Source organism: Adelges cooleyi, unplaced genomic scaffold, assembly GCF_023614345.1.
Source record: "Adelges cooleyi isolate 19-005CV unplaced genomic scaffold, UGA_ACOO_1.1 ACOO_flye_CR_arks_rails_tigmint_CR_PRNA_108, whole genome shotgun sequence".
NCBI classification, from domain to species: domain Eukaryota; kingdom Metazoa; phylum Arthropoda; class Insecta; order Hemiptera; family Adelgidae; genus Adelges; species Adelges cooleyi.
The window spans coordinates 7,734,817-7,835,838 of NW_026095761.1; the positions used below are offsets into that span (position 1 = coordinate 7,734,817).

Genomic DNA, 101,022 nt, shown 5'->3' on the forward strand with positions numbered 1-101,022 from the left:
ATTATTATTTTTACACACGCATAATAATATGTTATCTACTCTGAATTTGAATATATTATTGTTATCAAAACTACCTAGTGCTGACATTTGCCAAGGAAACTAAGTTTGCTAAGTTCGCCATTACGATAATATTGTTTCTGGAGAAGTAATGTATAATACCACAGAATAAACAAAACCAGATAGTGCACTATAAAAACAAAAATCGAAAAATGTAAACAAACTTTAATATTCTCAGGTCAGTGTAACCGATAAATAAAAAAAAAAAACATCACTGTGGTCAAAGCACAGATATAATATATAATAAACTAGATAGCTAGTGATAAAAATTGAAGTCGACGTCAGCCATTTTTGATGGGATTTATGTGTGTAAAAAAATAATTATATATAAACTTGTATTCTTGTTATAAACATTTTTTCATGTGATAAGGTTCTAATTACCACAAAGATGGCGGAAAATGGTAGTTTCAATTATAATCTAAATAAGATAATATGCAGTACTGTAAACAATCGGCCTCAATTTCTCATCAGTTCAGGACCGCAAAAATATAGTGGCCTCAATTAGAGATGTCCTATCCATGTTTTTATTATCTATGTCAATCAGCTACTTGTTATCAGCAATTCTTATCAGTTTACCTACGTTACAATTGTAAATAACGTTTACAATATATTCGTCGCTATAATTTGGCCCTACCACGTTAAGTTTATTTGAAAATCTATTGTTTTACTATAAAGTGCACTGTCTGGGTTTTTATTTTAAATCTGTGGTAATACTGCGTTTGTCAATTTTATTATAATGTAATGGAAGAAAACATAAATTATTTAAACGACATGCATTGCTTACACAGGTATATCATTACTCGTTTGGTTAGTACTGTGTTTTTTTTAAATCTTGTTTAAAGTATTTTGATTTACAACACGGACAAATATGAGCGATATTTGTCTTGGCCGGTGTACCTACGCTGAAAGGCATTGCAAGGTTTTTATTTTATTTTATTCTTTTGCTTTTTAACACGTTTTAATCAACACAGATCTCATTTGTCCATTCACACACTGCATCTCTTCACCGGTTTGTGCTCCGAGCGACTCCCATTGGATTTTCTGTTATTTTTTAACCTTGTAATAATATTTTTCGGTATTCCGTCTTTTGTTGTTAACTTACGGCCGTCCGTAATAATTGTGAATAGTCGGGTGTTCTATTATTCGTCCTCGTCCTTGTGTGTATGTGCCAGGAGTCTGAATCGAAAAATAAAAATATATATCCCACGACGGTATAGGTAGGTACTAGTGCTCTTTTTTTTTATATTATTATGTGTACATAAAATTAAATATATTTTATCCGGTGCACTCGTTAATTTGCATGTCAATGCCGCCACACGTTAATCATCACTCTTGCCCGAGTTCTTACTTTTATAATACATGTACTTATAATATATGTACTTATAAAGCGGCACTATCTTCGCACGTTGGCCGAAAACGGTTAATTCCATTAAATTTGTTTTTTCTCAGAAAATCGCTATTAATTTTCGAAATCCCAATGACTAATTTTTATTCTCCTAGTTTTTGATTTACGCGTTTTGTATTTTACATAACGGTTTCCTTATAATATTTATTTTCTTACCTCTGCTAATAGCCGCTCATCCGGTACTTTGTAACCCACGTGGATTTCGTCCTAGTCATGCTTGTAACACCTATCACTCGTTAGCATCTTTCCACCAAATCGCATCGGTACACATAGAAATACACACATAAATGCGTTTATATAGCAGTGCACAACACGCCTACTATACACCTATATAATAATTTTATTGCTGCTGTGCATAGATTTTTCCTCAGTATTTTCAAATACTCTTATACTCCTTACCAGGTGTTTGGTTGACTGTGGTTTAAGATGACTGGAGTTATAGCAACGAGTTAGAATTTACAAGACTGTACAAAACTTTTTATTTACAAAGTATCAGTGTTAATCTTCGTTTCAACTGTCTATTTCTAATCATAGCTATGATTTTCTATCATTGTAATGTTGTTAAATTTGTTTTCCTCTTGAAAAAATTCACATGAATTACTCGAATGTCATCAAATACTATTATTGTAATAGTTAATCATTATTATTGTATAAAATAGATCAACTTTATTAGATTAAAATTCCTTATTTTTTTTACACAGAAAAAACACTTTTTTTAATTGATTTTAGAAAAAAGACATACGACGATAATGTAAGAACCAAATGAGGAATAAAAATGTATTTTTTTTTAATACTGTGAAGTAACATTACAAAAACCCAATTGGTCAGTGAACCGAACCCTCAGTTTGAGTGAATCGGTGAGTTTGATTGGGAAAAGGGTGTATATAATTCCTCGCCCTATAAATATTGATGTGTTGTGTTTATATTTGATGGGGTGTTTGTGTTTAGATATGTGGTCATTGTATAATTTTAATTTCGCTAATGGTTATTGGTTATATGGCGAGTGTGTATATGATTTTAACTCAACCGCACATTTCTCTGGTAAAATATAATATTTTTATCGAACACTGTTAATACCTATAATTCTGAGGCACGGACTGCTTGAAAAATCAGTACCAATACAATATTATACAGGGTGTCCCAAAAAGAATGGTGGGGTTTTAAACGGCTGTAGGTTGTGAAGTATTGGACCTACAGCGTTCTGGTAGGGCTTGAACGAAAGAGGGAGTTGTCAAGTTTCAAATGAGTGCAACTAGATGTTTTACATTCGACACTTAACAACTACCAGAACGCTGTAGGTCCAATACTTCACAACCTACAGCCGTTTGAAACCCCACTATTCTTTTTGGGATACCCTGTAGTATATTAAAATAACGCATCTATCAAAATTGAGGTAATCCGTGTTTGATTGTGTGTGTGTGTGTGAGAGAGCGTTATCAGATTGATCAGTCCAAAGAAATGCAGAAGGCATACCTATAGGTATATCTTATACACGTGTGATGATTAACTTACTTTAAACGAATTTTCAATGTTTTTTCATTACATCCATATATGGGCGTGACGATCGGTGGTAAAAGCGCATAGTTAGTTCGAAGTACGCGGTTTTTTTTCCAGTTTTATTACTTAAAAAGGCAAACGCCTAATAGGCGTTTAATATGAAAAAAAGTATTTTTCACGATCTCGATTAACCTCCTCGATCGTCTCGAACACAAATCGCCACTATAGTTTTTTTTTAATGGACTTCTCGGCTAATGGTTGTTTCAACATAAAAACGTTATAATATTATTATTATATGATTCGATATTTATTTCCCCCCCAAAAAAAAAAAAAAACCGGTGTAAATTACCGCTCTGTCGAAAATGACTGCACGGTTTTTCGGGCCTAAGGTTTTTATGTAATATTCTTATATACACCGTAAGAGTACTTACTATACTTATATTATATATGCACACTTGACTCGATCTCGGTTAATGGAAACCTTCCAGTTTTTGTATAATAATTACCCGTTGTTGCCCGCGCCTCCTCGTTCTCCGAGACAGGTACAAATAGAAATATAAAAAAAATGTAAAAAAAATATATATATATTATATTGTATAGACTATAGCCGCGTATGGTAATAATATTATGTCGAATAAACGCTGAATCACATTGTCCATTTCGGTTCGCACCGATAATAATGATTATTATTATTATTCTTACTCGGGTATATAGGTATAGGTATTGTCAGAACGGTAAAATAAAAGTAAATTAAGACCGGAATAAATAATTATTACAGTATATGTATCGAGCCAGAATTAATGACGTTCGCTTGACATGTGTGTGTATAAATACGGTTTTAGTTTTTAGGTTCCCAGAATTAAAAAAAAAAAATACTAGAAAAGAATGATGTAAACCGGCTGTGTTCGAACCTCAGATACTTTACAAATTACCTTCCCCGATGATGATCGCGCAGTTAGGGTCATTTCATTTCACTCGGTAAACCGCAATAATGAGGGTAAATAAACACACACTTCTAGTCGAGTTACACCTCTCTTGTGTACCTACATACATTATGGATGTAAGAAAATACACACCATCAGGTCGGGTAACGGTTAACGAGAAAATATATAATAATATAAATGATAAAATAGTTGAAATAATTGAAATCGCATCCGTAATAGTGGTGCGCCATAAAAAAAAACATACCTAATCGTTACTAGTGTAATCCGTTAGCTAATTATTATTTGTAGTGTACATTTTTTTTATGATAATCGCAGATCGTTTAGAGCCGGTTTTGGAAATTTTCGGCGGCGTTAAGTATATAATAATATATACATCATTGCCTAGTAGCCTAGTTTTTTTTTTTTTTATTACTTCACCGAATCCTCTGATGCAGAATGTGTTTAACATGATTAGTTATGTTAATAGACTTGGCTACATTAACCGATTTGATTAGTTTCGATTAATACATATGATATTTTTATTATTTAAAAAAAAAACGTGTTTGTCCCTAAAAAGAGATATCACTTATTTATTTATTCGAATTTACACGTGCAGACAACATAATCATGTGTTAGTCCTATGCCTTTAGTAACAATCATTTATTTGTAACTAAAAATGAATTGTGTTTGTATAGTAAGTTATATACGCAGTTTGACCAACTAAAATGTTGGTTAATAAATAGGGACACAATAAATGTATATTTGGAATAACTAGATAAATAGTTGGCCGAACTATGTGTACAGTTAAGCCAACTAGAAATGTGTATTGTATCCCGTGCAGTGATATTTAATGTACTGTTATATCACTTGGCAAATTATTTCCAACTATATATCTTATATACAAATTAATCATTAGCGCTAGTCCGAAATAAACTTAAAGCGTGTAATTAAAGATAATTAATCATAATTTTATAATACATTCTTAATTTTAAGAACCCGTCTAAAACGTGCCCCAAAACCCTAAACTACCTTGCCTTTAATATCCATAATAAATCTGTCTAAACTATAATAGTTTTGAGCGGAAGGACAAAGCATCTAATATTGCTATTAGATGATCAGTTTACTTTATAAGCGACTATAATTATGTTATCGTTTATAAAGTAAACTGAACTAGGTATATAAAGAATCGTTTTCCCCCTATCTTGTATAATATGTTGTAAATCATAATCATTACGGTTTTGTATAAACTATGTAAATGGAAAGTAATTATAATATTATACCCAAACGAGACCGTGTTTGATAGGAATCCAGAAATACTGAAGATATCTAACGAACACAGCATAACTCTGAAACTGAATTACTTACCGTAACACTTGTTGCATCCTTTGCATGATTATAGCTTGTTAATTCAGATTAAGTTAAATCGGCTTTCACCACTATACGAGTAATCGAGTTAAATAATTAATATATATAGGTATATTTTACTTGTGAAAAATTGTGTGTTCATAATTTTATCCTGGAAATGATCAAATCTGTAGAAATACAACAATATCGGATCCTTCTTGTTCTTCAAACGCAGTCACTCGACATTACATCCGAACATTGTGCTTCCAACTAGAAATGAGTATAATAATATAATTATTATGTATAACAGTAGATAAGTGCTTTAGCGAATTCTTAAAGATAAATCACGTTTTTTATGGAGACTAGCGTGCGAAAATCCATCACTGGCCGACTCCAAGTGTATAATAATAATAAATATATAAATTATTATGATGATAATAAGTCAAATCCATCTGGGTCGAGACTATAAAATAAGATAGGCAACCAGATAGCGGTACGCGCGTGAACGATACGCTGGTCAGTGGTCAAAATTATTGGTTATCGGTGGTATCTACTAGTACCGCGGTAATGGTATAAGCAAACCACCCATCGAGCGTACACGAACAATTAAAAACACACACGAACGCGCGCGTTGTACCTATAATAATAATAATAATAATAAACGTTATAATATTATGACTTATTGTTCGTCGTAGTCGCCATATAATAATAATATTATGTGCAACGATAAAACGGTATCTGCGCCGACCACCACCGGTGAACATCAAAGTGGCCACTAGTGTTTAGACCTGTATAATAATAATCTTTCATTTCACTGAACCGCCGAGCAACAGCTCGAGCACTTGCCCATCATCCCGCCTTGTACCTGTACAAAATAATAATATGCATTTTTTATTTTATTTTATTAAAACTTCTTTTACTCGTTCGTGCAGATTTTTGTTTCGTTTTACGATATCCTCCTAGTGCTTTATGATCCGATCGTTATTGTTGTTGCTGCTGGCCAAGTCCCACTGCCGTCCCCAAGTACCAGGTTGTCTTACAGCACAAAATATATGTATAATATTGTTGTAAACAATAAAATATATGCGAATCGCAGACTCGTGGACGATATAAAATTGTAAGGCATTTTTCATGAAAGATTTCCCTATGGTTTTGCGACGCCCGCGGTGATTGGTTGTTTAAAATTATTATTACAGCAATATAATATATATATATATATATACACATTACATAGTATAGTAATAACATATTATACATTATACGAGTATTGTATACCCCTGCATTTCTAGACACACAGAGAAATCCGACGTGCACAATGAGTCGTTGAAATTTCTTTACACACACACACTTGTATTCAAAATATCGGAAAATATGTCATTTCATAAAAAGGGCAAAAGGGGTCCGTTATGAACACCCGTGGCCTCACAGCACGAAAACGACACAAAATAGTGTCACGAAAGTAGCGCGAAAGTGGCGCGATCTAGCGGTTGTTTTTTTGGTGTAATATGTGTACAAAATGTCTTGAGGCAAGTCTTTTAGATCCCGACAATTATTATATAATAATAATTATATTTAGTGCATCAAATACCTAAATTATTTGAATGTTGTATAACATACTTATTACTTACTTATTCACAGCCATATATTTGAAATGTATATTCATTGAAAGGTACAAATCCATATACTGATATTTTTTTTTTTATGGGTAACCAAATATTCATCCGAATAAATGAAAATAATTTCACAACAATGGTTAAATTTATCCAAAATAACTGACCAGGTGAATGTAAGTAAGTATACGATAAAACACAGGTAAACATATATGTACTATATATATATATTATACAATGAATAATGTTTACACACACCTATTTGATTCATCAACTTCACATTTGTTCACGCACTTGGAAATTCAAATAATGATGAACGTGATGAATAAATGTTATGACGCCAATTGACCTTAATCTGAAGGTTTAAGGCGTTAGAGTATGTTAAACCAATAAAAGAAAGAAAAAACTATATTCTCATTCGTATCTATTGCGTCTTGAAATTTAACAGTTACTTTTGCGTTGAAAAAGTAAAAACTATTAAAAAAAAATATATATGATAAGTGTAATTAACATCAATTAGGTCATTCAGCAGGCAATTAAGATTTAAAAATCTTCTTAAAAGTACTGATTCGTTTATACACAAACAGCGATAAAGAGTTAATTTTTAATTAGGACATGAAAATTCGCAACGTCAACAGTGTTCTCGACAAACATTGCTCTTTTGAACGTTGATCGAATAAACTTGGGTTGAAAGTTATGCATTTTAGAGCAGATAATATTATTTATCCGGATCCAATTTAACACCTTTGTACATAGTTTGTCATAGAAAAATTATATATTTATTAAAAATAATACCTTGATGATTTTTCTCCTTCTTCACTGGCATTTCTAACTCTATTAGAGTCTTTGCCGCCATCACTATATCCCTCCATCTCTCTTGATCTTAAACGATTTCTTTCCATTCTTGTACTCCAAGAGCTTTAAGATCCTCTTCTACTATGTTTCCATTCTATAACTGCTCTGATGGTTTCTTCTTCGCTTATTCTCATGATATAGCCAAACCACTGTATTCTTTGTCATTTTATGTAGCTAGTGACTGGTGCTAAACCCAGTTCTTCCTCAAGTTGCTTATTAAAAATACCCCGAAGCTTATAAAAATTAATTAAAATGATCGAAATTTATTAAAAACCGCCTTTTTCCATAAATATTGTCTATACAAAACTTCCGAAAAACATGCAATCCCCTTAAGGGCATTCAATTAAAGTTGGAACGTGGAAGGTCCAGCATAGTATATTTTAACATGTGACATATACTTACTCAAATATCTAGGTATTATACACATTTACTATATTTAATATCTGATAATATTGATGTACACACATATATTTATTATATATATAGATAATTTTCTAAAATATGTTAATGAACGTCTTAACCACAGCTACATATATAAACGAATAATAGACAAGCCTAATAATAATCGCATGTCTATATATATATATATGTATATATTATTATTCACTTTATACCGTGATTTGCGTTCCTGACAAAGCGGCGGTCGTCACGTGTGGTGCACCGGCAGTAGGTATGTGGTGTTTACACTGTGTGACACTGGGCAAGTGGCCAATACGCGGTCATCTATCCCACACACACACATATTGTACAAAAAGCATGTACATATGTCCGGTTAAAAAAAAAAAAGCGACAAGAAAAGGGAATAATATGAGGAAAAAAATCTAGAAAATTATGCCCACTCTTCGATTACACATGGATTCTGTCATCGTCGACATTGCACCTTGCACTGGGTAATACGATTCCAATATACATTATACAGTCCTTGTATAATATAATATTATGTTCATATAGTATAAACTCGTTCAGACCCGACGTTATCTCCGCCATTTGGACAGTTGTATCACCTTTAACACGACCGTTGACATCCAACAATATACACTCCTCGACAGGGGTGGAAATTATGGTTGGACTTGGGACGTGTAAGCTGCAACATGGGACTTCATAAAAATGCCAATTTCCCAACAACCACGTGTAAACGTTTTTTCTGTAACTATATTGAATCCTATATGTATACCTATACCTATTGAGTGGCATTAAATAAGTCTAACAGGGCGTGGTTTCTCAAATTACCTATAAAATCTAAGTAGGTAATTTATAGATGAAGCTTGTTTTTTTTCAACTCACGCTGTCTGTGAGTTTTTATCATTATTATTATTTTTTTAATGATATTACAATAATTGATTAGGTAGAAAGAACACGTTTGTTTATATTGAAGCATTCGCAGAGAGAACAGCTAGAGAAGTTCAGAATCTTTTAACCTAGATAAAAAATGTTACTTGGCAGATACGTTTGTTTGGCTGCTAACACTTCATGGAAGTCTGAAGGAGATTTAAAAGATTTGAACTTTCCCCCAATGGCGTTAATGTTAAGGGTGAAAATATAGACAATATTTTGATATAATATATTGATCTAGGAGGCGTTTTAAGTACATAAAATATTTTAAGTGCTAATTTTTATTCCTAAAGACGGTATTTTTCAATGAGTTATAGTGGAAATTTGTTTAAAAATAACTTCCATAGAAGACACTTTCTGGCCTATCTGTTGATCAAATTTCAAATTGTATCACTTTGTTGGAAAATCATATGACTGGGCTAATTGGCCAACACAGTTTAACCAATCAAATAGCTGGAAGATAATATTATTTTACTTTAGATTACTATTAAACCAATATAGCCATTGTCAATCGACCATTTTATGTATACAATATGTTTAAATTATGATGAAATAATTAAACTACATTTTTCTACATAGAAAAAAACGCAGCTCTTTACAAGAGTCTAAGACGGTAAAATATACAGTATTATAGAAAATATTGTATATCGTACCTTGGTAGATAATAAGTCAATCAGATGCTCATTTTTATTATTAATCATCAGCGATTATTAATCGCATAGAGAGGCTGCGTTGTAAACACAGGTTATGGCGTTTAGCGTTAAATTAACTATATGTAAATATATGTTGAGTAACACAGGTTATTATTAGATTTCGGCTAATTTTAGAATAATCTGATTAAGAAAAAGTGTATTTTCTCGTAGATTAGTCAAATAAAAGATCGTCGCAGGAGTCACGTTTTTATCGAATAAAAAATAAATCGACTTCCACCGACGTCTGGGTCACACCCTTTTTTTTTCCAATCACGAATCGATTGTGTTTGAATAATAATAAAATTTAATAATAGGAAAATAAAAAGAGAGGATGGACCACATTGGGTACTCGTCCGAGAAGAGAACAAAAAAATAAAAAAAAACGTACCTAAGGAAAAAATATTATACATATATGTATGTATATACGTAAAATGTAATATAATAATAAATGGTGGCCATAAGACAACCGAGGAATATGCTAACGAATGAATGACTATCTTAAAAATGATCTTGACGTGCCCTCACGATGATTTATCATTTTTTTTTCTCTTCTCTATGCTCAGCACTATGGGCACACACCACCACTACCGTCGCCACTGCACATATAGCCACCCGCCTGCCAATTGAAGTCCCAAGACCATTAGAACCGACGGTTTTCAAAAGGAAAACATTCCATTTCTAGTTACAGTAAATATATATATATATATATATATATGTATGCATGTATGTGCATATACAACACATGCACCTCCGACTTACACGGATAATAGAAATGCAGCCACTATATATACCAATCAAAAGGATTATTATTGTATTTTTTTTTTTATCTTATTATTATTATTATTTCTTTTTAGTGTGTCTTGTGTAAGTATATAGCCGCACTATTATATTTAACATGTTTCGGTGAAAAAAAATAATAATAACAAAACAATTTTTTTTGGACACAGTTGAATTCGATGCATTTGTATCGCAGCATTATGTGTGTATCACTATCGGCGTGCCCCCGGGGCTTGGCTTGCTTGGCCGTAGCACACACACAAGAGTTGCAACACTTTAAAATAACTTCCTACGGTTCTTGCAACGCGTGTGACGACCACAAAAAGACTAATTAAATATCGTGGCGAGTTCACATGTTGGGTGGATACGTCCGAACCTAATCTGAAGAGGGGAAAAAAACAAATTAAACAAGGCGTTAATATCGGAACCTCCCACTACGGGCTAACTCTAGGCAATAGTTTAACGAGCAGTGTAAATAGCATTGTGGTAATAATATATAATATTATTCTTCATAGTGAAGAATTTCTGATATAGCTGTGGCTGTGGCTGTGGCTGTACCTTGGGAACAAAAGATTCCGAATAATTTTGCCCGTAACAATACATAAGCTATCATTTTGTAATTTATTTTTAATTCATCCTTCGGTTAGCTTGAAAAACGTACCGCGGTGCACGGACACTAGGATACTATAAAGGCAGAACGCTAAAAAAATAATAATAATAAATTATTACAGTAGTATTGGCATATAGTGATTTCTTAGAATCCAATACGCATTTTCGGGATAGCTTTTTATTAAACATTTTTTAATTTAATAAACCAACATCATTCAAACAAATCATGAATCATGGTCAACAAATCGGGCTGTCAGTGCGTAGGATGCAATGTTGACTTGGTCATATTGTTATAATTTTTCAACTAAGTATCTCTGTTATAGCTGGGCTATTTTTATTGTTAAAAAAAATGTCTTTAAACTTTATTAAAAACAACGTGCAGCAATGTTAGTTGGTCAATTGACTTTTAAAGGTTTAAAAAGACTTAAAAATACATTTCTACTAGAACTGAACTTGTAAATCCGGTAAGACCGCTCCCTGAAGATATTATGTTATTTGTTTTAATGTTCACCCCAAAATTGACTTTGAATTGATAAAAAAAAAATCCATAAACAATAGCATTCCAATTTATAGATAATTGTTGTAATAAAAAGTAATAATACAAAGTTATTTACATTATATTGTAGAGATATTATAACTTTCGGATACTGACCATTGCGGGTTAGCTAATTAAATTTAGATTATAATTTATGATTGCACACAATTGTTTAAGTCGTTAATACATATTATTGTCGAGAAAGATAAAAGTTAAATCGAGTGAGAAAAAGTCTAGTATAAAAATAGACCACATTACAAGAGTAATTTTTAACCGCAAATCGAGGTAAACGGTCAGAATGATATACTGATTTGTGTGACGACAAGAGCGGTCATTAATAATCCTTTTTTTAGCTTCGATAAATGTAGCTAAAAGAGTACATTATATCTATTTCTATTTTTTCGGTTGTCTGCAAACATCTTTTAAATGGTTATGCAATAATGGGTTTGTTGAACTCATTATTGAACAAACACAAAAAAAAAACCATTAATAAACATTTCCACAAAACCCAAAATACTTGCGATTAACAATTAATTAATTATTTTAAGAAATTGTACTTTAAAAAATTATCTTCTTCTTTTAAGAACTTACTCTGTAACATGAACGAGTAACATATTATTATACTCCATACAGCAAAAGTAATGCAAAATTTTACTGTACAATGTAATCAGTTGGAGTACAAACTACATATATAAACCTTTATATTTTATATAATAACATTTAAATACTTAAGCAACGTTATTTGATAAGCTGGTTTTCATTGTACAAAGAAATTGTCTAATTACTTGACCTACAATGATAATAATATGGACAATTGATGTAAAACTCAAGTGTTCTCACCTTGGTTTGATTTATTTCTTGACATTCTAAAACGGCCTTATGAGACACGTTGTGAGTACCTCTTTATGCACCTTGAATACGTCATGATAGAATCAATCTCAAGTTTTTAGTTATTATCAACGAAATATATTTTGAATCTAATGAGTTGGAAAAAAAAAATGTTCAGAAAACTTGACAACAAATTAAATATTATTTTTTATGGTTATAAATTTACCATTAATATTACCATCATGTTGTTGTAAAATATCTTTGGGTGAGGTTTTGCACGATAATTTGTTTTTTTTCTTTCTTAATTCCTCCTGTTGACTTGTTAACATAATAGACGTGTTTCGCCATTCGTTAGGTTAGGTTAGGTTGTTACTTTTAACCGCACACTACTATTAACATATTATTCAGTTGTCTCCGCCTTGGTCATAATCTCCTCCTGGCTGATTTTTGTCGTTTTTCCCACGACTCCTCCTACTCATGCGCACTGTCTCAATCAAAGTAGTAAGACATTTTGTGGCCTTCACGCATATTTCTTTTGATCGTCGACAGTAGGTATAAGTAGAAAAATTCTACAATATCCACTCACCTTGGGTTGTTACGCCCACTCCTCTTCGGTAATTTCTATTATACCATCATGTTTCCCATTACGGATGATGATATTATGTAAACAATATTCATTTATTTTAACCGCAAAAGATGAGTAAAACTAATAATTGTTTTCCAGATATGTTACATTAATGTTTCTCTACAACTCTTCGTTGATAGTGCCTATCATTTGACTTACCCAGTGGACTTCATTAGACAACACAGCTTTAGAAGCTAAAGCCGAATAAGTGAAAACGGCTAAGGTCTGACTCTATAATTGTTTTTAATAGGCGGTTAAAGCACTCCAACAATACACCCACTCCTCGACCCGTTGACATCAACGATTTGAAGTGCAGTTTCATGATCGTGGATTTCTCGGGGTTTCATTAACACAAAACCAACGTACCTAGAAAATAATCATTTTAAAACATTTACTAAATTAATTTCATGTTCATTAAAATGTAGTTGGCCAAAAGTACACCTGCTATAGGTTCCTGGTTACATTGACTTAATAGAATAACAATTTATACTTTACTTCAATAATAAACAATAATTTTCCGTGCACGAAAATGCTCTCAAAATGGCGTTTTTATCGAATACAGATTGAGATTTTTTGTAAAACTCTAACAGCTTAGTCCACGTGAATTCATTTCCTTTTCAAATTCCAACACAAAAAATAGATTACTTCATCTCCGACGGTATACTAAAAATATACCAGAAAAATTCTACATTAGGAACTTCATAAAAAAATCACATAATATAATACCTTTAAAATCAGCTCAAGTCATAATGTTGTAGTAATAATTATAATCATTATTTTTGTTAGCCGCGTGCAATGTTTGTTATAACAAAAGACAATCATTTTCTAATATAACCAGCGACACATAAGAGTTATTGACCGTAATACATACTATTATCTTAAGACGCGTCGAATAATAATAAAATGATGATTATTCATTTTTCCCATTAATCCGAAACCCCTTTTTAATACGATCGTTTTAACGTGATTAATTATTATATTCTTATATGTGATAATATTAAAATATATATTATTATTACTCCGTTCGCCGCTTCCCGCTGCTGTTTCTCCGTCGCCTTATGGTCAGTCGCCTTATTATTATTATTATATTATTGTGTATTACACATGTACAAGCGAAAACAGCTCTCCGGACGGAACTGGAATCAAAACGAGAAGGTTAGGTCGATTGGAGATGTGAGCTGACAGAAATTTTAACGAGAACCACCGTTGTGATTAATGACGCTTTTTTGAGAGACTGTCTATAATATTATACACGGGCAACGAGAGAGACGATAATGCTGCTGGCATATGTATGAAAAGAACGCACACATTACACATACATATTATAGGTACGCCTCAAATTCGGATATTATTATATTATGCTGACTGACGTACAATAATGCGGTATGTGGATAAACACACACACACACACACACACTAGAACCGACCAAAACGATTAATAATGGACATGAGTATTTTTTTGGAGACTATATTGAATCGGTCCAAGTACACAGCTATCGACGTACAACGATGACAATATTGTGCTTAAGTACCGGTTTTGCAGAGACATCAAACGACTGCTAGTTGTTTGTACACTGTACATATTGTTTTGCACCCATGACGGAGGAAAAAAATCCTAAGAAACCGTCATCTTAGGCTTGGGGTTCCAAAAACCATAAAACTTAATTTATTTATATTTCAACAAATCTGTCACTAAAAAATAAATGTAGACAAAGCACTAATTTTAAGTTTTAAGCTTTTTCGTATCCCAAGCCCCCCTTCTCTTGATTTATGCCAATAAATATTTCACATAGGTAATATTTTGCAAACCAAACCGGTAACCTAACCGTCCAAATACTTGATGGACATCATTAATAATTATACAATTTAATAAGCCCCCACTAAAGGAAATGACAGTATTGCCATTATAGTGACAGTCAGTAACTAACTATTCAAAGTCAATACACTTTATTAAACAAAACAAAAATACAAGGTAAAAATATTCGATAAAAAAAAATATTTAAAAATAAACGATCACGATCAACAAAAGAAATAAAAAATTGTTTTTAAAAATAATTACAATTCTAATACAATATAATATTTGGTCTGCCTCCTAGAGCCTTGTCAATTTTTTCGCCATCACGTCCCGACCAGGCCAAATTTGTTTGGATTTTACTATACTCTTGATCGTACAATGCCCTCATGTCCGCGGGTGCCGACCGTCTGATTTTATCCATCTTAAAATGAAACGAAACAAATAAGAATAATATCAAGAATTTTATTTGATAAAAAAAATGTATTACACGAACAGTCAAAGAGAACAATCATAATAATTGCCATGTCTTAAATTTTAGAAAAAACTGTCTGCTACTCAATTTTAATGGGAAATTCATAATGTTATTTTTTTTTTTAGAAAAAGATATGTTGAAAATTAATGTTTCTCTACAACTCTTCGTTGGTAGTGCCAAATATTTGACTTACCCAGTGGACTTCATTAGACAACACCACTTTAGAAGCTAAAGCCGAGTAAGCGGAAACGGCTATCTGTCGGCTAATGTCTGACTCTATGATTGTTTTAAATAGTCGGTAAAAGCACTCCAACAATACACCCACTCCTCGACCGGTTGACACCAACGATTTGAGTGCAGTTTCATGATCGTGGATTTCTCGGGGTTTCATTAACACAAAACCAATGTACCTAGGAAATAATCATTTTAAAACATTTACTAAATTAATTTCATGTTCATTAAAATGTAGTTGGCCATAAGTACACCTGCTATAGGCTCCTGGTTACATTGGCTTAATAGAATAACAATTTATACTTTACTTCAATAATAAACGTTCATTTTCCGTGCACGACAATGCTCTCAAAACGGCGTTTTTATCGAATACAGATTGAGATTTTTTGTAAAACTCTAACAACTTGGTCCACGTGAATTCATTTCCTTTTCGAATTCCAACACAAAAACTAGCTTCTTTCATCTCCGACGGTATACTAAAAATATACCAGAAAAATTCTACATTAGGAACTTTATACAAAAATCAAATATTTTACACATAACTGTGTTTTGTTTTTAAACATAATTGACATGATCTATTTTAAGTAAACTCGTAGACAATAATCATTTGAAAGCTCAAAACATTAAATGATACTTCAATAATAATCACTTAAGATAAAGCAAATATTATATCATAGAAATAAATTAATTCATTGATGGATTCTAATACATCAATTGTGTCGAGTGTCATGCCCTCAACGGTTAATCTCGAAGTCTAAAGTAAATATCAAAAACCACCATTATTATTGTACTTGATATCGAAGTCGATTAATTGCAATACATTTAAAGATAACAGCTGGATATTGTTCCTAGGATAGTGCAATTAATCCTACTTAGTTCATATTATTATCATACAATGAACTTTAAAATTAGAAAATACATTCAATACATCCACTAGTACTACGTTTAAAATAATAATTGTATATGCAAAGGCGATTGACTTACTCGTGTCCATTTTCCCACGCATTGAAATATTTTAACGCTGATTCCACACAAACTTGATTTCCAAGTTTACAAGCCCAAGCCGATAGCACGTGCCAACCGAATTTATTTGAGTTATCATCAATTTGATTGATATTTTTTCGGGTATCCAACTTTTTAAAGGCTATTCCCGATAAATTAATTGCATAGCTCTGATCGAACGAAAAACGCATTTGATGTAATTGAAATAATGAATGTGGCATAATAAGACCTTGCACTTACGTTTAGCTTTTTGTACTCATTGGGAAACGACCTCATTGCGTTCATGGTGGACTCCAATCCATTCACGGCCGAATTCCATGGAACCACATGATCTTCCATCATAAGGTATTCGAGCAATGAAAAATAATAAGTATACGGAATTATGTTAGCCCTTGCCAGGTGATGAGCATCGTCTATAATCTGAGCTCTATTCAATGGGTGTATTTTTTCGGGATCCGTCATCAGCTGGATCAACAACAGTTTCCAGTTATTCTCGTCATAGTTTACTCTGTAGTAGCCTAAGGAAAAAACGGTCACCATATCCATTAGTATATTGACTCCAAGTCTGCCAAAAAAAAATCCCATACTTACCAGTCGACTGTAGGTTGAAAATCATCCATCCAGAGTCACTGTGTAACGGTATTACAGCATTTTCTTGGGTTGGTTTCAGCCAGACGGTCGGTGCGAGTTGGTCGAAACGCTGATCCTTTTCCGTCGTGAAGGTCAAGCCAACGAACCACTTTGTATCGTCAACTTCTTCAGGATCCGAAGCGTAAAATCTTTTCTGTAAAAATCGTTACACAGATTTTCATGAAAGTCTAAGAAAACCCGTTGGCTCAAAGGTACTTGGCTAATGACGACGGAGTTGTTCGACGAGACTACGGTGATCAACGGATATCCAGCTTGTTCGGACCACAAGTACATGGTATCGTTGACCGTCACGTCATTTCCGGAATCGTTTCCGGAATCAAATCGGACGTTATCAAACGACGACCACAGATCGTGGGGTGCCGCTACGCCGTATCTTAAAAATATAAAAATCCACCGTTTAATTCAACAAGTAAAACCACGGATATCGTGCAAGATCATAACATTATGGCATTACGAGTAACTGTCGAGGTAGTCGATCAGCGATGCACGAAACTGGTCGTCGCCAACCGTGTGTTTTAGCATTCTGAATAACGCTGCGCCTTTGTTGTACGACAGACAATCGAAAACGTCTTCAATTTGCTCCGGGTCTTGGACGGCGACTGTCAACTTGTGTGAATCCGCGTATTCGTCCCAGGCCAACGCTCGCTGATGGACTTTTGAGACGAACATCCCTTCCAATTCCCATTCTGGTTCAATCTAAATGTCAGATAATACAAACAACGGTAATATTCTGTTGCTTGTGTGCTACTAATTTATGATATACCATGGACGTGGCGTAATACTTCATATAATGACCGATTCCCTCGTTCAACCACGCGTAGTCCCACCAAGAGCACGTTACCAAGTTACCAAACCATTGTCGCGAAATCTCTCGTTGTAGGACCATCGTGCCTAATAGTTTGTCTTCCGTTTGGGAATCGTTCGACAGTGACGTGTGCAATTCCCTAAGGGCCAAACACATTCAGTACTCAGCGATTGTAAAATAAATAATTGCGCTGTTAGCAGCTCAAACTTTTAAAAAGCTAACAAAATTTCGGACTTCTCTAACAACGACCAACACATTTGTCGGATAAATTCTGCTAAGTTTGTGAAGGTACTGCAATAGCTTAATGAACGCAGCTGTTTAAACTTCAAATTGACTCACCCGTAGGAATTCAAGCCCCAGTTTTCGACGTTGTCGATGTTGGTTTTCGGGACGCTCACCATATCCAACTTGGGTAACATGTAAGGTATCCGAGTGTAATCTTCCATGAACCGCAGCAGCTCCGGCGCTTTGTCCACCATGTAACCCGTATGGCTAATGATTTCTTTGCGCGCGTACATGGTTATCATTCCGTTTACCGACTTTTCGAAATCCGACACCATAAACGCCACCATGTGTGTCGGCATAGGTTTTGTAACCTCGAAATGGTCCCAAATCAAACCGGTATCGTTGCTGTAAAAGTCACTTAATAACTGTCACATACAATATCAATTGAATGTGCTGGCTTACTCGAATTGGCTGAGATCTAGAGGCATGTTGGACAGAGCCAAATGGCCGGGTTGTCTTGCAATAGAAATGGCAAAGGTCGATTTGAAAATAGGTTCGTCGTAACACGGGAACGCTCTTCTGGTGTGAGCAGGCTTGAAACGAGTCACGGCTATCCACCTGTATTAACAAGACACCACGATTATCACAATATTTATCACTCTAGTACAATAGTAACTATGCTAATGTATCCGTAATTGCCTGGCGTTGTCTTTGGTGTTGTACGATTCCCTGTGGAATCCTGTGAAATCATTCCTGAGGATTCCGCTGAATTTGACCGTGAATCTATACCGCCTTTTTGCCAACAGAGCTGTCTGCAGCGTGATCACAAGCTGTTGATTTCTTTGTACCGACGCGAAGCTCTTGACCGGCACAAAACGTTGGGATTTCAAATCTTGAAATTCGGAAACATCCGACACGTCGAGATCGTCAGAGTTCAGCACTACAGTGTAAGTGTAAAGTTTCACCGCGATGACGATTTCGACTTGGCCGGAAAAGCTAAATCTGTTGTTGTCAGGGTCTACCATGGGCGTCATTCGCAAAGCGTACGACTCCGGTTTCGTGTGGTCCGGTAACCGGTAGACGTCCATAGCCCCAAAGGGTCCTGCATTTCCAAGTAAAAAACTATTGGCTGCCCAAATGAAAAACAAACTCTGGGTGTATGAAATCATCATTTTTGTTGCAAATCCCGGCAGCGACTGATTCGATTTTCAAAGCCAATAATCGCGCTAATATCGACAAACCAAACGACAACAGTACAATAACTATGTCAAGTAGAATATTTATTTAGTTGACTGTTGTTATTATTATAAGAGGCGAATTAGCGCTAGTCTTTTTCGCACAAGTAGCTCTTATGAGTAGATTATAATATTGAAATACCTTTATCTGTAAAAAAAAACCAAACCTATTAGGGTTGAGTGTGAAAAAAGCCAATTGAAGTGCGATGCGAGAACAATAACAGCTATTGGAATTAGCCGAGATTGTGGTCGTCAATCATATTATATTTAACGGCCGAATGAATTATATTGATGATCGGTAGTCGTTTTTTACCCTAACGGAAAATCAGTTAAAATATTAATTTCTAAAAAAAAATATATAATTATATTAAACATTTAAAAATAGTTATTTGTATTTGAAACGTGACCTTTAAAGGTCTGACAAGAACTGGTGTTTTTAAAACAAACATAAGAAATGTATTTTCCAGTCGTACTAATCAATAAACATAACGCAATAATACTTAATAAATCTGTGTAACTTAAAGTGTGAAACTTTAAACGCGTTTTTATCTGCTCTATGTTTCCAAAGACGGTGACCAATGTGTTTTAAAAACCCCACTCGACGGATTCCAATGAAATTTATACAGCACATTCTATACAATGAAGAACTAGTGCTTAATTAAAGGACTTCTTTTTTGGATGAATACTTTTTTTTTATAAACAATAAACAAGCGTTTATTGTTTGTTATAGATGCCTATTTTTCAATCTTCTGATTTATTTATTTTGCGTATTATATTATTATTAAAAAGGTCACCCAAAATTTAACAAAAATTAGTTATTAGTAATTATTTCAAATTTCAATACAAGATAATATTTTTTTAAAACTATTTTTCAGTATAATATAATAACTTTATGAAGTTACATATTATATTTGTAGATATCCTGTAAATAATACTTACATACTTAGACTCGCCCAATTATTGTAGTCATTGCGAATAAAATTTTTGTTTTTCTGCTTTAGGGAAATGCAATACACCTATGCGCCGACTAATCGCATTGAACAGGTAAAATCTGAAGTGTTTATACACAATGTATCTGTCACAAAACGTTTTGCATACATCCGCAGTGTATTATACAACATTAGAACAAGTAATTGTTCATATAGTAGCATTATACCACATAAGCATAAGTAATTTAATAAAATTAAACAATCAAAACAAAAAGAATACTTAAAAATGTATATGTAAAGAGGTTCATCGGAAAGTCATATTTGTTTATCGAAAATAACTGTAAACGGCTAGTAGAAATAATTGTATACTTTTATTTTTTAGTATATTAGAAAATATATAATAGGAACATACACTTGTGTAACACTTCATAATAGTTTCCTTGTTTTTCTCTGAGACTGTACAGCATATGAGTAATTTAATTTTAACCAATACAAAAAATTTATTTATGTTTTACTATTATATAAAAATTATTAATTTCCACATTAATGTTAAGAATACATTTGAATATTTTAGAACTACTTAATTACATAAAATATATAATCATCTCAACATAGAATCGTGTGGTTTAATTTTAAATTAAACTAGTTAATATATTTTAAATACTATAGCTATAAAAAATTATTACATTATGATTTCTGCTTATGGTAAATATTTATTTATAGATTCGGAATATCTATCATACCAATTTTGGTTGTCCACAATATAATCGCATAATGATCTGAAGATCGTCTTTAGCAAATATGATTCGGTTATGCTAACTCTTAGTTCTCCCACCTGAAAACAAAACAAATTTTAAGTTATTAGATGCTTAAATGAAAAAAATATATAGTTATTTCTACTATTTGTATGTAATAGTTAGTATGTACTTAATGATTAACTGATAGTGCGGTCAGAAGTTTGGTTTAAAATAAATAGTTAACCTTAATAAAATATATTATGAACGGTAAACGATACATATATGTATAAGGCGAAGGATAAAAACAAATTGCCCGATATAATGCAAGCAAAACATATTATTAAATAGGAATGATAGAAATAATTAATTGATGTTTAATAATTAAACAAAATATGTTAGGTAATATTTCAAGTAAATCTACAATTTTTGTAAAACCTGTTCTGTCTACGTCTAAAGAGTATTTAATGTTTTAAAATTTTACCTTATCGATTTCTTCTTTCATTGCCACTTTAGAAGCCAATATCGAAAGAATGTCTTTGGCTATATTCAATCCGTCTGGCATCTCGTTATAGATTTTGTTCACATTTTCGCGAAGAAAATCTATCAAAATATTTAAACCTCGAGGTGTTGTGGCCACCGAAGTAAAAACCATCTTAAAATCTTGAGGTCGTATTGGTTCTTGATCATCAAATATAAAATTTAAAAACCTAAAAAATCATACATATTTTAAAAATATTTGTTCTCATATTAATAACAATTAGAAGCCCAAGTAGAAACCTAAGTTTGGATCCAGATTTATTGTAACAGCAAGTAATACTTGTTATGTTAACAGGAATTGATCTTATGATCTATCTAAAAGTCCAATAGATCAATTATGTATTCTATGTACACATTAATAGTAATTAGTTAAATGTTCTCTGTCTTAGTGTGTTATTTGACTAGTACAATAGGCGTTAAAAATAAACACCATTTATGTAAGGCAATAAGTAGTTTTTTCATTTACTTTTTGAGTAGATCCGAGTCTTCGGTGCACGCTAAGGACATTAATGCAGACTGCCTTTCTGCCGCTGATTTGGTGGTTTTGTACAAGTTTAATAACTTTTCCCAATTTTCTGACGTGTTACTGTTCTGCAGTCCGATACAGAAGGCTGCATCTTTAATGTCAGCCGGTATACTAAAAACACACAGTATCAATGAAGCTTCTCATTCGATAAATTTTATTTTAATTAGAATAATCGACCGCAATTATAGCTGTTACCTTTTGCCACTTAACCATAGCTGGAAATATTTCAATACAGATTGTTTACAGTACGCATTATCTAATTTGCAAGCCCACACAGAAAATATATTCCAGCTGACATAAACCGATTGTTTTTTATTTTTCTTTACCGTCACTAAACTCTCTACTTTTTTGTAAATGGTTTCTGCCAAATTACTAACGTACGCCTAGAAAATAAGTGTGTTATCGTTGTGCATTTGACAGCTGTTACAAAAATATAAACAAAATGAGAAGAATTTGAAGAATAAACTAAACGAAGACATTAAATATAAATAAACAAGAGTGAAATTTGGCGAGATTAGAAGGTCAACGAGGTACAACTTATGACACACTAGACTAAAAAACCCATACCTTGATTCTGTTATATCCGGTGCTTGGTCTCATCCGTTCCAAAATGAATGTAAAGCAGTTCATGGCAGAATACCACGGCATGACGTCGTCTTCGTTTCCCAGATATGTGGACAATTTCACAGGCACCGAGTAACTTAGTTTTCCCGCCCTGGCAAGATTAAACGCGTCGTCTATAAGTTGCGCTCTGTTCAGCACGTGAACGGCTTCTGGAGAACTGTTCAATTGCTTTATCAGTGCCATCCAGTTTGGTTTGTCGTAGTTTACCCTGTAAAATCCTAATGACGGAATACAACGTGCGAATGCATTACAATGTTGGTGTAAATAAGAGTGGTAGGGGTAGATGGTATATGTTCTTTACCGGATGATTGTAAATTGAAAATAAACCATTTGTAGTAGTCCGGGGCCGGTATCACGGTTCTGTTCATGGACGGTTTAAGCCACGTGGTCGGGTTTAGATTTAAAAAATTTTGGCTTTTGTCCGTCGTGTGGGTGAGGCCGATGTACCATTTTCCCGTTTTAATGCGGCACTCGAACGATGCAATGTCGGACGTGCCGAGAGGTTGAATCAAAAACCGTTCCTCAAAAGCAAGAAAAATGTCTCATAACAATACAGAAATCGAAGAGAAAAAAAAATACCGATTAAATTACTTGGGTCACGACAAATGAGTTTTCGTTTTGTACCACGTTGATCACTGGATAACCGCATTGTTCAGTCCACGAGTCCATGACAACGTGTAGTGGTTCATCTTCGAAGAGGCTTTGGTTTGCACCGGCCAATGCGCTTTCAAACGCATTCCACAAATCATGTTGGCTCACTACTTGATACCTTAAGGTTTACACGAATAGTTGATTTTATTAGACATAACTTGGGTGGATTTTGTCGAAATGATGAAACCAACCTTGTCCGGTGGACTTTTTGAAAATTGTTCTAGCACGTTAAGTTGCTGAGAAAATAAATATTAAAGTCGAGGAAAACCCTAAAAACCTGCTATTTATAAAACAATTTCTGAAATGATAAATGCCTCATAACAATATTTGAGCCGCTCAGATGCCACTTTTTTTTAAATTGCGAATAATATCATGGTTGGACTACAAAAGTTTATAATTTTCAGTGATCAAGATGAATAACTCCGTAGTTGAATTTTTCACCATTAGAGTGCGCTGAGTACATTGGCAATTGTATTTACATGCATTGTTTCAAATAACTTTAACTGCCTGTCCTGAACAATTTTATTTTTGGACTTGAATCAGTTTGGCTTCTGAGCGCCTCAATTATAGCAGAACACCTTAATTGTTTTCCCCGATTTTAACATTTATTTTCTCAGAAACTTGACGCGCTAAGACAATTTTGAAAACATATTCGTATTTCTTGTGCGAAAATCCATCGGTCACACAGTTGGTTACATAGTTTGGACAAAACCACTCACTTGTATTTGCTTATGTAATGGAACAATGCGTTCTTAAACACATTCTCTCCGATGTAATCGTGTAACATTCTCAAGACTGCACTGCTTTTGCTATGCGACAACCTCCAGGGTATGCCGTTGATTTCTTCGGGAGTGCTTACTGTTCTCGACATGGAGTCTCTAGGCACCTGGTCGTATTCCAAAGCCGGTTGGTGTTGGTACACTACGAAAAAACCGTCTAAACACCAATTGGGTTCCACCTGTAGAGCCAACAACAATCATCACGCCAAGTTTATCGATGCAAACGTTAAACCAACCGACCAACCTTGGCGGCAACAAAGTAAGAGAAAAACGTGGGGAACCCTTCGTTTATCCACAAGTCTTCCCACGTGTTGGGTGTTACCATACCGCTAAACCATTGATGCGATATCTGATGTTGCATGACTTTGGTCGCCGAAACTATAGCTTGGGTGTTGGACGCTTCGTCGACCAGAGCCGAACTTTCCCTAAGCACAACATCACTTTATAATCAACATATATAATTATTATCGAACGAAAAGAAATTGTACCCTTACTGGTAGATGTTCAAGCCAAAGCCGCCGCCGGTTTCCTTAAATTGGACATTCGGAATGGCTATCAAATCTATTTTCGGGGTTCCAAATTGTACACCGGTATAGTTTTCCATGGCTTCGAGCAACAACGGCGCTGCCACTGAAGCGTATTTAGTCTGATCGACAAACTCGGGATGTGCGTACACTTTAACATTAGCAGCGTTAGTAGGGAGGTGGCTGAAGTCGCCGACCACAAATGCCACCAAGTACGACGATAAGGGCGGTGTCGTTTGAAAGTGTACCCAAGTGTATTCGTCGCTGAAAGACACCAATTGTGTAGACATCAAATTACAATTTGGATGAACACTTCACTTTGAAAACTTGTCGACGACTTACTCGTATGATTTGTACCATTCTGGCATATTACACAATGCGATTTGATTTCCCTTTATACCCACTGTTACATTAAATGGGGTCTTAAACCTTGGATCGTCGTAGCAAGGAAATGCGCTTCTCGCGTAGGTAGCTTTAAACTGTGTTGCAGCCACCCACCTGGAAACATACGTTGCGGTTTTAACAGTATTTGGAAAAAAAGGAATACCAATAATTATTTCTTATCCAAATAGACAATAGTTTTCTGACCATTGGTATTTTTAATGGATAAACACTAAAAACTAATAGTTAGAATCAACCAGACGGTATCAAGCCTAATAAAAATATTATGATAAATATATTGTTTACTCAAAGCCAAAGACAAAACCCTTTCTTTAATAATTAAATCTAACCGAATTTTACTGATTACTTTATGAGTTAATTAGCAATTCGCATAGTTACAATAATATGTTATTGGTAATTGAAGATTCCACCAAATTACAGTAGTTTCTATGATTGGTTTTTTAACACTTGCTGTGCACTATACATTTTTAATAGCTGTTGAATCACATATTGGACGATTGCAGTTGAATATATTAATTATTATCGCTTTTAACACATTTTACTTAGAGTTAGATACTGAAAAGAGGTGAGGAGGTAATTGTTTATTACAACGATAATATATTATGTTATTGTTGGTTATTAATCATCATACCGTCACTCCGCTTAATCTAAGCATTTTGGACAAAAGATCAATTATTAATACTACTGAAATTATCATAAAAAATAATGTCGATAATATGTTATAATTATTATTAGATTTAAATTTAAAAAATATTAACTTAGTATATACTCTAATGTACATTATATTTAGGACTAAGTAAGTATAGAAATAGTGTGGCTAATTAAGTGGCCAGTTAGTTAGTACTACACAAAACAAGTGTTGTCCAATGACGTGGAACTTTAGCTGCAATTTAAAGCTGAAAAGGCGTTTGAATCACCGTGTAAAAACTATTACTTCCAATACCGGTAGTTTGGATTGATAATTAACAACTAAAAAAAAAAAACTACTCACTGTCTTGTGGAGTTTATGAGGTATGAACTTTTGTAAAAACCGGTCATGTCGTTTCTGAGATATCCGTTGAACTTCACGGACAACTTGTATTTGTTCTCGGCCTCTAGCGTGGTGTTGGTTTTAATTCTGATTTGCTCTTGCGGATTTACCAGATAAATCCAATCGTTCACTTTGATTTCTTGTCGGTCATCCCGATCCGTCACTTGGATCGACGTGATGTCCAGATCTTTCGAGTTCAAAACGATCACCGAAGTAAACGATTTTACCAGTATCACAATGTCCACGGTGCCGGCGAAAGTGCCGTTGCCTCTGTCAAAATCCGGCGCTATTGTCAAGTCATACGACACAGGTACCGTGTCTTCTGGCAAATGCACACTTAGTCCATGCAAGCCCTGGACCAAGGCACACGTTAAGAAAACCCACGGCAACATCTTGCCACGACTAAATTGCCAGATCAACTGAACGGCTAACGGGTATTAGTCATAATCACTAATCACATGTATATGCGCACGGAATCAATTATTATTATCTCGGTAAACCGATAGTTTATTATGGTTGCTTTATTCTGACCACATATTGTGTTATTTTTTAAACCCATTATACCATAAAATAAAGTTTCAATGTGGTATAACTTCTCTGGAAAAATGTATTAGTACCTCGATAATCCTGAGCGCATGTTGCAAAGCTATGCATCAACTCCAAAGGTTTTTTTTTATACAACTTATACAACGATTAGTCATTAAATAATTGTTATGTTAGTTTGCATCAGACATCTGTCAATTATTTAATTTGGTTAAACGCTCAGCTGTAAAATGCCCATATTTATTTACTGGTATAAATCTAATTGTGTGGAAAATATTTGCTACATTTTGAGAACTTCCCCAAATATCCATTACTGTTACACTATCATCTTCTCCGGAGACATTGCTACCTAACTAGAGATCTACAGAATTAATATCTAAAAATTATATGTTTTATCACAATTTTACACTGTCGTTAAGTAGAAAAATAAAATGTAAATAAACTTTAGTTTATTTAAAAAATATATAAATATTATAATATAACGCATAACTATTCTATATTTTATTAAAACGTTTTTAAAAAATTCATTAATCAGACGTTACAAAGTATAATACAGTAGTGCATAACAATCGCAAGTGCTTAAATAGCAAATTAAAAAAAAATTGAAAAATAAAATAAGTTTAAATAAAATAAACTGTCGATACAATTGTTAACGTTAGCGAAGTCAGTAGTGAAGGAAAATACAAGTTAACGGACGCAGCAGAACTTTCGATTTTTGGCTGGGGTGTGCTTGTTGCTGGACTTGGTGGTGGCTCAGCTGTTGCTGATCCCGGTTTCACATACTCATTTATAACATCCGAATAGTTCTTGAACCAGTTTAAATTATGGTCAATTGTATTGATATGTTTGTGAAAAATTGAGTGTCCTTCAGAGGTTTGACAAGATCCTGGTGATAACAGAATCTCCCTTATCTAAAAAATCGAAGCAGTCCATTTCATTAATCAAGCTTTGACACATTCCAATATTATCATATTAAATACATACCTTGTCGACTTCATCATCAAGGGCGACTTTCGAAGCTAGTATCTTGAATATAGATGTAGCAATATACTTGCCGTTGTCTATTTCGTTGCAAAATTGGTGTACATTTTTCTGAAGATAATTTAAAAGCACTTTAATACCTAATGGCGTGGAAGCCATCGCATTGACAACAGTATTATAATCTTGCGGACGAATCGCATTGTCCTCGCTTTTAAACAAAGTTTCCAAGTATCTAAAAAAAAAACAGTTTAACAATTATAATATTTTTTTCGGAAATGTCAAAATCATAGTTTAAAATTATGATGTTGGGTAGAGTAAGTTGGATATATTACTTGTACAGTAACTGTTCATCTCTGGTACAGGTTAATGCTGTTAGCAAAGCTTGCTTTTCTGCATTGGATGATGATGTCTTATACAAATTAAATAGTTCTACCCAAGTGGCCGGGGTGCAAGACGTTCTTATTCCAATGCAAAACGATGCTTCTTTAATATCGGCCGGTATTCTAGAAATAAAATTTCATTATTAGTGTACTGGGATTCAAAGGTGTAATATGTACACAAAGATTGCGCGTATGGACTATGAGTGAATAAAGAAATAGTGACAGATATTTGTCAAGAAAAAGAATCTATATGACTAGTCAAACTTACTGTTGGCCATTTTGCCATCTTTGAAAGAAGCTTAATGCGGTGATTTTACAATCCACATTGTCCAGTTTACAAGCCCATAGTGAAAACGCGTTCCAACTGGCATTTATGTCGTAATCGTTATTATGCTTGAGAACTAGATTTTCTAGTTTATTGTAAATAATACCAGACAAGTCCCGGACATAATTCTAGAATGAAATTGTCAACAGAGTTCCATGTTTATTCGGGTTAATCGAGGCGAACTTCGAGTAAGTATTTCCATGATGTAGCTGTTACCTTAATATCAGGGTATACGTGACTACGTCTCATGCGGTCCAGGATGTAATCATAGTTGTTCATGACCGAATACCACGGTACGACATCGTTTTCGTTTTTTAAATATTTTGTCAGTTCAAAAGGCACCGAGTAATTTAATTTGCCCGCTCTTGCTAAATTAAACGAGTCGTCTATCAATTGAGCCCTGTTCAAAACATGTATTGCTTCCGGTGAATCGTGTAATTGTTTGATCAATGCCAGCCAATTGTCGTCTTCGTAATTCACTCGATAAAAACCTAATGGGGGGGGGAGGAGAAAACAGTTAAATATTATACTTATCATATTGTAAGTAAAAAGTCAGATTATTTTACCGGTAGACTGTACGTTAAAAATATACCAATCGAAATCCTCTAGAAACGGTAGAGCCGTTTCGTTTGTTGTTGGTCTCATCCATTTTACCGGTGCCAAGTCCGTGAAATTTTGACTTGAATTCGTGGTGTAAGTTAAGGGGATATACCATTCGCCCTGGGATTCAAAACATTCCGAAGGAATATAATTGTCATCGCCTTTTGGCACTAAAAACCTTTCCTAGTAACATATTATATGTCAGGTAAGGTACACTTGAAAACTGATACCCCATAAGCTCTATACTATACCTGTGTCAAGACAAATGAGCTTATGTTTCGTTTCACGTGTACGACAGGATAACCGCATTGATCGGTCCAGGTGGCCATGACGGTGTTGACCGTTTCGCCTTCGACAAATTCCCTTTGGTCAACGAACAAAGCATTCTCAAAAGCGTCCCATAGACTATTGGGCTCCACTGTTCGATATCTGCAGAAATTAGTTTTTTTTTTTTTAATTTTCAAACGGCCGCTTTAAGTATATGGTTTACATTCTTACTGGTTTTCACTTAGATAAATATTCAAAGCCGTTTTGAACACTTTTTCGCCGACAACGTCGCGTAGCATTTTCAACACAGTGGCCGCTTTGCTGTAGGTTATCGTATCGAAGATATCAACGTCTTGAAACACTGACAGGTTCACCGTCAACGGATGTCTTGGCGTTTGATCGTACGCCAAAGCCATTTGGTGTTGTTCGACCAGGAAAAATTCGTCTAGTCGCCAGTCGGGTACAGTCTGTTGAAAAATAATCGATAAATCTACAACGCGTCCAAGACCTGCTAATCGATAACCCTTATTACCGTCGCGGTTAAGAAATATTCCATAAACGTGGCGAACCCTTCGTTCAGCCACAAGTCATCCCACCAGGCGCAGGACACCAAGTTACCGAACCAATAGTGTGATAGCACGTGGTGCATTAGCCCAGTCACAGATCTAGCGGTTTTTGTTGTGCAATCATCGCTAATGAAAATTCGATCCTCCCTGCACATGATTTCCAAACGTTCTCAGGCCACGGTTATGCATTTTTCCAACAATACTAAATACATTACCGATAGACGTTCATTCCCCAGCTGTCCACCGCCCCGTTAATGTCCGGTACGGCTACTATGTCAATTTTTGGCAGCTCGAAATCCACGTCGGTGAAGTTTACCAGGGCTTCCAGTAGCTTCGGGGCTATGTTCAAAGCGTAGTCCATCTGATCCGAATATTCAGCACGACTGTACACTTTAAAAAAGCTACTATTCGAGCTGGAGACGACGAAATCACCGACAACGAACCCTACGAGGTAAGTTGACATTGGCGGTGTCTGCTGAAAGTGTATCCAAATCAAATCGCGATGTCCAGTTTCCGGTATATCCATTTCTCTTGAGTACAAATATTTTATCATGTTAATTGCGTGTCAAATACCGGATATACTTCTTTTTATACTTACTCATAAGTTCTATACCATTCCGGCATGTGTGACAACGCAGTCTGGTTACTTTGAACGCCCACGGTTATGTTGAAACGAGCTTTAAAGGAGGGTTCGTCGTAGCACGGGAATGCCGTCCTAGCGAACGCAGGTTGGAATTGAGTGACGGCCACCCATCTGAACATAATTAGGTATAAAGTATCTGTATTAATAGTATAGAAAGTAATAGTGATAATAGTTTTTTTTAGACATAACCATCGTCTTATAAGTTTTATCAAACTTGAACATTTACTTGTATTAAGTTACTCACTCGGTAGTAGAGTTATTTTGGAAGGAACTCCTGTACAGTCCAGTCATGTCATTGTTGAGCAAACCGCTAAATTGTATGGACACCGCATACTTTCTATTGGTCACTAACGTCGACTTAAGTTCGATTGTCAATTGCTCTTGTGCTTCATGGCGGTAGTGGTTTGCTATTGGGATTTCTTGTTGGCTAATGTCGTCGATGACAACGATTGAAGACACATTGTGATCTTTGGAATTCAAAATCACCTCCGACGTGCTGGTCTTCACGTGGATCAGTATGTCTACACGGCCAGCAAACGATGCATTTTCAAAATTCGGCGCTACGGTCAACACATAATGTTCAGGTTCGGTAACGTGCGACAACCGGTCGTTAAGTCCGTATGATCTATATGCCAGAGCAAAAAAAAAGATAAATTTAACGGCCAACATGGTTAACGCAGTATAGTGATCCGAGTAACTGACGCCGGCAAGGTAGTTCAAGTAAGTAGCTTGTATTGTTTTTTTATCTTATCAAACGAATGTCGATTGTTTTATAACGATTTTGGCGTGGAATTAACATGTTTAAAAAATGGTAATCCCTGTCATAAAATACAAAACAATTTTTTTTTATGTATATACCTACCTATACTATAAAACCAAGTGACTTGAACGGTGTCAAACGTTATCGGTGAAACTAACCACTCAAGACAGGCTTCGAATACCAAAACAGATTCGAATAAATAGTAGCGACTTAAATGTCGAAACCGTATTGGTTTTCTATGATTATAGTATGATTTCTATACATTGATACCATACTTGGGGTCAGTTGTATTTTGTCTTGTTTGAAATCAATACACAAGCCACAACTAATAATAACTAAACACGCGCGACCTTTAAACAATTTACATTATTGTTATCCTTTAACAAATATGACTTATATTTAAAAAGTAGACCAGATAATATCGAGTAGCGGTGTTCTCATATTGTTATCTTCACACTTCCAAGGTCCTCAAACAAATTAGTTTGTCCGGAAGTCTATAATACTTAATAATATTTTATCTCTATATATAATATATTTTACATTAGTTTATTAGAAAACAGTGCATTATATTAGTATCTCGTTGCTGACATACAAATATAAGAGTGAGATTTTATTAATTATATAATATTTCATTATTTATTTGGGTTTTCTGAGTTTAAACGACTACTATGAAGACCTTATAACACATAACAAACTTGAATTAAATAAATCATCGAATTCTATAGTAGATGTTTAAGAGATAAATACTATTTGTGGAAAAAGATCATGTAATTTAACAATAGAATGACACTTGTTTAATAGTTGACACAAATTATATATTATACTTTTAATTATTTAAAGTAGATTATTAGTTGAAATATAATTTGAATGATGGTAAAGCAAGTGATCGTGCTAAGAGATCCAACAGAATTTGTTGGGCTAGCTGAACTTGTACGGGGACTAATCGGATCATCTTTTGAGGAATTCAGCCTTACAAATTCGTTAATGTCATTGGAGTAGGTATCAAACCATTTATGATTTATTTCGACTTGCTTGTATAGAGAATCATAATTTTTTTTCAGTGTACTTGAGACGCCCGATTTCGATCTTATTTTGTTCATCTAAAAAAAATATAAACCCACAATTAGTATTGGTAGTACTTGTTTTTTAATTTTTAAATGTAAATGAAAGTTGGTTCACTATTGCAGGAATTACTTAAAAACCGACATGACAATACAATTATGTGTACTATTTAGAAAAAAATTTAATCTGAACGTAGTTCTTACATATGTTGCTAAGCTCTATTCGTTTATGGCGATTTGTAGCTTACAGAGCATTATTTTCATTTTGAATAATTAAAAAAATATATTCTTACTATATATATTTCACTATCCAGTGACACTTTTGATGCTAATACTGAATAAATTGTCTCAGCCACGCTTTCACCATCAGGTAATTCTTTACATATACGATCCCAGTTATCCCGAAGGAAAAATAAAAGAGTTTGAATGCCCAACGACGTGGAAGACAGTGAAATAAATACAGCTCTGTAATCTTGGGGCCGTATCAGACCGTTCGGTCCTTTCAAAATTAGTTCCACATAACTGCAAACATTATTATTTAGTTATATAAAAAAAATAAATTAATAAATAGTATAACGAATATACGATAAGTAAAATACAAAAATATAGCCCTAAAATACCAGGAATATCTTCGGCCAGTAAGGGATAATTTAATGTAGAAAATAAATTAATAAAATAATACAAAAACCAATAATAATAACCATACTTTGTTAGGCAGATATTAGCATATATTTTATAGCCGTATGCAGGTTATAATTAGTTATTAAAAACCTTACCAAATTTACACGGTCAACAAAATTTCCAGAAATACAAAAATAAGATTAATACTAGGAAATTACAATAATGAATAATGCAATGATGTCAAAACCATATTTTAATACAAATAATAGACCTAAATAACGATTATTTTAATTATGACTAAATTTAATAAACGACTGATTAATTGCTGAAGAAGAATAGTTTGCGTTACTTGGCATTTATAAAAAAAATTGTTATGTTATTAATAATATAGTTGAGGTATAGTGGTTTAAATGGTATTTTTAAAGGCCTTTAATTATCATAGCTTCATAATTTGTTGAAATATTAATTTAAATATGTACTGAGTAAATGCCAATCATTTAGTTTGATATAGTATAGGAATATGAATGACTTACTTTCTTAATAAAGATTGATTTTGTGTACAAGCTAACGCGTTTAGTGCCGAATATCGTTCAGAAGCGGATTGTGTATTCAAGTAAACTTGGAAAACTTCGCTCCAAGTATCCGCTTCAGGATGAAACTTTAAACCTACGCAAAAAGCTACGTCTTTTTGATCATCCGGTATCCTACGACAATTGTGTTAAAATACTAATATGAAGCAATAGTCATAAGTTTAATAACAAACGAATAAGCTTACTTTTTACCTCTCCGCCATGCATTGAAGTACCTGATTGCCGGTAACACGCAAGTCGTTACATTTAATTTACAAGCCCAAACACAGAATGTGTTCCAACTAGCATTGATGGCGTACTTATTATTTTTTTTTTCTGTTACTAGGCGTTTTAATTTGGTGAAGATTATTAATGCCTTATCACTAACGTAATTCTAAGGATAAAAATATAAATAAAATGAAATTCAATTAAAACAAGTACGGCTAACAATCATTATTACTATTTATTATTTATCATATTATCAAAATATTTAGATTTAATTATATTGAGTACGGTCGCTGATTATTATCATAAAAACCAAATATAGTAATGTCTATGATATGATTTATGTTCTAAATAAAAAAATTGTATTTAAATAAATTTTATTCGCCTCACTTCAAATTCAAAGTATAAAGGACTGCGTCTCATTCGATCCAAAATATAATTAAAACTGTTCATCACTGAATACCAAGGTATGACATCATTTTCCTTATCTAGATAATTTGTAAGTTCTAAAGGTACTGTGTAGTTTAATCGTCCCGCTCTTGCTAAATTAAAAGAGTCATCAACCAATTGAGCTCTGTTCAACACGTGTATAACCTCTGGTGCATTTTTAAGTTGTTTGATTAACGCCAACCAGTTTTCATTTTGATAATTAACTCTATAAAACCCTTTTTTAAACGGTATACATGTAAACATTATTTGTGTTACATTTTAATGCTTTTTAAAATAGTGGATATCAATGTTTTACCAGTAGACTGTAGGTTGGCAATGAACCATTTGTCAGATTCCAAGGGAAGTTTTAGAAAATGACAATCATCTTTGGGATTCAACCAGATAACAGGGGTCAAATGATCAAAATTCGGTTTCAAGTCAATTGTTATTGTAACACCAATAAACCATTTAGTAGAATATTTTACAAGGGATTCGTCAACTGTAAACCGGTCCTAAAGAGGCAAAAAATCTTTTTATAATATTTGACATAACAATTTATTATCATAACAATTTATTAATTACCGCGAGTTACCTGTGTCATACAATATTGGTTTTTAGTTACGCCGTTCTTATGTTTCACAATATTTACGACTGGATAACCAGATTGCTCTGTCCACGTGCTCATAACTTCGTTCACAGTTTGATCTTTAACTAATGTTTGTTTGCGTATAGACAATGTTTCTTCAAATGCATCCCAAAGATCATTCGGCTTTACTGATCCCTCCCTTAAAAAAAAGTTATTCTACATAAACTCTGAACTATAAAATGTTTTCAATTTAATTTTATGTTACTTACATATGTTTGGTCAAATACAACTTCAAAGAATCTTTAAAAACATCTTTTCCAACATAACTGTACAACATTCTTAACACCGAGGCTCCTTTATTGTACGTAATACGATTAAAACTTTTATCAATTTCTTCAAGAGTGGATACGTTGTTTGATAACGAATGCCTTGCTAGCTGATCGTATTCCAAAGCAGTTTGATGTTGTTCAACAACAAAAAATTCTGGCAGGTTCCAATCTGGCTCTACCTATAAATTTTAAGCCAACTATAATAATGCTTGTATCTAGACAAAAAAGATAAAGTAAGTAATTTATTTTTGTATAACATAGAAACGGTATATTTCAAAGATTATTAAAGTTAGAAAAATAATTATAAATTTAGCTTGGTAATAAATACTAATGAAAAGTGTTTTTTTGAAAACACTATAAAAAATCTTTATTCTAAGATAAAAATAATTTGTGCTTTAAGTCATGTGTCGCATCTGAAAATGATTATCCTTTATTAAGTGTTTTATTACTAAATAAAAAACGATTAAACTAAAACCATTCAAATTGAATGTTATATTTTTTTATTTTATTATCATAGAATTCCAATATTATTCTCAAGTGTTAATTTATGAATATGAAAATTGAAAAATATTACTGTTGCTGTAGCGAAGTATTCAAAAAACGTTGCAAAACCTTCGTTTAACCAAACGTAATCCCACCAGTCGCATGTGACCAGATTACCAAACCATTGATGCGACAACTCATGCTGTATTGTTTTAGTAACGGCTCCTTTATACTGGGTGGTCGAATCTTCGGGAAATAAAAGTAATCTTTCCCTAAAATACACATCATCGTATTATAAATGACTTATATGTTCTAAACAACTGCATCGAGTACATAATATTATGTAATCGCACCGCGCAGAGCATTACCTAAATGTATTCATTCCCAAGTTTTCTATAGCTCCGAATCTGAGGTCAGGTAAGGCTACCAGATCCAATTTTGGTAATTCGTACTCAATTCCGGTAAATATTTCCATTGCTTCGAGAAGTTTAGGAGAAATATCTAGAGCGTATTGGGTTTGTTCTAAGTAGACAGATCGAGTATACACATTAACTTTCGAACTAGATTTCAAGCTAGTGATTTCTCCGATAAAGAACGCTACTAAGTATGTTGATATTGGGGGTGTCTGCTGAAAATGGTACCAGGACAATATTCTCCAACCATACTCCAATTCACAATCATCTCTGAAAAACAAAATGAATTCAATGCATTCACAAAAATGTACTACTAAACTAAAAAAATAGCCGTTTTAGTCATAGTTAATATTTCTACTTACTTTTGATCTTTATACAATAGTGGCATGTTTGACAATGCAATTTGCTTGTCAGAAACGCCAACTGTAATATTGAAGGGCACTTTATAGTGCGGTTCGTCGTAACAAGGGAACGCACTTCTCGCATATGTTGCCTCAAACTGAGTAACAGCTAAGAAACTGAAAATAACATCACAGATATTACTTAGTGTTACACAAATTCGAGTTATAATTTATTGAAATCTTACTTTTCTGCGCCGGTTTGCGATTGGTTGTACGAGCTTTTATAAAATCCGGTCATATCGTTTCTGAGTAAACCATCAAATCTGATAGCTATCATGTATTCGTGATTTGCTGGTAACGACTGATCCAACACAATCTTTGCTTGTTCGTTGGCTTTATTGTATACCAATTCTTTTAGACCAACACTCTGTCTTGTGCTCACGTCGGTGACCTTAAGTGACGTAATTTTTAAATCTTTTGAGTGCAAAACCACATCAGAAGTCATAGTTTTCGTTTGAATAAGTAATTCTACCAAACCGGAGAACGAGGATTTTTTTTCAAAATTTGGTGATATACATAGAGAATATGACTTGGGAACCGTAGTAGTGGGCAGAAACGAATTAAATCCGTTTAAGCTCTGGACTAAGGCGTAAAAAAGAACAAATTTTAATATCATTTTGGACGTGACACGACTAAAATCACGACCGTCCATAAAAGACGAACCAGCCGAAAATGTATATTACACGTGTGCGACAGGTAAATAATATTTATATTATCTTATCTTAATGAATAAATAATAGTGAAAAAGGTTTGCCTTTATCAATTAATAATTTTTTAATTCTTAATTACAAAATTTTATCCAACACGTAATTAATGTGTGTGTACTATGTAAATAGTGTTTGAACGCAGTTTGTTTTTTCATGAAGATATTCTTATTAAAATACATTGTGCAATCAAGACGGATAAGTTTATTGTGTACTCAAGAAAATTAAAAAAAAAAAAATACACTTCTCATGTTTAAAATATTTCTGATTTGATTGTATGGTCATGAGTACCGTACTTGTTACTCATATGATTTGTATGGCTTAAGATTTTGAGTAACAATATTGGCACTTGCCGAGTTTAACTCCCAGGCTTTGACTGCCGATTTGGATACCAAAAGTACTGTACAGCTCACACCTGTGGCCCACACAATAAATCTGATCAATTTGTGACAGACATAACATTGAGAGAATCATTAAAATATACATCTTACACCCCCATTTAGGTCTTTTTCTTTTTCCTTTTTCTTTCCATTCTTTTTCTTTCTATTAAAATATTTATGGAATTGAAAAAACCAGGTTCATACATGTGTATTTTGATGGAGGGATAAAGATAAACATTTCTGAGTTTGGCCAAATGTAGTAAATTGTGTAGGTAAAAAAATAATGTTCATATATTCTAAATAAATTATTGTCTTACATCCGACTGATTACCTTGTAATAGCAATGGCCAAATGCCATACTTTTATTTATTTATACAAAAATTAGATACATATATACTAATGCAGTATTTATATGACGGCCTATACAATTTTGCTACCCTTAAGTCGCCTATAAATCTTAAAATAGAGGTTTGTCTTTTCTAAGGAAAAAACGCATCCTCTTAAGGCTTTTGGGCATATGTCAACTTGAATGAATTCAAAATCAATTACTCAAATTTAATTTATTTAGAATTTATTACTGGGTACAAAACTACAGCTAAGAAAACCTTATTATACTAAACATAAATTAATTAAATTAAATCTGCGAATTATAAAAAAAATATTTAAGAGATAAATAATAATTACGTGTAAATTCATGTAGTTCAACACGCGAATAATAGTTGACATAAAATACTTATACTTTTAATTAATTATAATATATAAATAGTACTACTAAGTGAATGATGGTTAGGCAAGTGATCGTGCTAAGAGATCCAACAGAATTTATTGGGCTAGCTGCACTTGTACGGGGACTAATCGGATCATCTTTTGAAGAATCCAGCTTCACGAATTCGTTTATGTCATTGGAGTAGGTATCAAACCATTTCTGATTTATAATTACTTGCTTGTATACAAAATCAAAACTTTTTTGCAGTGTACTTGGAATGCCAGGTTTCGATCTTATTTCATTCAGCTGAAAAATATAAACTCACAATTAATGTTAAAATGAATTGTAGTACTTGTATACAAATTTTCAAAAGGAAATAAATGTTGGGCTACTATTGCTAGAGTTACTTACAACCCAATCATTATGAAAAAAAAAAAATTTACTTTCACATTTGTAAAATAAATATCTTTTTGATCATTAAATTATCAATTTGATCTAATATTGCATGCTAACTTGGTGTAGCATATAGTAAGCGCTTTATTTGCACTGTGAGTTAATCAATTCAAATAATGTAGTTATAACTTAGAAGTATTTTGCTAGTTGGCTGTATGTCCTAACCTAACCAAAGACATGGCAATACAATTATGTGTACTGTTTAAAAAAAATATGTAATCTGTTCGTACATATTTTGTTAAACTCTATTCGTTTATGGCAATTTGTAGCTTCCAGAGCATTATTTTCATTCTGAATAATTTAAAAATATATATTCTTACTAGTATTATTTCGTCATCCAGAGACACTTTTGATGCTAATATTGAATAAATTGTCTCAGCCACGCTATCGCCATTAAGTAATTCTTTACGTATACGATCCCAGTTATCCCGAAGGAAATATAGTAGAGTTTTAATGCCCATTTGGTTGGAAGACAGGGAATTAAAAACAGCTCTGTAATCTTGAGGCCGTATCGGACCGTTCGGTCCTTTCAAAATTAGTTCCACATAACTGCAAACATTAATATTTATTTACATGTTAATAATAATAAATTAATAAATTATATAATGAATATAGGATAAGTAAAATACAGCCCTAAAAGACCTGGAATATCTTCGGTCAATAAGGGATAATTAAATATAGAAAATAAATTAATACAAAAACCATTTGTAAAAACCACACTTTGTTAGGTAGATATATCGCATATATTATATAGACGTATGCCAGTTATAAGTAGTTAATAAAATATCCTTATCAAATATACATGAAAAACAAAATTTCCAGATATCCTGATGAATAACTGACTAATTTACACTATTTATATGACTTGAGGTTACTCCCACTTGGTTGTCTTGACTAGTTAACCAACGTTTTGGAACACGTTCCATCTTCAGGGCTGTGGTTCGATGTTGCTCGTACCGCGTTCTCCTGCAGACTGACCGATTCGCTTCCGTAGGCGTAGGTTATATACCATACCCTTCACCGCATTCTCCACTTTCTCTTGCCGCTGCCAGCTGTTTTCTACGGCCACGCCCCTTCGCCTTGGCCGGCTGCCGCATGACTGATTTCCGTTTCCGTTATAAAGCAATAGTTTCTTGCTGTATTTCCGGCTCTCTTAAAAACGTGTTCCAAAACGTTGGCGAACTAGTCAAGACATCTAAGTAGGAGTAACCTCAAGTCATGTAAATAGTGTTAATATAATACCCCACTCAAGTTCCAATAATTTTTAACCGACTAACTGCTAAAGAAAAATTGTCTTACTTGATGTATAAAAAATGTTTGTATTATGACAATATAATTGTGATATAATTAAGTATAGTGGTTCAAATGGTTCATTGATCAATAAATTACCACAACTAATTATCTAAATGCTAAATGTTTATGACTTACTTCATTAATAAAAATACATTTTGTGAGCACGCTAATGCGTTTAGTGCCGAATATCGTTCTGAAGCAGATTGAGTTTTCAAGTAAACTTGAAAAACTTGATTCCAAGTATCCGAATCAGGATGATACTTCAAACCTACGCAAAAAGCGACGTGCTTTTGATCATCCGGTATCCTATGAAATTTTTAAAAAATATTAGTAAGAAATGATAGTTAATAACAAAAGAATAAACTTACTTTTCACCTTTCTGCCATGCTTGGAAGTACCTGATTGCCGGTAATACGCAAGCCTGTAAATTTAAACTACAAGCCCAAACACTGAATGTGTTAAAACTGGCATTGATGGCGTACTTTTTAATTTGTTCCTGTTTTACTTGGCGTTCTAATTTGGTGAAGATGATTAATGCTTTATCACTAACGTAATTCTAAGGACAATAACGATAACATATAAATAAAATGTAATATTTCTTTTCAATTAAAACAATCACGGCTATTAATCATTATTACTATTTATTATTTTTCATATTATCAAAATATTTAGATTTTTATAATTAAGAGTACACTTGCTGATATTTATCATAAAAACCAAATATAGTAATGTCTATGATATGATTTATGTTCTAAATAAAAACATTTTATTTAAATAAATTTTATTCGCCTCACTTCAAATTCAAAGTATAAAGGACTGCGTCTCATTCGATCCAAAATATAATTAAAACTGTTCATCACTGAATACCAAGGTATGACATCATTTTCCTTATCCAGATAATTTGTAAGTTCTAAAGGTACTGTGTAGTTTAATCGTCCCGCTCTCGCTAAATTAAAAGAGTCATCAACCAAATGAGCTCTGTTCAAAACGTGTATAACATCTGGTGCATTTTTTAGTTGTTCGATTAACGCCAGCCAATTTTCCTCTTCGTAGTTTACTCTATAAAAGCCTATTTAAAACAATATAAATGTAAACTCTATTAAATTACATTTTGATGCTTTTTAAAATATTAGGTATCAATGTTTTACCAGTAGACTGTAGGTTGACAATGAACCATTTGTCAGTTTCCAAGGGAAGTTTTATAATATAAAAATCATCTTTTGGATACAACCAGAAAACAGCGGTTAAATCATCAAAAGTTGGTTTCAAATCACTTGTTATTGTAACACCAATAAACCATTTAGTGAAACATTTTCCAAGGAATCCGTCGACTGTAAACCGCTCCTAAAAAAGCAAAACATCTTTTTTTGATATTTGACTTGACAATGTATTATGACATGATTAAATAATATTATTGCGAGTTACTTGTGTCATAACAAATTGGTTTTTAGTAACGTTTTTATGTTTTGCAACATTTACTACCGGATAACCAGATTGCTCGGTCCACGTGCTCATGACTTCGTTCACAGTTTGATCTTTAACTAATGTTTGTTTGCGTTTAGACAATGTTTCTTCAAATGCATCCCAAAGACCTTTTGGGTTTACTGAACCACCCCTTAAAAAAAAAGTTAGTGTTCATAAACTCTGAGTTAAAAAAAGTTGTAAACTGCAATATAATGGTATTTACATATGCTTGGTCAAATACAACTTCAATGAATCTTTAAAAACATCTTTTCCAACATAACTGTACAACATTCTTAACACCGAGGCTCCTTTATTGTACGTAATACGATCAAAACTGTTATCAATTTCTTCAGGAGTGAACACGTCGGTCGATAACGAATGCCTTGCTAGCTGATCGTATTCCAAAGCAGTTTGATGTTGTTCAACAACAAAAAATTCTGGCAGGTTCCAATCTGGCTCTACCTATAAATTTTAAGCCAACTATAATAATGCTTGTATCTAGACAAAAAAGATAAAGTAAGTAATTTATTTTTGTATAACATAGAGACGGTATATTTCAATGATTATTAAAGTTAGAAAAATGGTTTAAAATTTAGCTTGGTAATAAATATTAATGAAAATTGTTTTTTTTTTTAATTACTTCATACAAAATGTTTATTCTCAGATAAAAACATTTTTGGTTTAAGTCATGTGGCGCATCTGAAAATAATTATCCTCTATTAAGTGTTTTATTACTAAATAAAAAACGATTAAACTAAAACCATTCAAATTGAATGTTATATTTTTTTATTTTTTTATTATCATAGAATTTCAATATTATTCTCAAGTGTTAATTTATGAATATGAAAATTGAAAAATATTACTGTTGCTGTAGCGAAGTATTCAAAAAACGTTGCAAAACCTTCGTTTAACCAAACGTAATCCCACCAGTCGCATGTGACCAGATTACCAAACCATTGATGCGACAACTCATGCTGTATTGTTTTAGTAACGGCTCCTTTATACTGGGTGGTCGAATCTTCGGGAAATAAAAGTAATCTTTCCCTAAAATACACATCATCGTATTATAAATGACTTATATGTTCTAAACAACTGCATCGAGTACATAATATTATGTAATCGCCCTTCGCAGAGCATTACCTAAATGTATTCATTCCCAAGTTTTCCATAGCTCCGAATCCGAGGTCAGGTAAGGCTACCAGATCCAATTTTGGTAACTTGTATTTAATTCCAGTAAACAATTCCATTGCTTCGAGAAGTTTAGGAGCAATACCTAGGGCATATTGGGTTTGTTCTAAGTAGTCAGATCGAGTATACACATTAACTTTCGAACTCGATTTCAAGCTAGCGATTTCTCCGACAAAGAACGCTACTAAGTATGTGGACATTGGAGGTGTCTGTTGAAAATGGTACCATGACAAATTTTTCCCACCATTCGTCAGTTCACAAACATCTCTAAAAAAAGCACATGATTCTCTTCAATTAAATCGTAGCGATTCTATAAAAAAATATACTAGCAAACTAAAGAAGTCATTAGGGTCATGGTATGATGGGATTGAAGTGTGGGATCATAGTGGATACTGAGAGTTTCAAATAAAATGTTTGACGTTAATTTGAAAAAAAATGCACCTTAATAATTTCTTAATGTGCTGGTTTATACTGTGCTTGGTTTGGACTGTATTTCTTTGAACATACTAACTACTGATTCGCATCAAAGCGTTTATTCGAAAGTGATTTTAATACATTCAGGTGTAATAATTCCAGTAAACCTGTGATCTCCCTATCCCTAATATACCCCTGACCCCCTATGCTTCGTCCCCACTATGCCCCGCCTCCACTGTACTGGCTTTTGTATTGTTATAATTTTTGTGGAATGTAAATGGTTCTCTACAATAACTGAGTGCAAAAAAATAACTTCGCAGAAACCTATTCGAAAATTAAGAATTTCACAATACTTTTAAATGTATTCAATAAAATTCAGATTATTTAATTCTTCATATCTAAAACCATTATCTTTATATATTAACGATCAGTTTAATGTAGTTCAGTTTAAGTCATAAGAATTTAAAATTTAGATATATAATAAACATTTAAAATATTGTAAACAATAAATGTTTTTTTTTGTGTATAATTTATTCTTGAAATGTGTATTAAAATATGTAAGAGGAAAGTTGAACGATTTTATTAAAAAGCAAAACGTTAAAATGAAGAGAACACTAATTTAAAAAAAAAAATAGTAATCATTTGTTATTATTCAACTAAATAACAATCTATTTTTAATCTTGACAGAAACTCAATTTCTTTCGCTCAACTCCCGTCGCGTTCAGCAATCGCCCGTCGTCATAGTAGTCAAAATCAAATAAAATACGTTTTTATTAATGTCAAAAGTATAACTGTGAAGAAGTAAACTTTTACAACTCTTTTTCCTCTCAAGATACCAGCTAGATAAAATGTATGATTTATACAGTTGCTACTCGAAGGAATTGATCCAGTATTAAAAAAGTTACAGTTTATACAGAAAAAAACCTACATTATTGTGAAACCAATAGCATCGCTGCTCCGCATCGAAGCTAAAGACAATCGTTTTAGTCAAAATTAATATTTACTTATGATCTTTATATGACAGTGGCATGTTTGACAATGCAATTTGCTTGTCAGAAACGCCAACTGTAATATTAAAGGGCACTTTATAGTGCGGTTCGTCGTAACAAGGGAACGCACTTCTCGCATATGTTGCCTCAAACTGAGTAACAGCTAAGAAACTGAAAATAACATCACAGATATTACTTAGTGTTACACAAATTCGAGTTATAATTTATTGAAATCTTACTTTTCTGTGCCGGTTTGCGATTGGTTGTACGAGCTTTTATAAAATCCGGTCATATCGTTTCTGAGTAAACCATCGAATCTGATAGCTATCATGTATTCGTGATTTCCTGGTAACGACTGATATAACACAATCTTTGCTTGTTCGTTGTCTTTATTGTATACCAATTCTTTTAGACCAACACTCTGTCTTGTGCTAACTTCGGTGACATTAACTGACGTGATATTTAAATCTTTTGAATGCAAAACTACTTCGGAAGTGATATTTTTCGTTTGGATAAGGATTTGTACTAAACCAACGAACGAGGTATCTTCATTTTCAAAATTCGGCGCTATACATAGAGAATATGACTTTGGAACCGTAGTATTGGGTAAAAACGTATTAAATCCGTTCAAGCCCTGGACTAAGGCGTAAAACGTGACAAATTTTAATAACATTTTGCGACACTAAAAGTTGCAAAACTATTAAAATCACTATCGTCAACGAAAGACGAACCGACCTTAACTTTATACGAGTACCGCGGGTGAATATATACTATTATCTTATCTTAATGGTTGAATAATACTGAAAAAGGTTTACCTTTATCTACTAATAATATATAATTTTATAATTTTATAATTACAAAATTGTACCAAAGACGTCATTATTTTAATTGTACTATGTAAATAGTGTGTTGTTTGTTTTTTCATGAAGATATTGGTATTAAAATATATTATGCAGGCAAGACGGACGACTTAGTACTCAAGATACTGAGTACTCAAGAAAATTGCAAAAAAAACATAAATAAACGACTCACATTTAAAATATTTTTGATCGTATGGTCATGATTAACTAGTTGGCAGTCATGAGTACTGTACTTGGTACTTGTTTGGTTTGTGTCATAGGCTGAAGTTTTTTAATCGTATATTTTCCAGAAGTTCTGAGTCACCATAGTGGTACTCACCTAGTTTGATTCTCTAGATTTAATTTAAATATATGGTTTAACTGATGGTCACGACTGTTGTATATTCATATCTCACTCTCTTATTTTAGTAACTTAACCTACTGTACTGTGTACTAAAGAAAATTTCAAAAAAAAAAATACACTACTCACATTTAAAATATTTGTGATCGTTTGGCCATGATTACGGTACTTGGTATTCATATGGTTTGTATCCTAGGCTTAAAGTTTTTAATTATATATTTTTTAGTAAAAGTATTGGTACTCGTTAAGTTTGACTTCCAGGTTTTGACTGCAATGGCCTTAGGTAGACTGGCCAATACTAAATAAAATGTTCGCATTTCATATAAGCCGGACAGTAGTCTGGTGGAGTGGTCTAAATTTCAGAACACTGTCTGAAAATTAGCTTGTCTTAACTAATATCTACCAATTTTAAAGAAGAAAACGTCTGATTCTATCCATTTATTATGTTTATGTATAAGGTCGGTAATTGTTTTAAAATTTACAAAGGTAGTTTAAAACAAAATATGTATAAATATGTATAAATTGGCATGTGCCATATCAAAATACATATATTATGTTTTAATGTCTCTGAATTCAACTATGATATCAAATTTTCAACTCCCCTTATTGAGGATTATCATCCAAGGACTTGCATTATTGTAAAACTAATTTATTAATAAACAGTTTAATTAAAATTTAAACGCTAACATTTTTAAAAAATGTTTGTCTACATAAATATGGGAATAAAAGAATGTTCCCATTTGAAAAAACGTGGTCCATACTTGTTTTACGAATAAGAGATGAAGGTAAAAATTTCTAAGTATAGAAAAATAAATTATTTAATTGAGAGTATACAAAAAAAATAATCTTCAAAATATTCATATTTTCTAAAAAAAAATAGTGTCTTACATCAGATGGATCACCCTGTTATACCATTGACCAATTACTATTGTTCCATTTATTTATGGCCAATTCTGATCTTTCTTTAGTTTTAACATCACTTAATGACTACTTTCTTGAGCCACACAGATTTTTTTATTTACTTACACTAAAACACCTATTTTTGTGCCAAATTTCACGTTTCTACCCATTGAGAAATACCTTATACATGTTATAATCAGTCAGCGAGTCAGTAACAAATATGCAAATTCTGAAGTTCCCCTTTTTTTGTAATGGCCTAAAATTAAGGGCTCAATTTCTGACATTGTCCTAAGCTATTCGTGTTTAATGTATGTATCAAATTTCAAAAGCCCATCATAAAAAAAAGCAGAGATATGAGAGTTAGAAAACGGGGCAGGTTGATTCGTGTAAAGATACACTAGCATTGCAGGATCTTGGCCAGATGTTATTAATCTAAACTCATCATGGACCGACTAAAAGTCTTCTTGGTAGTCAAATTTATTTGCTTGATAATTAAAAGTAAAATGCATCTTCTTAAGGCCTTTGGAAATATATCAATTTGAATAAATTTGTAATCGATTACTTCAATTACATACAACTTTATTATTTATTTACGCTAACTTAGTAAAAACTACTGCTAGGAGAACCTTATTATACTAAACAAAATTGTAATATTACAGATGGTATAAAATAGATGTTTAAGTAATAATAAATAGATCAATCGTACAAGTTCCGGTGGTATAATACGCGAATGGCGCTTGTAAAACAGTTAAAATACATTACATAATATACATACAATTAATTAAAATATATTATTAATACTACTGTGTGAATGATGGTAAGGCAAGTGATCGTGCTAAGAGATCCTACAGAATTTATTGGACTAGCTGCACTTGTACGGGGACTAATCGGAAGGTCTTTTGATGAACCCAGTCTTACGAATTCGTGGATGTCATTGGAGTAGCTATCAAACCATTTCTGATTTATTTCCACTTGCTTGTACACAGAGTCAAAACTTTTTTGCATTGTACACGAGTTGCAAGATTTTGATCTTATTTCGTTCATCTAAAACATATAAATTCACAATGTTAGAATTGCTAGTAGTACTTGTATACTAAATTTTCACATGAAAATGAAAATTGTGTCACTATTTGCAAGATTTACTTACAACCCAATCGTTGTGAAAAATAGTAAATTTTCTATTACATTTGTAAAAGAAATTTCGTTTTTAGCTTTAAATTATACAGTTTGATCTTATAATGTATGCTAATTTGGTGTCCCCCTAGCAATTAATTAGCGCTTTAATTGCATTGTCAGCTTAATCAATTCAAATAATTTAGTTATAACTTAGAAGTATTTTGCTAGTTGACTGTATGTCTAAATTGTCAAAAAAATTTTAACATAAAAGTCATTATAAGTAAATATTTCCCTAAAAGAAATTAAATCGTATCCAGAGATCAAAGTGAATTCAACCAAAGACATGCCAGTATAAAATTATGTGTACTGTTTAACAAAATTTGTAATCTGTTCGTAGATATTTTGCTAAATTCTATTAGTTTATGGCAATTTGTAGCTTCCAGAGCATTATTTTCAATCTGAGTAATTAAAAAAATATATTCTTACTAGTATTATTTCGTCATCCAGAGACACTTTTGATGCTAATATTGAATAAATAGTCTCAGCCACGCTTTCGCCATCAGGTAATTCTTTACATATACGATCCCAGTTATCCCGAAGAAAATATAGTAGAGTTTGAATGCCCAATGGCGTGGAAGACAGTGAATTAAATACAGCTCTGTAATCTTGAGGCCTTATCGGACCGTTCGGTCCTTTCAAAATTTGTTCTACATAACTACAAACATAATTATTTACTGTCAGGTTATATAATTATAATAAATTAATAAATAGCATAACGAATATACGATAAGTAAAATACAAAAATATAGTGAAATACAGAAAAGAAAATTAATAAAATAACACAAAAACCAATTGTTAACTTACTTTGTTAGGTAGATATAGCGCATATCTTGTGTAAACATATGCAGGTTATAACTAGTTATTGAAACCTTACCACAAATACATGGAAAATGAATTTCCAATAAACCAAAATAAGTTTAATACTTCGTAATTAATATATAAAAATTAAGTATAGTGGTTTAAATGGTATTTTCAAATGCCATAAATTATCATAACTTCATATTTTATTCAAATAATTGTTTAAATATGTATTGAGTAAATTCCAATCGTTTAATTTGGTATAGTATTAAAATTTGAATGACTTACTTCCTTAATAAAAAGTCAGTTTGTGAACACGCTAATGCGTTTAGTGCCGAATATCGTTCAGAAACAGATTGTGTTTTCAAGTAAACTTGGAAAACTTGGTTCCATAAATACCATTCAGGATGAAACTTTAAACCTACACAAAATGCTACGTATTTTTGATCATCCGGTATCCTATGATATTTGTTGGAAAATATTAGTAAGAAATAATAGTCATTAGTTAATAACAAAAGTAGGAACTTACTTTTCACCTTTCAGCCATGCATTGAAGTACCTGATTGCCGGTAACACGCAAGTCGGTACATTTAATTTACAAGCCCAAACACTGAATATATTCCAACCGGCATTGATGGCATAATTTTTATTTTTTTCCTCTTTTACTTGGCGTTTTAATTTGGTGAAGATGATAAATGCCTTATCGCTAACGTAATTCTAAGGATAACAACAATACAAATAAAATGTTTTTTTAAAATTAAAACACTGAATAGTTCTTTTAATAAACATTAATACTAATTGTTATTTTTCATATTACCAAAATATTTAGATTTGATAATATTAAGTACAGTAGCAGAAAATTATCATAAAACAAATAATAAAGTCTATGATATGATTTATGTTTAAAATAAAAAAATTATTTTATGTTTTATCTATTTAAATACATTTTATTCGCCTCACTTCAAATTCAAAGTATAAAGGACTGCGTCTCATTCGATCCAAAATATAATTAAAACTGTTCATCACTGAATACCAAGGTATGACATCATTTTCCTTATCCAGATAATTTGTAAGTTCTAAAGGTACTGTGTAGTTTAATCTTCCCGCTCTCGCTAAATTAAAAGAGTCATCAACCAATTGAGCTCTGTTCAACACGTGTATAACATCTGGTGCATTTTTTAGTTGTTCTATTAACGCCAACCAATTTTTCTCTTCGTAGTTCACTCTAAAAAATCCTTTTAAAACGATATGAATGTAAGCACTATTTAGCTACATTTTGTTGCTTTTTAAAATATTGGGTATCAATGTTTTACCGGTAGACTGCAGATTGATAATGTACCATTTGTCAGATTCCACGGTAAGATTAAGAAAATGAAGGTCATGTGTGGGATCCAGCCACATAAGAGGAGTCAACTTTTCGAAATTTGGTTTCAAATCAATTGTTATTGTAAAACCAATAAACCATTTAGTAGAATGTTTTACAAGGGGCTCGTCGAATGTAAACCGTTCCTAAATGAGAAAAAAACATTTATATACAATTTGAGTGGACAATTATGACATGGTTAAAATAGTATTATCGTCATTCACCTGTGTCATACGATACAGGTATCCAAATGGACCGTTCTTATATTTCAAGGCATTCACGACCGGATAACCAGATTGTTCGGTCCACGTGCTCATCACTGTATTAACAGTTTGGTCTTTAACTAATGTCTGTTCACGTTTAGACAATATTTCTTCAAATGCATCCCAAAGATCATTTGGGTTCGCTGATCCTTTCCTAAGAAAAGTTATTCTACATAAACTCTGGACTTTAAAATGTTTTAAATTTATTTTGATGTTACTTACATACGTCGGTTCAAATACAAATTCAATGAATCTTTAAAAACATCTTTTCCAACATAGTTGTACAACATTCTTAACACCGAGGCTCCTTTATTGTACGTTATACGATCAAAATTACTATTAATTTCTTTAGGAGTGGACACTTTGTTCGATAATGGATGCCTTGCTATCTGATCGTACTCTAAAGCAGTTTGATGTTGTTCAACGACAAAAAATTCTGGCAGTTGCCAATCAGGCTCTACCTATAACATATAAATCAACTGTAAAGATGCATTTATATTAGACAAAAAAAAAATGTGAGGAACTTGTTTTTGAATATATTTTAATATTAGAGTTAAATATTACTGTTGCTGTAGCGAAGTATTCAAAAAACGTTGCAAAACCTTCGTTTAACCAAACGTAATCCCACCAGTCGCATGTGACCAGATTACCAAACCATTGATGCGACAACTCATGCTGTATTGTTTTAGTAACGGCTCCTTTATACAGGATTGTCGAATCTTCGGGAAATAAAAGTAATCTTTCTCTAAAAAATACATTATTGTATTATATAGTACTTAGATGTTCTGAACAACTGCATCGAGCACATCATATCATGTAATCGCCCTTCGCAGAGCATTACCTAAAAGTGTTAATTCCCAAGTTTTCCATAGCTCCGAATCCCAGGTCGGGTAAGGCTATCAGATCCAATTTTGGTAATTCGTACTCAATTCCAGTAAATAGTTCCATCGCTTCAAGAAGTTTAGGAGCAATATCTAGAGCATATTCAGTGTGTTGTAAGTATTCTGGGCGAGTGAACACATTAATTTTGGAACTCGATTCCAAGCTAACGAATTCTCCGACAAAGAACGCTACTAAGTATGTGGAAATTGGAGGTGTCTGCTGAAAATGGAACCATGACAAAACTGTCCAATTGTTTGTCAATCCACAAACATCTCTACGAAAAAAGAGTTCAAAACATATGATGTGTTCATAAAATTTTAACGATACAGAAACCTCTAAAAAAAATGTACTTCAATTTTAGTCAAAATCATTATTTTACACTTACATATCATCTTTATATAATATTGGCATATTGGACAATGCAATTTGTTTGTCAGAAACACCAACTATAATATTGAAGGTCACTTTATAGTGCGGTTCATCGTAACAAGGGAACGCACTTCGCGCATATGTTGCCGCAAACTGAGTAACGGCTAGGAATCTGTTAAATAACAACACAGATATTACTTATTATTACTCAATTTTATATTATGACTTATTCAATACTTACTTTTCCGTACTGGTTTTCGATTGGTTATACGAACTTTTGTAAAATCCGGTCATATCGTTTCTGAGTAAACCATTAAATCTGATAGCTATCATGTATTCCTGATTAGGTGGTAACATATCTTCCAACATAATCATTACTTGTTCGTTGTCTTCATCGCACGTCCATTCTTTCAGGGTAATCTCACGTTCGGTGATCACTTCGGTAAACTTAATTGATGTGATTTTTAAATCTTTTGCATGCAAAACCACTTCAGAAGTGATATTTATCGTTGTAATAAATATTTTTACTAAACCGGCGAACGAGGCATCTTTATTTTGAAAATTTGGCGCTACACATAGAGAATATGAGTTTGGAACCGTTGTAGTGGGCAAAAACGTATTAAATCCGTTTAAGCCCTGGGCTAAGGCGTAAAACGCAAGAAATTTTAATAACATTTTACGACACTACTATAATCACTATCGTCAACGAAAGACAAACCGGTCTAAACTGTAAACGTGTGCCGCAGGTGAATATCTATTATCTTATCTTAATATATGAAGAATACTGAATAAGGTTTGACATTATCTACTAATAGGTAATAATTATTTAAATAAAAAAACTTCTTCGATGCGTTGTTATTGTGTGTGTGCAGTGTAAATATTGTTTGAATATCGTTTGTTTAATAATTAACATATTAACCAAGACGGATCAGTATCTTGTGTACTCGAGAAAATGTCAAAACAAAACACATTACTCGTTTTAGATAATTTTTGTGTGGCCATGAATTATAGCTAGTAGATTTTATAGAACAAAAAATACTTAAAATACCAATTATGCTTAATACATTTTGGAATCTAATCTTTTAGTTTAGGTACCAAAAAATTGTTTACAATATTTTCTAAATAAAATTTACCAAACTAGCTTTTATAACAATTTATTTTGTAATAGGAATAAAATTATTCTTGTTTGAAATCAAGAGTTTACAATAATGTAGGAACCTACTATTAATTGATCCGTTAACATTCCTAGTTTTTTGTTATTTATTTATGTATACAAAGTAATTTACTTATTAGAAATCTAAATGACATTTATGAGTGAGGACTTAGTTTGTTACAAACGTTTAAAAACATTGAATATGTCACCTTTCGATTTGAACTATTATTAAGTGCTACTAATAAGTCATGCAAATAATTCATTTCAGTATGGTATAATAATAAACAACAATACTTCTCGTTAGTAAAGCTTAGATTAGATAATCATTAATAACGCTAGATACCTTCTAAGTACTATGCACGTGACAATGGTAACTTTTTTTAATTACCTATAGCAAAAGTTAAACCAGTAATGGGCAATTTTTATTTTAGTCGAATAAGAGAGAGATACAATCTTTATTCATAAAATATCGGCTGCCCAATTGATGGCCTACTAATCAGGACATAATGTTCTAAAGCATTTGTATATATACAATAGTAAAAGCAAAAATGTATTTCAGAATAAAACAATTATAATATGTATTTAAAATAACAAAAATTTAGAATTCAAATTTAAAAGTCTAAGCCACAAAATACAAAGTATATTATTACCTAATTATAAAGTATCTTTTTCATAGCCATCTATTTTTGTACTATTTATATTTATGATATTTATATATCACTAATTTATCTATTTTAAATACAGTTTTAATCTCGAGAAATTTTTTTTGAGTAATATAAAACCTTATTGCACTAAACAAAATTATAATATAACAGATTGAATACTATAATAGATGTTTAAGAATTGACTAATTCACACATGGGTACAAATTCTTGAGACCTTTGGAAATATGTAAATTTAAATGAATTTAAAATTGATTATTTAAATTGTATAATATCTTATAATTTATTTAGGTTAACTTAGTGAACACTACTGCTAAGAGAATCTTATTAAACTAGACAAAATTGTACTATTACAGATGGTATATAATAGATGTTTAAGTAATAATAAATATATCAAACATAAAAATTCCGGTGGTATAATACGCGAATTGCGTTGGTATAACAGTTAAAACACATTACAATATATACTTACATTTAATTAAAATAGATTACTAATACTACTATGTGAATGATGGTTAGGCAAGTGACCGTGCTAAGAGATCCTACAGAGTGTATTGGGCTAGCTGCACTTGTGTGGGGCTTAATCTGAAGATCTTTTGATGAACCCGGCCTCACGAATTCGTGGATGTCAATATAATAAGAATCAAACCATTTCTGATTTAATTCGACCTGCTTGTATACAGCGTCATAACTTTTTTGCAATGTACTTGGAATTCCTGATTTCGATTTTATTTCATTCAACTGAAAAATATCAATTCACAATTAATGTAAGATTAGTTTTTTAAGCTTTAAATGATTAAGTTTGATCTCATTCTGAGTAATTTAGAAAATATATTTTTACTATTGATATGTCTTTATCCAGTGACACTTTTGATGCTAATATTGAGTAAATTGTCTCAGCCACGCTTTCGCCATCAGGTAATTCTTTACTTATACGATCCCAGTTATCTCGAAGGAAAACTAGTAGAGTTTCAATGCCCAATGGCGTGGAAGACAGTGAATTAAAAACAGCTCTGTAATCTTGGGGCCGTATCGGACCGTTCGGTCCTTTCAAAATTAGTTCCACGTAACTGCAAACATTATTAATTAGTTATATAAAAATAATGAATTAATAAATTATATAATGAATATGCGATAAGTAAAATACAGCCCTAAAAGACCTGGAATATCTTCGGCCAGTAAGGGATAGTTAAATATAGAAAATAATTAATAAAATAACACAAAAACCATTTTTAAAAACCATACATTGTGAGGTAGATATATCGCATGTATTATTTAGACGTATGCAGGTTATAATTAGTTATTAAAAACTTTACCAAATTTACACGGAAAACAAAATTTCCAGAAATCTAATAATAAGTTTAATAATAAGAAATTACAACAATGACTACTGCAATGATGTCAACATCATATTTCAATACAAATACTAGACCTAAATAACGATTATTTTAATTATGACTAAATTTAATAAACAACTGATTGCTGAAGAAAGAAAAATAGTTTGCGTTACTTGGTATTTATAATAAAAATGTTATTGTATTAATAATAAAGTTGAGATATATTTAAATATAATGGTTTAAATGGTATTTTTAAAGGCCTTTAATTATCATAGCTTCATAATTTGTTAAAATATTAATTTAAATATGTACTGAGTAAATGCCAAACATTTAGTTTGATACAGTATAGGAATATGAATGACTTACCTTCTTAATAAAGATTGATTTTGTGTACAAGCTAATGCGTTTAGTGCCGAATATCGTTCAGAAGCGGATTGTGTATTCAAGTAAACTTGGAAAACTTCGTTCCAAGTATCTGATTCAGGATGAATGTTCAAACCTACGCAAAAAGCTACGTGTTTTTGATCATCCGGTATCCTATGACAATTGTTTAAAATTATTAGTAAGAAATAATAGTCATCAGTTAATAACAAAAGTAGGAACTTACTTTTCACCTTTCAGCCATGCATTGAAGTAACTAGTTGCCGGTATCACGCAAGTCGGTACATTTAATTTACAAGCCCAAACACTGAATGTGTTCCAACCGGCATTGATGGCGTACGTTTTATTTTTTTTCTCTTCTACTTGAAGTTGTAATTTGGTGAAGATTATTAATGCCTTATCACTAACGTAATTCTAAAGATAACAATGATAAAATAAATTAAAAATGTTTTTTTTCAAATGTAACACTGTTATAGATCAGCTAAAAATAGTTATTACTACCCAGTTGTTGTATTTTATTTATTAAGTCAAAATAATGGAACTAAAAAAACTAAGTTTGTGGCTGATTATAGTTCTTAATATAAAAAAAAATGTTTGTCATTTTTGTAAAAATAACTAGCCAAGTATTTGCATAATAATTTATTTTAATACATTTTATTCGCCTCACCTCAATTTCTGAGTACAAAGGACTGCGTCTCATTCGATCCAAAATATAATTAAAACTGTTCATCACTGAATACCAAGGTATGACATCATTTTCCTTATCCAGATAATTTGTAAGTTCTAAAGGTACTGTGTAGTTTAATCTTCCCGCTCTCGCTAAATTAAAAGAGTCATCAACCAATTGAGCTCTGTTTAAAACGTGTAAAACTTCTGGTGCATTTTTTAGTTGTTCTATTAACGCCAACCAATTGTTGTTTTCGTAGTTCACTCTGTAAAATCCTTTTAAAACGATATAAATGTAAGCACTATTTAGTTACATTTTGTTGCTTTTTAAAATATTGGGTATCAATGTTTTACCAGTAGACTGTAGGTTGACAATATACCATTTGTAAGACATCACGGGATGGTCAGGTTTAAGAATATATTCATCATCTTTGGGATTCAACCAGAAAACAGGAGTTAAATTATCAAAAGTTGGTTTCAAATCATTTGCTATTGTAACACCAATAAACCATTTAGTGGAATGATTAACAAGGGGTTCGTCGACTGTAAACTTTTCCTAAATTAGAAAAAACATTATTTTATTTATAATATGCTATTTGACTTGACAAATATAATATGATTAGAAAAGTGTTACCTGTGTAAATCTGTACCCATATTCAGAAACAGCGTCGTGCGCTTTTGTCACATTTACCACCGGATAACCAGATTGCTCGGTCCACGTGCTCATGACTTCGTTTACAGTATGGTCTTTAACTAATGTTTGTTTGCATTTAGCCAATGTTTTTTCAAATGCATCCCAAAGATCACTCGGTCTTACCGATTCCTCCCTTAAAAAAAGTTAGTCCACATAAACTCTGAGTTTAAAAACGCTGTAAACAGCTATATAATGGTACTTACATATGTTTGGTCAAATACAAATTCAAAGCTTCTTTAAAAACATCTTTTCCAACATAACTGTACAACATTCTTAACACTGAGCCTCCTTTATTGTACGTTATATGATCAAAAGTATTATCTATTTCTTCAGGAGTGGACACTTTGTTCGATAACGCATGCCTTGCTATCTGATCGTACTCCAAACCAGTTTGATGTTGTTCAACAACAAAAAATTCTGGCGATTGCCAATCAGGTTCTACCTATAAATTTTAAGCCAACTATAAGAATTCATGTTTTTAGACAAAAATTATAAAGTAAGTAACTTATTTTTGTATAATATAGAAGCATTTTATTCTCAAAGATTATTAGTGTTAGAAAAATGCTCAATATCTAGCTAATTGGTAATAAATATTAATGAAAAGTGTTTTTTTGAAAACACTTTATAAAAAATCTTTATTCTAAGATAAAAATAGTTTGTAAGTGTTTTATTACTAAATAAAAAACGATTTAACTAAAACCATTCAGATTAAATGTTGTATTTTTTTATTTTACTATCATAGAATTTAAATATTATACTTAAGTGTTAATTTATGATTATGAATAAATTATTACTGTTGCTGTAGCGAAGTATTCAAAAAACGTTGCAAAACCTTCGTTTAACCAAACGTAATCCCACCAGTCGCATGTGACCAGATTACCAAACCATTGATGAGACAACTCGTGCTGTATTATTTTAGTAACGGCTCCTTTGTACAGCGTTGTCGAATCTTCAGGCAATAAAAGTAATCTTTCCCTAAAATACACATCATCGTATAATTAAAGACAAAATTGATCAGAACGACTGCATCGAAAACATAATAATCATATGTAACCGCAAAGCATTACCTAAAAGTGTTCATTCCCCAGTTTTCCATAGCTCCGAATCCCAGATCGGGTAAGGCTACCAGATCCAATTTTGGTAATTCGTATTTAATTCCAGTAAACAATTCCATTGCTTTGAGTAGTTTAGGAGCAACATCTAGAGCATATTTAGTCTGTTTTAAATAATAGTTATCGTTGCGGGTGTACACATTCACTTTCGAACTCGAATCCCAACTAACGAAATCACCGACAAAGAACGCTACTAAGTATGTTGATATTGGGGGTGTCTGCTGAAAATGGTACCATGTCAACCTACGGCCAGAATCCAATGCATAAACATCTCTGCGAAAAAAAAAAGTTCGAATAGTTATGATATGTTTTTGAAATTCAAACGTTACAGAAATCTTTTAAATAATCGTTTTAGTCAAACTTGATATTTATACTTACTTTTGATCTTTATACAATAGTGGCATGTTTGACAATGCAATTTGCTTGTCAGGAACACCAACTGTAATATTGAAGGGCACTTTATAGTGCGGTTCATCGTAACAAGGGAACGCACTTCTCGCATATGTTGCCTCAAACTGAGTAACGGCTAAGAAACTGTAAAACAACAACACAGATATTACTTAGTGTTACTCGATTTTGTATTATTCAATACTTACTTTTCTGCGCCGGTTTGCGATTGGCTGTACGAGCTTTTGTAAAATCCGGTCATGTCGTTTCTGAGTGAACCATTAAATCTGATAGCTATCATGTATTCCTCATTTGGTGGTAACATATTATCCAACACAATCTTTACTTGTTCGTCTTCTTGAATGAATTTCCATTCTTTTACAGTGATCTCACGACTAGTGCTAACTTTGGTGACATTAACTGACGTGATTTGTAAATCTTTTGAATGCAAGATCACTTCACCAGTGATCATTTCAGTTTGAATGAGTATTTCTACTAAACCGACAAACGAGGCATCTTTATTTTCGAAATTCGGCGATATAGCTAGAGAATATGACTTTGGAACCGTAGCAGTGGGTAAAAATGTATTAAATCCATTTAAGCCCTGAACTAAGGCGTAAAAAGTAAGAAATTTGAACAACATTTTGAGACACTAAATAGCGCAACACTACTAAAATCACTATCGTCAACGAACGACGAACCGGCTTAAACTGTATACTTGTGCCGCAGCTGAATATGTTTTATCTTATTCGAATGGATGAATAATGCTTAAAAAGGTTTGTCTTTATCTACCAATGGGTTATAAGTATTTAATTACCAAAACGTCTCCAACTCAGTGTAAATAGTATTTGAATGACGTTTGTTTATTCATCAACATATTCTCAGAAAAATACTTTGAGTAACCAAAACGGATAAGTATACTGTGTACTCGAAAAAATTGCAAAAAAAAATCCATTACTCATTTTAAATATTTTTAAACGAATGGCCATGATTAATAGCTTATCGGTTTTACAGAATAATAATTTGAAGATACAAACTTTTTATCATATCTAAAATACTTATTAAATACCTATAAAAAATAATTAAAAAATTAATCTTTATGTTTAGTTAACAAAATATTTTTTAAAGTTTAAAACTTCTAATTTTTATCACATAAACCCTTAACTATTATTATTGCTTAATACTTTTAATCCTAAGCGATGGTATCAAATTAAGGAAAATGCTATTTAAATTATAACACATGTAAATCTTTCTTTGTTTGAAATCAAAAGTTATCAAAAATCTTATTGTTAATTGATTCTACAAATTAAGTTTAAAACAATCATGTTTAATCGAATAAATGATTTTCTTGTAAGAACTCCATTTGCTATAATTTTTTTATGACATAAAAGTAATCTTATTTTGATTTTGTATTATCAAGTTATACTATAATGAGTCATGCAGATAAGTACATAATATTATGACATTTATTAATTTATTATTACTATGATATTATAGTAATTCATAAAAATTATTGTGTGTAAAGCATAGATTAGATTAGCCTTGCATGCGACAGCGACAAATTGTTTAAGTATAGCAAAAACTAAGCCACCGGTTTTAAGCAATTTTTATTTTAGTTGAATATTGAAAGTTTATTTTAGATTAAAACGATATTAATAATGTATTTTAAATTACAAATAAAATAGTTGCCAATAAAATTAAACAATTTTAGTAAAGAAGACAAAATACATTATTTAGGAATTATGAAGTATTTTTTAAGCTTTTATTATTATTTTTTTTTGTATATCACCTTTATGTTTATTTTAAATACAGTTTTAGTCTCGAGAGTATCATTTAGTTGTAATATGATAGTTTAGACCATTTTTTAATTTATTAATAATTTTTTTTTAACAGAATGTCTCTTATAAATTTAAATAAAGACTTTGTTTTCAATTTCTAGGTCATGTTTGTTTTGTACACTGCTACACTTATTTCAATTTCCAATTATCTAATAATTACAGGCTACATTAGGTATTCATTATATTATTATTGTTTTGTAGATAAATAATTTGTACTCAATTGAATACTGACAATTTGTTAACAAGCACAGCGTTCGTTATATGCCAAATAAGTATCTGTATTTTACATTTTGTAATAATTAAAACAACTATTATACTACTTACTCCACTAATACTACAAAATATATTTCAACAAGTCACGTTATCCTGAGTTCGTTGTATATGTATACATTTATTATATTATTTGTATTTAATTTTTTTGTTATCTAAATTAAACATACATTTATTATTTAATTTTCACCAGCTCTTAAAGACATTCATACTACGAATACTATATCATGATATTTTGTTACAACTTTGTTTTTTCTTTATTTTTTTACTATTTATATGATACTTGGTTTGGTATATATTATACAACTTGCTAATGAAAATATGATAAGAATACTATTTGCATAGTCCGTTACTATAGGTATCTATACTATGTGTACGCTGTCTAATATTAGATATTCCTGTGCATTACATACAACTTTAATAGATACTTAACGGGTATAATAATATAATACGATGTATGAAATTATATATTTGGAATAGGGTATAAAAATGTAAGTTTCCATATTTTTAAAAGAAGAGTTGAATGTATCTTTGTGCCAAAAAATCGCCTTCATCAATTATTATGAAAAAAGTATTATATGGGTAGGTTATAAGTATATATAAATTTGGTCACACCTAAATTTATATATTTTTATGTTTATTTTTAATACTACTAATGTTTTATAGCAATAATAAAATACTATTAAGGTAAATACTCACAACTGTGAGTATTTATTTTTAGACATAACACAAACTGATATGCTAAAAACCCAATTGTAAAATCGCGATAAGCAAGGTACATAATTTTGACCGAATCCAGTTATTTGTATTTTAACTGAGCTCTAAGTAAACCGGTAATTGGAATTTCCAGAGGCAATTTCACTGGCAAACATCATTATTTGCTTTATACACATGATCATGATAAATTTAAAAAAGTTTTGCTGATAACGCATGGAATGACCCTGAATAATCGTTTTACACGCATTAAGTATCGTTGTTAAAAAAATATTGTAAAGACTATAGTGTAAATTGTATTTAAAGTAGCAGGTTGGATGCCATTTTTTTTCTGTTATCATTCGAACTTACCTTATAATATTGACCCTGATAAGATATTTTAGCATAGACTATTGTTTTGCGATGACCAACTTACACAATATACTTGTTGAACCATACAGTCATAATTATTATGGGACCAAGTTAAACTGCGCAGTAAATATTAAAAAAAAAATACCACAAGAAAAATACAACATCGTGTTTACAAACAACAGCTAGACCTTCAAATAAATTGCGTTTGCATCGTTTGTTAAAAATTCAATGCATAAACGCAATTAATGCGTTTTAATTTACAATACCTAACACATTAAATGTATAGTACCTATTTTAATAAAGGACACATATTTAACGGGCACACATCTCGATGGATTTGGACAAAAATTGATATTAACGTATCATTAAAAAAAATTCACTTCAATAGTTTTTATTCAAAAAGTTTTAATACAACAAACAAAATAACCAATTTTAGTATAAACAAGCTATTGTAATGCGAGTTACCCGACGAAATTTCTATGTCGTCATAATCTTCAGTAGTGTCTTTGTCATACGGCACTGTTGTAGCATTTGTCGTATATTGTGCTGTGGTTGCGTTAGTAGTAAAATGTGTAGGTTGGGTCGTCCTATGTGTTGGAGCAAGAGTCGTTGGCTCGTCGGGCAACACTGGCACTCCCAACCATAGATTGACTGAATCGTGATACTCGTTGAACCAGTAAATATTGAGTTCGACGAGGCGATAAGATCTCTCAAAAGACTTCTTAAGCGATTGTGGTAACTCGGGAACGGACTTCAGTTTGTATAGCTGCAATTTAAATCAATAAAAACAAGCAATTATATTATACCTGAAAGAGAATATACAGTTCATTAAGTCTTAGTCATGCCTTGATTATTTCTCTGTCGAGGGACACTTTTGAAGCAAGGGTAGCGTATATGAATTTAACAACTTCTTCACCGTCAGGTACTCTTCTGACGATTTGTTCTAAATTATTCATAAGGAAATCGGTGAGTACTTCAATGCCTATGGGTGTTGAGACCATGGCGGTACATATGTCCCTGAAGTCTTGCAACCGTACTGGACTTTTTGCACCGTCGAAAATGAAATTCAAATATCTTAAACACAACAATAAGCGTTTAAGAAAAAAAATGTTCTACGAGAATTAGTTTGAACATGTGCCATAATATACCTGTTAAGCAGTCGTGGATTGGACGTGCACGTCAACGCTGTTTGCGCAGATTCCTTTTCCGAGATAGAGTTAGTGCTGGTGTACACATCTAACATATCATCCCAAGTCGCCGACATGTTACTAGCCATCACACCCACACAGAAAGCAGCATCCTTGATATCCGCTGGTATGCTGTAACGGGATTGTTCAAAATCAGTTATCGTACTAAAGTCTTCTGCCGCAATAAACGATTAATCATTATTGTTGCTCACTCTTTTCCCGACTGCCACCTCTTGAAATACTCCAAATTGTTCCTAACACATTTTTGACTGTTTAGAGAACAAGCCCACGCAGAGAATACATTCCACTTGATTAGCGCTTCATATTGGTCTTTATCGTATTCCTGTACAGACGTTTCCGCTTTCACATAAATTATTTCGGCCAAGTTACGCACATAATCCTGTTAAATATTCAGACATGGGCTATATTTTTCTCAATTTCCAGCTAAACATTGAATTTCGGTAATATTAACCTTTAAATAGTCATAACCGTCCACGCTGCGTCTCATTCTTTCCAGTAAATAAGAAAAACTGAGTATGGACGAATACCAAGGTATGGCGTCTTCTTCTTTTTCTAAGTACTTCGACAGCTCCAACGGTATAGAATAATTAAGCAGACCAGCTCTTGCCAAGTTGAAAGAATCGTCTATAAGCTGGGCCCGATTGAGAACGTGTACTTCACGATAGGATTCGTTTAACTGTTGTATCAAAGCCAACCAATTGTCACTGGCGTAATTCACTCTGTAAAAACCTATTCAGGAAAAAAGGGACTAAATAAAAACAAATATGCTAATTCCAATCCACGAACTCATTAGACCATTCACAATGTGTCATGAATGTCAAAACTGTAGACAATTCAGTACTAAATATTTTGTGGACACCATAAATTGGGAATGATCTAATCGTTAAACACCATGTGCGATCAACTACCAGACGATTGTAAATTAAAAATGAACCATTTCGCATTGTCTTTCATCTTAACGGTCATGTTCTTCGCCATGTCCATCCAAACTGTTGATGTCAAATTTTCAAAGTTTTTAACTTTATCAGTTGTATAAGTCAACCCGATAAACCATTTCGAAGCGTCCGTACCGTTGGTCGGGTACACTGTGAACTTTTCCTAATGTGCAAATTTCAACAAGTTAACAAAACTAGCCCATCATAATTTGACGACTCCAATGCTTCACTAACTTGAGTAATAGTAAACCCCTCGTTTGTGTTCTTCACGTGTACGACAGGATATCCCGGTTGTTCGGTCCATGACATCATGAAATAGGTAAACGGCACACGTTTGTCCAGTTCAAATCGGTTATCAAAGTAATAGTTGTCAAAAATCGCCCACAAATCTCTCGAACTTGCCGAGCCGAACCTAAGCAAAATAACACCAGTTAATTCAACCGTTCATTCTGAATGTACAAACTTGTGGAACACTGTATCATACGGTTGGATTTCACTAAAATCATTGTGCCTTACTCGGATTGATTCAAATACAACGTCAGCGGTACTCGAAAATTGGTCTCTCCGACAGTGTTTTTTAACATTCTCAAAACAGCTGCAGCTTTATTGTACGTTATTTGGTCGAACATGTCGTCGATGTCTTCTGTGCTTAGCACTGACCAACTGACAGGATGAGCTGGTAGCTGATCTAAGGCCAGTGCGGTTTGGTGTTGTTCAATTACAAATAACTTGTCCATGCGCCATTCGGGATATATCTGTAATCACAGTTAATTAGGTTAACACGTACACGTACCACGTACTACGGTTGGTGCGATTGAATTTTTGGCTTACAGATTGAATGATGAAGTATTGAAAGAATACGGCGAATCCTTTTTTTAACCATACATCTTTCCACCAGGAACAAGTGACTAGATTGCCGAACCACTGCTGAGCCAGTTCGTGTTGAATCATTGAAGTGACTTTGACTTTAGCTCTGGCCGACGAATTTCCATTGACAAACAGATACTTCTCCCTTTAGTAACAATAGTTTAATAATTTATTGTTCACAACGTGACGACAAAATAGTCAAGTTAAAAAAGTCGTATACCGAAAGGCACTCAAGCCCCAATTCTCCGTTCCTGAGCCCCCAAAGTCTGGCACAGCCACAATGTCCGTTTTGGGCCACTCATATGGTATCCTGGTGAAGTTTTCCATGGCATCAAGTAACATTGGGATTTTCTCGAGAGCATAATCTATTTGAGTAGCGTATTTACTACGCGTGTAAATGTTAACGGTTAAGTCGTCTGGCATCTCATTCGTATTTCCATCGAATTTACCAACGAACATTGACACCATGTACGTTGAAATCGGTGGAGTAGTTTTGTAGCTATCGACTATCCAATTAGGATATCCACTATAATATAACGAACAGATACGAAAAAGCTTAATAAACATTTAGTATTTTTCAAGTACATTGTACAGTGTAGCTTACATGAATACTGTGGAATTGAGTTCCATATTAGACAAAGACATTTGATGGACTCTCCTCGCGATACTAATGCTGAACGGTGTTCGGTAAGCAGGTTCGTCGTAACATGGGAACATTCTCCTAGCGTACGTAGGCTCTAATTGTGTTGAAGCTGCCCACCTAAGATTGGGAAAATCATAAAAAAAAATAGATAATTTTTAACAACACTGAAATTTATTTATGTAATGCTTTACATATTTTCTTTTACAAAAATCTGAAAAGAATAAAACGATAAAAAATTGATCACTCTACATAAAGTAATTTTTTACAACCAAAATCATTATATTTCATCAAAAAGTTATACCCTAAAACTTATACAATTATGATTTGACATGATCAAAATAATTTCAAAAAAATATTTTGTCAAATATTGTTACTCGAGTGACTAATATTACACAACTTTACCCAATAGAGAAATTTGTATTTTCTTTGTCACCTTACAATAAACACAGATAAACGACCGAATAATCTTGATCTCTATGTATTATTATTATATGTTGACTATGTATTAAAACGAAATATTTTTAGATCACACTTTATTGTCTTTGATGTAAATGATAACATTTACACACAATGCACGTTTTGACAAATTTATCATTTTAAACCTGTAAAGTATAAACTTACCTCGTTATGGTTAATTTATATATTTACAAACATTATAACGATGATGACCAAATTTGTGTTATTAGGCTCGACAATAATATGTGCAGTACTATGTCGTTACAGTATGTCTCACAGGATTCAATCGATATTATTAAAAGGTTTGCCGGTACTCACTGTAAAATACCGTCCACTTTGTATGAACTCTTATAGAATCCGGTCATATCAGCCCTGAGCAACCCTTGAAATGGAATTGTCACCCGGTAATTTCGACCGACCAGCAATGGCTTTTCAGTGTAGATCTTCAATCGTTCATAGTCTGTGAACTGTTGACCAATTACGCCGATCGGTGTTTGAGTAATGCATTCCTCGATCTTGATTTCGCCCACTTCGATTTGCACGGCGTTCAATGTTATCACTTGGGTAATCCGCTTCACCAGTATAGTGATTTCCACGTAGCCGACAAACGGGAAATTAGGCGGTGGTCTATCAAAGTCGGGGCCACATCGTAAAAGGTAAAAAACCGGCACGGTATCGCCGGGTAACCGGTATAGATCTTCTTCATTGTCGGATTGACATTTGCCTGAAGTAAAAACCCCAAGTATGAATAATATGATTACCGCGAATAGTCTGAACATAACGGAATACGCGCTCGCATGAGTGTAGTTGGAAAACGTAATTAAAACAAAATAAACGCCTAAAATTAAGTTGTAAATTACAATAATTTTTAAATGGGTTAGCAATCTCAACGAATGTTATCTTTCTGAAGTGTTTTGACGGGTTGACACTCGTTACCTGAATGCCGATGAAAAGCGTACACGTACTATCATTGTTTAAAAAAAAAAAAAAATACAAATGTATAATAGTTTTTTTACGATGACTTAAGACGCGTCACAATAAAATTAAGCTAATCAGACTACTTTAAGTGTGATGTGAGCCGTGAAAAGTACTCACCATAGTTATGTGTAAACATCTTATTTCGGGTTCTACATAAAATTAAAATTAAAAAAAAAAGCTGAACTTATCTTGTGCGAGAACTTTATTGAGAAACGATTAATATTTTATATTGTTGATATTATTGGTTTATGATAACTATAATGCGATACATAAACAAAAGACCGTATGTTGTCTAATTTTCGCTGGAACACTGCATCTATACTGTGCCTCATTGTGTAGTATTCGCTTGTCTATCAGAGTTTATATTATGTAGGTAAGTGTATTTCAGAAATTTATGGGACTCTCTCCTTCTGTACTGAAGTTGACGTTAAAATCTCCACTGATTAACCAAGGCAGAACGTGATAGTTCTACTTATTCTAATTATTTATTTTCTTTAACCTTACTTGTATATAATAATTTTACCTGTATTTTTGTAAAATACAGTCCATTTTAGTATGATATATTATATGTAAATGTGTAACTAAACTATAAACACAAGAATACAAAATGAACACAGGATGCAATTATTAAATTTTGTATATTTTGGTGAAAATAATAGTTAGCGTTTTTAGAAAATATTACCTATTGTTATTAAAACAAAAACAAAAAATATCATTTCAGTTTACAAATTGAAAGGAAAAAATATAATATAATATTATTTTGCTAAAAATGAATAAAATGTTAGTGTATTGTGCTGGATGCCTTGTCAACCTCTTGGAAATTCGCCCACGTAAAACGATACTAAGTTGGTGGAAATTGGAGGAGTCGTTTCAAAACGATCGTACACTTTACTGCCCGGGTCGCATTTACGTCTGTGTAAAACAAAATAAAATGTACGTCTTATCATATTTGGTATAAAATTGTGGCGACCACTTACCCGACACAATCTCCATAATAATCGGTCTTGCTCAGCGGCATGTTGGATGATGCTCTTTGGTAGTATTCCCTCATTACCGATATCTTGAATGGAACTTTTATAGAGGGTTCGTCGAAACACGGGAATGCACGCCTGGCATATTTCGGATAAAAATGCGTTATGGCCGACCATCTGTATAAGAATACGGATTAATTAATAATGTGATTTTCCTGGGACAACTATATTGTCCCGAGACAATATAAAAAAATTGGACAACACTTTATAATCAACGACGAACATTACATTTATGAATTTTTGAAATTAATTTATTAATATTATTCCAAAAATGTAATTCATACCTAGTGTCTTTCCTTTCGTAGATGTGAGAGCTCTTGTAGAATCCCGTCTTATCGTCCCGGAGTTTTCCGGCAAAAGAAATTTTCAAAACGTACTTTAGACCGCTCACCAAATGTTCCTTGACGTGGATTTCGAGTTGTTCGTTTTTGGGCACCTCCACTATGTTGGCCACGGATATGGGCCGACTTGACTGTACATCGCTAACCGAGACGTTGACGATGCTAAGATCTTTCGAATTCAAAGTGATGACTTTTGTACTGTGTGCCTTAATGACAATGACAATGGTTACATCGCCTTGGAACGTAAAGTTTGTGAAGATCGGGTTGATGGTTAAGTCGTACGACTCTGGACCGATGTCGTTGGGCAATTCGAAAACGTCCATTTTGCCATCGCCATTTTTAACCGATCCGTGGATTCCGAAAACGGAATTGCAAGCTATTAACAAAATCACTGGAATAATTGTGGCCGTCATTGTTCTGGCAGAGTCTTCAACTGTATGTAAACTGCCTTAGCATTTGAAATCCTTAAATACCTATATTTTGAATTGTGCACTTGTCTAATCTTCGAAAACTCTTCAAAATTCTCAAGGGTTAACACATTCCAGTGTTTGAATTTTAAATACTTAAGTACTTATGAATTTGAATTTTACACTAATCTAATCTACAAAAACTTTTCAAAAAACTTAAGAATGGCATTACCGTTTTCGTTCTTTGGTGTAAAAAAAAAATTATTCGATAAATTGACTAATAAGAAAATGTTACATCAGCGGATTGGAATGCATTTTATAAGAGTTATACTGACCTGAAAAAAATATACTCGTTTAAATGATATCTTTTCAATAGTTTAAAGTTTAAGAGGCCAGATTTCTACTTTATAATAGACAATTTTAAAAATGTTTACTTTTGAATTTGAATTCTTCACTTATCTATTTTACGAATACTTTTGGAAAAACTCAAGGGGTGACAATTAAAGAATGTGTTACTTAGAAATTCATCTACATATATTTTGTAACATAAATTGTATAAATACATTATATTGCTAATGCCTTAGCCTTTGCAGCAAAAAAAAAAATTGATGAATTTACTAATAAGAAAATGTCACATCAGCGAGTTTAAATGAATTTTATAGGAATTAATTTCCAGACAAAATAAATAAACTCGTTTACATGATATATGTTTAATAGTTAAAGTTTAAAAGGTGAAATTCGTATTTTGTGACAGAAAAAAAATGAACAATATTTTATTATGGTAAAAACTCTAAAATTGTGAAACTGTTAATGCGTCTTGTTAGAGTGATAACTTTGGTATTTTGTTGACTGATGTTTTTTACTTAAGAGGATTGTTGATAAATATTTTTATCTAAGAGATTGAAGACGGACGGGTTTTAAGGAGTTTATGTAGCAATAATTAAGAAAAAAAGTATTTTAATAAATTTTCACGTGCTAATTTATTAAAAGAGTCGTTTTTAAAGTCTTTAATGTAATATTTTCAACTCCCAACAATTTTTTCAATGATTTATCGCCATTTTGGTTATATTTTCCACCTAAAAGCCTGACAAAATTACTTCAGATTTAAATTCTGTAAGTTATTTGAGTCCTTTGACTAATTTACTAGGTTAGGTTATGTAGGAAACCTTTATTCCTACTTTTATGAGCAACACTGCTCATTTTATTTGTATTGCTTAACACTTGGCCAGTTTCTGAGTGATGCCTAAAACAGACTTGACCACAATGTAGATATTACTACGTTGATAGGCTGACGTTCCTGAGAGGGGACCTGGAATTTGGTCCTTTTTTTACGGTTAGGTTTTTGCTGGGAATATCATTCCTTTTTTTCTAGCTTCAGCATCGTAAGTTTCGTCTGGGGTTTTCACGAGGCAATGGAAATAATATGTATGTCGAATAGATGAATATTCATGCACGTCACTTCACACATTTAGAACTACCCTCCATAAAGCGCACTGATTTTGAATATGGAAATTTCCAGATTTTTCCCTTTAGTTACACTATAAGATAAGCTACATAAGTTTAACCTATGTTTCAAATTTCAAAAACCCTTCTTAAGAGGTAGCATATATTGGTCTATAAAAAGATACATTAGCATGCTTGCTGGAACTTAGCCTCGTGCATTGCCATGCGCTCATACTGTGTTTATTTTATTGGAAAAACAAAAGTATATAATATAATTTAGACAAACAAATAAGTAAAAACAGTCAGACCATCAATTGTGTTGACTAAACTCATAACGACTAAAATTCAATTTTGTAAAAGTTTTCAAAATGTATAGAAAGTAGGGAATTGAATCAGTTTAATATTATTTTGAAAAGGGTAATGTGATTTATACATTTTTATGAATTTTTTCATACGGCAATATACGGGTGACTTTTTTACATAGTTAAAATATTGTGAAAATACAAATGTTCAAAAATGGTCAAACATTTTCCTTGTAAACCAGTCTCAAACCATGTAGAAAATTGACATACATTTACCTAACCTAACCTATTTATACAAATTATATACTAAATATTGGTATGAAAATAATAGATTTTATCGGAATGGGGGTGGGGGGAAATGTATGTATTTTGTTTTATTTAGCTCCACACCATTAGCGTGTTGCTGGATATATGTGCAATGTGCAGTGCATACACATTTTAAAATTTTAGTAAATTTAAATGATATTAAAACATTTTGACCCAAAAGCAGGCGAATCTGTTGTGACTGGGCGAATGCCGTTCACACTGAATATCATTTGATCTTACTGTCGCGAAGGCGAACGAATAAATATATATTATATATATATAAATATAAATACAGTTAATTTGCTGAATTTTTAATATATTTATTCCACCTCACATAGTGCCCCCCCCCCCCTAAAAAAAGTCTAAATAGAACACTGACTACATAGTCACATAAGAAATTGTTAATAATTTAATATGTTGCGTAGTATTCTTAACTCTAAAATTGTTAAACACTCATTATTGCCACTTGTTAGATTGATAACTTTGGTATTTTATTGACAAACAATTTTTACTTAAGGGGATTGAAGGGGACGGTTTTTAAGGAGTTTTATATAAACAATAATTTAGAAAAAAAAGTGTTTTAATTGAATTTTAAAAACTTAAATACTTATGAATTTGAATTCTTCACTTGTCTAATCTAATAGAAGCTTCTCATAATACTCAAGAAGGACTTAACTCATAATGACTAATTCAATTTTATAAAAGTTTTAAAAATGTATGTGTAGTCAGAAACTATAAGTATATTTTTAAAACCACTCATGGTCATCATATAAAAAAAAGTACATGTAATTTTTTAAAACAGCCAGAAAACGTAAAATGTTGTGTTTAGCCAAGTCATTGATTAATTTGAGTAAGATTTTATTTGAGAGAAAATGGAAAGGTGTACTGTCTGGGCATTATTTCTTTTAAATAATGTTGCTTATGCAACAATAAGAGCTTTATTGCTACCTACTACATCGTCACATAAGTCTTAAACATTAATTATTGTCAGTTATTAGATTTATAATTTTGATACATGAAAGAGTGAGACATAAAACAGACTTGAACAAAATGTAGATACCACTACTTTAATAGGCTGACAATCTTGAGTGGGGGCCTGGAATTTTTTTACGGTTAGGTTTGTGTTGGGGATATTATTCTTTTTTTTGCTGGCTTCAGCATCGTTAGCGTCGTCTACGGCAATGGAAATAATATGTATGTCGATTGGATAAATATTCATGCAGGTCACTTCACACATTTATAACTACCTTCCCTAAAGCGGCACTACTTTTGAGAATATGGAAATTTTCAGATTTTGCCCTTTACTTACATTATAAAATATGCATTTATGCGAAATTTTACGTTTTTACCTATATGGTAAATGACATATAGTTTAATGATAAGTGAGTAAATCAGTCAGTAACAAAAATGCAAACTTTGAAATCCTCCCTTTTTAAAGAGGATTAATATTAAAGGCTCATTTTTTTACAGTGTCCTAAGGTACTTAAGTTTCACCTATACTTTAAATTTCAAAAGGCCCTCTTAAGAAGAAGCAGAGATAGTAGGGTGAAAATATCTGGGTTAATTTGTCCATATAAAGATACACAAGCATGCTAACTAGAACTTAGCATGTTGTGTACAACACGATCAAAACTGTGTTAGCAACACCATTTTAAATACATAGATGCGTTTTAAAAAGATATTACTAACAGGTACATAATTTCTTTTTTGAAGATATTCCTTAACTTACTAAGTTTGTTTATGCAATTTTTGTAAAAAAAAATATTGTCTAGTATACCCGTAAAAGGGTAACTTTTTTATCGAGGGCAAAATGTTTAGCAACTCGAATTAAGTCGATTTTAGTATGAGATTTTTTACAAAATGTATTATATGTAAATGTATAACTAATTGTAAACTATAAACACAGAAGACAAAATGAACACAGCAGGTAAGTGATTAATTTCGTATATTTTGTTGTAAATAATCATTAGCTTTTTTAGAAAATATTACCTATTATTATGTCTACTATTATAATTTATACTATAATAAAAATGTTATTGTATTTTTCTGGTTGCCTTGTCGTCCTCTTGGTATTCGCCTACGTAAAACGATACTACGTTGGTGGAAATTGGAGGAGTCGTTCCAAAACGGTCGTACACTTTATTGCCCGGGTTGCATCTCCGTCTGTGCAAAACAAAACAAAATGTACGTCTTATCATATTTGGTATAAATCTTGGCGACTACTTACCCAACACAATCTCCATAATAATCGGTCTTGCTCAGCGGCATGTTGGACGTTGCTTTTTGGTAGTATTCCCTCATTACCGATATCTTGAATGGAACTTTTATAGAGGGTTCGTCGAAACACGGGAACGCACGCCTGGCATAAGTCAAATCAAATTGCGTTTTGGCAGACCATCTGTATAGGAATACTGATTGATCAATAATGTGACTTTCCTGGGACAACTATATTGTCCAGAGACAATATAAAAAAATTGGACAACACTTAATAATCAACGACGAACATTACATTTATGAATTTTTGAAATTAATTTATTAATATTATTCCAAAAATGTAATTCATACCTAGTGTCTTTCCTTTCGTAGATGTGAGAGCTCTTGTAGAATCCCGTCTTATCGTCCCGGAGTTTTCCGGCAAAAGAAATTTTCAAAACGTACTTTAGACCGCTCACCAAATGTTCCTTGACGTGGATTTCGAGTTGTTCGTTTTTGGGCACCTCCACTATGTTGGCCACGGATATGGGCCGACTTGACTGTACATCGCTAACCGAGACGTTGACGATGCTAAGATCTTTCGAATTCAAAGTGATGACTTTTGTACTGTGTGCCTTAATGACAATGACAATGGTTACATCGCCTTGGAACGTAAAGTTAGTGAAGATCGGGTTGATAGTTAAGTCGTACGACTCTGGACCGATGTCGTTGGGCAATTCGAAAACGTCCATTTTGCCATCGCCATTTTTAACCGATCCGTGAATTCCGAAAACGGAATTGCAAGCTAGTAACAAAATCACTGGAATAATTGTGGCCGTCATTGTTCTGGCAGTCTTCAACTGTATGTAAACTACCTTAGCATTTTAAATCCTTAAATACCGATATTTTGAATTGTTCACTTGTCTAATCTTCGAAAACTCTACAAAATTCTTAAGGATTAACACATTTCATGCCGCCGTCAGGTTACTGCATGTCCACTATACGTTGACACCGGTCATAGGCGCCTGTTTACTGATGTCAACCACGTGTTACAGACAAAATAAATATATTCGTTTAAATGATATCAGTATAATAGTCTAAGTTCAAAAGACGTGATTCGTTTTTTGTGATAGAAAATATAAAAAAAAATTAATAATATTTAATTATTGGAAAATTAAAAGTATATATACTTAACTCTACTATTGTGAAACACTAATTATTACCACTTATTAGATTGATAACTTTGGTATTTTGTTGACTAATATTTTTTATCTAAGAGGATTGTTGACAACTATTTTTTACTTAAGGGGATTGAAGGCGGACGGGTTTCAAGAAGTTTTATGTCGCAATAATTATAAAAAAAAGTATTTTAATACATTTTGACATGCTAATTTATTAACAGATTCATTTTTAAAACCTTCAATGTATTATTTTTAACTTACAATTTTTTCAATGAGTAATTGCCATTTTGGTTATATTTTTTACCTAAAAGCCTGACAAAATTACTTAAGCTTGTCCGATTTAAATTCTGTAAGTGATTTCTTTGACTACTTTACTAGGTTAGGTGTTACGTAGGAAACCTTTATTCCTACTTTTATGAGCAACACTGCTCATTTTATTTTTATTGCTTAACACTTGGCCAGTTTCTGAGTGAGGCCTATAACCGACTTGACCACAATGTAGATATTACTACTTTGATAGACTGACGTTCTTGAGTGGGGGCCTGGAACTTGGTCCTTTTTTCAAGTTTAGGTTTGTGTTGGAGATATTCTTTTTTTTGCTGGCTTCAGCATCGTGAGTGTTGTCTGAGGTTTTCACGAGGCCCTGGAAGAACCATGTCGATTGGGTATTCATGCAAGTCACTTTACACATTTAGAAATACCCTCCATACAGCGCTATAATTTTGAGAAAATGGAAATTTCCAGATTTTTTCCTTTAGTTACACTATAAGTATATATAGTTACACTATACTGAATTTCTCAAAAATCGAACCTCAAAAGTCATGTTTCCCAAAAATCGTAAATCTCATAAATTATATATTTCTCAATAATAATAAATGTCTCAAATCATTAACGTCAATAAAAAATTAGACATGACCTTAGCCAAAAAATTTCTCAAAAAACCATTAATTTACTTTTTTTCACACATATTGAATTCAAAATAGTTGTTCCCATTTAAAAATCAAACGGGATATTTTATTTACATATAAGAGTTCGAGATTAAAATGTTCTGAATATTGAAAAATGTAGTACAATATGAACCCACAAAGAATAGAAAAAAAAAATTCTTAAAATATTAAAATTTTCCGAGAAAATGAGTGTCTTATGGCAGTTCGTCACCCTATAGATTTTAGTATAAAAGCGTGTTAAGCTATTTTCTTTAAAAGATTCCGGTAGTTGAATATAATGAATAAAACAACAACAACAAAACCACAGTTTAGATAGAAAACATTATTATACAATTTGTTTTATTTTTAGTAAATTATATCTTTCCATAGTTGAACAAAAAAAAATTGCGAATAATTAAAATCGCATTTTATAAAAACACTATAAAAAAATGAAATAACTAATTAAATTCTGTGAAATATAGTGTAAATTGCTTTAAAACAATGACCCTGTATTTCCTTAATAAAAGTTAACAAATAACAAATAAATCCTTTTTTTTTTGGTCATGTAATTTATAGTAACAGTAGGATACTGTTGAATTTTGTGTGTTTTGTTGTAAATAATAATTAGCTTTTTTAGAAAATATTATCTATTATTAAAACAAAAATACATAATTCTAGTTTACAAATAGAAAAGAAAAAATATAATATAGTTTAATTTTGCTCACTATCGCCATTCGCATTAAAACTTTACAAATGTTTTAAAAAAATGACAAACACAGTAACAAGTAACACAAAAGTAGATGCACTCGCATTTGACGGAGCACTCGACTTCTCTTCCTTCTTATCTTCAGTATCTCCAGGAGATGAAGGCTTTTTATGTGCGGTTGTCCATTGGGATACACTAGTCGAGTGAGTGTTAAACCATTTGACGTTGTTTTCCGTTGTGGCAAAAGATTTATCAAACGATTGTTTTATATTGGCCGGCAAAGAAGTTTTATTTTTCAAAGACTGAAGCTATTTATTAAAAAAAAAACAAAAATGCCATAATATTAATAGAATTACATATTGTGGTTTGCATTTCCATAAAATAAATCACACTTACTTTATCTATTTCTTTATCAAGTACGGCATGTTTAGCCAAAGTAGAATATATAAACGTGGCCAGTTCATCTCCATTGAATAGTTCACTGAGGACGCGAGTTAGATTATTTGATAGAAAATCGGTTAGTACTTCAATACCCAACGGCGTTGACGATATAGCCGAAATGACACTTGTGTAGTCTTGGCTCCTAATCGGTCCCAGAGGTCCGTCTAGGACATGTTGAATATATCTAAAAGCATATTCGGATCAATCATTTTGATTGATCTTTCCACGCAGTGGATACGTTTTTAAATGTTAAACAATGGTGTAATAACATATGAAAGTTAAACCCAAACATATCGCACTCACTCAGATAATTTGGTTTTGTTTTTCGAGCACGCTAATGCCGTTTGAATAGAAAGTTTTTTTGAAGTCGAAGTGGTGGTCGTGTACAGTTTGAAAAGTTTGTCCCAATCAGCTGAAGGATTATTTCTTATTCCAACACAGAACGCGGCGTCTTTGATATCTGCGGGTATTCTACAAATAAACAACAATTAATTTACTTGTTACCAGCACACTTTTTTAGTATTTATAACTTTTCTCCGTTTTTCCATCGGTTGTAATAATTCAACGCCGTTTTTGTGCAGTGTTCATTCTCCAACTGACACGCCCATAGTGAAAACGCATCCCAACTGCTTCTGACCAAGTAGTTACTCTCTGTTGCTCGATATTCTAATTGTTCGTAAATTACACCAGACAGTCTGCTTACGTACGCCTTCAAAAAACAACAAGAACTATCTGTTTCGATTTGACGAACAAATTAAACAGCGCACTAATGCGGTTGTATTTACTTTTAAATCTGCAAATTCTTGTTCATTCCGTCGCATTTTCTCCAGCAAATATGTAAAACCGTTTTTGGCCGAATACCACGGTATGATGTCGTCTTCTTTTTCCAAGTACGTGGACAGGGTCAGAGGCACCGAAAAGTTCAATTTTCCCGCGATAGCTAAATTAAACGAATCGTCGATCAGCTGAGCCCGGTTCAGCACATGTATAGCTTTGGGCGAGTCATTCAATTGCTTTATCAATGCCAGCCAGTTATCCGCGTCGTAGTTGACTCTATAGAATCCTTGACAAAAATAAAACGAATTAGGAATTCTGTTGTTCAAACCGATTATTAAACTCACCTGATGACTGGATGTTGAAGACATACCATCCAGATTGTTTTGGAGCCGGGATGACTGTTTGGTTCTCAGTAGGCATCGCCCACGCAGCTGGCGTGAGGGAGCTAAAGTTTTTGCTATTCTCCGTAGTGTAAGTGAGTCCTACCAACCATTTATTCAGCCCGCTGCTCTCGTTATGACTTAAAAACCGCTCCTATAAAATTCATATACCAGTGCGTTCCACATTATTTGGAGTTTACACACATGACTAGTCGGCCAAGTCTGTCAATTGCATCTTCCACCATAAGCTTAGAGATCTTAAGTCACCTCAAAGACGGAAGATGCAATGGCGTAGAAACGTTGCAGGCTAGTCAACCTATTGCAAAATAGTGGACTCTGATAACTGACCTTTGTATGAACATTGGCGTAACTTAAAGCAGGGGGCTAATTATAAACCTTACTTTGGGCTGTGCCGGATTTTAGAGCCTGGACAAGTTTAAAAAGATTTGACCTTCCCTAGTCCCCCTCTAGTTGCACTAATGTGTATGATCAGATTTGATGGACAATACCTGTAATATAACAAACGTATTGTTTTCCTTTCTGATACTCAGTACCGGGTATCCGGGTTGTTCAGTCCAAGATCTCATAAAATTAGCTACTGTCACGTTGACACCTAAACTGTAATGCTCTTTATCTACAACTTCTTGCATAGAATTGAATAATTGTGCGGGAACTGTAGCATTATATCTGAAACAAGTAAGCATATAAGTTTAACGATCACGATTTGTTCTAGTGTTGGTGTCTCTTATGGCGACGATACATACGCGTTGTCTTTTAAGTATAATTGAAGCGATTTTTTAAATATGTTTTCCGTCAAAACATAATTTAACATTCTTAAAACGGACGCCGCTTTGTTGTACGAAATGATATCGAATATACCTTGGATTTCTTGAGGACTTTTCACTTTCGCTGTAATTGCATGTCTGTCTTCTTGGTCATACGACAAAGCTGTCTGGTGCTGTTCTACGACAAACAAGTCTCCCAAATACCAATCGGGGTAGCTCTGATACAAAAACAAGTATTTATTTTAATTAAAAAAATAATGATATTAAAATTCCTTATTCTAACATTTCATAGTGTTTTATGATTATTATATCACTCGATACGAGATTTATTAGTTTGACTTCTTATTAACAGCAACATTGCATTGGATGAGTCAATTTTCCACCATCTTAAGTTTTAGAACTTATTAATCATCGTCTGCTGCCACAAATCAATCTATTAAATGATTAGTGATCCAGATGAACTTATCTTTCAAAAACCTTGATATTTTTCTCCGCTTAATACAACCACATAGTATTTACATCCATAAAATTATCTTTTTTTTTATAACATTATCTATAAGTATCCCTAAGCCTTATTTCTAATATGGTATCTTTAAATGTTTTTTTAATTTTTCAAGTGCAATAAATTATAATTTAGTTACGAGTTATGTTTCTAATAATGACTCCCTACCATACTAGAAGCAAAGTACTGGAAATATCGAGCAAATCCTTCGTTCAGCCAAAGGTAGTCCCACCAGGAGCACGTTACCAAATCACCAAACCAAGTATGAGTTAGCTCGTGTTGAACCACCATAGCACCACGCATTCTTAATTTTGTCTTGGCATATACGTCTTTAAACAAAAGACATATCTCCCTAAAACAAAACAATAGTAACATTAACGTTATATGATTTATCATATAATAATAATTTGTCAGAATTTAATTACTTCAATAGAACACATCACTAAATAAGCGTTAAGTATTTTTTCATAATGTGAAAAACAAACATAGATTAAATAAAATACAACAAATTTACTAATCCAAGTTCATCATAATATTATAATTCGAGTATTATATAATACCATAAATTGATATTTTGGTTAGACTAAAATAGGAATGACTTTAATCGGTTTGATAACCAACATTTATGACACTTCACACTATAAGTGCTATACAAAAACGCATGAAATAAAACTTGAATTCACAGTGTCACTGTTTGGAAGGAATTTGGGCTTATGTTATAGAAGTTATTGAAATAACTGCATTATATTTTACTTACCTATAAGTATTCATACCCCAATTTTCCATCGCTCCGGCGGCAAAGTCCGGTATAGCCAAAAGATCAATTTTAGGCAGCATTAAACTGATATTTGTGTAACTCTCCAAGTTTGACAAAAGTTTTGGCGCCTCGGTCCATATGTACTTGGTCTGATTGATGTATTCTTTGCGAGCATACAGTTGTATTGTGCTAGGTGCCTTGCCGAACTTTTGGAATTCTCCCACGTAAAACGATACTAAGTAGGTGGACACTGGAGGGGTCGTATAAAAACGGTCGACCACTTTATCGCCCGGTTTGCATATACTTCTGTGCAGAACAATATCAAATGTAGGTCTTATCATATTCGGTATAAAATCTTGGCGACCACTTACCCGGCACATCGTCCAGTATCGGTTTGGTTCAGCGGCATGTTAGACAATGCGATTTGATCGTATCTCCTGATTACCTTTATATCGAATGGAACTTTTATAGAGGGTTCGTCGTAGCACGGGAACGCACGCCTAGCATAAGTCGGTTCAAATTGCGTAACGGCCAACCATCTGTATGGGAATACGGTTCGATCAATTAACTGACTTTCCTGGGACAACTATTTTGTTCCGAGACAATAATATAAGATAATTGGAAATCGTTTTATAGTCGATGACGAACATTGTGTTTATAAGAGCAAAATAATATATTCTTTAATACACACTTAGTAGCATTGTTTTCGGTGTAAGAGCTCTTGTAGAATCCCGTCATGTCGTTCCGGAGTTTTCCGGCAAAAGAAATTTTCAAATAGTACTTTTGACCGCTCACCAAATCTTCCTTGACGTGGATTTCGAGTTGTTCGTTTTTGGTCATCTCCACTATATCGACCACAGATATGAGCCGTCTTGATTGTACATCGCTGACCGAGACGTTGACGATGCTAAGATCTTTCGAATTCAAAGTGATGACTCTTGTACTCTGTGCCTTAATGGCAACGACAATGGTGACATCACCTTGGAACGTGAAGTTTTCGTGTGGCCCTTCGAAATTCGGGTCGATGGTTAAGTCGTACGACTCTGGCATGATGTCGTTGGGCAATTTGAAAACGTCCATTTTGGCATCGCCATTTTTAACCGGTTCGTCGATTCCGAAAACCGAATTGCAAAATATTAACAAAATTACTGTAATAATTGTTGCCGTCATTGTTCTGGCAGAGTTTTCAACCGTATGACAACTACCTGAGCGTTTGAATTTTAAATACTTAAGTACTTATGAATTTGAAATGATAACTTATCTAATCTACGAAAACTTGTCAAAATCCACAAGGATTAAGGTGACAATTAAATAATGCGTCACTCATAAAATATATGTCTACATATAATTTATGTTACGGCGTTTACAATGCATCAAGTATGAATAATAAATTTATTATATTGCTTATACGCCGCTAAACGGGTGTGACCGTTTTCCGCCAAAATAAGTACACTCGTTTATATGATATCTGTTTAATAGTTAAAGTTTAAAAGGCGGGATTCGTATTTCGTAATGGAAAATCTAAAAAAAAAACAATATTTATTTATTGGAGAAATAATATTCAGACCATTAATTTGGTTGACTAAACTCATAATGACTAATTCGATTTTATAAAAGGTTTAAAAATGTATGCATTAGTCAGAAAACTATAAATATATGTTTTAAACTAATCATGGTCATCATATTAATAAAAAAGTAGGTACATGCAATTTTTTAAAACAGCCAGAAAACGAAAAATGTTCTAGTTAGCCAAGTCATTGATTAATCTGAGAAAGATTTTTTTTGGCAGAAAAGGGAAAGGTATACTTTCTGGAAGTTATTTAATTTAAATAACTATGCTTATGCAACAATAAGAACCTTATGCTACCCGCTTTTAGCTACCTGCTAGATCGTAACATAAGAAATAGTTAATAATTTAATATTTTGCATAGTATTCTCTCTAAAATAAATTGATAACTTTAGTATTTTGTGGATAAATATTTTTTACTTAAGAGGATTGAAGGCGGACGGGTTATAAGGAGTTTTATGGAGGCAATAATCAAGAAAAATAGTGTTTTAACCCTTCACTGCACAATGTTCCATATATGGAACAATTGTATTTATTGTTTATATCTGCTCATGCTATACATCTTTGATGCACAATGTTCCATATTTGGTACAATTCTTTAATTAGCGTTTTCCAAGAAATCAAAACTCAAAAAAAATTTTTTAATTTTTTTAAGCAGTATTAAGTACATTTATATTATATGGTTAAAAAAATGCATGTAGTGAAGGGTTAATACATTTTGACATGCTAATTTATTAACAGATTATTTTTTAAACCCATCAATGTATTATTTTTAACTTTAGTACAATTCTTTTATTTAGAAAAATGCCATTTTAGTTTTATTTTAGACCTAAGCCTGACAAAATTACTTAAGATGGTCCGATTTCAATGCTGTAAAGTGATTCGAGTTCTTTGACTATTTTACTAGGTTAAGTTACGTAGAAAACCTATTTTCATTTGAAAAGTTTAGTTTCTTGTAATTAAATTAATTAAATTTGGAAAATTTTCAACATTAAAAAACAATTTTTTTACATAAAAAAAGCAAAAAATCAAAATTCTCTTAATCAAAAATTTGCCTTTAGCTGATTATTCAAAAGAAAAATATAAATTAAGGTACAGGAAAATATTTTAAGCAGACAATAGAAAACATTGTTGTTTTTAACATTATAACGTTTTAATATTAACCTACCATGTTACAATAAGAAATTAAAATAAAATAAAATAACATAAAATGTAAATAAACATGAAAAATCGATTTTTTTCATATTTAATAATTTTACATAATAATATGAAAATGTATGTAAAACGGACAAATACAAAATAATTAAAAATATAATTACAGTATAAAGTGATATCCAGCTTCGATATCTTTTGTTATACCAGTTTTGTTAGTTTTATAGTACATTTTGTAATAAAAAACAAAAGTAAAAATAAATATTTCGTAAAAGGTAAATAGTTATATCTAAATAAAATAAAAAAATAATATGTAAAATAGAAAAAAAAAACACTAATGTACTGTCATAACTCGTCACAAACTCAAACAGGGGTATTGTAACTATGTTTATATGTTAATAAATAACATTATGTAGTACTACCGTATAATAATTATAAGGTGTGTATCGTTCTTTCAACGAACAATTCATCAGCCTATTAAATTGACCACCATTTAAGCGAAAGTTTTAGCCACCCAAGTGAACGTGATAATGTACAGCACAATAGTACAAACTTGAGAATTAGCCAGAGCACTTGACGGCTCGCCTTTTGGAGGTTTAATAGTAGTCGCCGATTTCTCAGGATGTTCGGGGTCATCGGGTTTCTTAGGTTCCGGTGGTTGGGTTGTTAGTGACTCTGAGTACTTACGAGCCCAAGTGCTCACGTCGTTCTGATTTGTTTCAAACCAAATCAAATTGTCTTCCACTTGTTTGAACGCCTTATCGAACCGTTCGCGGATTTTCAATGGGACATTCGAAGCGTTTCTCAAACCGTCCATCTACACACATCAGTCGAATTACAATATAATATAATGAAAACATCAAATTTGAGCATAAATACCTTTGCAATTTCGTTGTCGAGCGCCACTCTGGAAGCCAATAAATGATAAATGGCCATCGCGTGTAAGTCTCCATGGACCACTTCGTTAAGTATCTTTTCCGTTTTGTTGGTCAGGAAGTCGATCAGAACCGAAAGTCCTTGTGGCGTGAACGCGATCGATTGATAGATTACTCTGAAATCTTGTTGACGAATCGGGCCGTTTTCTCCTTGAAACATAAAGTCCAAATATCTGAAGAAGTAATACACATGTAGGTAAGTACAGCACATTGCGGTTAGTGTAATTCATCTAGTCCGTATCACGTGTAAGATCATAATCATTTGTTTTACATTGATAGTTGCTCGGTTTCCTTTGAGCACCCCAAAGCCAACAGTGCGGATTGTCTGTCCGATGGATCGTCTGACGTTTTATACACCTCGAGAACACTATTCCAAGTAGTCGAATTGCCGTTCTTAACGCCGACACAGAGAGCCGCATCTCTAATATCGGCTGGTATTCTTTAAGACAAAAGTACAATATAGTTTACACTTGTTACTTTGGATGAGAATCAAACTTTTAAAAATCTAACTCATTTCGGTCAAAAATTGAAATCTACTCTTTTAGACATAGTTTTTCAAGAACAAAAGGAAACAATTGAAACATTAGCGATAATAGTTTACTCACTCTTGTTCGTTTTGCCATTTATTGAAATAATTCAAAGCGGACGCCGTACAATCTTGATTTTCCAGTCGGCAAGCCCAATTCGAAAATGCATTCCAACTGGTTTTGATGATGTGCTCCGTTGTTTTATCTTTTACAATAAGACTTTCCACTCTCTTGTACACGGTTCCAGCCAAATTACTGGCATATGCCTAAGTGAGTTGGACAAGTTGTTTTATATTTTTATTACAACAAATAACATCTATAAGGTATGTAGGGATGCAATCACTTCTAGTTGGCTATAGCTGTCAGGGTCTCTCCTCATTCGATAAAGTAAGAAAGCCAATCCGTCCTTGGCCGAATACCACGGTAACATATCCTCTTCTTTGTCCAAATAAGTCGTCAGTTCTAACGGAACCGTGTAGGAAAGTATGTCGGCTCTTGCTAAATTGAAGGAATCATCTAACAATTGAGCTCGATTGAATACGTTTATCGCAACTGGTTTGTTTTTTAACTGTTTCGTTAACGCATTCCAATTGCCAACGTCATAGTTGACTCTGTAAAATCCTGTGGAAACAAATGGCCATACTCAACAGCTGTATTTTCTTTACTGTTATTATGAACATCTATTACCGGTCGACTTTAAATTGAACAGATACCATCCTTCTTCGTTTCCCGCGTCAAACGTCGTCTTATTCGTAGTCAGCCATACTTTTGTAGTGGTGTTTGTGAAGTCTTGTTTTGCTTCTGTGGTGTAAGTCAAACCAACCGACCATAGAGTGGTGTCCGTCTCGTTTGGCGGCGTTATTAAAAATCGTTCCTGCAATTATTTTAACAATAGAAACGTTTGTCTCGTCTAAAACATGTTTTAAACGACTTACTTGTGATACGACGAACGTATTTTCACTCTTTTCGACACTAATCAAAGGATACCCTGACTGTTCGGTCCACGAAGTGGCAAAACCATAGAAGTCCACTCCCAAATCGATATCGTTATCACTTAATACCTCCGAAAAAGCGTTCCACAAATCTTTCGGGGTAGCCGCTTTAAAGCTGAAATCGATAATGATATGAAATAACAGAATAATGTATTGATATCCAATAATTCAATACCGTCTGTCCTGTAAGTAGTTATGCAGAGACGCTCTAAAAATGTCTTCTGTTACAATATATTTAATCATTCTGAGAACAGCGCCGGCTTTGCTGTAGGAAATTGAATCGAACATTTCTTTAATCTCGTCTAAAGTCTTCACGGGCGAGGAAATCGGATGTGTAGGCTTTTGGTCGACTTCGAGAGCCCACTGATGAACTTCGTAGATAAACGTGTCCTCCAAACGCCATTCGGGTTCGACCTTGAAAAAACGAAACACACAAATATTTTATCGACAACCGATAGTAATATTTTCGCGGTTTCATCAAATACCTTTTCTGCAGCGAAATATTCGAAAAATGTCGCAAACCCTTCGTTCAACCACGTGTCACTCCACCAAGCACAAGTCACAAGATCACCGAACCACTGATGAGACAACTCGTGTTGTACAACGGTCACGATGGCTTCTCGACTCTTTGATTTTGTATTATTTGTTGACAACAAAAGCCTTTCCCTGTATTTAGCAAATCAAATGAAAACAAGTCAATATATTGAATATCGCACATATATTTGAATACATCCTGTATAATAAACAACATTAACAGCTTACAAAGTTAATAATATTGGACTTGCCATAATACCCTCGGCCTCTCATCTCGAAAACGACACAAAATAGCGTCACGAAACTAGCGCAAAAGTGGGTGCTTTTTTTAATAATATATATAAAATGTCTTTTATTGTGTTTGGCAATTTTTTAATGTTTTTAGACCTTGGCAATTATTATACAGTTATAATTATATTCAGTGCATCAAATACCTAAATTATTTGATTGTTGTATAAACTTATTATTAGCCATATTTTATATAATAGATAAATTGATATACATTCATATTGTTTTAAGTTAACCACGATAGGTACAAATCCATTATAGGTATTTTTTTTTATATGGGTAACCAAATATTCATGCTAATAAATGAAAATAATTTTACAACGAGCACAATTAAATGAATGGTTAAATTTATTCAAAATAACTGATCAGGTGAAAATTTGAAAATTTGGTCATAACATAAAATGAAGACTATACTATCATCATATATCGCAAGGAGATAATATTTTCCATGTTTTATTATTTTAGCCGTTAGTCTTTAAGTAGACTGTAACTTTTTCCTTTACCTGTAAGTGTTCATTCCCCAATTTTCCATAGCGCCGGCTTTGAAATCCGGTATGGCCAATAAGTCCATTTTCGGTAGCGAATATGGTACGTATATGTAATCTTCCATGGCATTTAATAAGTTTGCTGCTTTTCCTACGATATAGTCGGTTTGGGTTATGTAGTCTGCATGTGTGTACACTGCTATGGATCGTGTGGTTACAGCCTTTTGAAATTCGCCCACAAAGAAAGCTACTAAATAAGTAGACATCGCCGGAGATTCTTGGAAATGATCCCATACAAAGTTTTTGTCACTAATTCAAAAAATACAAACTAAATAGCAGGTATAAGAGGTGGAGGGAAATATAGCACCAAGTAACAAAAGCATATTAAAAAATGATTTTTAGTTTTTGACATTTATAATAAATTTCCATGATATTTAGTTAGATATAACTTATACCCAGATTAACCTAGTCGGTTAAAGTAAACACAAAATAAAAGAACCTCTAAATTATCAATATTATTGTTTTTGTGTCTATTCTCTGGAAATACTTACTTGACATCGTCTTGGGTACTGCTTAATGGCAAGTTGGACAATGCAATTTGGTCTTTTTGTCTCCTAACGGCCACAGTAAACATTGCTTTGAGTGCTGGTTCGTCGAAACAAGGAAACGCTCTCCTAGCATAAGTAGGTTCGAATTGCGTAACAGCTAGCCATCTAAAAATAGTTTTGTGTAAAAAGTTATCTCTTTTCAGTCTTGTTATCTTATTTTTTTAAATAGACCTATACAAATATGAGTATCGCATTGATGCAGAAATAAAAATATATATATTTTAGTGATGTAAATAATATTATATACTTAACTTAATATGTATTAATTACAAAACTAAAACGAGTTTATCTCATAAAAAAAAAACGCAGCTATTGTATACCGCCTACGATACTTTAAGTATTATACATTTTATGATACAAGCAAATAAGATAAGGTATACAATTGAATGTATTTGATCTTCTGTTTTATGTTAAGAGTTGTGACTTAAATGTACCTATAGAGAGAAGTACCTTAAAAAAACGGTCTGAGCACACTGGCATTATGTTGTTATTAGTTAAATAAGCTATGCCAAACATAACAACCAATGTAAACCAAATAGATAGCCTACACTCAGTATCATTACGCCATACATTGGCAAGGTCATTAAAAACAAAACGGTATACATTATGAAGAACTGTTACCAAAGCTATGCGCTCAGTTTATTATTTTTTGTGGTAGTTTTTTATTTTTTTATTCTTTACAATAATAGACAATGAATAATCGTGTCGCAATATTATCCGGTCCAAAATTAATTCAGATAAGGTGTCCTAATTTAAAACGGAAATCCTTAAACAAGAGAAATTCGTTTTTTTGCTTTATTTTCTTGTAAAACCCTATTGAATCATAATACGGTATAATCTATCTTTGGATTAGTATTTTTGAAATCTCTAGTTTTAAATTTGTATTCTTTTCTGTCTTTAGTTACTTCATTTATTACAAAAAAAAAACTGCGATTAACAACCTAAGAAATGTGTAATTTAAGTCTTTAACCTGTCAGTACTAAATCTAAATAACGATAAGCTACAGTTGGGATTAACACTGTTGTTTGTTTATGTTTTGTTGAATTGAACTTTTTTACTCAAGTAGTTATTTTTTGGCAATAATCAAATAAATCTCTGCAAACTTGACAAATTCGACATTTTTTACTGAGAATTGTTTATCTAATAAACATTTTTTTTCATAATCCCTAATTAGAGGTAGATAGCAAGTGCAGTTTAGACTAAAATCCGGTTCTACCGGTGTTTTATAAAATTTGATTGAAATATAGGTATTGTTGTAATAGCGACGGTTTTGTCGACTTACTTGGTGTCGTTTCCTTGTTTATACGAACTCCTGTAGAATCCGGACATGTCATTTCTGAGTTTGGCATTGTAAACGATGGTCAGGTTATAGTTTCTGTTGGCCAAGAACGGTTTGCCGGCCTCGATGACGAATTGCTCGTTTTTTTCGATCGTGCGGTATTTCAAGTCCACTATTGCTCTGCCCGTCTTCAGGTCTTTCGCCGTCACCTCGGTGACATTCAAGTCTTTCAAGTTGAGTACCACCTGTTGGGTGAGCTCTACTACTTTGACGGCGATAACCACCTGACCGGCGAACGTGAACTCCTCAAAGTTCGGCCGGATGTGAATCGCGTACCTCTCCGGAACCACTGTGTCCGGCAACCGGAACACGTCCATTTCGTCACCGCCATTACAGGGTGCTGCATTCTGACCGTACCCGTTGAACTGCCAACTGTAGCCGGCCTCCCTCTGGCCGTGCACCACGTTTACCTGGAACGTCGCAAAGACCGTGGCGCCCACGATGAACAGCAACCGCCGCACTGCTCCAGCGTGCCCGAACATGGTTTAATAATAAAAATATCGAACTGAACCGCCGGCTCTTCAACCCCGGCCGTTTTATACTAATCTCGTGTTTGGATAGCTTATCGAACAACAACGTCGTAAACGGTATTGTGTTCAGCCTTGTAGGTAAACCCTACACCGAAGATAACACGCATGCACTCGAAAGTCAAGCTATATTGCGACCACACGAATATGTTTTTAACCGAATAATAATACCAGTAAAATTTTTTTCAAAAAAAACCGTAACACCACAGTGTTAACTCTGGGATAATTTCTCAGCGGTGGTCGAATCGACACAGTTTTGTACATTCCCAACGAAAGCACGGTGCTTATTGAAATAATTATTACCGTGCTGTGGAATGACACATATTATATCTTCATACTTATTTTTATCTAATTATTATTTACACATTGGGCGCGCAAATATGTCGAGACTCATATGTAGGTAAATACTCTCGTTCAGATAGGTACCCAAGGAACTGATTACGTTTGTTGTGAACAACAAATGTGTTGGAAACTAAATGCAACAATTAAAATAATAACAATATTTATAATACACACTTGGGGAGTCGTGCAAAGCCGATTGTTCGACGGCTATATACATCATACTCATTGTCGCCGCCAAGTGTGTAGAAAATATCATATCAATTTTAATCACATTACAAATCCTACCTACGATTTTTGTTCGTTGTGCGTAAAACCTTGGAACAACACTTCTAAAAGTAAAAACAATCATAAATAATATTCACCTTGATATTACCATAAAAATCATTCTCTACACAATAGTACCGCGATGTGGGTACCTATACCTGTATGCGCTCACGTTAATTGTGTTTATGATCTATTTCACTATGGCACAATAATCTTATATAGGCATATTCGTCGTGGCCTTTATGCCGACCGCCCATGTGTTCGCCCTATATTATTACACTGACGTTTTCCTGGCATGTAAAGGCTTAGAGAAACACACGAGTTTCATCAGATGTCCCATTGGTATATTAAATCATTATATGGGGGATAGATCCCCTCCTTGAACCGTTGTCTTTTTATAGTTTTCCTTACTTCTCAATATACTATTACATTTGTGTCCATCTGTATTTTTTAATTTCGAACATTCTAAATTAGTCTTCAGTAAAAATGTAACACTTATAATGAATAAAAAAAAATGATAAAATTTCAAAACCGTACTACAATTATTATCGACAAAGTGGGTTTCCAAAAATACATTTAACATTTGCAAAAATAAATTTAGTTGCATTGAAAAAAAAAATAAAAGACTAAGTGCTCGCTACGGGTGTTATTGTACTATTTTTACGCGGCCTTTAAGTTTTTTCGGGTAAAAAAAAAATCGTTTGTCAAGAAAAGACACGAAGCTTTTCTTAAATATGACGTTTTACGTTTTTAGAACTATTAAAAAAAAAACCTACGGTGGTTCGCTCACTTAGCACTTAAAAACGCCCAGGTGTGTTTTGTTTCGAAATCCATCGGTGAAATAGAACGTACACCGTCGGGCCATGGACTGGGAGAGAGGAAGTGTTAAAAAAAATACTCTCCGTCCAATAATATGACGTTCCCTGTCAAAGTTTGCCCTCGCTAAAATGATATTTCCAATATTATAAACAAGGCGTACTTGTATTATTTTTGGAAACCCAACTCTTTCCTTTTATCTATCTCTCTCTCTCTCTCTCTTCCACTCTCTCCGGCCCTAAGTCTGTCTGTCTGCCCGGTTAGGGCGTAACCTTTCTTCTTGTTTGCACGATTCGATAAAAAAAATTATTATTTCATTCGTTTCAACTTTTATCGTCAAATATAGATTATTTTTTTTTTACATAACGCCGCCAACTCCTTGGGCGCCTCCAGTTCCGGTTCAATACCGACGTGTTTGCCATTGGTATACCGACGATGATGTGATGCGCAATCCGGTGACAAGTTTTCTTAACAACCGTAATTTAACGGATTAGCCAATACTGAGAAAATACCCGAGTTTAATTTGATTAATGGCCGTCCGTTCGCGACCATTTTTTAATTTTTTTTCTAATTATCTAATACAATAGCACAAAATAGACAATCACAAAGGAAAACCGTCACCTGGTCCATGTTGAAATCACAACACGTTATATGAGTAGTTACAGCATGGCCGTCTATTCATAGCGTGACCGTGTAGCTTGCTCGGTCCCAGACCGTATAGTGTTGGCTCTTAAGTTTTTGTGATTACTCGTTAAAAAACAAAACAATAAACAATCTTAATAAATGGCTTACAAGGGGGTGTTCTAAAAAAAATGATAAATTAATGCCCGGTAACTTAGTAAGTATATACAACAAGTTATGATATTATACAAATGTAACAGAACAGCTTTGGCTGGTAACAGAAAAATAAATAATAATACTATTTTTTTGGTTTTGGGAATGAGAAAATTATCTCACATACTTTACACCAAAAGAAACGGTTTTACCGAGTTAGTCCTCTCGCAGGAAGTAAAATAATTGTAATTTTTTTTTAACACTGGTGATATCAAATATAATACCGTTGTCAGCTAGAATAATATTTGATAGCGGTTAATATTAAAAGACGATCAGCTAATAAGATAATTAAATTAGTAAATAATTCTGATCACCATCAGCGTGTAATGTAAACGAGACATATATATATATATATATTTATTTATTTATTTTTTATTGAATATTAATTCCAAATAAAAGTTGTTGTTGAGCGTGTGGTGATATACATTTTATCGTTAAACAATACTTGTTTGTCGTATATTTAAAAAGTCAAATGTAAATTCTGACTGAGGTTAACACCGAATTACCGCTGCTTAAAATTCGTTGTTATCGCACACACAATTTTAAATTAATTTTCCTATTAAAAAAAAAAAATGTCTCAGACTGGCTAAAAACCAATTGTGTGTGATAGGTACCTACTTTCATGGCGTCTGGGTGTTCAATTACCGTGTTGTAAAACGTTTGTAGAGGCGTTGACCGAATTTGCATTAATGCCTTATGACGGTATTTCGTGTGCGTGTATTGTTTTGTATTTAAATTAGTTTCCAATGAATTGATTTTTTTTTTAAAGACGTAGGTATGCCAGTTATTGCCATCAAAGGTCAAAGTCATTCAAGGGCTCGGACCTCGGCCGATTTTTCACCCGATTAACAGCTATATGATGCTCAAACCAACGACAATAATTATTATTAGACAATATTATTATACAGCTGTTGAATTGGGAAAAAATGTTTTTACTTTCAAATCCGTCCCCGCCCGTTGCTGTTATGACCGAATAATAAACAGGCAACAATAATAATAATTGCTCGTTTTCGCAATAAATCCTTTTGATTGATATTTGTTTTTTGACACATTATATTGCATATTATAGTTATTGGAAAATATTAAATAAAAAAATTCTACACCAGTGTTCTCTGTAAGTCGTTAAAATGAACTATTATCAATAATAAAAAATATCTTATTATTATTAACAATAATTTTCTCTACATTCATAAAAAACGGCGTTTATTGTACGGTACGGTATAATCCTCGATGGAGTTGCTTGTAATATTATAAAACTAAAAACAAAGATATTTTTCATATTTAAATGATTTCTGCCCCGTTAGTTGGTTACCGTGAAATCGCCGGTGGATATCTTTTATCTGGTTTCCGAATAAAATTAAACTTATACACACTGCACATGTATGCATTTAATATATTATCAAGTAAAATAATACATATTATCCTACGCTCACACTAGGAATAACAATACTAAAAAAAAAATCTCAGATTATTATACACTTTATTTCTATCCGTTTGTTATATTAATATACATAACATACTTACAATATGCCAGTTTGAGTAATTCGCGGCCGTTCTTCAAAATCCCGCAACATCTTGTAGATTATAATAAACCACACTATAGGCCATTATTATACGGATTACCGCACCGACTTTGACGTTTGAGTTAAGAGTTAATGTATAAATGTATTACAATATGGACCCCCCCCCTCCAAAAAAAAAAGACAAGATTTTTAGCTGTACGTGGACACCCAAACGCGAATAATTAACGACCGGCCGTGTTATTTCGGTTTATAATAATAATAATATGTTTGTCAGATGAGTAAATATTCATTTTTACAAATTCGTTGAATTTAATAAGCAACAAATCTCTGTGTAATCATATACCCGCTTACAGTTTTCTACAGGCTGTGGCAAATCAGTACAACAATTACTGGTTAAGACGGCTTACCAATACTGTTATATTATTACAATACAAATATGTTTGATAGGTAACACTCTCAGCTTGCTATCAAAACGGAAGGGAAACGGAACGATATCGTTTTTAAGGCCATTACTGCAACAAGATTTTCAAAATCAAAACCAGAATCGATAGTGTAATTATTATTTCAGATTAATCAAGTCATAACGACATGACAGACGGTTCGAGTATTGCGCTCAGGGTGTATGCACGGCCAGGTTTTCTCTCGGTTTACCGACTTTAATGAACGGCCACACGCAAAACGCCGCCATGGCTTCTTATGCAATAATTAAAATCCCGTCAAATGATTTATTCAGATCGGCACATACGATCAGACCACCCCTGTAGAGAAATACACGGTCGTGCTTTGCCTTCATCTCGTTCATCGTCTACCCGTCGACTCTGCGTGTGCACTATTGGTTTATTGGCTAAAAAAATATATCATTCATGTGTACAAAGAAGAAGAGGCCGAAACAAAAAACGGTTCTTATAAGAACTGTTTAACTGGCTGTCCGTCTCTACCAAAGGCTATTGAGTTTTCTCTTAAACCGTTTGACCGATACCATTTTATTTTGTCAATAGTCGCCAAGCGGATTCCACTTCCCATATATAATCATCGAATAATGCATAAAATAAATGTTGAACTTAATAAAATACAATTCAACGATAATACTAATCTTGTTGGCAAATAAATAACAGCACATACTTGTTAATTATGTTTGCACAATGATAGAATTGAGAATACATGTAGATATTTTTTATAATGTATCAAAACGTAGGGAATTAATTCCCTATAGAATTAAAGTATTTACAAGTATAAGAACAACAAGTTTGACCATAGAAGTGTTAAAAATAAGTTTAAATGTATTTTTCCGGCGATTTAAAATCTAATTTTATATTTAACTAAATGACTTCCATTTTTTGTACTTAACGTGGATAAAAATAATTATTTCTACACATCAAATTCGTTCAACGCAATCTATTAAACCTGTTATGTTAAACAGCCACTGTTCAGAAGTTGGTGTACTTATTCTGAGTAAAGTGTAGCTTTCAAATTAATAATTTACGTTAAACACTATAATTATTTGTCATTAATGTATCCAAAAGTAGGAAATACAGCAAAAACACCATCATATATTACACTGATTTTTTTTCTATCTAGAATTGATAGCAACATACATTCTGCGGTTAAAACGTTGTTGCATTGACACTAACGAGGTCTATTTTTTTTTTTTTTTTTTTTATAGTGGTTTCAATTTTATAGTACAGCACAGCCTAAACCGATGGTTGGCTCGTACCACAAGTTTTTGGTACTGATTAGCATATGACAATCATTGGCCATTGCATTATAACGTTATAATATCCGTCGGTGCGATTAAAATCTTGTTTACAACAAGTCAATCGTGTCATCATGTCCAATACAAAAACTGCCACACTAGATTTTCGACTGGGGTTACAATATAGGTATGTGTACAATATAATAATTATTACAATTTAATAAAGTACAACATACTTTATAACCCGCTGAGAGCATACCATGTAGACACACTCGACCGAAACGACTCTAAATCCGTTTTGAACGTCGTGTACCCGAGCTCTATATTTTTCTGGGTTGCACGAACCGTGTGTGTGTGTGTGTTGTTCCTTAGTCGTCGACTTGTTATCTTGTTGGTGCGATACAATAATAACAATATTATAATCATTATTAAAGTGTTAGCGCCGTCCTTGCAATTGTCTAAAATACAATAACGCGTTGCCGGATGAATGAGAAAAGTTACAAAACACCGGAGTATACCTAAATTCTGATTTGAAATTTCAAGGAGCCACAACAGTTTTCGAAAAACCGAGCTGTCGACATAATAATAATATCGTACCTACCTAATATTATAATATGCCACCGTTTTCCCTCCGTTAATAATTACTTAACGCACAAAATATAATGCTTTGACAGCGTCTAATTATAATACAATAGTACCCATAGAAACGCTGCACAATGTGTATAGGCGACAGGATTAAATAGGTTCGGTATGAGGCGAAAAAAAAGATTTATAAAGACCGATTAACATGGTAGGTAATGCACATAATATTAATAAAATACAAGTACTTGAGAAAATTGTAACGTTATGAGTTAACGCGACGTTGCATGTCGCACTTCGACATCAATACAAAATTGTACAAAAAAAAAATTAAAAATAATACAAGTGATTTTTATAATACTTTAGAGAGGTGAGCAAGGAGATAATGTATATTCTTAAGGGTGCGTTTGTTTTCTTCGACATCCCTTTTGGAAATCAATGAAAAAATATTAAACAGATCTTTTTGTCGAGTCTGACTTTAAAATGCCAATAACAATATAGTTCTAATAATATAAAAAAAACTAAATAAATGTACATAAAAAGAAACAGGTAAATACTTAAATAATAAAATTAATAAATTTGGTAGGTACATTTAATAAAAATCACATAATATATGGTAACGTTCTAAACGTTGTACTGCAACCAGTAGGTAGCCTCCTCTAGAGCATTTGTGTTTGTCAGTATCAGATCTTCTTTGGTGCATTGTGCTGGACTCATGTTGCATGACAAAAGAGTGTTCATCGGTCTGTCGTTCTCCACATTCACAAGCTTCATCTTCTTCACTAAACAGATAAAAACCTTTTTTTTTTATTTTCACCTAAGTGGCCTTGCCAATTCCTAGGATAGGCGCGATTCTCAAGTAGGTGTTTTATTTTTAGATTAGGTGGATTGCATGGGGAGTGAGTGCAGCTACCATAGAGCGCGTTCTAATTAAGGATATTTTTGAACGGTTCACTATACACGTTGACATATTGTAACACAGGGCGCAAAAAAATGTCTTGACCTTGGGCAGAGACTATTTTTTTTGTCCTTTTCGAGAAGACGATTTTGCAGTTCAAGAACAACGACACTATTTGTCGTCTATACAATCGTTTGTATGGAAATATGTACATTATCCCGACGATAACGCGTTGGTTATTTTTTAATAAACATGCACAGAAGAATAACGTTGTCGCCGGTTTTTTTATTTATTTATTATTACATTATAAATAATTTGTGTATTTTTTTTTAACTTCTTATAAAAACCAAATCGTTGTAATAATAATATTAATGTGAGTACATATATGTTCAGCATACACACATATACGAGTGTGCCTAATCGACGGATTTGGATTTATTCTTTAATTTTTTTCTTTCCGCCGTTGAAAAAACCCAACACGCCTACGTCTGCGCATATTATATGTATTCTCGAAATTATATGTAAAGAAAAATAATGTGTATAAAGAAAAATGAGCGTGATTGACTGACGTCCGAGATTAATTTAAAGCCGTGACTGTCGAAATAGCGCCGCTACTCTATACACACAAGATAATATAATATTATAGGCAGCTCTGCATTATGTATATGACCGTTTCTTGGATATTTCTACTGTGGCCGCTGTAGAGAACCTTAAAGAGTGATGATGGCCCGGTGAACCGTTATCGACCACATTATCAGTGCTGGGGCTCGTGATCCTTGTGCGAAATTATTCTGTCTTGAGCAACTCGAGAAATAAATATATTGAGTATAAAAATGTTATGACGTGTAGCACTACATTGAAGCTACTAGCTAGCTAACAATAAATATTACTATGTGTTTGATTTTAAGTACCTATAAAGCAGGACTACTATATTGGTAGTGTGTAGATGTTCGGTATTCAGTTAATAACCCTTTCAACGCAGTAAAATTGTTGAATTCCTATATAAGACTATTTATCACAATCAAATTCTACAAATCTTTGTGAGTCAACAACAGACTGTCTACTACTTCTATCATGAGACGTGGAAACAATTGGAAAAAATATACACAATTTGTCCAACTATACTTTTAGTTAAAGCAACTATACATTTAGCTCGGTCCAACTATTTGTTTAGTTATTCTAACTAAAAGTGTATTGTGTCCTTATAATAACCATAATTTTAGTCGGTCCATTTACGTTGGTTACACAATGCTTATTATTCCATGACTTTCTTAAATCCTATTTATTATGGGTAGGTTATCAGTTTTGTATGAAAGCAGAAAGTGAAACCGATCGTTACCAAACTATTTACTTAGGTACGTTTTACAATAGTAATTATAGGTCGAAAAGCTGGTTTAAAATTAATTAATTGGAGTTACTTAGCAGTTTTTTCATGTTGCTAAGAATGTAAGAATTATTTCTTTTACCTATGTATGGTTTAAAAATGCCCAACGATTAGTTTGCATTTAAAATATAAATATATAGTTGAATTCTTCTATTTCTCTGTTATAAACCAATTTTTACACTACACTTACTGATAACATAACAGTTGACTAGGTACCGTTAATATTTTAAGTGAACTATTAGATAGCATAATATTCTCTTATATAATATAAAACCGGCAACTTTGTACTTAATAACCATAATTATTATTATTTTAACATTGAAGTGTGTTATTTTTAAAAAGCAAACTTATCTATCCACTATAGATGAAGTTTTAGATGTCGCAATAACTAATGTTATTATTCCATTGTAATAAATAAATAAATAAAAAAATATTAGCAAAACCACTCGTGTCGTTATATCTGAAAGAGGCCAGACAGTAAATAATTCTACTGAAAAAATAATGGCACTACTTTATTTGCAAAACGCCGCAACTCCTATTTCCTAAGAACTCAATTTACCTGACCACGCCTTTGTGTACACCTTCAATCAATAATCTCTCGAGCAGTACCATTAATAATAGTTTAATTCGGCTAAAACAAAACAGGTGATTTAGATGAAAGTGAATTTCACCAGCCGCAATACAATAATTAATAAAAACAATTTCGATTAAAATAATCATATCGTACAACTAATTTGGAAATCCTTAGAAAATCTTCGTGCATTTGCGCTCATTGTTATTGTATACAAATTTGATAGATACGTTTAAACGACATAAATTATAATCAATAAACATCTATAAATGGTCACATAAAAAAAAAAAAAAACGTAAATTGCTATAGTATCAAAATGTGTACTTGAAAACGTTTTATAGTCACACATATAAAACGATTATAGCATTAATAAGACGATTTAATACCGACGTGCTGGTTGTGTAAGTGGGTAAAAAATTTAAACGCCAATATTAAGTGTAGGTAATTAAAGACCCTTATCGTTAATAATGTTTGTTAAATATGTCTGTAATATGGTTTTTGTATAAAATTATTCAAAAACCGTAATAACCATAACAATCAATATATAGTTATTTATCTTAGTTAGGCCTAATTTTGTTTTAAATACTATTAATTAAAACATTTAACTGTGCAATACAACTTATCTTGTCCAAACAATTTTATATCACAGTTTTTTTAAATATATATTATTTGAATCAATTGGACATACTATGTAAAATACGTATCATATTTTAATGAAACTATTTACAATTTTTCAGTACTTGTGTCGTTTGAATAATAATTAAAATAGACTTACATAGATAGTATATACATTACATTCCACAAAATATAATTAAATGTGTGTTTTCCAATATAAACGTATAACAGTTTAGTGGCTAAACATATTACTGTACACATATAATCCCCTCTCAACCATTGTTTAGGATACATTTTTTTTTTTACAAAAAAATATACTTCTGCTGATGCCGTATGTAACCATATTGAAATTAATTAGCAGACCGTGAATTTAATTTTTTTTTTTTTATATTAATTAGTACAATTTTAGTACACCATAATAGCTTATAAGTATTATAGACTAAATCTTTTAATGATACTCATGCGATTGAAACACACGGCGCACAGTATAGGAGCAATAAAAATAAAAAATGATTAATTTAAAAAAAGAAAATCACCGTTGGAAATGAAATATACAGCAATTTTTTTTTTTTTTTTTTTTACCAAATAGTTTAACTATTAACTATTCGTGTCCAAACGATAAAACGAAAAAAACAAAAAAAATACAAATTAAATGATTGAATTCCAATCGCATTTCTACATTGGCATATGAAGGACTTTCGTGATATTAATTTAAAATCAAAAAACGCCGTTTTGTGAGCCATGTGGTCGACGGCAAACGATAGTTTACAGATTATATATATGTATATATATTTTTTTTTTTACTTAAAACACACGGTTTATGATTGAAGACCGTAAACCATCATTTGAATAGCTCGAATTGAAAATATAATGTAAAAACATGTCCAGTTTAAGTGTTGTTCATAATTATTGGCCATTAAACCAAAACGAGTGTTTTTATAAATACTATCCAAACATGCAAACAGGATGGCATCACTTTAGCCAAGCCTCATTCTATAAATATACACAAATTTTTATATTTTATTTGCTAAATTTCGTTTTTTAAATTAACTACCGTCTACCGTTATTTAAGTTTGATATAATATTTAAATTTAAACTCACAACAGGCTTGTAGTCATTAATGCCTTAGAAATAGAATTGTCAGACTCCATCTAGCCTTAAAATATATCCTAAAAAGATAAGTATGTAATTATTGATAGTTATGTACTGTTAAACCAGCTACAGAATACATTAAATTTATTGTATATGATCAAATTGATTCTCTATTTGTATGGGTATTATAAAAAAACATCAAGTGCCATAAAGATACACGGTTAATCCTAAACCATTTAATTTCTACCTTTGATAAAAGTTAAAACATGTACATAATTAGTTTTAAAAATAAAAATCAATTGCGTGACTTGTTCGCTTGTTTTAAGCGCAGCGAGTAAAAACCGAATAGCAGTTATTGTGTTTTAAGGTATTCGAGTATGAAAAAAAAAAAGAGAAAAAATACCTAAAAGTCATTGAAGAGTTAAGTTTCTAAGAAAAAAAATACAAATTACTCGAATTTTTTTTTGTGCAGAGATGCCAAAAACAAACAACAAGCCGGTTAAGAGTACAAATAATATTTAAAAAAATGATTTTAACAGGCACACGCTTGACAGATTTCGGCAATGTCTGGAAACTGAAAAGGCCTTGAAGACTTCTTTACGTGGAACTCGACACAAGTGGTTTTTGAGCAATATAATTCAAACCTAAACGAATGCTGTTCTTACCTTCATAAATAGCCTTTAGACATAGGTAAGACGTGAAGTGAAATCAGGAAGTAAATTAATTGAAAATTGTAAAAAATGTTAATATATTTTACAATAGAACGTCAAACATGATTTAACAAAAGATCAGATAGTTGTAGAAAGTTTGTATGTTTGAGTAAACATAACATAAATTATTCTTAAAATTACCATATTATAATAATGGGATGATTAAAATATAATAATAATAATTTAAATGTATAGTAAAACATATATTTTATGACTTTTACGAACACTATAGAGCACTCTAGGTGCGTTCTTAATAAATCGCCTGTGTGATATCAAAAAAACCTCAAATAGATTCGACAAAAACATTGCACTCTAAAATGAGACATCCTTGACAAGATAACAATATGTGGATTTAATTTTAACGGAATATTTATACAACAATAATTTAATGCGGTCCCTAATAAATGTGTAAATTATAGATTATTATTATTACTACAAGCTACTCGAACCTTACTTACTCGAATTAAAAGTAATAATAATGGTTATAGGTACAAGATAAGATCTATGGGTAATCTTGGTTAAGCTCGGCATTCGAAAATTTTGATTATTTTTAATAAATTAAGATAGATTGTTTTTTTTTCTATTTCTAAAATAGTGGTCTCATTTCCAATATGATTTTAAATACTTTATAATAAATATTTAAAAACGTGCATTAAAACTTGAAATTTTTTATTCTTTGTGTACCTCCTCCGACGAGCAGCCAGGCATATTATTAAACTACAAGTCCAAATTTATTATATCTAGTTTTTTTTTTCTTTTTAAAACCACCAAACGAGTAACTTGGTAAGCAGTCGGCTAATAAGGTTTAATGCTGTACATACAGGTTTATTGACCAAAAAAAAAAAAAATGTTCATTTAAAGGAGTTACATATTGTGTACAACAAAGTGGAGACGATCGGCGTGCAACAGAATCTGGTTTTTCGGACAATAAATACACCGAAATTTGGACAAGACCAAAAAAAAAAAAAGTAATAATAATAATACCAGTTCAAAAAAAAAATATATTTTTCGCCCTTTGTTTTATCCGCCAACATTATCGTTTGTTGTAGTTTTCAGTATTTTTTTATTATCCCCCTTCAAGTACACTTCGTCCTTACCGTTGCCATCACAGCCGCCGCCGCTGCAGACAGTTTGTATCTCTCATATTTCTGATGATATGTCGAACAAGTTTGCCTCTGTACCAAAAAAAAACATATACATGTATAATAATAAGTAAAGAAAAAAAATGTCTTTATTGCTTTAACGCAAACGGTTTTAATGATGGTTAAAACGATTTTGTTAGCTAATGTATTATTGAATGTTTTTTGGCTAAATTATATTTAAAAAAAAAAAATTCCCTTTAGCGTTCAATAAAACAATAAAATTTACCGACTGAATCCAAGTTAAAAGTTATCACTAAGTGGTGTGTTAGACATTCAACGCAATTTGTGAAAACTATATCGAGGATTTAATAATTTTTTTTAAATCTACACTTATGCATATAGATAATAAAACACATCGAGTACCTACTTATGTATGTATTCATCGAATCCCTCATTGCACAGTACATAAACCGAAAGAAAAACACCAACATAATAATATTACTTTGGCTAATGTTATTTTAATTCCATGTTTTTCTAATTTATATTGCTATACAAATGTAATAAAAAGTCTGATAATTTAGTTCTTAAAATGCCAAAAAACGTTAGTTGTTTAAAATATATAATTGTAATAGGTATTTAAGACTGTTTACTGCAATATTATTAAAACCTTAAAAGTCGTTTACATAATTTATATTTAAGTTTTTTTTTTACTAAAATTGCACACTAAGGTATAGTTGATAAAAGTGTAATCTTTGAACGGCGATAAATATAATAATATATGTATCGTGCCATCGTCTAATACGGCTAATTAATTTATAATTTCTTATTATCAAAATATAACACCAACACTGCCATAAGAAATTATAACTCTACAATCGCTATTATTGGAACAAGTCTTAAATTATCAGCAAACGTCTGAAATTTTAGATAAAAAAAAAAAATGGTTGGATTTGTTCGATTACAGTTTCGGATTCGTTAAGTACTTTTTTAATGTATCTTAGATATCTAGGAAAACTTGATAAAAAATTGACTACATAAATAGTCGAGTAATAAAATAATTGAAAAAGTATCAAAGTTATTCAGCTTAAGACTAAGTCGAACAATTTATATTGTTGTTATATTCTAAGTATATTTTTAGATTTTGATTTTTGACCTATTATTTCAAGGTATTCAATCCAATTGAGTGTACCATTTGACTTATTAAACTTTGAGCCAATAACTGTACAGTGCATATCACAACTATGCAACTTTCAGCGCATTGTTACATGAAATTATATTTTATAGAAATTCAAAGTAATCTCATTATGTACGTTTATTACTAGAAATACCAACAGAATTGTTTTCACCTTCAGTTGTAGTTAAGGTGAGGGTGAAGTGAATCCCTATATGGATGTTAAGACACGTGCAAAATTAATTACCTACTACTTAAAAAAAAAACACTAAATAATGGCAAAAATTTAGATAAGTAATATTTTTAAGTATATAATTATAATTAACTATGCATATCGGTAGTATTAATTTGATATTTTTTTTCAGTTTAATCATTATTACAGTTGGTAATAAAATG

The 101,022-nt window shown here is 32.5% G+C and overlaps 7 protein-coding genes and 2 long non-coding RNA genes across 10 annotated transcripts; all 9 read right to left on the minus strand.

Annotated features, from left to right (window-relative positions):
- Positions 1-15,019: 15,019 nt before the first annotated feature.
- Positions 15,020-26,658, minus strand: LOC126840818 (uncharacterized). The gene is made up of 24 exons (XM_050576777.1): positions 26,206-26,658; positions 25,155-25,310; positions 24,783-25,076; positions 24,533-24,713; positions 24,229-24,467; positions 23,450-23,627; positions 23,160-23,379; positions 22,802-23,076; positions 22,430-22,617; positions 22,175-22,345; positions 21,653-21,878; positions 21,147-21,269; positions 18,970-19,478; positions 18,733-18,888; positions 18,385-18,675; positions 18,004-18,184; positions 17,695-17,936; positions 17,436-17,613; positions 17,181-17,373; positions 16,830-17,107; positions 16,572-16,759; positions 15,896-16,063; positions 15,550-15,766; positions 15,020-15,305 (listed from the first exon to the last, which is right to left on the minus strand). Exons 1-24 carry the CDS (start codon positions 26,634-26,636, stop codon positions 15,153-15,155), a joined length of 5,436 nt encoding a protein of 1,811 aa, XP_050432734.1. The 5' UTR covers positions 26,637-26,658; the 3' UTR covers positions 15,020-15,152.
- Positions 26,659-27,303: 645 nt separating this feature from the next.
- LOC126841702 (aminopeptidase N-like) lies at positions 27,304-31,268 on the minus strand. The gene is made up of 12 exons (XM_050578297.1): positions 30,794-31,268; positions 30,505-30,660; positions 30,122-30,436; positions 29,873-30,053; positions 29,572-29,807; positions 29,325-29,502; positions 29,040-29,256; positions 28,690-28,964; positions 28,417-28,601; positions 28,101-28,271; positions 27,772-28,000; positions 27,304-27,698 (listed from the first exon to the last, which is right to left on the minus strand). The coding sequence occupies exons 1-12, from the start codon at positions 31,216-31,218 to the stop codon at positions 27,408-27,410; spliced, it is 2,859 nt and encodes a 952-aa protein (XP_050434254.1). The 5' UTR covers positions 31,219-31,268; the 3' UTR covers positions 27,304-27,407.
- An 855-nt stretch (positions 31,269-32,123) lies between these two features.
- Positions 32,124-65,559, minus strand: LOC126840826 (uncharacterized). The gene is made up of 24 exons (XM_050576787.1): positions 64,961-65,559; positions 64,148-64,303; positions 63,764-64,069; positions 63,508-63,688; positions 63,193-63,431; positions 62,911-63,088; positions 62,650-62,839; positions 62,193-62,470; positions 61,933-62,120; positions 61,682-61,852; positions 61,379-61,607; positions 60,928-61,299; positions 57,570-58,012; positions 57,352-57,507; positions 56,929-57,246; positions 56,656-56,836; positions 56,065-56,303; positions 55,802-55,994; positions 55,522-55,723; positions 55,169-55,443; positions 54,728-54,915; positions 33,525-33,695; positions 32,664-32,892; positions 32,124-32,409 (listed from the first exon to the last, which is right to left on the minus strand). Exons 1-24 carry the CDS (start codon positions 65,419-65,421, stop codon positions 32,140-32,142), a joined length of 5,814 nt encoding a protein of 1,937 aa, XP_050432744.1. The 5' UTR covers positions 65,422-65,559; the 3' UTR covers positions 32,124-32,139.
- Positions 38,078-44,773, minus strand: LOC126841727 (thyrotropin-releasing hormone-degrading ectoenzyme-like). The gene is made up of 12 exons (XM_050578344.1): positions 44,257-44,773; positions 44,033-44,188; positions 42,567-42,881; positions 42,290-42,470; positions 41,650-41,888; positions 41,388-41,577; positions 41,111-41,306; positions 40,757-41,031; positions 40,331-40,518; positions 40,098-40,268; positions 38,990-39,218; positions 38,078-38,522 (listed from the first exon to the last, which is right to left on the minus strand). The coding sequence occupies exons 1-12, from the start codon at positions 44,688-44,690 to the stop codon at positions 38,256-38,258; spliced, it is 2,841 nt and encodes a 946-aa protein (XP_050434301.1). The 5' UTR covers positions 44,691-44,773; the 3' UTR covers positions 38,078-38,255.
- On the minus strand, positions 46,680-51,707 carry LOC126841721 (aminopeptidase N-like). The gene is made up of 12 exons (XM_050578332.1): positions 51,210-51,707; positions 50,985-51,140; positions 50,559-50,873; positions 50,282-50,462; positions 49,940-50,178; positions 49,679-49,871; positions 49,405-49,600; positions 49,052-49,326; positions 48,621-48,808; positions 48,380-48,550; positions 47,720-47,948; positions 46,680-47,161 (listed from the first exon to the last, which is right to left on the minus strand). Exons 1-12 carry the CDS (start codon positions 51,641-51,643, stop codon positions 46,895-46,897), a joined length of 2,844 nt encoding a protein of 947 aa, XP_050434289.1. The 5' UTR covers positions 51,644-51,707; the 3' UTR covers positions 46,680-46,894.
- Positions 65,560-66,239: 680 nt separating the features above from the next.
- Positions 66,240-72,513, minus strand: LOC126841709 (endoplasmic reticulum aminopeptidase 2-like). 2 transcript variants are annotated; one of them, XM_050578318.1, is made up of 3 exons: positions 72,016-72,513; positions 66,598-66,768; positions 66,240-66,532 (listed from the first exon to the last, which is right to left on the minus strand). In XM_050578318.1, exons 1-3 carry the CDS (start codon positions 72,483-72,485, stop codon positions 66,427-66,429), a joined length of 747 nt encoding a protein of 248 aa, XP_050434275.1. In that variant the 5' UTR covers positions 72,486-72,513; the 3' UTR covers positions 66,240-66,426. The 2 variants fall into 2 exon arrangements, with proteins under 2 accessions (XP_050434275.1, XP_050434267.1); XM_050578310.1 differs by lacking the exon at positions 72,016-72,513 and adding an exon at positions 66,936-67,440.
- LOC126841734 (uncharacterized) lies at positions 71,379-71,845 on the minus strand. Its single transcript, XR_007686243.1, has 2 exons — positions 71,678-71,845; positions 71,379-71,613 (listed from the first exon to the last, which is right to left on the minus strand). It is a non-coding gene; the product is annotated as an uncharacterized LOC126841734 (long non-coding RNA).
- A 1,767-nt stretch (positions 72,514-74,280) lies between the features above and the next one.
- LOC126840878 (uncharacterized) lies at positions 74,281-87,293 on the minus strand. Its single transcript, XM_050576868.1, has 24 exons — positions 86,469-87,293; positions 85,130-85,291; positions 84,597-84,887; positions 83,757-83,937; positions 83,447-83,685; positions 83,215-83,386; positions 82,967-83,153; positions 82,623-82,900; positions 82,358-82,545; positions 82,024-82,191; positions 81,697-81,925; positions 81,317-81,634; positions 78,790-79,325; positions 78,470-78,637; positions 78,099-78,404; positions 77,510-77,693; positions 76,819-77,057; positions 76,564-76,741; positions 76,019-76,208; positions 75,683-75,960; positions 75,428-75,606; positions 75,201-75,368; positions 74,853-75,081; positions 74,281-74,764 (listed from the first exon to the last, which is right to left on the minus strand). Exons 1-24 carry the CDS (start codon positions 87,005-87,007, stop codon positions 74,498-74,500), a joined length of 5,874 nt encoding a protein of 1,957 aa, XP_050432825.1. The 5' UTR covers positions 87,008-87,293; the 3' UTR covers positions 74,281-74,497.
- Positions 87,294-93,310: 6,017 nt separating this feature from the next.
- Positions 93,311-99,665, minus strand: LOC126847067 (uncharacterized). The gene is made up of 2 exons (XR_007686971.1): positions 99,471-99,665; positions 93,311-93,885 (listed from the first exon to the last, which is right to left on the minus strand). It is a non-coding gene; the product is annotated as an uncharacterized LOC126847067 (long non-coding RNA).
- Positions 99,666-101,022: the final 1,357 nt, after the last annotated feature.

Coding starts and splice junctions, on each gene's coding strand:
- LOC126840818 (XM_050576777.1), bottom strand. CDS start 26,636: ATGTTGCCGTGGGTTTTCTTAACGTGTGCCTTGGTCCAGGGCTTGCAT. Junction 22,346..22,429: donor CTATGGTTAAGTGGCAAAAG/GTAACAGCTATA, acceptor GTGTGTTTTTAG/TATACCGGCTGACATTAAAG. Junction 16,064..16,571: donor GCGTGGGAAAATGGACACGA/GTAAGTCAATCG, acceptor GTATATTTTTAG/TATACCGTCGGAGATGAAAG.
- LOC126841702 (XM_050578297.1), bottom strand. CDS start 31,218: ATGTTGGCCGTTAAATTTATCTTTTTTTTTGCTCTGGCATATAGATCA. Junction 30,661..30,793: donor CAAAATAACTCTACTACCGA/GTGAGTAACTTA, acceptor AATTATGTTCAG/ATGGGTGGCCGTCACTCAAT. Junction 28,965..29,039: donor TTTTAACGTACAGTCTACCG/GTAAAATAATCT, acceptor CCCCCCCATTAG/GTTTTTATCGAGTGAATTAC.
- LOC126841727 (XM_050578344.1), bottom strand. CDS start 44,690: ATGTTATTAAAATTTGTCACGTTTTACGCCTTAGTCCAGGGCTTGAAC. Junction 41,578..41,649: donor TTGTATTTGACCAAGCATAT/GTAAATACCATT, acceptor TTTTTTTTTAAG/GGGTGGTTCAGTAAACCCAA. Junction 39,219..40,097: donor AATGTATTTTTATTAATGAA/GTAAGTCATAAA, acceptor TAATGTTTGCAG/TTATGTGGAACTAATTTTGA.
- LOC126841721 (XM_050578332.1), bottom strand. CDS start 51,643: ATGTTATTAAAATTTCTTGCGTTTTACGCCTTAGCCCAGGGCTTAAAC. Junction 51,141..51,209: donor TCGAAAACCAGTACGGAAAA/GTAAGTATTGAA, acceptor GTTATTTAACAG/ATTCCTAGCCGTTACTCAGT. Junction 49,327..49,404: donor TATCAATCTGCAGTCTACCG/GTAAAACATTGA, acceptor TCGTTTTAAAAG/GATTTTTTAGAGTGAACTAC.
- LOC126840826 (XM_050576787.1), bottom strand. CDS start 65,421: ATGTTCAGACTATTCGCGGTAATCATATTATTCATACTTGGGGTTTTT. Junction 64,304..64,960: donor AAAGTGGACGGTATTTTACA/GTGAGTACCGGC, acceptor TCCCAATCTTAG/GTGGGCAGCTTCAACACAAT. Junction 62,840..62,910: donor AGGGGTTTACTATTACTCAA/GTTAGTGAAGCA, acceptor TTTGCACATTAG/GAAAAGTTCACAGTGTACCC.
- LOC126841709 (XM_050578318.1), bottom strand. CDS start 72,485: ATGACGGCCACAATTATTCCAGTGATTTTGTTACTAGCTTGCAATTCC. Junction 66,769..72,015: donor TACGAAAGGAAAGACACTAG/GTATGAATTACA, acceptor ATTCTTATACAG/ATGGTCGGCCATAACGCATT. Junction 66,533..66,597: donor TATTATGGAGATTGTGTCGG/GTAAGTGGTCGC, acceptor TGTTTTACACAG/ACGTAAATGCGACCCGGGCA.
- LOC126840878 (XM_050576868.1), bottom strand. CDS start 87,007: ATGTTCGGGCACGCTGGAGCAGTGCGGCGGTTGCTGTTCATCGTGGGC. Junction 84,888..85,129: donor AGTACCCAAGACGATGTCAA/GTAAGTATTTCC, acceptor TTTTTGAATTAG/TGACAAAAACTTTGTATGGG. Junction 83,154..83,214: donor ATACGTTCGTCGTATCACAA/GTAAGTCGTTTA, acceptor AAATAATTGCAG/GAACGATTTTTAATAACGCC.